The sequence below is a fragment of the Oryctolagus cuniculus genome, chromosome 8, assembly GCF_964237555.1.
Source record: "Oryctolagus cuniculus chromosome 8, mOryCun1.1, whole genome shotgun sequence".
Taxonomy (NCBI): domain Eukaryota; kingdom Metazoa; phylum Chordata; class Mammalia; order Lagomorpha; family Leporidae; genus Oryctolagus; species Oryctolagus cuniculus.
In genome coordinates this window covers 141398717-141542895 of record NC_091439.1, presented here as the reverse complement: position 1 = coordinate 141542895, position 144179 = coordinate 141398717, and the positions used below count along the sequence as shown (strand labels likewise).

The 144179-nt window shown below is 40.3% G+C and overlaps 1 protein-coding gene and 2 pseudogenes across 3 annotated transcripts; 2 read left to right on the top strand and 1 right to left on the bottom strand.

Moving 5' to 3' along the window:
- Nucleotides 1-24895: 24895 nt before the first annotated feature.
- Nucleotides 24896-105144, bottom strand: LOC138843436 (transcriptional coactivator YAP1-like). 3 transcript variants are annotated; one of them, XM_070047290.1, is made up of 3 exons: nt 104937-105144; nt 102089-104838; nt 24896-31099 (listed from the first exon to the last, which is right to left on the bottom strand). In XM_070047290.1, the coding sequence occupies exons 2-3, from the start codon at nt 102609-102611 to the stop codon at nt 30858-30860; spliced, it is 765 nt and encodes a 254-aa protein (XP_069903391.1). In that variant the 5' UTR covers nt 102612-104838; nt 104937-105144; the 3' UTR covers nt 24896-30857. The 3 variants fall into 3 exon arrangements, with proteins under 3 accessions (XP_069903391.1, XP_069903392.1, XP_069903393.1); XM_070047291.1 differs by having other exon boundaries at nt 102089-104534; XM_070047292.1 differs by lacking the exon at nt 24896-31099 and adding an exon at nt 35263-35520 and having other exon boundaries at nt 102089-105144.
- Nucleotides 29730-29853, top strand: LOC138843619 (U4 spliceosomal RNA; annotated as a pseudogene).
- Nucleotides 37962-45080, top strand: LOC138843456 (inducible T-cell costimulator pseudogene; annotated as a pseudogene).
- Nucleotides 105145-144179: the final 39035 nt, after the last annotated feature.

Sequence of the window (144179 nt, the reverse complement as noted above, 5' to 3'; positions counted from 1 at the left end):
TTCCATCCCAGACCCAAACCCATATGGTTAGGTGGAAAGACCCCCCTAATAGGAGAATGGAAGAGACCACACCCTCTGCTAACCAAGGGTGGAGGATATACTTGTGTCTTTCCAGAGAATGCAGGATAACCCATTTGGGTAGCAGCCAGAAACATCAAGCCTGCAACTGACAGTCAACCAGAACCAGCTGAACAAGACTGAGAGCCCACCTTGTTAGCAGACGCACCTGCCCTATCATCCTAGCCTGAGAAACTGCCCATGGCCACATCCGCTACTGCTTTATACCCCACTTAGCTCTGGTCAGTCACTCATATGGCCCACAGCCTGTGTGTGGTTATGCCATTCCTGATTGCCATTGTCCCTCATTCCTACCTCCATCTGAGCAAGCACTCCCGTGGTCTCCCATTTTGAGCACTGGTTAGTCTACGAGGGTACGATCCCCTGGGGGACAACCTAAGACAGGCACAGCCACATATGGAGACCACATGGAAATGGGGTCAACAATGGTATGGCCAAGAATCATGCCTCCTATTGCTCAAAAATAAGCAAAAAAGGGGGAAATGTGGTGGAATGAGAAGGTCATGCCAAGATGGCTACTGGCAATGGAAACTGCCTGGCAACAGGCTGTGATTGGTTAGGGCATAGACAGCCCCTTGACCAGATTGGCTGCCTTGGCTATTTAAGCTGCTGTACCAACTGAAATAAATGAGTCTGTGGATTGCTCGCCTTAGGCCTGCTTTCACCCAACTCCCGGGGTCTGTGTGGTGACTCGTGCCTCTTGCCCCACCACGTTCCTCCTCTCAGAATGAATCCACTTCAACAGATTTAGATCTCTTTTAAAAATTATACTCCTAATTCAGAAACTCCTCTTAATATTTTTTAAACATTTATTTATTTATTAATTTGAAGGCAGAGTTACAGAGACAGAGAGAGAGAGAGAGAAAGGTCTTCCATCTGCTGGTTCACTCCCAAGATGGCCACAACAGCCAGAGTTATGCCAATTGAAATCCAGAAGCCAGGGGCTTCTTTTGGGTCTCCCACACAACTGCAGGGGCCCTAGGACTCGGGCCATCTTCTATTGCTTTCCCAGGCCGTAGCAGGGAGCTAGTTTGGAAGTGGAGTAGCTGGGACTTGAACCAGCACCCATATGGGATGCTAATACTGCAGGTGACGGCTTCATGCACTACGTCACAGCGCTGGCCCCTTTAATATATTATATATATATATATATATATATATACATACACACACACACACACACACACACATATATATATATATATATATATATATATATATATATATTGAAAGGCAGAGTTAGAGAGGGAAAGAGAGAGATCTTTTTTCCACTGGTTCACCCCCCAAATGGCTACAATGGTCAGGGTGGGACCAGACTGAAGACAGGGGCCTGGAATTCCATCCAGGTCTCCCACATCAGTGACAGGGGCCCAAATATTTTTTCCATCTTCTGCTGCTTTCACAGGTGCTGGGACTTGAGCAGTGCCCATGTAAGATGCAGGCATCACAGGTGGAAGATTAACCTGCTTTTCCACAATGCCAACCTCTTCTCTTAATATCTTGTTAAGATATGTGACATCTGTAAGGCTAATTCTATTTGATTTGTGAAATTTGTTATTTGTGATGCTTTCCTGTTTTTCTCTTAAACACTTTTATCAGATACGAATTTTGTCAATATTATCACATCCTGGTTGGGGAGCTGCTTCCCATAGTCTATGGACTTGTTGTTCAGCATAGAAATGAAAAGAAGAGGGCAGCACTGTGACATATTGGGTTAAGCTACCACCTCCAATGCCAGCACCCTATATGGGTGCCAGTTCATGTCCTGGAAGCTCCACTTCTGATTCAGCTTTCTTCTTGCTAGTGTGCCTGGGAAAGCAGGATAAGATAGCTCAAGTACTTGGCACCCTGCACACACATGAGAGACCAAGAAGAAGCTCCTGGCTCCTGGCTTGTGCTTCACCCAGCCCTTGCTGTTGTGGCCAGTTGGGGAGTGAACCAGCACATGGAAGAACTCTCTGTCTCTCTCACTCTCTCCCCATACCCAACACTAACTTTCAAATAAATAAATAGCTCTTTAAAAAAAGAAATAAGGAGAAAAGTCCAAGAGAGAGTACAAGAGTGAGAGCAAGCTTATTTGCAATAAATGACAGAAGTTCGCACATGTTGGGGAAGGGACTTGGAGTTGGCAATCCATTGCCTCCAGGGGGTTGGTCTGTTTTATGCTATTTCTATTTTCCCTCTCTTATGTGTTATGTACTAGTCCCTCACCTGGTGCATGTAGTAGAGGTCATGTTTGGGTTGGCTTCCCTGTCTCTGTCCAGGAGTACAGAAGGGATAAGTAATTGGATCCCCTTCCTCTGTGCAGGAAGTGTTGGTAATTGACTAATATTTTCCATATCCTTGTCTTAGGTGCCATATCACCCCACTTCCTCTCTTTGGTCTATTCTAAATTGTGCTTTGTTACATTTTTTTTCCCCTGGAGAGGTAGAATTTTTCTGGAATTCTCCCAAAGTCTACTCTTTTCTCTAACCCTGCTTCAGGGTCCCTCTTGCCCTATAATACGATTTAAAACTTTTTTCTTGCTTATTAGTCTCTGCTGTACATTTTTACTACAGGTATTTCATGGATGTTTACTATTCTTTTTTTCTTTGCATTTATTCTATGCTATTTTAGGATGCTCATTTTAGTTCTTAAGAAGAAAACCAAAATGAAGAGCTTTCAGTCTTCTGTTCTAATGCATTCACTTGAGGCTAAAAATTTCCTCTAAGCACTGCCTTAAATAACACCTGATGTATTCCTTCTTATGTTCCAGGTCCTGTACCTGCAGACCCTGTCTGCCTCCCAGTTTCTCTATCCCCTTGTGCCTGCAGCTGTGCCAACAGATTTATACATCCAACATTGTGCCTGAAATCACAATATTTGCTATCTGTCGCTCCCCCTCTTCGTGGAGAAGCAACACTGAACCCTGCCTAGGCTTCATATCCGAGTCACGGCACCATTATGTCGCTCCCCCTCTTCGTGGAGGAGCAACACTGAACCCTGCCTAGGCTTCATATCCGAGTCACGGCACCATTATGTCACTCCCCGTCTTCGTGGAGGAACGACACAGGACCCTGCGTTGTTCTTTCGTTTGCTCGGCCCTCCCCGGGTTTGCTGCTGGTTCTTCCCAGGTTGGCTACCGACCCTTCCACCTCCGTGGAAGGGCAGTTCCCCCTAGCCACTTTCCCCACTTCCACGGGGGAGTGGCACACCGCCGGCCGGCTCTCTTGGGGGCTGCACAGGTGTTCCTTCAGATAGATGTTCCTCTTAGATGTTCCTCGTGCATGTTGTCTCTCTCTTCCTTTATAGTCCTCTTCCGCCAATCCCAACTCGGCTGCCCACATGCCGAGTACGCTGCTCTCCTCCAATCAGGAGCAGGATCAGCTCCTGCAGGTCATCACTCAAGCTGGCGAGAGGCAGCTGCGTAGAAGCTGTTTCCTCCTCTCCCAGCGCCATATTGTGGGAGAGCAGATGCATAGAATAAGTCTTAATTCCAGTAACTTAGTCTAGCCCGAGTTGCTCCCCACAGATCCCCCTTTCTTTTTATTTTTGGCGTTGATATGCACCTGTCTTCGGTGTCCCATGGCACACACTCTGCTCTGCTTGCTACAGTTGCCCACAGGTGCTTACAAGCCCTACCAATCAGGCTAACCGAATTCGGGCCCTCTCTTCACCATGTTGTGAGGAGGTTTTTAGGCACTGATGCGTGCCTGAGTTCGGTGCCCTGCAGCGCATGCTCTGCTCTGCTAGAACTGCCTGCAGGTGCTTACAAGCCCTATCAATCAGGCAAACCGAATCCAAGCCCTCTCATTGCCGTCTTGTGGGGAGACTTATTGGTGTTAATAACGTGCCTGTCTTTGGTGACCTGCAGCCTCTCACAGGTGCTTATCGTCTTACTAATCAGGCAGACCGAATACCGAATCCAAGCTCTCTCATTGCTGTGGTGTGGGGAGGCCTTATTTTTCTCTATTTCTCTATCTCCGGGCATTCCTATTTCTCCTATTTTACTTCTATCTACCAGCATTCCTATTTCTCTCATTTTACTTCTAAACTTCCCGCAGCTTCCCGGCGCCCGCCCCGAGGCTGCTTCTTGGCGGCTTCCCAGCTCTGAGCCGCTTCAGCCCGCACTTCTCTCATCTGCGTGGCTTCCCGGCTTCGCGGGTGCACTCCGCGGTCTCCGCGCCCCTTCACGCCCGCACCACGGCATCGCACTAGCCCCACGTTCCCTATCTACTTGTGCCCCGCGCGCTCTCTCTGCGCGCGGTGGCTTCCATGAGTCACACAGCACAGCTCACATTTCTGCCACCGGTATTCAGTCCAAGTTCCCCGGGCTAACCTGGCGAAATCAACCCAGCTCACGTCTGCACCCTTCGGCTTGGCTTCCCGTCCTTTGCTCCCCGGGCTAATCTGACGGATTCCAACCTGGCGGCCCACGTCTCTGCCTCTGGTTCCAGATTTTCGCCTTTTGCTCCCCGGGCTGACTTGAAGAATCCCAAGATAGCTTACGTCTCCACTTCAGCCTGCACTCGCAGCTTCATCCTCCCTAACATATTTTTCTCTACCCGGTATGTTTCCCTAACTTTTCTTCCAACAACAATATTCCCCTCTCATTTCTCCTGGCCTCTCCCCACAGTCCATATCCAAGTCTAAGTTTCTTCTAGGTTTCACTTTCGGTTTCAACCTTAGAGATTTCTCCCAACTTTCACTTTCGCTTTCAATCCTAACGTCCAATCCTAACTTCTTTCCCACAGTCCGTATCCAAGTCTATGCCTAGGCTTTTGATAGCTTCTTCCGGCACCTTTTCCGTCCGCTTTTCCCTAGGCTCTTTGCTAGTCTCTCTTTCCGGTATTTTCCCACTTCTTCCCATTTCTTCCCTCCTAGGTTTCCTATCCGAGTCACGGCACCATTATGTCGCTCCCCCTCTTCGTGGAGGAGCAACACTGAACCCTGCCTAGGCTTCATATCCTAGCCACAGCACCATTATGTCGCTCCCTGTCTTCATGGAGGAACGACACAGGACCCTGCGTTGTTCTTTCATCTGCTCGGCCCTCCCCAGGTTTGCTGCTGGTTCTTCCCGGGTTGGCTACTGACCCTTCCACCTCCGTGGAAGGGCGGTTCCCCCTAGCCACTTTCCCCACTTCCACGGGGGAGTGGCACACCGCCGGCCAGCTCTCTCGGGGGCTGCACAGGTGTTCCTTCAGATAGATGTTCCTCTTAGATGTTCCTCGTGCATGTTGTCTCTCTCTTCCTTTATAGTCCTCTTCCGCCAATCCCAACTCGGCTGCCCACATGCCGAGTACGCTGCTCTCCTCCAATCAGGAGCAGGATCAGCTCCTGCAGGTCATCACTCAAGCTGGCGAGAGGCAGCTGCGTAGAAGCTGTTTCCTCCTCTCCCAGCGCCATATTGTGGGAGAGCAGATGCATAGAATAAGTCTTAATTCCAGTAACTTAGTCTAGTCCGAGTTGCTCCCCACAGCTATCCAGTAACACCATCTCCTAAAATTCTGACCCATGCTCATCCTTGCATTTTTCTTACTTTAAAATCTTGTCTGTCTATAGCCCAGGCCAGTTTTCAAAAGTTTCTGAAAAGGACTCAAACCAGCACCCATATGAGATGTCAACACTGCAGGCGGTGACTTTATCTCCATGCCACCATGCTGGCCCTGAACAAAAACTTTTAAAAGCATGATAGTCATGAGAGCCAGGAAATTCCCTTAGGTATAGTGTTATTTTTTATTGAATGTTTTAGAAGTAATACCTCCCTTCGAGCATTTAAGCAAACTGAGAGAACTTGCTGAGATGAAGCTGTTTCCAGGCTTTCCTGTAAAATTAGCTATACCTGGGCCCGGTGCTGTGGTGTAGCAGGTAAAGCTGCCATCTGTGGTGCTGACATCTCCTATGGATGCTAGTTCAAGTCCCAGCTGCTCCACTTCCAATCAGCTCTGTGCTATGGCCTGGGAAAGTAGTGGAAGATGGCCCAAGTCCTTGGGCCCCACATGGGAGACCCAGAAGAAGCTCCTGGCTTCTGGCTTTACATCAACCCAGTTCTGACCATTGCAGCCATTTGGGGAGTGAACCAACAGATGGAAGACCTTTTTCTCTTTCTCTGACTTTCTATAATTCTACCTTCCAAATAAACAAATAAATCTTTATAAAAAAAAAAGTCCTTGGGGCCGACACTGTGGCACAGCCAGTAAAGCTGCCACCTGTAGTGCTGGCATACCATATGGGCACCAGTTTGAGTCCTGGCTGCTCCACTTCTGATCCACCTCTCTGCTATAGCCTGGGAAGCAGTAGGAAATGGCCAAGTCTTTGGGCCCTGCACCTGAGTGGGAGACCCAGAAGAATCTCCTGAATCCTGGATTTGGATCAGCCCAACTTCAGTCACTGCAGCCATCTGGGGAGTGAACCAGCAGATGAAAGACCTCTCTTTCTCTCTGTCTCTTTGCCTCTGCTTCTCATTAACTCTGCCTTTCAAATAAATAAATAAATCTTTTTTTATGTTTTTTTTTAACTTTTATTTAATGAATATAAATTTCCAAAGTACGACTTATGGATTACAATGGCTTCCCCCCCATACCGTCTCTCCCACCCACAACCATCCCCTTTCCCACTCCCTCTCCCCTTCCATTCACATCAAGATTCATTTTCAATTATCTTAATATACAGAAGATCAGCTTAGTATACATTAAGTAAGGATTTCAACAGTTTGCTCCCACACAGAGACATAAAGTGAAAAATAATAGATGATTTTTTTTAAATGATGATGAAATCAGATCAGACCTATTGTCATGTTTAATCCCAGTGAGAGTCAAGTTGGGAATTGATAATTTCTTTTCTTTTTTTTTTTTTTTTTGCAGAAGATCAGTTTAGTATGCATTAAGTAAAGATTTCAACAGTTTGCACCCCCATAGAAACACAAAGTGAAATATATTGTTTGAGTACTCGTTATAGCATTAAATCTCAATGCACAGTACATTAAGGACACTTTACCAATTGACACTCCTGTCTATGGCATCAGTAATCTCCCTATGCTCCAGTCATGAGTTTCCAAGGCTGTGGAAGCCCTCTGAGTTCTCCGACTCTTATCTTGTTAAGGCAAGGTCATAGTCAAAGTGGAGGTTCTCTTCTCCCTTCAGAGAAAGGTACCTCATTCTTTGAAGACCTGTTCTTTCCACTGGGATCTCACTCACAGAGATCTTTTGCCAGAGTGTCTTGGCTTTCCATGCCTGAAATACTCTCATGGGCTTTTCAGCCAGATCCGAATGCCTTTAGGGCTGATTCTGAGGCCAGAGTGCTATTTAGGACATCTGCCATTCTATGAGTCTGCTGAGTATCTCACTTCCCATGTTGGATCACTCTCCCCTTTATTTATTCTATCGGTTAGTGTTAGCAGGTACTAGACTTGTTTATGTGCTCCCTTTGACTCTTAGTCCTTTCATTATGATCAATTGTGAACTGAAATTGATCACTTGGACTAGTGAGATGGCATTGGTACATGCCACCTTGATGGGATTGAATTGGAGTCCCCTGGTATGTTTCTAACTCTACCATTTGGGGCAGGTCAGCTTGAGCATGTCCCAAATTATACATCTCTTCCCTCTCTTATTCCCACTCTTATGTTTAACAGGGATCACATTTCAGTTAAATTTCAACACTTAAGAATAACTGATAATTACAGAATTAAACCAGTCATATTAAGTAGAACAGACAAAAAAACTACTAAGAGGGATAATGTATTAAGTTGTTCATTAACAGTCAGGGCTATGCTGATCAAGTCACCATTTCTCATAGTGTCCATTTCACTTCAACAGGTTTCCTTTTTGGTGTTCAGTCAGTTGTCACCGATCAGGGAGAACATATGGTATTTGTCCCTTTGGGACTGGCTTATTTCACTCAGCATGATGTGTTCCAGATTCCTCCATCTTGTTGCAAATGACTGGATTTCATTGTTTCTTACTGCAGTACAGTATTCTAAAGAGTACATATCCCATAATTTCTTTATCCAGTCTACCGTTGATGGGCATTTAGGTTGGTTCCAGGTCTTAGCTATTGTGAATTGAGCTGCAATAAACATTAGAGTGCAGACCGCTTTTTTGTTTGCCAATTTAAATTCCTTTGGGTAAATTCCAAGGAGTGGGATGGCTGGGTCGAATGGTAGGGTTATCTTCAGGTTTCTGAGGAATCTCCAGACTGACTTCCATAGTGGCTTGACCAGTTTGCATTCCCACCAACAGTGGGTTAGTGTCCCTTTTTCCCCACATCCTCACCAGCATCTGTTGTTGGTAGATTTCTGTATGTGAGCCATTCTAACCGGGGTGAGGTGAAACCTCATTGTGGTTTTGATTTGCATTTCCCTGATTTCTAATGACCTTGAACATTTTTTCATGTGCCTGTTGGCCATTTGGATTTCCTCTTTTGAAAAATGTCTATTGAGGTCCTTGGCCCATCTCTTAAGTGGGTTGTTGGTTTTGTTTTTGTGGAGTTTCTTGATCTCTTTGTAGATTCTCGTTATTAACCCTTTATCTGTTGCATAGTTTGCAAATATTTTTTCCCATTCTGTCGGTTGTCTCTTCACTCTCCTGACTGTTTCTTTTGCAGTACAGAAACTTCTCAATTTGATGCAATCCCAATAGTTGATTTTGGCTTTGACTGCCTGTGCCTCCCGGGTCTTTTCCAGAAATTCTTTGCCTGTGCCAATATCTTGAAGGGTTTCTCCAATGTTCTCTAGTAACTTGATGGTGTCAGGACGTAGATTTAGGTCTTTAATCCACGTTGAGTGGATTTTTGTGTAAGGTGTAAGGTAGGGGTCTTGCTTCATGATTCTGCACGTGGAAATCCAATTTTCCCAGCACCATTTATTGAATAGACTGTCCTTGCTCCAGGAATTGGTTTTAGATCCTTGGTCAAATATAAGTTGGCTGTAGATGTTTGGGTTGATTTCTGGTGTTTCAATTCTGTTCCATTGGTCTATCCATCTGTTTCTGTACCAGTACCATGCTGTTTTGATTACAACTGCCCTGTAGTATGTCCTGAAATCTGGTATTGTGATGCCTCCGGCTTTGTTTTTGTTGTACAAGATTGCTTTAGCTATTCGAGGTCTCTTGTGCCTCCATATAAATTTCAGCACCATTTTTTCCAGATCTGAGAAGAAGGTCTTCAGTATCTTGATTGGTATTGCATTGAATCTATAAATTGCTTTTGGGAGAATGGACATTTTGATGATATTGATTCTTCCAATCCATGAGCATGGAAGATTTTTCCATTTCTTGATATCCTCTTCTATTTCTTTCTTTAAGGTTTTGTAATTTTCATCGTAGAGATCTTTAACGTCCTTGGTTAAGTTTATTCTAAGGTATTTGATTGTTTTTGTAGCTATTGTGAATGGGATTGATCTTAGAAGTTCTTCCTCAGCCATGGCATTGTCTGTGTATACAAAGGCTGTTGATTTTTGTGCATTGATTTTATACCCTGCTACTTTGCCAAACTCTTCTATGAGTTCCAATAGTCTCTTAGTAGAGTTCTTTGGGTCCCCTAAATAAAGAATCATGTCATCTGTAAAGAGGGATAGTTTGAGTTCTTCCTTCCCTATTTGTATCCCTTTAATTTCTTTTTCTTGCCTAATAGCTCTGGCTAGAACTTCCAGAACTATATTGAATAGCAGTGGTGACAGTGGGCATCCCTGTCTGGTACCAGATCTCAGTGGAAATGCTTCCAACTTTTCCCCATTCAATAGGATGTTGGCTGTGGGTTTTTCATAGATTGCTTTGATTGTATTGAGGAATGTTCCTTCCATACCCAGTTTGCTGAGAGTTTTCATCATGAACGGGTGTTGTATTTTATCAAATACTTTCTCGGCATCTATTGAGATAATCATATGGTTTTTCTTCTGCAGTCTGTTAATGTGGTGTATCACATTGATTGTCTTGTGCACATTAAACCATACCTGCATACCAGGGATAAATCCCACTTGGTCTGGGTGGATGATCTTTCTGATGTGTTGTTGCATTCTATTGGCGAGAATTTTATTGAGGATTTTTGCATCTATGTTCATCAAGGATATTGGTCTGTAATTCTCTTTCAGTGCTGCATCTTTTTCCGGCTTAGGAATTAAGGTGATACTGGCTTCAAAAAAAGAATTTGGGAGGATTCCCTCTTCTTTGATTGTTCTGAATAGTTTGAGAAGAATTGGAGTTAGTTCTTCTTTAAACGTCTGGTAGAATTCAGCAGTGAATCCATCTGGTCCTGGGCTTTTCTTTGTTGGGAGGGCCTTTATTACTGTTTCAATTTCTGTCTCAGTTATGGGTCTGTTTAGGTTTCCGATGTCTTCCTGGTTCAATTTAGGTAGGTTGCATGTGTCTAGGAATTTATCCATTTCTGATAGGTTTCCCTGTTTGCTGGCATACAAGTCTTTGTAGTAATTTCTGATGATTCTTTTTATTTCTGTGGTGTCTGTTGTTACATTTCCTTTTTCATCTCTGATTTTATAGATTTGGGTCTTTTCTCTTCTTTTTTTAGTTAGTTGGGCCAATGGGGTGTCAATTTTGTTTATTTTTTCAAAAAACCAGCTCCTCGTTTGGCTGATTTTTTGTAATGTTTTTTTATTCAATCCTGTTGATTTCTTCTCTGATTTTAATTATTTCTCTTCTCCTACTAGATTTGGATCTGGTTTGCTGTAGGTTTTCTAGATCCTTGAAGTGACTGAAAGCTCATCTATTTGGTGCCTTTCCAATTTCTTGATGTAGGCACCTATTGATATAAACTTTCCTCTTAACACTGCTTTTGCTGCATCCCATAAGTTTTGGTATGTTGTGCTGTTATCCTCATTTACTTCCAGAAAGTTTTTGATTTCTCTTTTGATTTCTTCTGTGACCCATTGTTCATTCAGGAGCATGTTGTTCAATCTCCATGTGTTTGTGTATGCTCTAGGGATTCCTGAGTTGCTAATTTCCAACTTCATTCCTTTATGGTCTGAGAAGCTGCATGGTATGATTCTAATTCTTTTGAATTTGCTGAGACTTGCTTTATGGCCTAGTATGTGGTCAATCCTAGAGAAGGTTCCATGTACTGCTGAGAAGAATGTAAAATCTTTAGCTGTAGGATTGGAAGTTCTGTATATATCTGTTAGATCCATTTGGGCTATAGTGTCGTTTAAATCTACTGTATCCTTGTTGATCTTCTGTCCTATTGATCTATTTCTGAGAGTGGAGCATTGAAGTCCCCTAGTACTATTGTATTGGGGTCTAAGTCTCCCTTTAAGTCCGTTAATAAATCTTTTAGATAAAGTGGTGCCCTGTAGTTAGGTGCATATACATTGATAATTGTTATATCTTCTTCTTGTATTGATCCCTTAATCATTATATAGTGCCCCACTTTGTCTCTCTTAACAGTTTTTGTGTTAAAGATTATGTTGTCTAATATTAAGATGTCTATGCCCGCTCTTTTTTCATTTCTGTTGGCATGGTATATCTTTTTCCAGCCTTTCACTTTCAGTCTGTATGGATCTTTGTTGGAAAGATGTGTTTCTTGTTAGCAGCAATTAGATGGGTTTTGTTCCTTAACCCAATCAGCCAATCGGTGTCTTTTAACTGGACAGTTCAGGCCATTCACGTTCAAAGTGACTAATGATAAGTGGTAACTTTGCCCTGCCATTTGCCAAAGATAAGTTCTAATATATGCTTTGAATTCCCTGTGATCTTTTGCTGTGAGGTTTCCTTCCTTGGTTTCCTTCCTTTACCTTCTTTCATATTGATGACCATGTTTCTGTGTTTCTGTGTGTAACACATCTTTAAGCATCTTTTGCAGGGCCAGACGAGTGGCAACAAATTCTTTCAATTTCTATTTGCTATGAAAAGTCTTTATTTCACCTTCATTCACAAATGATAGCTTTGCAGGATATAATATTCTGGGCTGGCAGTTGTTCTCTCTTAGTACCTGGGCTATATCTCGCCATTCCCTCCTAGCTTGTAGGGTTTCTGATGAGAAGTCAGCTGTGAGTCTGATTGGAGATCCTCTGAGAGTAATCTGACGTTTCTCTCTTGCACATTTTAGGATCTTTTCTTTATGTTTCACTGTGGAGAGTTTAATTACAATGTGTCGTGGTGAGGATCTCTTTTGGTCGTGTTTATTAGGGGTTCTGTAAGCTTCCTGCACTAGGATTTCTCTGTCCTTCTCCAAACCTGGGAAATTTTCTGCTAATATCTCACTAAAAAGGCCTTCTAATCCTTTCTCCCTCTCCATGCCTTCAGGAACTCCTAGAACCCGAATGTTGGGTTTTTTAATAGTATCCTGAAGATTCCTGACAATATGTTTTAGATTTCTAATTTCCTCTTCTTTTCTTTGGTCTGACTGTATCCTTTCCTGTTCTCTGTCTTCTAAGTCCGATATTCTCTCTTCTGCTTCACCCATTCTGTTTGTAAGGCTCTCTATTGTGTTTTTCATTTGATCTATTGAATTCTTCACTTCAGTCACTATCCCAGTTTCCTGTTGTACTAGTTGTTTCATTTCATTTTGATTCCTCCTTAATATTTAATTTTCACGAGAGAGATTTTCTATCTTGTCCATTAAGGATTTCTGTAGTTCAAGAATTTGTTTTTGAGAACTTCTTAATGTTCTTATCAATTTTTTGAGATCTGCTTCTTGCATTTCTTCTATGTCATCATCCTCATAATCTTGAATTGGGGTGTCTTTTTCATTTGAGGGCTTCATGGTGACTTCCTTGTTTTTATTACCTTGGTTTTTGCGTTTGTTATTTGTCATATTGGAGATATTTGGTTTCTTCACTGTGGTGCTTTTTCTTGTTATACTATGACTCTAGATTAAGTGGACTATCTGTTTTTGATGGAGCCTTAGGGCTTGAGATGGGTGTGGCCTGAGAGCTCTGTTTGGTGTGCCAAAGGTGACACTCCCAGGTTAGGCGTGGTAAACCTCTCTCTCTCTCTCTCTCTCTCTCTCTCTCTCTTTTTTTGATTCAAAAGGGAAGTTATTCTGCACAGCTGAACGAAGTTGGAGGTAGTTAGCAGGCAAATGATATACCCACAGGAGCCAGAGATCAGAAGCTCTTTCCCAAGGACCACACAGGGAATCTGTTCGGCCCTTAGAGTGGGCTCAAATTCTCCTTCAGTCTCCCACTGGGTTGCCAAAGTTACGGAATTGTAGCGTCTCTGGAGAGTGCTCACGTGAATTCCGTGAGTTCTCTCCCCCACCGTCTCTTTTCACAGTCTCAGTTCAGTAGCACCACAGATTTACTAGGCCCTAATCTCCTGTTAATTCGCCCCACCCAGAGTCAGGTTTTACTGCTAGGCTCAGGGCCGGTGCAGACCTGAGGTCGCTCTGCTTATGACGTATGTCCAAGATGGCGCCTGCTCTTTGTCTTGCTCACCCTTGAGAGGTGAGCAGAGAGAGAGAAACCCGTGTCCGTACCAGTCACCTTTTTTTTTTTTTTCCCTCTCTCTCTCTTCCAGTTAGCTTGGTGAAGTCCCCCCCGCCCTGGGGGTCGTTCCCTCTAGTCTCCTCTCTCCGCTTGCCTGCTGGTGTCTCGGGTTATTGAGGTTCGGCTCACCTCGCGTTCCAGCGCTGGTGTGTTGAGTCTGCCGCTGGTGTCCCGAATTGTAGGCTCCCAAGCTCTCCACGCAGGACCGCTGTGAATAACGCATTCCGGAAGAGTTTCTTCTGCTGTTTCCTCCCCTACTCTTCCTTGAACCTGCAGTATCTCCACTTTTATTAAACTGTCTCTCCCCAGACTATCAGTGTGCTCCCTTCCTATTCCGCCATCTTGCCTCCTCTAAATAAATCTTTTTTAAAAAAGTCCTTGCTATGTTCATGGTTAAGGTATTGTTAGCATGCTTAGAGAGTCCTCTTCCAAATCTGAGCAATTTAAACAAAATCCAAATGTTTAAAATTGCTTCCTAGTAAGTGCATACCAGTTTGATTATTGTATTTGTTTTTAGTGGAATAAGGATATACTGATGTCAGTTTTAAAAAGCAACCTACATATTTTGGAAAATCCTACATAATGTATTTACTATTTTCAAAACAATGTATTATTTTATATACTAACAGACTATATTTGTTGCAAGTTAAAGTCTAGAAGCATGTGCTGGTGCTGTGTTGTACTAGGTTAGGCCTTTACCTGGGGCATTATCATCCCATATGGGTGCTGGTTCATGTACCAGCTGCTCTTTTTCCAATCCAGTTCTCTGCTAACGGCCTGGGAAAGCTGTGGACAATGGTGCAAGTGCTTGGGTCCTGCACCTTCATGGGAGACCCAGAAGAAGATCCTGGATCCTGGCTTTGGAATGGCCCAGCTCCAGCTATTGCAGTTATTTGGGGGAGTAAATATACAAATTTAAAACCTTTGTCTCTCCCTCTCTCTGCCTGCAACTCTACATATGTTATAATACATAACAGCCATAAAGTGTCATGTTGTATTAAAGAGCTTAGTTAAATGTTTTTTTAAAGCCTTAGAATGAATTTTACCTATTTCACACCCAGTAAGTCCTTTATTCAGGAAGAAGGGTGGAGGGAAGGAGAAATTGTGGGACTAACTTGATCCCATTCCCTGATAAGCTCCTGTATGAATATAGACTATGTACTCAGCTCTTTCCTGAGATGTCCACTTGATCTATCAGGAGTATTTCAGCCCCCCTAGTTCTTTGCTGAGATGCACATCTGAGCAGTCAAGTGTGTTCTCTCCATTAAACTGTGTAACTTTGCTTATACCTGTCTGAATGGCTGAGTACTCTCTCAGATTCTGTCTAGAGAGGGGTCCATCCATTCTGACAAATTCTCTACCCATTAATTCTTGCTACCTTCCTTATCACTACTCTCTTACATCTGTTCAAAGTCCACATTATGTTTATGGGTAATGCTTTCAGTATTGTATGTAAAACTAATTTTTGTACAGAATTCTTATACATTTTATTCTTACATATCTATGCTTTCTACTTTTTTAAAAATACAAGTTTATTCAGCATTTTTGTGCTTGTTTTTCTAAAAATTTATTTGTTTGAAAGGCAGAGTTATACACAAAGAAAGGGGAAGAGAGAGAGAGAGAGAGAGAGAGCTAGCTCTCATCTGCTGATCCACTATCCAAATGGCTGCAACAGCTGGTGCTGGGCCGATCCAAAGCCAGGAGCCAAGAACCTCTTCTAGATCTCCCATGTGAGTGGCAGAGGCTCAGGGACTTGGGCCAATTTCTGCTGCTTCCCCAGGTGAATTAGCAGGAAGCTGGATTGGAAATGGAGTAGCCAGGACTCAAATCAGTGTTCGTATGGGATGCCAGCAGTGTAGGCACCAACTTTGACCTGCTAAACCACAAATCTGACCCCTTATTCACTAGTGACTTCATGTGTTATTTGCACAGTTTGCATTTTTTGATTTTCCCTTATTATCACCCATTTGCATTTTCACTATTTTTGTAGACTACATTACCTGTACCAGGCTGCCTCTGTCCCTTTGACAAAGATTAGTAAATTAATAAGTATTTGAGACCATTTATACCTTGCCACTTACCTATATGTCTATTCTTTGTCCAACATTATGAACTTTCTTTAGATTCATTTATTTGAAAGGTAGAGTTTCAGAGAGAGAAAGAGAGAGAAAGAGAGAGAAAGAGAGAGATCTTCATCCACTGGTTCACTCCCCAAATGGTTGCAATGGCCATAGCTGGGCTTATCCAAAGCCAGGATCCAGGAGCTTCTTCTGTCTCCCACCTGGGTGCAGGGGCACAAGGAGTTGGGACATCTTCCACTGGTTTCCTAGGCACATCAGCAGGATGCAGGATTGGAAGTAGAGCAGCAGGGATCTGAGCAGGTGGCCATATGGGATTCCAGCACTACAGAGGGAGGATTTACCCACTAAGCCACAGTACTGGCCCCATATTCTTGATTGTATGTTTAGATTAAAGCATAAAATTAGGAATTGTAGATTCCTCAAATTTGCTTTTATTTTTTATTTTCCAGACTTCTCAAGGATGAAAAATAGCTTTTAATTGTCTACAGAATAGCTTACTGAGATTATTGTTGAGATTGTACTGAATCTATTGCTCAAACTTGGAAGAATTTACATCTTAATAATATATCATTTGATCAATAAAAAGACATATATACACAAATTGATTTAAATTTTCTTGTCTTTCAATAGATTTTAAAAAAAATTCCACACACATCTATATACATTTGATGAATTGATGCTTCAATAATTCTATTATTTTATTCTCAATTATTCTTTTTTATTCTCACTTCTTTCTCTTATTATGTCTTGTTATTTTTGGTTTATTGCAAATTTTTGTGTTATTTGAAATTCAAATTGTCCATGTCTGGTATATATAGTATTATTTTACTTTCTATATTGCCAGTTAAGTTGGTTTCCTGTAATTTCCATCAAGTCTCATCATATATAAAATAATGGCAGGTATTTCTCTCTGAATTTCCAAAATAATGTCAGTGGATTGTCAGAAAAATGAATTTTAATGATTTAGTGAAAGAACATGAAGTGCCCATGACTGCCACTTCACCAAATCCTCTTGCTTTCCTATTCTATGTGTCACAGCTGCTAGAGGGGATGCTAACCTGCCTTTTCTGCCTGCTGTGGCTTGCATGCATGCACTTGGTATGAAACAGTCATGGTATCCCTTCTTTTTGTTGAATTCTCCCTGAAGTGGATTAAGGGTTTCATCTCATTGGACACAATTCAGGCAGACATATCTAGAATGGTTGGTCTGAAATTTGGTTGGTGTATACTGATTTGTGAAAGCCACATGGGAGTTCAGTTTAAATGCAGGTGCGGTCTCCTTTCAGATATTCAAAAACAAAAATATAATATTGTGTTCAAATGTCACAACTATAGAGAAAACATGTCCAGAAATAAAGAATTTAAACCTCTTATTGAGTAGCATGATCATGCAGAACAGGCAGTTTTTCTTTTAAAAGATTTATTAATTTATTTGAAAGTCAGCATTACACACAGAGAGAGAAGGAGAGGCAGAGAGAAAGAGAGGTCATTTGTTCATTTGGTTCATTCCCCCAGTTGGTTGCAATGGCCAGAGCTGTGTGATCTAAAGCCAGGAGCCAGGAGCTTCCTCCAGGTCTTCCCATGTGAGTGCAGGAGCCCAAGGGCTTGGGCCATCTTCTATGCTTTCCCAAGCCATAACAAAGAGCTGGATCAAAAGTGGAGCAGCTGGGACACAAACCGGTGCCCATATGGAATGCTGGCACTGCAGACAGTGGCTTTACCTGCTACACTACTATGCCAGCCCCAGAACAAGCATGTATAACACAGCAAGTTAGAATATTGGATTTTAAATATGAATTCTCATTAGGATATGCTGTATATTGTAGGAGTTTATGGATAGAGGTTATGGGCAAACACAAGACTTGTGTAGGTAAGTTTTACATAGATACTTAGGCATGAAGATAAATTTTTCATTACCTACACAATCATATTATTGAAAAATAAAAATAGAGATAAAGGATGGAAAAAGAAAGCAGAGGAGTTATATGTGATTTTTTTTCAGGGCCCATAGAAATAGTGACACTTTGGTAAGGGATTTTTCATGAGATTGTTTTAAGGAAAGAATTTTTTCTGAAAAGGAAACTCAAATGTAGCACACACTTATTTTCTATGATATTTCTGCTTAAGCAAAGTGCTTATGCATGTATTACTTTCTTGTAAATTCAAAATTATCAGACAGTTCATTGGGAAAAACAACAGGAGAAAGTCAAAAAATTGATTTAGAGTTCATTTTTCTTTTACAATGTAGACTGATTGACAAAATATTTTTAAAATAAATATAACCCTTGATATTGTAGAAATATTGCCATATTGCAAATGTGTGAAATATGGGAAATACTTATAAATAGTAAAAACACAAAAAGACACACACACACACACATAAACTGTACACATACTAGGGCCCATTCTTATCTTTAGGGGGAAAGGACTCAAAGACAAATGTCTCCCCAGTTCTTTAACTCAGAACTACTCTCAGTGGTTCACACATTTTACTGATGAGTAAACTTGCTTCAAGTTTTCCATGAATAGAAATTGAGAAATTTTTCAATTGTACTCTATGGAGCATGTAAGTGACCATACCATAAACTCTCAAATGCAATGGTGTGTTGGAGTTGTTTCCTGGATATTGTTCCTGACCATGTGGTCAGTGAGAGCCACAGGAGAGTTAAAGGTACTCCAGCTGACGGATCTGTTACTTGGAGGCTCCACAAAGGAATCAATGACATCTTTGTGCAACTTGAGGGCTCAGCTGCTCCTCTCCTGATCCAGCTCTCTGCTATGGCCTGAGAAAGCAGTAGAAGATGGCCCAAGTCCTTGGGCCCCTGCACCATGTGGGAGACCTGGAAGAAGCTCCCAGCTCCTGGTTCCTGGCTTTGGATTGGTGCATTTCCAGCTGTTATGGCCAATTGGGAAGTGAACAATCAGATGGAAGATCTCTCTCTCTCTCTCTCTCTCTCTCTGCCTCTCCTCTCTCTGTAATTGTGACTTTCAAATAAATAAATAAATCTTAAAAAAAAAAAAAACAATCAAATAACCCAGCATACAGGTCTTAAGAGTACCTGAAGATGTAGAAAGAGAATGGAATAGAAGGCCTATTTTGTGAAATAATCACAGAAAACTCCCCCAATTTGGAGAAAGAAAGGGATGCCAAGTACAGGAAGCACATAAAACACATAAGAAACATGACCTGAAAAGATCTTCACCATGACACATTGTAGTCAAACTTTCCACAGTAAGGCATAAAGAAAACATTCTAAAATGTGCATGAGAGAAATGCCAGATTGTTTTCAGAGGATCTCCAACTACACTCACAGCTGATTTCTCATTAGAAACCCTACAGGCTAGGAGAGAATGGCAAGATATATTTCAAGTCTTAAGAGAAATAAACTGTCAAGCCAGAATATCATGCCCTGCAATGCTCTTATCTAATAATGAAGGTGAAATCAAGACCTTTAATAACAAACAGAAATTGAAATAATTTGTCATTTCTCATAGAGCCTTACAAAATATGCTAAAGGATTTGCTACACACAGACATACAAAAAGAAAGCCATCATCATGAATAAATGTGATGGCAGAAAATTCCCCAATAAAAGTATGAAAGAAATCCAAAGTAAATGATAGGAATATTCATGGAAAATGGCAGGGACAACAGTTACTTATAAATAGTTACTTTGGATGTAAAGGACTCCACTCTCCAGTTAAATGATACAGGCTGGCTAAATGGATTCTTTTTAAAAGACCAATCTACTTTCTGCCTACAAGAAAGACATCTCACTAACAAAGATACATGAAGACCAAAAGGATGGAAAAAGATATCTGATGCTAATGAAAATCAAAAAATGCAGATTTAACCATCTAATAGCAGAGAAAATAACCTTTAACACAAAAATGGTTAAAAGAGACAAAGAAGGGCACTGTGTAATGATTAAGGGATCAATTCAACAGAAAGATGTGACTGTAATAAATGTATATGCACCCAATGACAGGGAACCTGTCAGGTTATTTAAAAGAACTGCTAATGGATCTAAATGGAGACATAGACTCCAATACAACAGTAACAGGCAAATTCAACACCCAATTTCATCCTTGGATAGATCAATCAGGCAGAAAATCAACAAAGAAACAACAAAGCTAATTGACACTATGGACCAAGTGGACCTATCTGATATCTACAGACCTTTCCACCCCACAGTTGCAGAATACACATTCTTCTCATCAGTGTGGTGAACTTTCTCCAGGAAAGACCATACACTAGGCTATAAAGCAAGTCTCAGCAAATTCAAAAAAATCAAAATCATACCCTGCATCTTCTCTGATCACAATGGAATGAACTAGATCATATGCAAACACATGGAGATTGAATAACATGCTCCTGAATGAATAGTGGGACATAGAAGAAATCAAAAGAGAAATCAAAAAAACCCCAGGAGACAAATGAAGACAAAATACACCATATAAAAACTTATGGGACACAGCAAAAGCAGAGTTAAGAGGGAAGTTCATAGCAATTGGTGCCTACATCACAAAACTGGGAAGTCACCAAATAAATGAGCTGTGAATGCATCTCAAGGACCTAGAAAAACAACAAATTAAAGCCCAATTTAGTAGGAAGAAATAAATAACTAAAGAAGAAATAAACAAAATTGAAACAAAAAACACAAAAGATTAAGGAAATGAAGAACTGCTTTTTTGAACAAATAAATAAAATTGACCTACCATTGGCCCATATAACCAAATAAAAGAGGGAGAGGACTCAGATAAATAAAATCAGCCATGAAAAAGAAAATGTAGATATGGTCACCCTATAAATAAAAAGAGTGATCAGGAGTTATTACAATGAGTTATATACAAACAAATGAGGAAACCAAAAAGAATAGGCCCAAGTCTAGGAAAAGACAGTTTAAAAATGAAGTGGAAAGAGTGCAGTCTCGGGGAAAAGTTAGGGAGAGAACAGCAGAGGAAACTACACAAATTGGAGGAACATAATGGAACTACTTAGAGGGCAAGGACATGCACAACTTAGGAGTCCAGCAGTGGAGAGCCTCTGCACCAATGTTGGAGAGTGAAGTAAGACCAGACTTCAGCAGCACAAGCCACTGGCAAAAATGCTGTAGGAAAAGCCTAGAAGGAATTTGGCTTGGAGCACTGTGGGGGATAGTGTACCTGTCAAACTGGAGAAAACAAGACAAAGGGGGGACATGTTTTCTCTCTCCCTGATCACACTGCAAAGGCATCATGTAACAAGCTGACACCAAGAAAGTGTCATTTTCAACATATGTAACACCTGTGCCAGCTTGTGTCCGCTCCCAGCAACCAGCCAAGCAGAGACTCCTGAGTGTGGTGGGGAGAACATGACTCATGACTGTGGGAGGCTTGTGTGTGTGGACTTCGAAAACACTCATGATGCGTGGGAGGACTCAGGGTGTGGCTGAGGCAAGAGCAGTCACTGTGGGAGGCTCCACATGATCAGGACTCCCTGGTTACCTGGCAAATGACATTGCTGGGGAATCTGAGCTTACACTGAAGACTGTCCAGGTTCTTGTGGCAGAATGGACAAATAATATACTCATTGGGGCTAGCACCCAGGCACTGGCCTCTTTCGAGGTGAGGAGCTCAGCTAATTCTATGCAAACAGACAAGAAGAAACCTCCCCTCTGATTAAAAATGAAAAGGAGATTTACCACACCAAACCTGGATGTGTCACCTCAGACACACCCTTCACCCTGGAGTACAGAACAGAGCTCCCTGGCCATACCCACCAGACACCTCTAGATATTCCCTGAAAGCAGACACTAGTCACTCAGACACAGCTCAAAGACAAAAGCCACCATACCAAAAAAAAAAGAAAAGAAAAGAAAACAACAAGTATCTCCACAAATGCCAAAAATAAATGCACCAATTCAAGAAACAAGAATAAGGAAGGCAACATGACACCCCCAAAAGAATACAACACCTCAAACCTAGATTGTAAAGATGATGAGATTGAAGAAATGCCAGAAATGCAATTCAAACAATTAATCATAGGATTACCTAGGAGGAATCAAAAGCAAATTCATGAACTAATGAAATCCCTACATGATATGAAAGAACATTTCTGCCACAAAATTGGGATTCTAAAGAGAAAACAAAATGAAATATTAAAAGTGAAGATTTCAATAGAAAAGATAATACTTACAGTGGAAATCATTAACAGAATTGGGGAAACAAAAGAAAGAATATCCAACTTAGAAAACAAAGAACAGGAAATTATATAGTCAGACCAAACACAAGAAGAAGAAATTAGAAAACTAAAAAATACGATTGGAAATCTACAGGATACAATCAAATGACCCAACATATGGATTATAAGAGTTCCTGAAGGTGTGGAAAAAGAGAATTAGAAGGCCTTTTTGGGGCCAGCGCTGTGGCACTGTGGATTAAATCCCCAGCCTGCTGTGCCAGCATCCCATATGGGCACTGGCTTGTGTCCCAGCTGGTCTTCTTCCGATCCAGCTCTCTTCAATGGCCTGGGAAGTCACTAGAAGATGGCCCAAGTGCTTGGGCCCCTGCATCCATGTGGGAGACCCGGAAGAAGCTCCTGGCTCCTGTTTCCTGGCTCCTGGCTTTGGATCAGCTCAGCTCTGCCCATTGCAGTCATCTGGGGAGTGAACCAGTGGAATGGAAGACTTCTTTTTCTCTGGCTCTACCTCTCTCTCTGTAACTCTGTCTTTCAAATAAATAAAATAAATCTTTTTAAAAAAAGCAAGTCCCAAAGGGACAAATGCCATATGTTCTCTCTGATTTGTGAGAACTAATAGAGCACCTAACAGGAAATCTGTAGAAGTGAAATTGATACTTTGAGAAGTGATGACTTGAACAGCTCTTGTCTTGACTGTTGAGGAACGAGTTTTTTTCCTTAATAGAGAATGGGACTGGGAAGGAAAAGGGAGGAGAAGGTGGGGTGGGAGTGTGAGTGGTAGGGGGCTATGGTGGGAAGAATCACTATATTCCTAAAGTTGTACTTATGAAATTTGTATTCATGAAATAAAAGGTTCCTTTGGGAAAAAAAAAAAAAAACAACAAAGATTCCTGGACACAATCTACCAAAATTGAGTCATGAAGACATAGAACACATAAACACACCAATAACCAGGATGGAGATTGAATCAGTAGTAAAGACCCTTCCAACAAAGAAAAGCCAGACATTTAAATAAGAACTAATTCCAACTCTTCTCAATCTATTCAAAACAATTGAAAGGGAGAGTATTTTTCCAAACACTTTCCATGAAGCTGGCATTACCTTAATTCCTAATTTAGAAAATAATAATAGACCAATTTCCCTGATGAGCATAGATGCTAAAATCCTTAGCAAAATACCAGCCAATTGAATACATCAGAAAGATCATTGATCCAGACCAAGTGGGATTTATCCCCGGTGTGCAGGGATGGTTCAACATCTGAAAATCAATAAATATGATACATCATATTAACAAACTGAAGAACAAAACCATATGATTATTTCAATAGATGCAGATAAAGCATTTGATAAAATTCAAGATCCTTTTACAATGAAAATGTTAAGCAATTTGGGTACAGGAGGAATATTCCTCAACATAAGGCAAAATTATGACAAACACACAGCCAGCAACCTATTGAATGGGGAAAAATGGCGGTATTTCAGTTAAGATCCAGAACCAGACAAGCATGCCTACTCTCACTGTTGCTATTTTATATTGTCCTGAAAGTTCTAGCCAGTGCCATTAAGCGAGAAAAAGAAATAAAAATGATAAAAATTGGGAAGGAAGAAGTCAAACTATCACCATTTGATGATGGCATGATTCTATATATAGGGAACACAAAAGACTCCATGAAGAGACTATTGGAACTCACAAAAAGGGTTTAGTAAAATAGCAGGATCTAAAATCAATAGCCTTTATATATACAGACAATGCCATAGCTGAGAAAGAACTTCTAAGATTAAGTCCATTCACAAAGTTACAAAAAAAAAAAATTGAAATAATTTGGAATAAATTTAACCAAGGATGTCAAAATCTCTACAAAGAAAATCTCAAAAAAATTAAAAAAACAAAATAGAAGAAGACATAAAATGTGGAAAAATCTTCCATGTTCATGGATTGGAAAAATCAACATCATCAAAATGTCTATGCTACCAAAAGCAATTATAGATTCAATGCCATCCCAATAAATATAACATTCTTCTCAGATCTAAAAAGCATGATGCTAAAATTTATATGGAAACACAGAGATCCTGAATAGCTAAAGCAATCTTAAACAACAAAAATAAAGTTGGAGGCTTCACAATACCAGATCTGAAAGCATACTACCAGGCAGTTATACTCAAAACAGCCTGGTAGTGACAAAAAAAAAAAAAAAAGACAGACAGACAGACAGACATGTAGATCACTGGAACAGAAAAGAAACTCCAGAAATCAATCTATGTATCTACAACCAATTGAAATTTTACAAAGGAGCAAAAATCATCCTGGAGCTAAGACAGTCTCTTCAACAGTTTGATGCTGGGAAAACTGGAACTCTGCAGAAGTATGAAATAAAATCCCTACTTTACACCTTACAAAAAACTCCACTCAAAGGCCAGCACTGTGGCTCAATAGGCTAATCCTCCACCTTGCGGCGCCAGCACACCAGGTTCTAGTCCCAGGCAGGGTGCCAGATTCTGTCCCGGTTGCTCCTCTTCCAGACCAGCTCTCTGCTATGGCCCGGGAGTGCAGTGGAGGATGGCCCAAGTGCTTGGGCCCTGCACCCCCATGGGAGACCAGGAGAAGCACCTGGCTCCTGGCTTCGGATCAGCGTGGTGCGCTGGTTGCGGCGGCCATTGGAGGGTCAACCAATGGCAAAGGAAGACCTTTCTCTGTCTCTCTCACTGTCCACTCTGCCTGTAAAAAAAAAAAAAAAAAAAAAAAAAAAAAAAAAAAAAAAAAGAAGAGGAAGAAGAAGAAGAAAGAAATAGCCAAAGGAGCTGAACAAACATTTTTTAAAAAAGATTTATTATTTATTTATTTGAAAGAAGAGTTACAGAGAAGCAGAGGCGGAGAGAGAAGCCTTCCATCCACTGGTTCATTCCCCCAAATGACCACAATGGCCAGAGCTGAGCTGATCTGAAGCCAGGAGCCAGGAGCTTCTTCCAAGTCTCCCACATGGGTGCAGGGGCCCAAGGACTTGTGCCACCTTCTACTGCTTTCCCAGGCCATAGCAGAGAGCTGGATTGGAAGTGGAGAAGCCAGGACTTAAACCAGCATCCATATGGGATGCTGGCACTGCAGGCAACAGCTTTACTCGTTACGCCACAATACCAGCCTCTGAACACACATTTATTTATTTGAAAGTCAGAGTTACACACAGAGAGAAGGAAAGGCAGAGAAAGAGAGGGATCTTCCATCCTCTGGTTTAGTCCCCAATTGGCTGCAACAGCTGGAGCTGTGCCAATCCAAAATGAGGAGCCAGGAGCTTCTTTCCAGGTCTTCTATGCTTTCCCAGGCCATGGCAGGAGCTGGATATGAAGTGGAGCAGCTGGGACTCAAATCAGCACCTATATAGGAAGCTGGCACTGCAGGCGGTGGCTTTATCTGGTATGCCACAGCACCGACCTAAACACATTTTTCAAGAGAGGAAATTGAAATGGCCAACAGACATATGAAGAAAAGAATTTCTATATTAAAATTGAATTTAAGGATCATTTAGAATAACTCCATTTATTTATATTTGATTTTGTTTCTTTCTGCCCAGTTTCATAACTATCTATATGCATTTTGGTAGATTAATGCTTTTTATAAAAGATTCATTTATTTATTTCAAATTCAGAGCCTCATAGAGAGAGAAGGAGAGGCAGAGAGAAGTCTTCCATCTGCTGATTCACTCCTCAATTGCCTGCATTGGATGGAGCTGTGCTGTTCTGAAGCCAGGAGCCAGGAGCTTCTTCCAGGTCTTCCCATGCAGGTGCAGTGGCCCAAGGACTTGGGCCATCTTCTGCTGCTTTCCCAGGCCATACTAGAGAGCTATATCAGAAGTAGAGCAGCCAGCTGGTGCCACAGCTCAATAGGCTAATCCTCCACCTAGCGGCTCCAGCACACCGGGTTCTAGTCCTGGTCGGGGTGCCGGATTCTGTCCCGGTTGCCCTTCTTCCAGGCCAGCTCTCTGCTGTGGCCCAGGAGTGCAGTGGAGGATGGCCCAAGTGCTTGGGCCCTGCACCCCATGGGAGACCAGGAGAAGCACCTGGCTCCTGCCTTCGGATCAGCGTGGTGTGCAGGCCGCAGCGCGCCAGCGGTGGCGGCCATTGGAGGGTGAACCAATGGCAAAAAGAAGACCTTTCTGTCTCTCTCTCTCTCTCACTGTCCACTCTGCCTGTCAAAAAAAAAAAAAAAAAGTACAGCAGCCAGGACTCAAACTGGAACCTGTATGAGCTGCCAGCACCACAGGTGACAGCTTTACTGGCCACACCACAATGCTGGCCCCAGATTAATACTTATTTTTAGGGGTATTGCAAATGGCATATTTTTAACATTTGAATTCCAACTGTTCATTTTGATATAAAGAAATTTCTTACAATAGTTCATATACTAATTTTGTATGTTTCTCCCTGTCTCCATCTACAATCATCAACAGTTAAGATATTGCACTTTTTAATATTTATTTATTTATATATTTATTTGAAAGGCAGAGTTAGAGAGAATGAGAGACAGAGAGAAAAATCTTCCATCTGCTGGTTCAGTTCCCAAATGGCTGCAATAACTGGGGGCTGAGTAAAGCTGAAACAAAGAGCCAGGAGCTTCTTCTGGGTCCCCCACATCGGTGCAGTGGCCAAAACATTTGGGCCATCCTCCATTGCCTTTCTCAGTGCATTAGCAGGGTGCTGTATTGGAAGTGGGGCAGCCAGGTCTTGAACTATCACCCATATGAGATGCCAATACTGCAGGCCATGGCTTTAACCCACTGTGCCACAGTGCTGGCCTCAATACTGCACTTTCAAAATGCTAACCTTAAAATTTTGAACACCACATTTGAGTGATTCAGTCTGAGATCCAATAGAAACAGTGGGGAACCACCAAGTTGCTCTGAACATTTTGTGCTCAAATGCCTGTTCCTGTAATTGATATTATACAACTCTCCTTATAGAGAGCTAGTCTGAAGTTCATGGCCTTAGAGCACATTGGTAACTTAAAATTATTTAAAGATAATGATCGATGCTCTTGCAGAAAATTATCTGAAATGCTGACCAGAAGAGGCCCACAACCACACAGTGGGGGAGTCTGTGCACAGTCATGGTGGTTTTTGATAGAAGTTTAGAACTTTGACAGGACACGAGCTGGCATGTAGCATAGTGGGATAAGCCACAATCTGTAATGCTGGGATAAGCTGAAACCTGTGATGCTGGTTCAAGTCCTGGCTGCTCCACTTCCAATCCAGCTCCCTAGAAATGTACCTGGGAAAGCAGTGGCAGATAACAAAGTACCTGGGACCTTGTGATCCATGGGGGAGACCTGGATAAATCTCTTGGTTCCTGGATTGAGTATAACCTAGCCCTGGCCATTGCAGACATTTGGGGAGTGACCTGGAAAATGAAAGTGCTCTCTCTTTCTCTCTGTCTCCCCCTATCTCTTTTTTAAAAAGATGTATGTGTGTATGTATGTCATTATTTGAAAGGCAGAGTTAGAGAGAGAGATAGACAGAGAGAAGTCCTCATCTGCTGGTTCACTGCCTGAATGAACACAGCAGTCAGAGATGAGCCTGTCCAAAGCCAGGAGCCAGGAACTCCCTCTAGGTGTAGTGGTCCAAACACCTGGGCCATCCTTTGCTGCCTTCTCAGACACACAGTCAGGGAGCTGGATCAGAAGTGGAGCAGTTGGGATTCAAACCAGTGCCTATATGGGATGCTGGCACTGCAGTCAGAAGCTTAACATGCTATGCCACAATAAGTTTTATTGTAGTTGAGTCCCTTCAGGTCTTTATAGATATTGTATATTAACCTTTTATCAATTATATAGAGTACAACTATATTCTTCAGTTCTGTACGTTCACTTTGCTGCTGAGTGTTTTCTTTGCAACACAGAAGCTTCTTTGCTTTTGGCTCTTTCTTCTTTCATTGCCTGTGCTTCTGGGGTCTTTTCCAAGACATCTTTGCCTGTGCCAATGTCTTGCAGAGTTTCCCCAATGGTTTCCTCTAGTAATTTGATAGTATCAGGTCATAGATGTAGATCCTTGATCAATTGTGAGTTGATTTTGTATAGGGTGTTAATACAGGTCTTATTTCATACTTCTGAATGTAGAGGTCCAATTTCTCCAGCACTATTTGTTAAAGAGATAGTCCTTTTTTCAGAGATTGATTTTTAGTTCATTGGTTGATTGTGGATGCATGGATTAACTTCTGTGGTTTCTATTTTGTTTCTTTGGTGAACATGTCTATTTTTGTGTCACTTATAGGCTGTTTTGTTTATAACTGCCCTGGCCCTGTAGTATGTCTTGAAATCTAGTATTGTTATGATTCTGACTTTACTTTCCTTGTTTAAAGTTGCTTTAGCTATTTGGGGTCTCTAGTGTTTCCATACAAATCTGAGAATAATGTCCTTGGTATTTTTACTGTGATTTCATTGAATCTAAATTGCTTTGGCTAGTTTGAACATTTTTATGATATTAATTCTTCCAATCCACAAACATGGAATATTTTTCCATTTTCTTTTGTGTTCTTCTGTTTTTTTTTTCTTTAATGTTTTATAATTTCCATTGTGGAAATCTTTCACAACTTTAAATTTTTTCCAAGATATTTAATTTTTGGGTAAACATGTTTATAGCATCAACTTCCCAAGTGTTTCAAGGATTATTTTTAATATAATATTATAATTATAAAAGGCATTGTTAAATACCCATCCCAGATAATAATTTCTGTCAAATCATGTGAAAGTAGATATAATTATAGATGTGAATTTTAATTACAAATATAGATATTGATGAATCCCTTAAAATTCACTATGGTATTTTTGTTTAAATTTTAAGTCATTCCTGAATATAAACTCATGAGTATCATAAAATTTGTGGCAGTGAAGAATGTTCATAACTTACATTCCTACTTTCTCTGCATTCTGAATGATTTAAAGCTAGACATAAAAGGAAATGTGAGCTTTATAGCCCACAGAGTTGTTAGTCTTGGTGCTTAGCAAAAAAGACTCCCTTCTGTTGCCCCAGTACCTTGCATCCTTACCTAGTCACTTGCAGTGCACATATTATGTTCTAAATTTACAGTACAAATGAAGGCAGACAAGAACTCATGTTCATTTGTAGGCATCCTAAAAACATTCTAAGTACAACACAAGGAAGTATGGTAGCTCATTTACTCCTTCCCATATCTCCAATCATGTAAGTCATTAAGAAATCCCATATAGAGGAACAACTGAGGAGAGGTCAGGAGCAATGCTCTAATATTTAGGCATTTTTCTTTGTGGAGTGGGCTGAATCGTTGTCAGTCTAAATTCAAACACTCTGCCCCCAAAAAAACAAGAAGGCTAGAAAGGTGATCATACCCAAATTTCTTCTTTTAATTGTAGAGAATCACTTGTGTGGGGCCAGCATTGTGGCACAGCAGGTAAAGCTGTTGCCTGCAGTGCTGGCATCCCACATGGGTGGTGGCTTGAGACCTGGCTGTTCCCCTTCCAATCCATCTCTGTGCTATGGCCTGGGAAAGCAGTAGAAAATGGCCCATGTCCTTGGGCCCGTGCACACACATGGGAGACCTGGAAGAAGCTCCTGGCTACTGGCTTCAGATCAGTGCAGCTCCCACTGTTGCAGCCATTTGGGGAGTGGACCAGCATATAGAAGACCTCTCTCTGACCGCTTCTGCCTCTGCCTCTCTGTAACTCTGACTTTCAAATAAATACATATTAAAAAAGAGAATTTCTTGTGCCGACTACAGTCACCATATTAAATACTGAGAAGAATGTGAAAATTTTGAATTTGAGCAAGGAATTCCTCTCATATGACATGGGTATGAATCTATTGTAAGAACAATATGTATGAGTACATGTTTATAGAATATTTCTGCAGTGGTTTTAGAGTTCTGTGGACTTCAATTTTGTAAAACGATGCCAAATTATTTTTACTTGTTTTCTCAAGAGATATATCAATTATTTTTCTTTGAAGTGAAGAGACAGCTTTGCACAGTGGCAGTATCGTAGCCAATGAGGTTTATCTGAGGTGCGATTATTGTTAATTGAAGTCAAGAAACAAATTGTAAATGGTTGGAAGCAATTAATTCTGGTAGGTGGTAGTTTGCAATAACCAGTAAGGATGAATGAAAATACTTATATATAGATAATGTTACAATTTTAACATGCAAATAAAAAATGCATTTCAAAATGAACATTTTATAAATGGTTCAAAAATAAACATTATAAATTCTCTCCTTAAAATGTATTTCACTTTATAAACTCTCACTTCTTATTCTCAAGACATTAAACTGCGACATGCTTTTATTGGGAAGCAAAGAAAAATGTTCCATTTCACAATATTGAAAACATACAATTTTAAGTTTTGTTGAACAGTTTATAATAGTTGTACTTAAATTTTTAGGCATAAGTATATTTTCTTCATGATGCACCATGATAGATATATTATTTTAAAGGTAGTGGAATATCTGGGGTAAGTGATCTAAGTTTTCATTAGAGCAAGCAACTTGCCCCTGTGTATCTAAACTTAGACTGAGTTTCATATCACAACATAATTTACCTTCTGTGCAGGAAAAGTAAAGGATGTTAGATTTCAAATCACAAAATAAGACAGTCCAATTTACTTCTGGTTCTCAGTGATATATTTAGTGTGGTTTAGAACACCATGCATTCATGAAAGCTAGATGTTTATTCAAAAATTCACATTTGTACCTTTTTTTTTCTTTAGCTCTATAGGTCTAAAATTTTCCTAAAGAACAAGTTTTTTTTAAAAAATACATGTTCATATGTGTTTTCTGCTGTAATCAATTTCTAAAGTGTATACACTGACAAGAAGAACTACACAAAGTACGGTCATCGAACAAGGTATATCTCCTGAGAGGGGCTCCAGGCGGCTCAGCCAGTGCTACTGTTTGTGTTTCCGACACCACAGGAGCCCTCAGGAGGATGCTAGGACTCTGGTATGCAGTGGGCTGGCTGTCAGGACCACAGGGTGGTGTGCAGTCCCCGCCTGCAGCTTCTTTGAACCCTGGGGCATCAGCTTTCCAGTCTCTGTGTGGTGAGGGAGAACTTGAACTTCCAGTATGACCTGATTTCCTTGAGGCAGCAGATCTCAAGCAGTCCTCTCAGCGTAGGGGTCTGGGTCAGTTTTCTTGTTGCTAATCGTGCAGCAGCACAGGCTTGGTGTGTGAGAAGGAAGCGGTATTATTGACCTCATGGTTTTGGTGCAGGGTCTAGGGGCAGCATCAGGTGATGATCTTCTTGTTGGTAGAGTCCTGGGGTGGCACAGAGACCAGTGGACAGACAGAAGGGGTGCAGAGGGGGCCAATCCAAAGTGGTCTATGTTGCGGTCCCCTAAGGATAAGGCATTAATCCATGAACACATGAATGGATCCTGATCACTTCCTACAGGCCTCACCTGTTCTCACTGCTGAATTTCTCATCACTGGATTAACCGTGCCCATGAGTTTCAGAGGGGATAAACCATGTTTAATAGAGAGCATGCAGGCTAGCAGGAGGTCCCTAAATTTCCAGGTCTCCTCCCACCTAGTTTTGAGATTTAGTGCTTGTGTCCCTCATGTGGAAGAAGGCACCCTTTCTTAGGGCTTTCAAGGAAAAAAGGAAAGGACTTCAAGTTTTTCTTCTTACTAGGATCACCTATTATTTTCATTGCTTGCAACCTCATCAGATTTTCTGAATCACGAACATGCATATTGCCTGAGTATTACCAAGAAAATCTTACAAGTTGTCATGTGACATGCTAGAAAGGACCCATGTGTGTTAAATGTCCTTATGTACTTCTGGTGTCATGTCAGGGATTTTGTGCTTCAAAAAATGTTCCCAAGGTCATATGTTTATATTTGTTTTTGACAGGCAGAGTTAGACAGTGAGAGACAGAGAGAAAGGTCTTCCTTCCATTGGTTCATCCCCCAAATGGCTGCTATGGCTGGTGTGCTGTGCTGATCCAAAGCCAGGAGCCAGGTGCTTCCTCCTGGTCTCCCATGTGGGTGCAGGGCCCAAGCACTTGGGCCACCCTCCTGCCTTCCTGGGCAGCAGCAGAGAGCTAGACTGGAAGAGGAGCAACTGGGAATAGAACTTGGGGCCCCAACCGGGATTAGAACCCAGGGTACTGGCGCCGCAGGCAGAGGATCAGCCAAGTGAGTCATGGCGCCAGCCTATGTACTTTTTTTAAGCAGTTCATACTGAACAACATTTTCATTATTTTCAGTTCAGGAGAGCCAAAGTGTTATCTTGTAGTTTTTTTTTTTTTTTTTTTTAAGAATAAGCGAAGAAAAATCCTGTAGTACTTATAATATACAAATGAACTATACTATTACATATAAATTAAATGTTATATTTTTATGAAGATAAATGCCTAGTAATAAAAGCAAATTTTAAGTTTATTGATTTATAGAATTTCATTTTTGGAAGGGAACCTTCAATATCAGCCAGTTTCATTAAAATTATAATATTTTTTCACTTTTAAGCAATCTCTGGTGTTATTAAGATTTCTTCACTAAACTTACACATTAATAGAATTATCTTAAAATACATTATTAATTACTTAAATACATTAATATAACACATTGGAAAACAAGTCTTACTACCTGCTATTGATTATAGTTATCAGAAGTATTAAGATGTTGTCACAAATTTGAAACAAAAAATTGTTTTGTCTCTGAAGTGATTTTTCAGGAATAATGAATAATGGAAATCTACAAGAGATGTTTGGATAACATTTGCCTCATGGACAATTCATAGAAATATAGCTATTTATCTCTAGTTGTAGGCTTAAATTTGAAGTTATCATTTTTATGGCAATGTGATAATACAAATGACCACAAACCAAATAATAAAATAATTGAAATTCCTATACTTTGAGAAAATGGATAACTGCTCTGTTAATGTACCAAAAATAATTTTTCTATACTAATTTATTAGAAACATTTCAAAAATATCTCTTTCAATTTGGGGAGAGGTAAAGTAATGAAAAAATCAAAATTTCTGAAAATTAAAGTATTTGCATTTAATTTGTTCATTTTCTGCCTCATCACCAATGTAGTTCTTTAGTTGGATAGAAAAAAAGTAGATTCAGAATCTACATTTGTTGACCACTAATAACAGAGTAGGGCAGTGAAGCATCATTAGCCCAATGACAGGATTTCAGTGGTGGGGAAATCAGGACTCTTTCTGAATTTTGTTAGGGAAATGTGTTCTCATTTTATGTGGAGCTGTCCACTTTTGGTATTTTTATTTTAATATATATTTTAAAGTTCAGCAGAACTCAGCCCTAGGAGTGTCTACCTCAATTTTTGGGAAAAATCTGACTAATTTTTAAGAATGGGGCATCAATATTGTTTCCTTTTCTCAGTTTTGAATATAGTGTGTCATTCTGTGAAAACCACCTTGCCAGTGTGCTTTTTGTTTAGTTTTGCTTTTTAAGTGCAAACTTGAAAGTTTTACTTATAAAAAGTGACCTTTATGTTTTTCCATATGATTGACAGAGCTTTTACCCAGTTATCTTCATTGTATGACAATAAATCTATTCAATAAAGATTAACAAATGCATTAAAAGTGCAAATAATCACTATGGTATGTTTGCTGGTTTTATTTATGATGATGTATTGATCATCTCTGTCAGGTACTGTGGTAGATATGTCTATTGGAAAATATAATTTCATTTCCCAAAAAGGCTAGCAAGTTAAAACCCTTCTGCAATTATGAAGTCATCCTCTGATAACTTACTGATTCATTTCTTGCTGTCAAAATCAAGAAACCAATTATCTGTTTGACTTGGAGATATTAGGTCACTGTGGTACTATGAAGAAAATTATTTAGTGCCTTTCAGCTAGTGAAATGATGATTGGTGGGTCTGTTTGTTGAACAAAAGGGAGGAGGGGAAGAGCACACATTAGCTATAAGGGTGTAGCTATCTCAGTGGAGGTAGTCATTTCAGTCTTTGGAATTAATTCTAGAATTTAATGATAACTTTAAGTTTGCATAAAAAGTGGTTAGTAAAAAATTTATTTACCTTATATAAACATAAGACTATGTTTTAAAACCTTCTTTCCCAGCCAAGATACTCATTTTAATACAAAATGGGAAAATATTCAATACAGTGTCTCCTTTTGGAGGCTTCCTACAAGTGAAAGCAGATTTGTGGGGGATGATTGGGTTTTGAGCAACTTCCTTGCTTCAAAGACAAAACCAACATTACCTTCATCTGTCCCTAAAGTGCCAGACCCAAGCTACTTTTAAGAAGCTACTGTACTCCACCTGCCTTGGATGAAGCAAGCAGCCCCTTTGCTACCAGAATTCACCAGAAACAGCATGGGCATTTTCCATGGTAGAGACAGCCCTTGTGAATTCTGCAACTGCAGGAGCTCTGGAGCTCTACTTGCTTGCTCTGTATGATATAGAGAAATTCTCACAGCCTCATATGGCTAGTAACCAGTAGCATCTCATACAGAATTCCAGAGTACCAGAACTAAAGAGGCCTCTTCTGAAACTCTTGGCACATGGTGCTGGAAGGCAGGACAGTGCATCATTTTTGCATGCCTTGTAGGCACAAAGGAAAGTTCTCTCCACTATCTGAAGCTCTAGGATTGCTGCTGCTGGTGTTATAAGCCCTGGAATAACACTCATCTGTGGGAGTTATACAGTCCTATCTTTGTATGCTTCAGGCTGGAATTCAATCCCTGGAATAATTGGCAGTCAACCTGAGAGACCTGGATAAGGACCCCGCTGTATCCTGTATCTCCAGGGCTGGCACTCTGTGTACTGTATTTCAGAGAGTCATGTAAATACACCTAGACCCTAGGGAATGGAGCCTATAAGCATTCCAGTGCTCCAGCCCCAGACCTGCTGATACACAACCCTCAGCATAAACTGTATTCACCCTGTAGGACTCAGGGAATGTCTCCTTAACATTTCCCAGACTTGGGACTTGAACTCATGATGCTAAATTTCTGGGTATTATTCAGGCTAACATATCAGGACCTGGGGAATGTCTTATCCACATAGTATAGTAAAAAGGCCATAAATTTTGCTGCCACAAGCACCAGAAATATTCATGTTTGCCTGGTAGAAAAGGGTAGCATGACCAGAAATGTGGATACAGACATCACAAACCCCAGTATGACTGACAACTCTAGGGACTAAGAACCTATGGAAGCTCACGCCACTTCAAAGTCATACTGTAACATCCACAAAAGGCTGAAGAACGAAAACCTGTGGCACATGTAGACAATGCTGACACTGATTACTAATGAAGAAATCAAGTCTCAAAAACTTCAAAAGATTGAAATCATACCATGTACCTACCTTCTCAGACTGAAATCAATCAAACTAGACATCAATAATAATAAAAAAGGGCACTGGAAAGTTCACAGGTACATGAAAATTAAACAACATGATGACCAATGTATCATTTTAAAAAATTAAAAAGAGGTCAGAAAATTTCTTAAACCAAATGAATATGAAAACACAACATATCAAAGCATAGAACACAGCAAAAGCAGTATTAAGAGGAAATTTTATAATGACAAGTGCTTACATTTAAATTTGAAAGATCTTAAATAAATGGTCTAATGCTGCATCTCAAAAACCCAGAAAAAGTGGCCAGCACTGTGGCGCAGTGGTTTAACACCCTGTCCTGAAGTGCTGGCATCCCATATGGGCACCGGTTGGAGAGCCGGCTGCTCCACCACTTTCTATCCAGCTCTTCTTCTTCTTCTTCTTCTTCTTCTTCTTCTTCTTCTTCTTTTTTGGACAGGCTGAGTTAGACAGTGAGAGAGAGAGAGACAGAGACAGTTATAGACAGTTAGAGAGAGACAGAAAGGTCTTCCTTCTGTTGGTTCACTCCCCTATTGGCTGCCACAACTGGTGCTGTGCCAATCTGAAGCCAGGAGCCAGGTGCTTCCTCCCGGTCTCCCATGTGGGTGCAGGGACCCAAGCACTTGGGTCATCCTCCATTACCCTCCCAGGCCACAGCAGAGAGCTGGACTGGAAGAGGAGCAACTGGGACTAGTACCTGGTGCTCCAACCCGGACTAGAACCTGAGGTGCCAGCACCACAGGTGGAGGATCAGCCAAGTGAGCCATGGTGCCAGCCTCTATCCAGCTCTTTGCTATGGCCTGGGAAAGCAGTAGAAGATGACCCAAGTCCTTGGGAACCTGCACCTGTGTGGGAGACCTGGAGGAAGCTCCTGGCTTCAGATTCGCACAGCGCTGGTCGTTATGGCCAATTGGGGAGTGAACCAGTGAATGGAAGACCTCTCTCTCTGCCTCTTCTCTCTGACTTTCAAAAAAAAAAAAAAAACTCTGACTTTCAAAAAAATATAAATCTTAAAAAAAAAAAAAAACAGAAAAAGAAAAATAAGCCATAGGCAAAAATTAGCAGGGCACAAGAAAAAATAAATATAAGAACAGTCATAAATGAAATTGAAACTAAAAGAATATTAGAGATATAAAACAAATAGCTGGTTCTTTAAGAAGATAAACAAAATAGAAAAGCCTTTATCCAGAATAACAAAAAAAGAAGAAAAAAACCTCAATAAATAAAAGTTGAGAAGAAAAGTAGACATTACAGTTGATACTACAGAATATGATGTGTCATAAAAAGCTGCTATGAACTGTGTGTTAACAAATTAAAAGCCTCAAGTAAATTCCTGAATAATACTACTGAAGTAGTAATTAATAAAAGTTTCCCAACAAAGAAAACCCTAAATTCTATAAAACATTTAAAAAGGAATAACTCAAATACTCTTCTAATTACTGCAAAATATTTTAGAGTATACAAAACTGTAAGGGGCCAGCACTGTGGCAGAAGCAGGTAAAGCCCTGGCCTGAGTGCCAGCATCCCACGTGGGTGCCAATTTGAAAATTTGAAGCCTGGCAGCTCCACTTCAGATCCAGCTCTCTGCTAATGGCCTTGGAAAGCAGTAGAAGATGGCCCAAGTCCTTGGACCCCTGCACCCATGAGGAAAACCCAGAAGAAGCTCCTGGCTTCTGTCTTAGGATTGGCTCAGCCCTGGCCATTGCAGCCATTTGGGAAGTAAACCAATGGATGAAAGACTCTTTCTCTCTTGCTCACTCTTGCTTTTGCTATTTATCTTACCCTCCCCCTGCCTCTGTGTAACTGCCTTTCAAGTAAATAAATACTTTTAAAAAAGAAAACTATAAAATACTTTTCAGAAAGCTGGCATTACCAATACCAAAACCAAAGACACAACACAAAAAATAAAACTACAGACCAGTATGCTTGATGAACATAAATGCAGAAGTTTTCAACAAAACATTAGTAAACCAAATCCAAAGCTACATCAGTGATTATACAAAACAGTAAGTTTGATTTCATCTAAAGATGCAAGGGTGATTCAACATTTGGAAATCAAAAACCTCATAAATCACATCAACAGAATGAGGGAAAAATCATGTGAGCATTTTAACAGACACAGAAAGCAGTTGATAAAATCGAATATCTCTATAATAAAAAAATCCTCTACAAATTAGGTTAAAAAGAACACATCTCAAAATTATAAAGCCTTTATAAGACAGACCAACAGCTACTTTTATACTGAAAAGTATAAAGCAGAAATCACTTCTTTTCAAATACGGAATAAGAGAAAAATGTCCATTTTTCACCAGTCTTATTCAGTATATTGTTGGAAGTACTAGCAAGAACATTTTGGAAGGGAAAATAAATAAGGTAATTAAAATTGGAAAGTAGTAATTCGAAATAGCCATATTTGGGACCAGCTCTGTGGTATCATGGGTAAAGCTACCGCCTGCAGCATTAGCATCCCATATGATCACCAGTTGGATTCTTGGATACTCCACTCATGATCCACCTCTCTACTGATGCACCTGGGAAAGCAGCAGAGGATGGACCAAGTGCTTGGGCCCCTGAACCCATGTGGGAGACTTGGATAATCTCTAGCTCCTGGCTTCAGACTGACCCAGGCCTGGTTGTTGCTGCGATTTGGGGAGTGAACAAATAGATGGAATATTTCTCTTTCTATGCCTTGCCCTCTCTGTAATTGCCTTTCAAATAAATAAATAAACTTTTAAAATTAACATTTGTAAATTTCATGATGTTGTACCTGGATGAAAACCAAGCACTACAGCAGAAAGCTGTTAGAATTTATAAATCAGTTCAGTGAAATCACAGTTACAAAGGGAGCAAACCAAAACAGTAGGATTTTTATGTACCAACAATGATCTCACTGAAAGAGACATCAGGTTTGAAATCCCATTCACAATATCACAAACACAATCCAATATTTAGGAATAAATTTAACCAAAGAAATGAAAGATCTCTACAATAAAATTTATAAAATATGGATGAAAGAAATCATCAAGGACATAAAAATGTGAAGATATTTCTTGCTCATGGATTGTAAGATTTATTATCATTAAGAATCTATAGCATCTTAAGTATGCATTCAGTGCAATCCTTGTCAATATACAAATGACATTCTTTATAGAAGTAGAAAAACAATCCAAAAATATGTATGAAAAAACTACCCAGAATAGCAAAGTAAACTTGAGCAAAAAAGCAAAAACAAAAACAAAAACATGCTGGACAGACACAGAAAGACTAATACCACAGGTTCTCCTTTATATGAGGGAGCTAAAATCACCAAAAAGAAAGGCCTGTATCAATTTTGATGAGAATACAATGTTTTCTCAAACTTCGTTTAAAATCTTTGTCAAACAAACTGATAGGAATTATGTACTACTCTATATTTTTTAAATAACACTTGAAGATATTACATAGATTAGTCCTTCCTTGTTTCATTTCTTGTATGGGTATTCATTTTCTAGTCTGTCTGTGTCCTTTAAAATTGTTTCCTATTTGTGTCTTCTTTGTACATAGCAATTCTGTTGATTAGATGGATAGATAGATATGTCTCATTTAAAATAATTTTTAACTTTTTTCTTTATTAATTTGAAAGGCAGAGTTACAGAGAGAGAGAGAAAGAGGAGAGACACAGAGAGAGAGAGAGAGAATCTTCCATCTACTGATTCACTCTCCAAATGGCTACAACAACTAAACTAGGCCAGGCCAGAGCCAGCCAGAAACCAGGAACTTTTTCTGGTCTCCCACATGGGTTCAGGGGTCCAAGAACATGGGGCATCTTCCACAGCTTTCCCAGGCTATTAGCAGGGAGCTGGATCAGAAATGGAGGTACCAGGACTCAAACTGGTACCGATTTGGAATGCTAGCTTTGCAGGCAGTAGCTTTACATGCTATGCCACAATGCCAAGCCCTATATTGATCTTGTACCTAGCAATCTGTGTCATTTCATTTTTCAATAAAGGTCGAGGCATCATAGTACCTAATTCAAAGCATATTACAAAGTTTCAGTAATAACATAAAATTGTCAAATAGATCAATGGAAGAAAATAAAATGTCCAGAAATCACTTCATGTGCATTCAGGCAACTGATTTTTGACCAAAGTTCTATAGAATGTACATTTAAAAAGGGGTAGTCTTTTCAATAAACAGTTCTTCAAAACTAAAGTGTGTGTGTGTGTGTGTGTGTGGTATTAACCTCTCATTATATATAAAATCAACTCAAGGTGGATCAAAAACCTAAATTTAAGATTTTAATCTATGGCTCTGAACTTTCTGAAAGAAAATATAAGGGGAAACTCTCCAAGATATTTGTGTAACATGATGACTTCTTGGATAAGACCCCCAAAACACTGACAAATGAAGAACTAGACAAATGAATTTATATCAAACTCAGAAGCTTCTGCACAGCAAAAGAAGCAATCAGGGAGTTAAGAGAAGTCTGAAAAATTGGGAGAAAATATTTGCAAGCTCCAACAAAGGGTTAATATGAGAGTATATCCATATATTTTTTTGAAAAGCTCATATTAACTTTTATTTAAGTATGTATATATAAAAGTTTAATCTCATAATTTTAAAGATACATAATTATATATTATGCTGTCGATCTAGTTTATCCATTGTCATGAATCCTTTTGGTCCCTGAACTTGCCTTTGCTTCCTCCCTTACAGCTCTGCGCAGAATACAGCTGCATCCACCATCATGGGTACTAATGAGATCCCAGTCTCAGTTCTTTGAGGATGATGAGGGGCATTCAGCACCATGAACATGTTATTTGAACATAAATGAGAAAATAAAAACTCTATGAGTGATTTTCATGAGGTTTTTCACATAAAGTGTATTCCATATCCCTATAGATACCAGTTTAAAAATGAGCAAAGAGGGGCTGGCACTGTGGCACAGCAGGTTAACACCCTGGCCTGAAGTGCCGGCATCCTATATGGATGCCAGTTCGAGACCCAGCTGCTCCATTTCCAATCCAGCTCTCTGCTATTGGCTAGGAAAGCAGTGGACGATGACCCAAGTCCTTGGACCCCTGCACACGTGTGAGAGACCTAGAGGAAGCTCCTGGCTCCTGGCTTCGGATTGGCACAGCTCCAGCCATTGTGGCCAATTGGGGAGTGAACCATTGGATGGAGGACCTCTCTCTCTCTCTGACTCCCTGCCTCTCCTCTCTCTGTGTAACTCAGACTTTCAAATAAATAAATACATATTTAAAAAATGAGCAAAGGACCTGAATAGACAGTTCTCAAAAGTATAAATGCAAATGATCAACACACACACTCACACACACACACACATATATGCTCAATAATGTTAGCTATCAGGGAAGTGCAAATTAATATCACTTCACCCTTATCACAATGAATATTATCCAAAAAGGAGAAAGCATTAATATGTTGGTGAGGATATAGAAAAACTAGAATTTTATACACTGTTATCAGGAGTGTACTTTATACAGTCACCATTGAAAACAATATTGAGATGTCCTAGAAATCTAGAAATAGAATTTCTATATGCTCCAATGATCCCAACACTGAGTATTATCCAAAATATTTAAACTCATTGTATCAAAGAGATTCTGCTCAACCATGTTTATAGCAGAACTGTTCACAATAACGAAAATATGGAATCAACCAAATATGCTTAATAAGATGAATGGATAAAGACAATGGGATATATATTCACAATGAACTATTATTCAACTATGAAAAGAATGAAGTCCTGTCATTTGTAGCAAAATGGGTGCTACAAATAGAGAACATAACATTGAGTGAAATAAGCCAGACTCAGAGACACAAAAACTGCTTGTTCTCCTTTGCATGTGGAAGTTAATATTAAAAGAAAAACTTATCCTGAACACAGAATGTTAATTGACAGACACTGGGCTGGGTGAAAGAGATAAAAGAAATTTGGATTAAAAAGTTTAGAAATATAGCTGTGGTTCATTAATTGTGATAAGTATATAAGTATAATGATATGAAATATTATTAGAGCATAAGGGGCCAGAGGTATGGGGAAATTTGTAATGTACCTCAAAAATCTTGAGGGAAAGATGTCTATATCTGGAAATATTCTATTAGAACCTTTAAAAAGCAAAGAGAAAGTTAAAATTCCATAAAGTCCAGAAAAAGTAAAAAAAAACTTGAAAATGATGAATTATCAAATGAGTCTAAGATATTTCTAAAAATATGTGTAAAATATGGTAGCCAGGAACAGTTGTAGTATTGTGATGGAGTTGGGGACCTCATAATAACAAAGCCAACCAAGATGGCCATGGGATTCTACTGCTAAGATTGACTTGCACTAGGATGTTAATATACAGGTATTAGTATTAACTATAATTTATAAAACAGATGAAAAAGCATGCAGATGATATGAAATAAATAAATGATGATCACTTTGAAAGATGTGAGAAATTTTGTAGGAGCAATATAGAGTGACCAACAGATATAAATGAAATTGTTGAAAACTAAACAATTACAATATATTAAGAAGAAATATAAATTAAAAATTTTCACAAAATTTAAAAATCCACATCAAATACCATTATAACCATGAAGGAAAAGTGTCAGTAACTTGAATTAAACTATTGACACTTTCAGAAATCAAAGATAAATGTCATAGTTCTGGAAAAATTCATAATTGCCATCAAATATGATACTTGGAAAGGGAGAATGACCAAATTTGCCTAAGAAGTCTCTGAAAAATTGTATACATGAAAATTGTCAGAAAAACTTATGCAATTTTGTGGCCAATGAAAGTTTCTTTAAAAACAAAATACAACCCTGTCGGAATAAGATTGAAGTCGGCAAACTCAAAAGGCTTCCATAGCCTTGTCAACTCATGACTAGAGCCTAGGGAGATTACTGATGCCATAAACAAGAGTGTCAAATTGTTAAGTCAACAACAGGAGTCACTGTGCACTTACTCCTCATGTGGGATCTGTCCTTAATGTGTTGTCCAATGTGAAGTAATGCTATAACTAGAACTGAAACAGTATTTTACACTGTGTGTTTCTGTGTGGGTGCAAACAGATGAAATCTTTACTTAATATATACTAAATCGATCTTCTGTATATAAAGATAATTGAAAATGAATCTTGGCCAGTGCCGTGGCTCAATAGGCTAATCTTCTGCCTTGCGGCGCTGGCACACCAGGTTCTAGTCCCAGGCAGGGTGCCAGATTCTGTCCCAGTTGCCCCTCTTCCAGGCCAGCTCTCTGCTATGGCCCGGGAGTGCAGTGGAGGATGGCCCAAGTGCTTAGGCCCTGCACCCCATGGGAGACCAGGAGAAGCATGTGGCTCCTGCCTTCGGATCAGCGTGGTGTGCCAGCCACAGCACACTGGCCGTGGCGGCCATTGGAGACTGAACCAATGGCAAAAGGAAGACCTTTCTCTCTGTCTCTCTCTCTCACTGTCCACTCTGCCTGTCAAAAAAATTAAAAAAAAAAAAAAGGAAATGAATCTTGATGTGAATGGAATGGGAGAGGGAGCAGGAGATGGGAGGGGTGCAAGTGGGAGGGAAATTATGGGGGAGAGCCATTGTAATCCATAAACTGTACTTTGGAAATTTATATTTACTAAATAAAAGTTAAAAAAAATACAACCAAGATGGCCTCAAGTTCACAGTGGTTAGATTAGCTTTAAATGGGATACCAAGGATACATGTGGGTGATATAAGCTCAAACACACACACACACACAAAATAAATACATAAAAAGAGAATCCAGGTGTTATGAAATAAAATACACTGTGACCAGGGTAAGTAACAATTATTTTCTAGAAGTAATAGCAGAATGACAAGCAAATATGAGGGAAATTACTGGAAATGATAATAATTACCTTAAAAAAGGAAAATGAAATAATTTTCACAAAATGTAAAACAAATGAAGATCATACACTTATCAGAGAAATCTTTAAAATAGATGGATTTTAACTCATTCTATTGAAACTTTCATATATTAATAGGAAGTTTAGAATTTCATGAAATATAAAAAAGAACTTGAAAAGAACCTAATATAGTACCTGAAAAGAGTGACTATCATGTGGGTCTAAAATGTCTCTGAAAACATGTGTGCATGACGGTTGCTAGCACAACTTAGAGAATTTTGATGGAGTTCATGACCTCATAATGAACACTTAACCAACATGGCCATGAATTCACAGTGGCAGGTCTGGAATACACTGAGATATTAAAGAAAAATACAGGTGATGGTAATCTTAAAGACAGTAATAAAAACATGTTGGATTTTTATGAAATAAAATGATGACTGTGAGTAGAAAGGAGTAATTCAGTAGGAGCCATAATAGACAGGCAATGAGATAATGGGAAAGCTAGTGAAAAATAGACTATTATAATACATTAAAAAAGAAATATTTTTAAAAAAACAATAAAATTGTAAGTCAAAGATTGTGCTGCTTATTAGAATTAGCTCAAAATATGTTAGTTTTTAAATCTAGTGAAATTTAAAGTTCCATAATAATCAAGAAATGTACTAAGTATATTACCTGGTACTTGTGAATGACTACATTGGACAAAGATAGCCCTGAAAAATTTTGTATATGAACATCATCAGGACAACTTATAGAACTCTGAGGAAGCTGGTGACTCAGCTTCACAGTGTAAGTACTGCCTTCAGCTAAGATACTAAAGATGCTCATAAGTGATATGTCTAAATTCAAAGAAAAGAAAGTTTAAAAGTGATACACACCTTACGATATACAATATATTGTCATTACTGTGAAAAAAAAATCAGTAGCTTGGTCAGAACTATAATAAAATGACAGAGATAAAAGGGAAATTGCTGAGAAGTAGCTCATTATAATTACATTTAAAAAACAACCTTTTCTGTAAATGTAAATTAAAGATGGTATCAATTAAGGGAATCTGAAAATTTGCCAGTATTTGTAACTAGTCTTTCACAGCTTTTTTTTAAAAAAAGATTCATTTATTTACTTGAAAGAGTTACACAGAGAAAGAAGGAGAGTCTGAGAGAGAGAGAGAGAGAGAGAGAGAGAGAGAGGTCTTCCATCCACTGGTTAACTCCCCATTTGGCCACAATGGCCAGAGTTGCGTCAATCCGAAATGAGGAGCCAGGAACTTCTTTTGGGTTTCCCATGTGGGCCATCTTCTACTGCTTTTGCAGGCCATAGCAGAGAGCCAGATCGGAGGAGGAGTAGCCTGGACTGGAACCTGCAGCCATATGGGATGCTGGCACTGCAGGTGGTGGCTTTACCCACTATACCACAGTGCTGGCCCCTGCCACAGCTTTTAAAGCCCAAAGATGGGGCTTGGCAGTGAGGTCTTCAGCAGAGAACTCCAGACACCTGAACCTTTCCTTGGCTGTGTTGGAATCGCTTTAAGGAGACATCAATGACTCTGCCAAGTATGAGATGTTTACATTTCAGAATGGAGGTGTTCAAATTTTATGCAAATACCCCAAGATTGTCCTGCAATTCAAAATGCAGCTGCTGACAGGGAGACAAGTCCTCTGTGACTTCAGGCAGACAAAGGAGAGTGGAAACATGGTGTCCATTAAGGCTCTGAAATTCTGTCAATATCAATTATGCAGCAACAGTTTCTTTTTTCCTATATAATTTGGACAGTTCTCATGCCAGCTATTACTTCTGCAAACTATCAATTTTTGACCCTCCTCCTTTTCAAGTAGAGATTCTCAGAGGAGAATATTTGCATATTTATGAATCACAAGCTCTGTTGCCAGGTGAAGTTCTGGTTACCCATAGGATGTGCAGCTTTTGCAGTAGTCTACATTTTTGAATGCATATTTATTTTTCAGCTTACAAAAGAGAAATATCAATCAAGTGTGCATGACCCAAATAATGAGTACGTGTTCATAGCAGCAGTGAACACAGCTAAAAAATCTGCACTGACAGAACTCTCAGGCACCTGGGCATGGCACACATTGGTCAGGTCCCCTCAACTTGAAGTGAGAGTCCCTTGTTTCCTCAACTAGAGTCTGACTTGACTTGATAGGACCACACCCATCTCCTGCTCATGTTTTGTTCATTCTGGACCAGTGACTCTAAAAGCCAGCAGGATTTGCACAGATTTCCTTGGTGCTGCTGCTTTCTCAGAACAAACACCTCCTTGCAACTAGCTTTATAGAAAGCCCATCTCATATGCACTCAACAAACAGACCTCACTGGGAAGGAATCCCTTTGTCTAGGCCTACTTTTAGCAAGGCAGTAAAACAACTCTTTTATTTTTTTTCTTTAAAGCAGCCATTTTTTTTTTCTTTAAAGCACAGCCAGCACTGTGATGTAGCAGATAAAGCCGCCACCTGCAATGCCAGCATCCCATATGGGCTCCAGTTCAAATCCCGGCTGCTCCATTTCCAATCCAGCTCTCTGCTATGGCCTGGAAAAGCAGTAGAAACTGGTTCAAGTCCTGAGCCTCTAAACCCATGTAGGAGACCAGGAAGAAGCTCCTGGATCCTGGCTTCAGATCATCTCAGCTCTGGCCATTGTGGCCATCTGGGGAGAGAACCAGCAGATGGAAGACCTCTCTCTCTGTCTCTCTCTCTTTTTCTGTCTCTCTCTCTGCCTCTGCCTCTCTCTGTAACTCTGCCTTTCAAATAAGTAAATAAATCTTTTTAAAAAATACTATCTGGAACATTCAGATACTTAGTGAAAATCTGATTGATTTTTAAGGTTAATCAATTCTCCTTGATTTTGATTCCGTTACTTGAGCTCTGGGCAAAAACAGAAAGTAGGGCGATATCAGAACAAGTAAAGCTGTAGAAGGACTTCTAAAGAAGAGAAAAGATTACATGGATAAAATAATCTAATGAAAATCTTCCTGATAACTATGATTTTTGTCTGACTTTAGTATCTTCTCACTAAAGTATGGACAGGGCCAAGAATAAAGCATTGATTTACTGGCCCCAGAGCCAGAGATAATAATCTGAGGATCAAAAGGATCAAATTGGCAATGTTTTTTCCCCAACACCAAACTTTTCTATTCTTTCAAGATCACCATTTTCCAACACACACACACACACACACACATACATACTCATTAGGCTGAAAAAGCAAAACTTCTTTATTATAAAGAAACTTTACTGTTGACATTCAGAATGTCTTAATTTATTCTATGGGGCTTCCCATGTCTGTTCATGAAATTTAGGGTAGAGTTGATGTTTTTCTTCACTAACAGATAATCAAAATACACCATGGGCACATCTAATCTTAGTAAAATAATAAAAACTTTCAATAATCAAAATTATAGCTACCTTTTTTTCCCAATTCAATCCTAATACAGGCTGACCATTTACAGGAGAAATAGGATGTGACAGGTACCTGCAGATAATCTGATTTAGTTAAGCTCTCTCTTCACTTACTATGCTAGAAAAGATGGTAATTCACTTGACTTTTGGCATCACTGGCACTTTCTAGTCAGGTATATGGGTCTAAGGCAATCTGTATCATCTCTCCTGTGCACATGGACCACCTCTGTTCCATGACATAAACTTAAGCAACAATTGTTCTTACAAACTCTAAAAATACAGGTCACTTAAAAAAGCCATCTCTTTGTCATTCCACTTTCAAAACATGTGGCCAATCAGTCTTGGGCATGAGTCAGATTCAAGTCCAACATGGCAGGAGTCACTATTTATGCTCCCCAGATAATCTTCTGAAAGCCCCTCTCTCCTGATCATATGAAGGGAGTTGTTGCATCCTGACTCCTTCCCCTTGGAAGTGTGATAGGACACTTAGCACAGTAGCTAGTCTCTGTTTTTGTTTTTGTTTTTGTTTTTGTTTTTATTGACAGGAAGACCAGTCTGTTCCCTGACTCATACACTCCCAATCCTTTATAAACTTGACATGGTTAAATATCTTGAAAATCATGTAACTCATTTCCTCCTCCTCCTCATGTAAGAACTAGATCATGTTTTATTCTCTCACCTTCAAACCCTTTGTCTAGTGCCTCAGCTAACATAAATAAGGAGTCTCATTTTAAGATTCTGTCTCATGTGGTTCCAAAACTGCCTCGAATTCAAGTAAGGAAAAATAATTATTTTTTTTTTATTAAATGAGGTAGACCAAATGGTGACAGGTGATTTTTTTTTGAGAGGCAGAAAGACATATAGACAGGGAGCTCCCTTTGGTTGGTTCACTCCTAAGATGTCCCAACAGCCAGGGTTTGGCCAATACCAAAACTAGAAGCTGCGAACCCAGTCTAGAAACCTTATGTGGGTGGCAGGAGCCCAAATACTTGAGCTGCCACTGTTGACTCCCTGAGTCTGCATTAGCAGAAAGCTGGAGTCAGGAGCCACAGGTGGGCTTTGAACTCAGGCATGTATGGGACATGGGCATTATAAACAGCATCTTACCCTGGGCTAAATGCTTGCCCTATCAGCAGATGATTTCAAGATATTTACAGCTGAAGTGAGATCACCATTTGACCTGTATTCACCTATCTCCAAGCTTTTATTGGCAGCCGCATGCTCATCTTTATAACAATTAAAAATGTGGTGGAGTTGATGATTTTCATGTAGCAGGGATAAAGGCTCAAATCCCAAGAAAACAGATACGCTACTCTTTTCACAAACCAATAATCTTTCTTCCACAGAGGACTCTCCTTAGAGAATCTACAGGTCAAGAAGAACTCAAGGAGAGGAATATCTGCCTTTCTGGTAATACTATCTTAGGGAACTCATAGGCTATTAAGAAATAATTAACATCAGATAGGTCAAATAATAGATTTTCCATCAAAGAAGATAGTGGCTCCCGGAAAGCCCCAAATAAAGTGACTCTATGTAGAATGAAAATCAGGAGCCGATTTTAAATCAATAGTTTTGTAATATGGAGAAACAATCTAAAATAGAGTCTGCTGGGTTTAAAAATCTCTAGAACTCTGAATTGTGCTTAATGAGAATCAGGCTTTGACTTCCACAGCATTTGGGTTTGGAATTCCTCTTGAATATCAGAAATCTTAGTATTTCAACACGACCCATTTCCACGAGCATCAGAAACACACTAACTACAACACTGTGGAATGTTTTTCCTGTAATTTGCTGTTTTAACATGTTTTTGCTTGGCATTTTCAAATTTTACTTTTTCTTTTGCCATTAACTATTTCTAGGGTAGCTTTATGAATTTAAGTTTTGGTATTTGTGCAAGATTTACCTGGTAAGAAAGAATAATTTCTAAAAATTACATTTTAATAAATCTTATCAAAGTTCAGAATATGTTAGGATGAAACTATGCACAGTTTACTTTGTGGATGATACCTTTCCTTCATACCCACAGAAAGAACTATATAAACTACACAGATTTGCATTCAGAGGACATGCTAAAACTAAGAGGTAGCATTGACTTAAAATTCTTGGTGGAAGTCAAACCTTTATCATGTAAACATATTTTCCTGTGTAATTTCATGAAAGCTCATTTATTTATCTTGCTAATACCACAGTCCAATATAACTTTATTTCTAAATTCACTTTTACAAGGTATAGCTTTTTGCAAAGATAATAGTAGGAAAACATTTATAAACCATTGATTTTTTTTTTTCTTTTTGACAGGCAGAGTGGACAGTGAGAGAGAGAGACAGAGAGAAAGGTCTTCCTTTGCCGTTGGTTCACCCTCCAATGGCCGCCACCGCCTGCACGCTGCAGCCGGTGCACCGCGCTGATCCGATGGCAGGAGCCAGGTACTTATCCTGGTCTCCCATGGGGTACAGGGCCCAAGCACTTGGGCCATCCTCCACTGCACTACCTGGCCACAGTAGAGAGCTGGCCTGGAAGAAGGGCAACCGGGACAGACTCCGGCGCCCTGACCGGGACTAGAACCCAGTGTGCCAGCACCACAAGGTGGAGGATTAGCCTAGTGAGCCGTGGCGCTGGCCTAAACCATTGATTTTCATAAATTGGCCCCAATCAGATGTTTAGTAAGCATAGTATTAGCTCCAGTTTTTACTCTGTTTAAAAAAAAAAGCACTGGAAACTTTCATTTTGTTAATATTAAAAAAGGCCAATTTATTAGATTCTGTGTCCTACGGACAGCTGAAAGAACCTAACTCTGCTTCCTTTTGGTTCTAACTTCCCCCCTTGTGTATGTATATTTGAGTGTGTGTTCATGAGTATAAAGAAATCATTATTTTTGCAGTAAATGCATTTCTGGCCTAAATGCATTTTAGTCCACTTGCTACAAATCAATTTACTTCCTTCTAAAAATAATGCCTCAGTTGCAATCATCTCCTCCTTAAAATCTTCATGCAAGCAAGCTTAGTTAATAAATACAGATTAATATAGCTGAATACCAATTCCCACCTTAAGCCCTCTTTCTTGGAATATTATCATCAGATTGGTTTATGGAGAGAAGAAAACAACAATAAAGTTGGAAGGGTTGGAGACAGTGGTAAAATAGCAATAAAAATACTTATATAAAAATGCTAAAGATATAACATCTGCTTTTTGCTTAGCCCACTGAGCTTGACAGTTCCTGATTTATGCTATAGTCCATGTTTGAACAGATATGAAAAAGGGAAAGGTAAAAGAATGTCTATGTGAGATTATTAAATAGTGCAGGAAAAATAAGAGCCGTTATTACCCTGGCAAGAAAAAGGGAAACTCAGTGAAATTTCTTTCCATAAATTTGCCTTTGTGATCTGCAAGGTGCTGTTCCTCTGCTTACATTCTGTTACTCTGGCAATGCACTCCTGTGAAATAAAGATTATTAAAGTGCATATGATTATTTTGCTGCTGAGTGAATAAGACAAGCTGCTTCTGAAATGCCTTATCAGAGAAATTCAATTTTAGACCCAATTGTGTTTTTGCCTCCTTCTAGCTTTCTCCTCCTTCCCCTCACTTCAAATAAAGCCATCATCTCCCACGGTTACTACATATTTTGTTACTCATTGACACCCTGAGTATTTTAAGCTTTCTTTTAATTTCATGAACCCATTTTCCCCATTTTATTATAGCTTTAGTCTATTTTCCAGCTATATACCATCTGTTTGGAAATCAGTATGCGATGTGTCTTTGACTTCATTTTTATTATATTGTAGTAATAAAAGTAATGGGTTCTGAACTAAATATAAATACATATATTACCCATTGGATATGCAATATTTGAGCAAAGGATGAGACAAAGAGCTTAGATATGGCATAAGGTATATAATGTGTACATATTTTCCTGTGTAATTTTATGAAAGTTCATTTATCTTGCTAATACTACAACCCAATATTACTTTATTTCTAAGTTCATTATCTGTTTTGCAAAGATAATGGTAGGAAAACACTTATAAAACAGATTTTCATAAATTGGCTCCAATCATATGTTCAGTAGGCATTTTCTTATTGCCAGTTTTCACTCACTTTTAACCAATCTTTAGTCTCTTGGGTATTCCCCATCCCATACCACCCTAAGGTGACATTATAGAGATGGGAAGTTCTATAGTTACATTGATAGTCACACTTTGTTGCCTGATACCTCTACATTTCTATTCAGTTATGTAAGATAGTAGAGGAAAGATTCTCGCAAGTCTTAAAATTATTTAATACCAAACTTCATGAGGTTCTCTGTTATTAGCCAATTTCCTGAAGAGAGAGTGATAATAGTTTTGCTAGCATTATCTATTGATTTTATGGGAACCTATAGTTTTAGCATGTACACAGTCCAAGCAAAGGCTAAGCAAACACAAATTGGCAATGGTTAGTGTGCACTGTTTTCTTGCTATCTGCATGCTGATCTAAGTTTCTCACCTAAACTAGTTTACATCATTATTACATCTAGTTGCCTAAGCTGTACTGCACTACATGAAAGGGAAGATAAAAGAGCAGCTGGGAAGAGATAGAAGGAAGAATCAAAGAACATAAAACACAAAGTCTTCTATTGAGAAGCTGCACCAATTAACTCTAAATTACTGCAGAAAAGAGGAGCCTTCAATGAAAAATATTTGTTGCTGCACTGCATCTTGTTTTAGTGGGGTGTCGTCACTCATGTAACTTGCAGTTAAAGCCATCCCCTTTTAAGAACTACATCTTTTAATCTCTGCTCTTCCCCTCTATAGTTTAACTAAAAGACAATCAACCTTTTAATGTAAGTCAAATGGGAAATATAAAATTGCACCATTTTATCAAGTCTTAAGATACTCCTATTCTCAAAGCATGAGAAGAATCCAAAAATTCATACTTGGCACTTTATTACATTCCAGTTTCTCCGTGCCATCTCCTCATCAGGGTTCTTGGCTGGAATAGCTATTTGAAATCATAAAAAAGGCAATTCAATCTCAGACTGAGTCAAAAATTTTAAAAACAATGGTCAAACTGTACCAATCTGATGTATTATCTTGACCATAACACATGATTCTTAATTTTTAAAATGATATTTTTGTAAATCTGTATTCTTCCTATGTTGAAGTGACACAGTTCTAAAAATTAATGGACTTTCAAGAGAGGGAAGAGATGTATAATTTGGGACATGCTCAAGCTGACCTGCCCCAAATGGTAGAGTTAGAAACATACCAGGGGATTCCAATTCAATCCCATCAAGGTGGCATGTACCAATGCCATCTCACTAGTCCAAGTGATCAATTTCAGTTCACAATTGATCATAATGAAAGGACTAAGAGTCAAAGGGAGCACATAAACAAGTCTAGTATCTGCTAACACTAACCGATAGAATAAATAAAGGGGAGAGTGATCCAACATGGGAAGCGAGATACTCAGCAGACTCATGGAATGGCAGATGTCCTAAATAGCACTCTGGCCTCAGAATCAGCCCTAAAGGCATTTGGATCTGGCTGAAAAGCCCATGAGAGTATTTCAGGCATGGAAAGCCAAGACACTCTGGCAAAAAGATCTCTGTGAGTGAGATCCCAGTGGAAAGAACAGGTCTTCAAAGAAGGAGGTACCTTTCTCTGAAGGGAGGAAAGAACCTCCACTTTGACTATGACCTTGCCTAAACAAGATAAGAGTCGGAGAACTCAGAGGACTTCCATAGCCTTGGAAACTCATGACTGGAGCATAGGGAGATTACTGATGCCATAGACAGGAGTGTCAATTTGTAAAGTCAACAACAGGAGTCACGGTGCACTTACTCCTCATGTAGGATCTCTGTCCTTAATGTGCTGTGCATTGAGATTTAATGCTATAACGAGTACCCTAACAGTATTTTTCACTTTGTGTTTTTATGGGGGTGCAAACTGTTGAAATCTTTACTTAATGCATACTAAACTGATCTTCTGTAAAAAAAAAAAGAAAAAAGAAATTATCAATTCCCAACTTGACTCTCACTGGGATTAAACATGACAATAGGTCTGATCTGATTTCATCATCATTTAAAAAAATCATCTATTATTTTTCACTTTATGTTTCTGTGTGGGAGCAAACTGTTGAAATCCTTACTTAATGTATGCTAAGCTGATCTTCTGTATATTAAGATAATTGAAAATGAATCTTGATGTGAATGGAAGGGGAGAGGGAGTGGAAAAGGGGAGGGTTGCGGGTGGGAGGGATGGTATGGGGGGGAAGCCATTGTAATCCATAAGTCGTGCTTTGGAAATTTATATTCATTAAATAAAAGTTAAAAAAAATTAATGGACTTTCTTTTCAAGGTATTATTTACTCAAATATGTGATAGTTTTAGGGGAAGTCAGCTAAAATAAACTTAGTAAAATGTTAATGGTTGATAAGCAGGCCTAAATGCTTAGCTTTCCTTTAATTCCATAGCACAAATCCATTAATTTTGGCAAAGGCACCAAGAAATATCCATGCCATTTGAAATGTTCCATGGGAGTCTTTAAAAATGAAGGTCTTGCCTACTCTTTATAGACATTAAAATGCTTCATCCCAAGACCCCTCTATAGCAAATTGCAACCTGTTCTATTTTATCTGCTTTGACAGGATGAAGGGCTGAGCTGGCCCTAGAGAAATGGGATACATGGGATACAGTCTGAGTAGCTCAAACTTGCGATTTCCAATAAACCCTCTCCACAATTAGAGGAAAGGCATAGAGGAAATTCACTTCATCAAAGAGTTGCAACCCATTAAGAATTATTCTATACTTCCTTACTTATTTCATCACTAGCAATCTAACTAAAATTGTATTCCTTCAATGTTTCACTCCAAGCTAACACAAAAGCTCATTTATAATCAGCCTAGTAAAGCACTAGCATGCACACATGTTCTTTTTATTACCTGACTGTAATACTCATTATCTTAATTCTTGATTTCTTGCAAACTTAAATAAGCACTACTCTTATACAGTCATTATTATTCTTTAAAATTTATTATTTTATTTGAAAGGCAGAGTTATAAAGAGAGAGGAGGAGAGACAGAGAGTGGGAGAGGGAGAGAGACCTTCCATCCTCTGGTTCGCTCCCCAGATGGTTGCAAGAGCCAGGACTGAGCCAGGCCAAAGCCAGGAACCAGAAACTTCTGGGTCTCCCATGAGGGTATAGGCGCTCATGTATTTGGACCATCTTCCACTGCTTTCCCAGGGCCATTAGCAGGGAGCTGGATTGGAAGTACCACAGCTGGGACTACAACTGGCACCCACATCAGATGCTGGTACTGCAGGCCAGGTATTTAACACATTGAGGTACAGCACCTGCCCCAGTCATTATTATTCTTCAGCTATAAGTCCAATTACCTAGTATAGGTTGAAAGCTTGCATAGCTTCCTTTTTTTCTTACTGGCCTAACAATTGCTACTAAGTAAATAATGGGCATATTTTAGTTAGTTAATGCAGGCAAGGCATGAGATTTAAGTTTAATTCTTCACCCACAAATTCCTATACTTGGAATGTTGCTAAAACTTCTCAATATACTACTCAGTTCAGTAATGACAACTCTCACCATCTTTTACCCTTCTGTAAAGTATGTCTGTCTCATTTCTTAGAGTGATTGCATGCACAACAGATACCAAGAGTCTGAAATATTAACTTGGAAAAAATGATGCTTTCCTTTAGATTGTAAAAAGTTATTGTGATTAATCTAGCATTTTAAAAAATATACCAAAGCCACACAATCACAAGTATGCCTCTTTGGAAGTCATCTACAAATATCATATTAATAAAAATGGAAGAATGGGGAAAAACAAAGTCTCTCATCACCACCTCCTAAACATTAACAATAGCATAAATGATAGTCTATTAGGAAAAATCCCAGCAGTTCAGGGAATGTTCCTCAAACACATTATGAAATCCTATATTACAGTAAACACAAGCTGAAGTTCTGACAAATGCAGAAATCATGCAGTCTGTTCCCTTCTCTAATTTCTTATTTTTTGTATGAAAATATCATTAAATTGTACTAATCTGTCAGAAAGGAGAAGAGAATATAATGCAAACTTCTCTCAATTAGCATAGAAATGCATAAAAAAGTGATTTAAAGCACAGACTCAAATGAGATATACCTGCATTTGAGTACTGATTCTACTGACTACTGACAAGTTCTTCAACAGTCTAAGATTCAAATTATTCTTTTATACAATGACAATCATATAAATTTTGTAGGGTTGCTGTAATTGAATGAAATAGGTAAAATGTTCAGCATAGCAAATGTAATATAGCAAGTAAATATTCAACTGTTAGTTGAAACTGAAAGGATTTTCCTGTGAGTTGGGGGAAAATCCACTGGAGATATATTCATTTTTTAAAAAAGTTTTATTTCAAGGGCAGAATAACATACAGAAAGAGAGGGAGAGAGGGAGAGAGGGAAAGGAGGAGAGGGGGAGAGGGGGAGAGAGAGAGAGAATATCTTCCATCCTCTGGTTGTAAGAGACAGGGCTGAGCTAGACTGAAGCCAGGAGCCAGGAGGTTCTTTCAGGCCTCCCATGTGGGCACAGGGATCCAAGCACATGGGCCATCCTTTGATGCTTTGCCAGGCACATTAGCAGAGAGCTGGATCAGAAGTAGAGCAGCTACTCAAAACAGAAAACATTGTATATGAAATATAAAATGGAAAACAAAAAGCATAACCAAGCTCAGAAATAAGATAAAAACCTCCATGGCCCAACATAGAAAAAGAAATTCAAAGCAGGGTGCAGGGCTGAGGCTACTGGCATGCTGGATCCAAAGAGAAATGATGGTAGCCAGAGGTGGGGCTCCAGTGAGGTAAGAACATATGTTTCATAGAAATGGGAAGGAAAGAGTACATGGGACAGCCGGCGCCGTGGCTCAACAGGCTAATCCTCCGCCTAGAGGCGCTGGCACACCAGGTTCTAGTCCCAGTCGGGGTGCCAGATTCTGTCCCGGTAGCCCCTCTTCCAGGGCAGCTCTCTGCTGTGGCCCAGGAGTGCAGTGGAGGATGGCCCAAGTGCTTGGGCCCTGCACCCCATGGGAGACCAGGAGAAGCACCTGGCTCCTGCCTTCGGATCAGCGCAGTGCGCTGGCTGCAGTGCACTGGCTGTGAAAAGAGTACATGGGACATTGAGGGCTGGTACAAGGCTCCTGCTCACCTGAAATAGAGTACAGTGGGGGCTGTGGTTGTGGAGCAGGGGATTAAGGCACCCCTTGCAATACTAGCATCTCATATAGGAGTGCTTGGTCAAGTCCCAAACACTCTGCTCCCAAGTTGGCTTCCTGCCAACAGGCTAGGGTAGCAGTGGAAGATGTTTCAAGCACTTGGGTCCCAGCCACCCATGATGGAAGTCTGGATGGAGTTCCTGGATCCTGGCTTTGGTATAGCCCAAACCTGGCTACTGTGGACATTTGGGGAATGAATCAAGAAGTGGAAGATCTTTCTCCTCTTCTCTCTGTTATCCTGTATTTCAAACAAACAAACAAAATCTTTAAAAAAGAAAGAAAATGCAGTAGCTGAATGTGTAAACCAATACCCAGTAATACTCTGGGTTGAACATCAAACTGTCATTATAAAACCTATGGACGGGCATGTTAGGGAACCAGATGCAGGTAATTGAAAAATCATCATAGGGAGTAAAGAGCAAAGTCAAATAAAAAGAACACTAAGCTCATAAAACCTCCCACTCAAAATAGGCCTGCAAACCAAAATTCACAAAAATCTAATACAAACAAGGTATCAGGGCAGGTGCTGTGGCATAGTGGGAAAAGTTGCTGCTTGTAGTGCCAGCATCCCATATGGGCACCAGTTCAAGTCCCAGCTGCTCTGCTTCTGATCCAGGTCTTTGCTGTGGCCTGGAAAAGCAATGGAAGATGGCCCAAGGACTTGGGCCCCTAAAGCCACATAGGAGACCTGGAAGAAGATCCTGGCTCCTGGCTTCAGATTGGTGCAGCTCTGGTCATTGCAGCCAATTAGGGAGTGAACCAGCAAATGGAAGACCTCTCACTCTCTCTGCCTCTCATCTCTCTGTGTAACCCTGACTTTCAAATAAATAAATAAATCTTTAAACAACAACAACAAAAAGGTATCGAATAGAATGAACAATTGACAGTCAGAAAATTCTATCATTCCATGTAAAATTAGTTTAATTGAAACAGTTTGACAGGGGCCAGCACTGTGGTACAGTGGGTTAAAGCCCTGGCCTGAAGTGCAGGCATCCCATATGGGTGCTGGTCTAATTCCACTGCTCCACTTCTGATCCAGTTCTCTGCTATGACCTGGGAAGGCAGTTGAAGATGGCATAAGTGCTTGGGCCCCTGCACCTGTGTGGGAGACCTGGAAGAAGCTCCTGGCTTGTGACTTAGAATCGGCACAGCTCTGGCTGTTGTGGCCATCTGGGGAGTGAACCATTGGATGGAAGAACTCTCTCTGTCTCTACCTCTCTCTGAAACTCATTCAAATAAATAAAATAAATCTTAAAAAAAAAACCATCTGACAAAGAGTTAAGAGAAGTACATTTACAATGTTTGAAAATATAAATGAAGGAAGAATTTCTGGCCAAAGTCAGAAATTGTAACATCAAAAAGGAAGAATAAAATAAGAACAGGAAGATAGGGTCAAAAGACGTGAAGTATTCAATGAAATTAACTCAATAACATGGATAAACTCTGGACTTGAATTTGTATATACAAAATCCTGAGGAATCAGCCAAAATTGCTATTAGATCTATTAAATGGGGTCAACAAATTGTAGAATATATCAATATGCTGTGCAAAGATCAAATGCATATCAATATGCTACCAATATATGGGCTACAATATTTGAAAATTAAGTAAATAATTCTTTTTAAAGTGGCATCAACAAAAATAAATACATAGAAATAAATGTTAAAAGAAAAAGGTGTATTTCTATACCTTAAAGTAAAAATGTTAAAAAATCTTAAGAGATCAAAATAACTGTAAAGATATCTAACAGTTTTCAAGTAAACAGAAAGACCTGTTGACAGCAATGCTCCTCAAATTAATGTATAGATTCAAAAGGATCCCTATTAAAATTTCAGATACTTTCTTTAAAAAACTGACAAACCAATCCTAAAATTTAAGTGGAAATGCAAGGGACCCAGAATACCCCAGGAAAGAGAATTAAGATCCTAAAAGCACACCCATATATTTCTGGTCAATTGAGTGTCAACAAGGGTGCCAAGATAATTTGATGGAGGAAAGAAAAATCTTTTCAACAAATATGCTGTGTTATCCACATACAAATAAATTATGTAATCCCTTACCTCACAGCATATACAAAATTAAGTCAAAACAGATTAAAGACCTATAAAAAATGCTAAAAGAAAACAGAAGGGGGCTGGCACTGTGGTGTAGTGGGTAAAGCTGCAGCCTGCAATGCTGGCATCCCATATGGGCGCCAGTTCAAGACTCAGATGTTCCACTTCTGATCTAGCTCTCTGCTATGGCCTGGGAAAACAGTATAAGATGGCCCAAGTCCTTAGGCCCTCGCACCCATGTGGGAGACCCAGAAGAAACTCTTGGATCGTGGCTTCGGATTGGTTCAGTTCCAGCTGTTGCGGGCATTTGGGGACTGAGTCAGCAGATGGAAGATCTCTCTCTCTCTCGCTCTCACTCTTTCTCTCTCTCTCTATCTGCCTCTGCCTCTCTGTAACTCTGCCTTCCAAATAAACAAATCTTAAAAAAAAAGGAAAGAAAACATAGGGATAATATTCTTCACACTTGCTTAGGATATGATACCAAAAGCACAAGCAATAAAAGGAAGACTTAATGAACAGGACTTTATCAAAATTAAAAGCTTTTGTTTTTCAAAGGACACCATGAAGCAAGTGAAAAGATAACTCATAGAAACTATTTGAAAATGATATAGCTAAAAAAGAACACATATTCAAAATGTGTAAAACACACATAAAATTAACAATGAAAAGACTAAAAATCCAGTTTTAAAAATGAGTAAAAGATCTGAACAGAAATTTCTCTAAAAAAGATACAGAAATGCCACAAATATATGGAGAGATGTTCATTAGTCATTAGTTATTAAGGAGATGCAAACCAAAACTCCAAGCTACCACTTCATGTATATGAGGATGTATAAAGATACAATAACAGATATTAGAAGGTACACAGAAACTGAACATTTCAGATATTGCTGGGGTGATTATAAGATAGTGTAGGTATTTTTGCCACTTCCTCAAAATGTTAAATATAGTTGTCTTGATCATCCAGATAAATTCTACCCCCAGACATATACCCAAGAGAAATAAAAATATATCCATAAAAATCTTACCCATCTATATTCATAGTATGATTATTCACTCTCACCAGGAAGCAGAAATAACCCAAATAATCATCAAATGATAACAAATAAATGAAATGTGGTAGTACTATTCTACAAAAGCAAATAATGAAACACACGCACATGTGACAATATGGACATCAGAAATATTGTGGACGGAGAGCGGCAAGATGGCGAAATAGGAAGGGAGCACACTGATAGTCTGGGGAGAGACAGTTTAATAAAAGTGGAGATACTGCAGGTTCAAGGAAGAGTAGGGGAAGAAACAGCAGAGAAAACTCTTCCAGAACTAGTGATTCACAGTGGACCTGCATGGAGAGCGTGGGAGCCCACAGTTCGGGACCAGCCGCAGACTCAACACACTAGCGCTGGAACGCGAGGTGAGCCGAACCTCAATAGCCCAAGACACCGGCAGGCAAGCGGAAAGAGGAGACTAGAGGGAACGACCCCAGGGGGAAAAGTTCACCAGGCTAACTAGAAGAGAGAGAGAAAAAAAGTGGCTGATACGGACACGGGTTTCTCTCTCTCCGCTCACCTCTCAAAGGTGAGCAAGACAAAGAGCAGGCACCATCTTGGACATACACCATAAGCATAGCAACCTCAGGTCTGAACCAGCCCTGAGCCTAGCACAAAAACCTGACTCTGGATGGGGCGAATTAACAGGAGATTAGGACCTAGTGAATTTGTGGTGCTACTGAACTGAGACTGTGAAAAGAGACGGTGGGGGAGAGAACTCACGGAATTCACATGAGTACTCTCCAGAGACGCTACAATTCCATAACCTTGGCAACCCAGTGGGATACTGAAGGAGAATTTGAGCCCACACTGAGGGCAGAACAGATTCCCTGTGTGGTCGTTGGGAAAGAGCTTCCGATCTCTGGCTCCTGTGGGTATATCATTTGCCTGCTAACTACCTCCAACTTCATTCAGCTGTGAGGAATTACTTCCCTTTTGAATCAAAAAAAGAAAGAGAGAGAGAGAGAGATTTACCATGCCTAAAGTGGGAGTGTCACCTTTGGCACACCAAACAGAGCTCTCAGGCCACACCCATCTCAAGCCTCTAAGGCTCCATCAAAAGCAAACAGTCCACTTAATCTAGAGTCATAGTATAACAAGAAAAAGCACCACAGTGAAGAAACCAAATATCTCCAATATGCCCAACAACAAACGCAAAAACCGAGATAATAGAAACAAGGAAGTCATTATGACCCCCCCAAATGAAAAAGACACCCCAATTCAAGATTATGAAGATGATGACATAGAAGAAATGCAAGAAGCAGATCTCAAAAAATTGATAAGAACATTAAGAAGTTCTCAAAAACAAATTCTTGAACTACACAAATCCTTAATGGACAAGATAGAAAATCTCTCTCGTGAAAATGAAATATTAAGGAGGAATCAAAATGAAATGAAACAACTAGTACAACAGGAAACTGATAGTGACGAGAAATCATAATGAAGTGAAGAATTCAATAGATCAAATGACAAACACATTAGAGAGCCTTACAAACAGAATGGGTGAAGCAGAGAGAGAATATCGGACTTAGAAGATAGAGAACAGGAAAGGATACAGTGAGACCAAAGAAAAGAAGAGGAAATTAGAAATCTAAAACATATTGTCGGGAATCTTAAGGATACTATTAAAAAGTGCAACATTCGGGTTCTAGGAGTTCCTGAAGGCATGGAGAGGGAGAAAGGATTATAATGCCTTTTTACTGAGATATTAGCAGAAAATTTCCCAGGTTTGGAGAAGGACAGAGAAATCCTAGTACAGGAATCTCATAGAACCCCTAATAAACACGACCAAAAGAGATCCTCACCACGACACGTTGTAATTAAACTCTCCACAGTGAAACATAAAGAAAAGATCCTAAAATGTGCAAGAGAGAAACGTCAGATTACTCTCAGAGGATCTCCAATCAGACTCACAGCTGACTTCTCATCAGAAACTCTAAAAGCTAGGAGGGAATGGCGAGACATAGCCCAGGTACTAAGAGAGAAAAACTGCCAGCCCAGAATATTATATCCTGCAAAGCTATCATTTGTGAATGAAGGTGAAATAAAGACTTTTCATAGCAAACAGAAATTGAAAGAATTTGTTGCCACTCGTCCAGCCCTGCAAAAGATGCTTAAAGATGTGTTGCACACAGAAACACAGAAACACGGTCATCAATATGAAAGAAGGTAAAGGAAGGAAACCTCACAGCAAAAGATCACAAAGGAATTCAAAGCATATATTAGAACTTTGGCAAATGGCAGGGCAAAGTTACCACTTATCATTAGTCACATTGAACATTAATGGCCTGAACTGTCCATTTAAAAGACACCGATTGGACAGGGAGGAGGCAAGATGGCGAAATAGGAAGGGAGCACACTGATAGTCTGGGGAGAGACAGTTTTATAAAAGTGGAGATACTGCAGGTTCAAGGAAGGGTAGGGGAGCAAACAGCAGAATAAACTCTTCCGGAACGCGTGATTCACAGCAGACCTGAGTGGAGAGCGTGGGAGCCCACAGTTCGGGACACCAGCGGCAGACTCAACACAACAGCGCTGGAACGTGAGGTGAGCCGAACCTCAATAGCCCGAGACACCGGCAGGCAAGCGGAGAGAGGAGACTAGAAGGAACGACCCCCGGGAGGGGAAAGTTCACTAGGCTAACTGGAAGAGAGAGAGAGAGAAAAAAAAAAGGTGACTGGTACGGACACAGGTTTCTCTCTCTCCGATCACGTCTCAAGGGCGAGGAAGTCAAAGAGCAGGCGCCATCTTGGACATACGTCATAAGCAGAGCGACCTCAGGTCTGCACCGGCCCTGAGCCTAGTAGTTATTTTCTCTGTTCTACTTAATATGACTGGTTTAATTCTGTAATTATCACACAGTTATTCTTAAGTGTTGAAAATTAACTGAAATGTGATCACTGTTAAACATAAGAGTGGGAATAAGAGAGGGAAGAGATGTATAATTTGGGACATGCTCAAGCTGACCTGCCCCAAATGGTAGAGTTAGAAACATACCAGGGGATTCCAATTCAATCCCATCAAGGTGGCATGTACCAATGCCATCTCACTAGTCCAAGTGATCAATTTCAGTTCACAATTGATCATAATGAAAGGACTAAGAGTCAAAGGGAGCACATAAACAAGTCTAGTACCTGCTAACACTAACTGATAGAATAAATAAAGGGGAGAGTGATCCAACATGGGAAGTGAGATACTCAGCAGACTCATAGAATGGCAGATGTCCTTAATAGCACTCTGGCCTCAGAATCAGCCCTAAAGGCATTTGGATCTGGCTGAAAAGCCCATGAGAGTATTTCAGGCATGGAAAGCCAAGACACTTTGGCAAAAGATCTCTGTGAGTGAGATCCCAGTGGAAAGAACAGGTCTTCAAAGAGGGAGGTACCTTTCTCTGAAGGGAGGAGAGAACCTCCACTTTGACTATGACCTTGCCTAAACAAGATAAGAGTCGGAGAACTCAGAGGGCTTCCATAGCCTTGGAAACTCATGACTGGAGCATAGGGAGATTACTGATGCCATAGACAGGAGTGTCAATTTGTAAAGTCAACAACAGGAGTCACTGTGCACTTACTCCTCATGTAGGATCTCTGTCCTTAATGTGCTGTGCATTGAGATTTAATGCTATCATGAGTACTCAAACAATATATTTCACTTTGTGTTTTTATGGGGGTGCAAACTGTTGAAATCTTTACTTAATGCATACTAAACTGATCTTCTGTAAAAAAAAAAAAAAGAAAGAAATTATCAATTCCCAACTTGACTCTCACTGGGATTAAACATGACAATAGGTCTGATCTGATTTCATCATCATTTAAAAAAATCATCTATTATTTTTCACTTTATGTTTCTGTGTGGGAGCAAACCGTTGAAATCCTTACTTAATGTATCCTAAGCTGATCTTCTGTATATTAAGATAATTGAAAATGAATCTTGATGTGAATGGAAGAGGAGAGGGATTGGGAAAGGGGAGGGTTGTGGGTGGGAGGGATGGTATGGGGGGGAAGCCATTGTAATCCATAAGTCGTGCTTTGGAAATTTATATTCATTAAATAAAAGGTAAAAATTAAAAAAAAATTAAAAAATAAATAAAATGTTAGATTAAAAAAAAAAGACACCAATTGGCTGATTGGCTTAAGGAACAAAACCCATCTATTTGCTGCTTACAAGAAACACATCTCTCTAACAAAGATCCATACAGACTGAAAGTGAAAGGCTGGAAAAAGATATACCATGCCAACAGAAATGAAAAAAGAGCGGGCGTAGCCATCTTAATATCGGACAACATAAACTTTACCACAAAAACTGTTAAGAGAGACAAAGAGGGACACTATATAATGATTAAGGGATCAATTCAACAGGAAGATATAACAATTATCAATGTATATGCACCTAATTACAGGGCACCAGTTTATCTAAAAGATTTATTAATGGACTTAAAGGGAGACTTAGACCCCAATACAATAGTACTGGGGGACTTCAATACTCCACTCTCAGAAATAGACAGATCAACAGGACAGAAGATCAACAAGGATACAGTAGATTTAAATGACACTATAGCCCAAATGGATCTAATAGATATGTACAGAACTTTCAAGCCTACAGCTAAAGATTTTACATTCTTCTCAGCAGTACATGGAACCTTTTCTAGGATTGACCACATACTAGGCCATAAAGCAAGTCTCAGCAAATTCAAAAGAATTAGAATCATACCATGCAGCTTCTCAGACCATAAAGGAATGAAGTTGGAAATTAGCAACTCAGGAATCCCTAGAGCATACGCGAACACATGGAGATTGAACAACATGCTCCTGAATGAACAATGGGTCATAGAAGAAATTAAAAGAGAAGTCAAAAATTTTTGGGAAGTAAATGAGGATAACAGCACAACATACCAAAACTTATGGGATGCAGCAAAAACAGTGTTAAGAGGAAAGTTTATATCAATAGGTGCCTACATCAAGAAATTGGAAAGGCACCAAATAGATGAGCTTTCAGTCACCTCAAGGATCTAGAAAATCTGCAGCAAACCAGACCCAAATCTAGTAGTAGAAGAGAAATCATTCAAATCAGAGAAGAAATCAACAGGATTGAATCAAAAAAAACATTTCAAAGAATCAGCCAAATGAGGAGCTGGTTTTTCGAAAAAATAAACAAAATTGACACCCCATTGGTCCAACTAACTAAAAAAAGAAAAGACCCAAATCAATAAAATCAGAGATGAAAAAGGACACGTAACAACAGACACCACAGAAATAAAAGGAATCATCAGAAACTGCTACAAAGACTTGTATGCCAGCAAACAGGGAAACCTATCAGAAATGGATAAATTACTGGACAAATGCAACCTACCTAAATTGAACCAGGAAGACATAGAAAACCTAAATAGACCCATAACTGAGACAGAAGTTCAAACAGTAATAAAGGCCCTCCCAACAAAGAAAAGCCCAGGACCAGATGGATTCACTGCTGAATTCTACCAGACATTTAAAGAAGAATTAACTCCAATTCTTCTCAAACTATTCAGAACAATCAAAAAAGAGGGAATCCTCCCAAATTCTTTCTATGAAGCCATCATCACCTTAATTCCTAAGCTGGAAAAAGATGCAGCATTGAAAGAGAATTACAGACCAATATCCCTAATGAACATAGACGCAAAAATCCTCAATAAAATTCTGGCCAATAGAATGCATCAACACATCAGAAAGATCATCCACCCAGACCAAGTGGGATTTATCCCTGGTATGCAGGGATGGTTCAACATTCGCAAATCAATCAATGTGATACACTACATTAACAGACTGCAGAAGAAAAACCACATGATTATCTCAATAGACGCTGAGAAAGCATTCGACAAAATTCAACACCCTTTCATGATGAAAACTCTAAGCAAACTGGGTATGGAAGGAACATTCCTCAATACAATCAAAGCAATTTATGAAAAACCCACAGCCAACATCCTATTGAATGAGGAAAAGTTGGAAGCATTTCCACTGAGATCTGGTACCAGACAGGGATGCACACTCTCACCACTGCTATTCAATATACTTCTGGAAGTTCTAGCCAGAGCTATTAGGCAAGAAAAAGAAATTAAAGGGATACAAATTGGGAAGGAAGAAGTAAAACTATCCCTCTTTGCAGATGATATGATTCTGTACTTAGAGGATCCAAAGAACTCTACTAAGAGACTATTGGAACTCATAGAAGAGTTTGGCAAAGTAGCAGGTATAAAATCAATGCACAAAAATCAACAGCCTTTGTATACACAGGCAATGCCATGGCTGAGGAAGAACTTCTAAGATCAATCCCATTCACAATAGCTACAAAAACAATCAAATACCTTGGAATAAACTTAACCAAGGACTTTAAGGATCTCCACAATGAAAATTACAAAACCTTAAAGAAAGAAATAGAAGAGGATACCAAGAAATGGAAAAATCTTCCATGCTCATGGATTGGAAGAATCAATATCATCAAAATGTCCATTCTCCCAAAATCAATTTATACATTCAATGCAATCCCAATCAAGATACCGAAGACCTTCTTCTCAGATCTAGAAAAAATGATGCTGAAATTCATATGGTGACACAGGAGACCTCGAATAGCTAAAGCAATCTTGTACAACAAAAACAAAGCCAGAGGCATCACAATACCAGATTTCAGGACATACTACAGGGCAGTTGTAATCAAAAAAGCATGGTACTGGTACAGAAACAGATGGATAGACCAATGGAACAGAATTGAAACACCAGAAATCAATCCAAACATCTACAGACAATTCATGTTTGATCAAGGATCCAAAACCAATCCCTGCAGTAAGGACAGTCTATTTAATAAACGGTGCTGGTAAAATTGGATTTCCATGTGCAGAATCATGAAGCAAGACCCCTACCTTTCACCTTACACAAAAATCCACTCAACATGGATTAAAGACTTAAATCTACAACCCAACACCATCAAATTATTAGAGAGCATTGGAAAAACCCTGCAAGATATAGGGACCGGCAATGACTTCTTGGAATACACTCCAGAAGCACAGGTAGTCAAAGACAAAATTAACATTTGTGATTGCATCAGATTGAGAAGTTTCTGTACTGCAAAAGAAACAGTGAGGAAAGTAAGAGGCAACCGTCAGAATGGGAAAAAATATTTGCAAACTATGCAACAGATAAAGGGTTGATAACCAGAATCTACAAAGAGATCAAGAAACTCCACAACATCAAAACCAACAACCCACTTAAGAGATGGGCCAAGGACCTCAATAGACATTTTTCAAAAGAGGAAATCCAAATGGCCAACAGGCACATGAAAAAATGTTCAAGGTCGCTAGCAATCAGGGAAATGCAAATCAAAACCACAATGAGGTTTCACCTCACCCCGGTTAGAATGGCTCACATACAGAAATCTACCAACAATAGATGCTGGAGAGGATGTGGGGAAAAAGGGACACTAACCCACTGTTAGTGGGAATGCAAATTGGTTAAGCCACTATGGAAGTCAGTCTGGAGATTTCTCAGAAACCTGAATATACCCCTACCATTCAACCCAGCCATCCCACTCCTTGGAATTCACCCAAAGGAAATTAAATTGGCAAACAAAAAAGCTGTCTGGGATGCCGGCACTGCAAGTGGCGGCTTTACCTGCTGTGTTACAGTGCTGGCACCTGGCTGCTCCACTTCTGATCTAGCTCTCCACTAATGTCTGGGAAGACAGTGGAGGATGGTCCAAATGTTTGGGCCCCTGCACACATGTGAGAGACAGGGATGAAGTTCCTAGCTCCTGGCTTCAGTATGCCTCAGCTCTGGCTGTTGCATTTGGGTAGTGTACCAGTGGAAGGAAGTCTCTGTCTCTGTCTCTCCCTCTGTAACTGCCTTTCAAATAAAGAAAAAATCTTTAAAAAATGCTAAGTTCATGGTGTAACAGCTAAGAAAGGTGATGGGTCTGGTAATGAATTATTTTTTTATCTTTTATTTAATGAATATAAATTTCCAAAGTACGTCTCATGGGTTACAATGGCTTTCCCCCCCATACCGTCCCTCCCACCCACCACCCTCCCCTTTCCCACTCCCTCTCCCCTTCCATTCACATCAAGATTCATTTTTGATTATCTTAGTATACAGATCAGCTTAGTATACCTTAAGTAAGGATTTCAACAGTTTGTTCCCACACAGAAACATAAAGTGAAAAATAATAGATGATTTTTTTTAAATGATGATGAAATCAGATCAGACCTATTGTCATGTTTAATCCCAGTGAGAGTCAAGTTGGGAATTGATAGTTTCTTTTTTTTTTTTTTTAACAGAAGATCAGTTTAGTGTACATTAAGTAAGGATTTCAATCGTTTGCACCCCTATAGAAACACAAAGTGAAATATACTGTTTGAGTACTCGTTATAGCATTAAGCCTCAGTGTACAGCACATTAAGGACAGAGATCCTACATGAGGAGTAAGTGCACAGTGACTCCTGTTGTTGACTTTACAAATTGACACTCCTGTCTATGGCATCAGTAATCTCCCTATGCACCAGTCATGAGTTTCCAAGGCTATGGAAGCCCCTTGAGTTCTCCGACTCTTATCTTGTTTAGACAAGGTCATAGTCAAAGTGGAGGTTCTCTCCTCCCTTCAGAGAAAGGCACCTCCCTCTTTGAAGACCTGTTCTTTCCACTGGGATCTCACTCACAGAGATCTTTTGCCAGAGTGTCTTGGCTTTCCATGCCTGAAATACTCTCATGGGCTTTTCAGCCAGATCCGAGTGCCTTTAGGGCTGATTCTGAGGCCAGAGTGCTATTTAGGACATCCGCCATTCTATGAGTCTGCTGCGTATCTCACTTCCCATGTTGGATCACTCTCCCCTTTATTTATTCTATCGGTTAGTGTTAGCAGATACTAGACTTGCTTATGTGCTCCCTTTGACTCTTAGTCCTTTCATTATGATCAATTGTGAACTGAAATTGATCACTTGGAATAGTGAGATGGCATTGGCACATGCCACCTTGATGGGATTGAATTGGAATCCCCTAGTATGTTTCCAACTCTACGAATTGGTGCAAGTCAGCCCGAGCATGCCCCAAATTATACATCTCTTCCCTCTCTTATTCCCACTTTTATGTTTAACAGGGATCACATTTTAGTTAATTTTCAACACTTAAGAATAACTGTGTGATAATTACAGAATTAAACCAGTCATATTAAGTAGAACAGACAAAAAAAAAATACTATGAGGGATAATGTATTAAGTTGTCCATTGGCAGTCAGGGCTATGCTGATCAAGTCACCATTTCTCATAGTGTCCATTTCACTTCAGGAGGTTTCCTTTTTGGTGTTCAGTCAGTTGTCACCGATCAGGGAGAACATATGGTATTTGTCCCTTTGGGACTGGCTTACTTCACTCAGCATGATGTGTTCCAGATTCCTCCATTTTGTTGCAAATGACTGGATTTCGTTGTTTCTTACTGCGGTATAGTATTCTAAAGAATACATATCCCATAATTTCTTTATCCAGTCTACCATTGATGGGCATTTAGGTTGGTTCCAGGTCTTGGCTATTGTGAATTGTGCTGCAATAAACATTAGGGTGCAGACCGCTTTTTTGTTTATCAATTTAAACTCCTTTGGGTAAATTCCAAGGAGTGGGATGGCTGGGTCGAACGGTAGGGTTATCTTCAGGTTTCTGAGGAATCTCCAGACTGATTTCCATAGTGGCTTGACCAGGTGTAGCCATATTAATATCAGACAAAATAAACTTTAATACAAAACTGTTAAGAGAGACAAAGAGGGACACTATATAATGATTAAGGGTTCAATTCAACAGGAAGATGTAACTATTATAAATGTATATGCACCTAATTACAGGGCACCGGTCTATTTAAAAGATATGTTAAGGGACTTAAAGGGAGATTTAGATTCCAATACAATAGTACTGGGGGACTTCAATACTCCACTCTCAGAAATAGACAGATCATCCGGACAGAAGATCAACAAGGAAACAGCAGATTTAATTGACACTATTGCCCAAATGGATCTAACAGATATCTACAGAACTTTCAATCCTACATCTACAGACTTCACATTCTTCTCAGCAGCGCATGGAACCTTCTCTAGGATTGATCACATACTAGGCCATAAAGCAAGTCTCAGCAAATTTAAAAGAATTAGAATCATACCATGCAGCTTCTCAGACCACAGCGGGATGAAGCTGGAAATTAGCAACTCAGGAAACCCCAGAAAGTATGCAAACACATGGAGACTGAACAACATGCTCCTGAATGAACACTGGGTCATTCAAGAAATCAAAAGAGAAATCAAAAACTTTCTGGAAGTAAATGAAGACAACAACACAACATATCAAAACTTATGGGAAACAGCAAAAGCAGTATTGAGAGGCAAATTTATAGCAATAGGTGCCTATATCAAGAAATTGGAAAGGTACCAAATAAATGAGCTTTCAGCGCACCTCAAGGACCTAGAAAAACTGCAGCAAACCAAACCCAAATCTAGTAGGAGAAGAGAAATAATTAAAACCAGAGAAGAAATTAACAGGATTGAATCCAAAAAAACATTACAAAAAATCAGCTAAGCGAGAAGCTGGTTTTTTGAAAAAATAAACAAAATTGACACCCCATTGGCCCAACTAACTAAAAAAAGAAGAGAAAAGACCCAAATCAATAAAATCAGAGATGAAAAAGGAAACGTAACAACAGACACCACAGAAATAAAGAATCATCAGAAATTACTACAAAGACTTGTATGCCAGCAAACAGGGAAACCTATCAGAAATGGATAAATTCCTGGACAAATGCAACCTACCTAAATTGAACCAGGAAGACATAGAAAACCTAAATAGACCCATAACTGAGACAGAAGTTCAAACAGTAATAAAGGCCCTCCCAACAAAGAAAAGCCCAGGACCAGATGGATTCACTGCTGAATTCTACCAGACATTTAAAGAAGAACTAACTCCAATTCTTCTCAAACTATTCAGAACAATCAAAAAAGAGGGAATCCTCCCAAATTCTTTCTATGAAGCCAGCATCACCTTAATCCCTAAGCCAGAGAAAGATGCAGCACTGAAAGAAAATTATAGACCAATATCCCTGATGAACATAGATGCAAAAATCCTCAATAAAATTCTGGCCAATAGAATACAACAACATATCAGGAAAATCATCCACCCAGACCAAGTGGGATTCATCCCTGGTATGCAGGGATGGTTCAACATTCGCAAATCAATCAATGTGATTCACCACATTAACAGACTGCAGAAGAAAAACCATATGATTATCTCAATTGATGCAGAGAAAGCATTTGATAAAATTCAACACCCTTTCATGATGAAAACTCTAAGCAAATTGGGTATAGAAGGAACATTCCTCAATATAATCAAAGCAATTTATAAAAAACCCACAGCCAGCATCCTATTGAATGGGGAAAAGTTGGAAGCATTTCCACTGAGATCTGGCACCAGGCAGGGATGCCCACTCTCACCACTGCTATTTAACATAGTTCTGGAAGTTTTAGCCAGAGCCATCAGACAAGAAATAGAAATCAAAGGAATACAAATCAAGAAGGAAGAAGTCAAACTATCCCTCTTTGCAGACGATATGATTCTGTACTTAGAGGATCCAAAGAACTCTACTAAGAGACTATTGGAACTCATAGAGGAGTTTGGCAAAGTGGCAGGATATAAAATCAATGCACAAAAATCAACAGCCTTTGTATACACAAGTAATGCCACGACTGAGAAAGAACTGCTAAGATCAATCCCATTCACAATAGCTACAAAAACAATCAAATACCTTGGAATAAACTTAACCAAGGACGTTAAAGATCTCTACGATGAGAATTACAAAATCTTTAAGAAAGAAATAGAAGAGGATACCAAAAAATGGAAAAATCTTCCATGCTCATGGATTGGAAGAATCAATATCATCAAAATGTTCATTCTCCCAAAAGCAATTTATAGATTCAATGCAATCCCAAGCAAGATACCAAAGACATTCTTCGCAGATCTAGAAAAAATGATGCTGAAATTCATATGGAGGCACAAGAGACCTCGAATAGCTAAAGCAATCTTGTACAACAAAAACAAAGCCGGAGGCATCACAATACCAGATTTCAGGACATACTACAGGGCAGTTGTAATCAAAACAGCATGGTACTGGTACAGAAACAGATGGATAGACCAATGGAACAGAATTGAAACACCAGAAATCAATCCAAACATCTACAGCCAACTTATATTTGATCAAGGATCTAAAACTAATTCCTGGTAATGAATTTTATCTACAGTGTAACATTATTATTATCAAAAATTCTGTAGGAATTGTGGGGAGCAGGGCCTAGTGGGGAGCAGGGCCCGTCTCCCGTAACATGGCAGGGCCCATTGCCCGGGAGACAAATAAATACCAAGACTATGGACAAATAAATACTGAGGATAAATACTGAGATCACCAAGACTAGACTAAATTACTGGAACTGCTAAGACTAACGCTATGCATCTGATCTCCCACCATATGGCGCTGAGAGGGAGTAAACAACTTCCACACAGCTGCCTCACCAAATCAACTAACAAGCTGCAGGAGCTGATCCTGCCCCTGATTGGAGGAGAGCAGCGTGCTCAGTGCATGGGGAGAGAATGCCAGCAGAGTCAGGATTGGTGGAAGAGGACTATAAAGGAGGAGAGAGACAACATGCAAGAGGAACACCTGAGGGAACCCCTGAGGAACCCCTGAGAGAGCCGGCCAGTGGGTTGCTGCTCTCCACAGAAGTGGGGGAAGTGGCGGGGTGCCTCCCCTCCGTGGAGGTGGGGGGTGCGGCAGCTAATCCAGGGAAGACCGGGGAAAGAAACAATAGCAAATCTGTTGCCACTCCTCCGCGAGCCTGGGGAGTGAGTGACAAATGGTGCTGTGACTCAGATATGAAACCTAGGAGGGAAGAAGCATGAAAATACTGGAGAGAGACTAGGGAGAGCCTAGGGAAAAGCCAGATGGAAAAAAGTTCCGGGAGAAGCTAGCGAAAACCTGGGGAAAAACTCGGATACGGACTGGGGGAAGAAGCTGGAAAATGCCCAGGAGAAGCTAGGAGAAATCTAAGATTGAAAGCAAAAGTGAAAGCTAGAAAAAACTTAGAGTTGGATATGGACTGCAGGGAGAAGCTAGGAGAAATGAGAGAGAAATACTGTTGGAAGAAAGCTTAGAGGGAGATAGAGAAATAGAATAGAGAGATAAAGAGTAATAGAATAGAGAGAAAAATACTGCTGGAAGAAAGCTAGGAAAAGTACCAGGGAGAGAAAAATATAAGCTAGGGGAAAGTGAAGCCGGGGGTTGGCTGAAGTGGAGATGTAAGCTAGGTTGGGATTCGTCAGATTAGCCCAGGGAGCAAAGACGAAAATCTAAGCCGAAAGCAGAGACGTAAGCTAGGTTGGGATTCGTCAGATTAGCCCGGGGAGCAAAGACAGAAAACTAAGCCAAAAGTGGAGATGTAAGCTAGGCCGTGATTCGGAGAAACCGCAGAGCATGGAGGCCGCGGGGCGAGCGTGAAGGGCACAAAGACCATGGAGCGCACGCGAGAAGCAGTGGGGCATGGAAGCTGTGTGATGCCGGGAAGCCGCTGCGGGGTGGGTGCCGGGAACCCGCAGGGATAAGACAGAAATAAGAATGCCCAGAGATAGAAGTAAAATAATAGGAATAAGAATGCCCAGAGATAGAAGTAAAATAAGAGAGGAATAAGAATGCCTGGAGATAGAAGTAAAATAAGAGAGGAATAAGAAAGCCGGATAGAGAAAAACAAAATAGAGAAAAATAAGGAAGTCTCCCCACAACATGGTGATGAGAGGGCTCGGATTCGGTCTGCCTGATTAGTAAGGCGATAAGCACCTGCATGCAACTCTAGCAGAGCAGAGTATGCACCACAGGACACCGAACACAGGCATGCATCAGCACCTAAAAGCCTCCCCACAACATAGCAATGAGAGGACCTGGATTTCGTTTGCCTGATTGGTAAGGCGATAAGCACCTGCATGCAACTCTAGCAGAGCAGAGCAGAGTATGCGCCGTGGGTCACTGAACACAGGCACGCATCAGCGCCTAAAAGCCTCCCCACAACATAGCAATGAGAGGGCTCGGATTCAGTCTGCCTGATTAGTAAGGTGATAAGCACCTGCGGGCAACTCTAGCAGAGCAGAGTATGCGCCGCGGGTCACCGAACACAGGCACTCATCAGCACCTAAAAGCCTCCCCACAACATGGCAATGAGAAAACCCAGGTTCAGTCTGCCTGATTAGTAAGGCGATAAGCACCTGTGGGCAGAGCAGAGCAGAATAGAGTGTGCACCGTGGGGCACCGAAGACAGGCATGTATCAACGCCAAAGAATAAAAAGAAGGGGGAATCTGTGGGGAGCAGGGCCTAATGGGGAGCAGGGCCCATCACCCAGGAGACAAATAAATACCAAGACTATGGACAAATAAATACTGAGGATAAATACTGAGATTACCGAGACTAGACTAAATTACTGGAACTGCTAAGACTAACGCTATGCATCTGATCTCCCACCATATGGTGCTGAGAGGGAGTAAACAACTTCCACACAGCTGCCTCACCAAATCAACTAACAAGCTGCAGGAGCTGATCCTGCCCCTGATTGGAGGAGAGCAGCGTGCTCAGTGCGTGGGGAGAGAACGCCAGCAGAGTCGGGATTGGTGGAAGAGGACTATAAAGGAGGAGAGAGACAACATGCAAGAGGAACACCTGAGGGAACCCCTGAGGAACCCCTGAGAGAGCCGGCTGGCAGGTTGCTGCTCCTCCACAGAAGTGGGGGAAGTGGCGGGGTGCCTCCCCTCCATGGAGGTGGGGGGTGCGGCAGCTAATCCAGGGAAGACCGGGGAAAGAGACAACAGCAAATCCGTTGCAGCTCCTCCGCAAGCCTGCGGAGCGAGCGACAGCAATCAGAACAAAATATTCATTTATTAACTTGTATAATAGTCAAATAGACACTGCTTTGATTAGTCTCCATCTTTCTTTTTAGAGATTAAAATATATTTTAACACACAAAAATGCCATGAACCAATAAATTTAAAGTTTCCCCAAACATCAAAGCTCAAAATGATTTTTCTGTTTTTCAATCAATATATCAAGGGCAAATACTCACTTGAGCCAATATTAGAGTACCACTAAAAGTTAAAGGATTCACTTAGTCAAAATGCTACTTTAAAAAAAAAAAGGTGCAATTACTATGCATGAATTCAAGCACTTCGAAAATCATATGCTCTCTGGCCTTCCCAGTAAAGTGTCACCTGACAAGGTCATTATTCAAAGAATGTAGTAATTATTCAGAAATGAGGGAGAACATTCAGTGAGGTATTCTCCCTACTGCTTTCTCTGTTGAAATCACAGAAATGAAAACTGTAATTCAATCTTTTTTAAAAGTTACCTATGAGTTTTCAGTTGGGATGGGAATTATTTCTAACCTTATGAATTTTCACATTACACTGTACTAAAAGAAATCCTTCCAGTTTCCTTTCAATATGACAGTTAAATAAATAGGAAGTCTTCACTTTTGACCTTGCATAGCTATTCAAAAGAAGCAATTCTGTTTGCCACTATTCCATTTACCAAAGATAAAAATGAAGCAAGTTTAAACACTAATTCATCTCTTTTCCAAGATTTGAATGATTTAAGAAAATTATTATTACAAAAAAACAAGAGAGAGAGAGGGAGACAGAGGGTAATATTTAGCTCCTAAGCCACAGAAGTTAACAGTTTCTTCCCTTCTGGTAATGATGATTTCAATTTTAAAAACAAAAGAAAAAGGAGGATTTTTCAGGTTGAAGGTAAACATTATATAAATCTAACCATCCACAACTATTATCATTATATTAAAGTTTAACTTCTTGGCCAGTGCCGCTGCTCACTAGGCTAATCCTCCGCCTGTGGTGCCAGCACTCCGGGTTCTAGTTCCGGTTGGGGCACAGGTTCGGTCCTGGTTACCCCTCTTCCAGTCCAGCTCTCTCCTGTGGCCTGGGAAGGCAGTGGAGAATGGCCCAAATGCTTGGGCCCTGCTCCCGCATGGGAGACCAGGAGGAAGCAACTGGCTCCTGGCTTCGGATCAGTGCAGCATGCTGGCTGTAGCGGCCATTTGGGGGGTGAGCCAACAGAAAAGGAAGACCTTTCTCTCTGTCTCTCTCTCTCACTGTCTATCTCTGCCTGTCAAAAAAATTTTTTTTAACTTCTTAGGAAGTTTCACTTTTAATAATATAACAAAATAAATTACCTTTTTTTGACATGCTCTCCAAGAGATATAATGAAACAAAATGTCATATTCTAAAATTTTCTAGACTTCAGTTACATTCATCTCAGGAATGACAAACAGGTCTCATGCTGTAAGCCAACTCCAAATGACTAAAAAGGACCCTGCTGGGGATACTACGTCAGGAAATGTCCCTAGGGCATACAAGTTGATCAGTACAGTGGTAGACTTATTAGGGAAAAAAAGTAGTGATATGTAGCCAAATGTTTCCCAAATTGGCTTTGTATCTATAGCTAGGGACAAGAAAAACTATCATGTTTATTCACCCATAAATATATTTAAGGATATGTACTAAAATTGGTTCCTGCCAAAATAATTTAAGCAAAATTCAAATATTTGCTGGCACATAACATAAGAAACAAATAACATACTGAGAGAAAAGGAAGACTTTTTTCAACCAGGAGGAATATATGGAATTGGTAGCAGGGCTGGAGGGAATATGAGCCACAAAAGGAAGAAACTCAATGATTCAAAATATTATTGCTTAGCTGATTCTAAACATTTTATATAAGTGGAATCATACAACATGGTATTTTGTTGTTTGTTTGTTTGTTTTTTGTGAACAGCTTCTTTCATTTAGCATAATGCTTTCAAAACACATCCATGGGGGCCAGTGCTGTGGTGCAGGGGGTTAAGCCTCTGCCTATGGTGCTGATATTCCATTAGGGGTACAGGCTTTTGTCCCAGCTGCTTCTCTTCTGATCTAGTTCTTTGCTAATGGCCTGGGAAAGCAGTAGAATACAGTCCAATCAAATTGCTTGGGTCCTTGCACCTGCATGGAAGACCCAGAAGAAGCTCCTGGCTCCTGGCTTTGTACTGGCCCAGCTCCTGCAATAGTGGCCATTTAAAATAATGGATGGAAGACCTTTCTCTGTTTCTCCCTCTCTCTGTAACTCTGCCTCTCAAATAAATAAAAAAATCATTAAAAAAAATCATGTTGTAGTATGTATAACTTCATTCCTTTTTATGACCACATAATGTTTCATTGAACAGATATATTTGTGATTTTCCATTCATCAGTTGATGGATTTTTATGTTATTTTTAATTTTTAACATGTTTTGTTGATATGTTAAGTAACATGATTCTCATTTTGTGTTAGAATTTCAAAGCACATGACAATTGATACCCCTATAACATCTATGAAATTGAATAACAACCGTATTTTGTTTATTTATTTAAAAGATTTATTTTATTTTTTGAAAGAGTTTCAGAGAGTGATAGAGCCAGAGGTAGGTCTTCCATTTGCTGGCTCACTCCCCAGATGACTGCAATGGCCAGAGCGGAGCTGATCTGAGGCCAGGAGCCAGGAGCTTCTTCCAGGTCTCCCATGCAGATGCAGGGGCCCAAGGACTTGGCCACCTCTTCTGCTTTCCCAGGTTATAGCAGAGTGCTGGATTGGAAGTGGAGCAGCCGAGCCTCAAACCAGCACCCATATGGGATGCCGGCACTGCAGGCCAGGGCTTTAACCTGCTGTTCCACAGTACCAGCCCCACTACCATATTTTTAAAGCTGTCAAAAATGGAGAAAACCCTATTTTGATACTCAGCAATAAATCCTTACAAATCAGCAATTACTGAGACTAAATTTACTGGCTTAAGTTGCCTCTAAAAAACAGAAAAATTATGATTTCTGAAGTACTTAATCTGTTACTGAAGAGATTTCATGTTTAGAATCTGTTCCAGTTTAGAAAAAGAATAAAATAACTTGTGCAAAAGAATCATTAAAAGTATCAAGAATAGATGTATTATCCATATTATAAAAGGAAGCCCCACCTATCTCAGATCCAGAAAAATGGGTATTACCACCAGAAGAAGTTATATTCCTCTGGGATCCCATTTCCTCTCAACATATTGCCCAGCTACCCAGAACCTACCCAGAAAACAATGGCTGATTCTATCAGTTCCTAGGAAAAGTCTTGACATACCCCTAACACTCTGGCTTGTTTCCCATTTCTACCTCCAAGTAGATTTTTGTTCACCAACTACAGTGAAAAACTATGGGAAGGAATATTCGTGTAGAAGTTTTTCTGTGGACATGTTTTCATTTATCTTGGTTAGCATTGCTTAAGAATGGAATTCAGATTTCATCTGAATGAACTAAATTACAAAATTGTGAACAGTATTTTTCTAAGATAAGGGATAAGCAACAATATGTGATTTATTTCACATGCTTTTTAAAATATTTTATTTATTTATTTACTTAAAATTCAGAGTTTACAGAGACAGAGGGACAGACAGAGATATTCAATCTGCTGGTTCACTACTCAAATGGTTGCAAGGGACAACTCTGGGACAGCCTGAAGCCAAGAAACTTGAAATCCATCTGGATTTCCCACAAAGGTGGCAAAGGCCAAGCATTCAAGCTCCATTGTACTTCTTTCCCAGGTGCATTAGCAGGGAGCTGAATGAGAAGCAGAGCAGCAAACTGACATAACCAACCGTGTCATAATGCCAACCACTATCATGTATTTTTAGTTGTTGATTTTATATACAAAATCAAATTTAAATTTATTTTATGTTTGATTATTAAGTTGGATTCAGAAGTCTTTACCTATGATATCTACTCATTGTCCAATTTGAAAAAAAAAATACCTCACATCAATCTAACAGCTACTTTACTACCTAAAAGATCCTTTGTCTTTTGTGAAAAATCACTTTCACATTCATTAAGCATTCTTCAAATGTGACTTTCAGGTTTTCACAGAATTGGAACTATTCCTAGATATGTGCTCATGTTTTTGGAAAGGACTAAAATGGAAAAGTTCTCATTTGTATATTTCTCATTTATCTTACTTTCTTCCCTAGCATCTCTTATTATGCCCTAAATATGATTTATATTCATTAATCCTTTTGTGGAGTCTGATTCATCTCCAGCATCCAATCAGAAACTTCCTACCTTTCAAAATCATTTTTCCTTTACAATTTGTTAGTTTCTCTGCACTATGCTAGGTTTGAATATGGTTTTCTCTGTAACACATGTTGAAATTTGATTGTCTTTTATACGGTATCAGGAAGTGAGGACTTTCAGGAGTCATTAGGTCATTTAGGATTCATGTTGTCCTGGAAGGACTGGGTTTCTTCTCAGAGGTGTGTGAGTTATTGCTCTTGCAACACTGGATTAGTTACTTCAAGGACAAGTTGCTGTGAAGCCTGGGAATGCTACATGCTTTGTCTCCTCTATGCATATGGTTACCTATCTGCCAGATGCTGTGGCCATGCTCTAGAACCCACTGGCTTCCAGAATCAGCAGCCAAAATCAACCTCATTATAAATTAACCAGTTACAGCAACAGAAGATGAACTCAGTACTGTAACAACCTCCCAATTATCTCTTTCATTTGGTGCAATAATATCCTCCTTGTTTTGCATAGCTGTAACTTAACCTTATGTTAAGCATTGCTTACATTCAAGTCAAAATGATCTTGTAAAAATTAACATAATTTTTATTGTACTCACCACAATGGAGAAATAAATATCTGAGTTCATGGGTGTGCTAAATATTCTGATTTGATCATTGCAAATGGTATTCATGTATTAGAACATCATATTGGTCTGGGGCCATGGCTCACTAGGCTAATCCTCCACCTGCAGTGCCAGTACCCTGGGGTTCTAGTACCGGTTGGGGAGAAGCATCTGAAAGAACAGACAATTCACTAAGCCACAGAGGCATGGTTTAAAGATGAAATCCATCAGAGGAGAACACCAAGTTTTTTACAAAAGACTAAAAATAAATGCAGAAAGGCAGGAAATCAGAATAAGAAAGAAAGCATGATTTCCCCAAAGAAACACGACAACACATCAATATTAGAATGTGAAGATGAAGGCCAGAGCCGTGGCTCAATAGGCTAATCCTCTGGGTTCCAGTCCCAATTGGGGCGCTGGATTCGGTCCTGGTTGCTCCTCTTCCAGGCCAGCTCTCTGCTGTGGCCCAGGAGTACAGTGGAGGATGGCCCAGGCCTTTGGGCCCTGTGCCCACATGGGAGACCAGGAGAAGCACCTGGCTACTGGCTTCAGATGAGCACGGTGCACCAACCACAGCCCACCGGCCGCAGCAGCCACTGGGGGGTGAACCAACGGAAAAGGAAGACCTTTCTCTCTGTCTCTCTCACTGTCCACTCTGCCTGTCAAAAAAATTAATTAATTAAAAGAATGAAGATCAAGAGATTGATGAAATGCCTGAAAACGAATTCAAAAGAATGGAGATACCTTGGAAAGATAAAAATAGATATACTATAAGATGAGCATTCTCACTCTTGAAAATTTACCCAAGGAAAAGGAAATCAGCATATGAAAAAGTTAATCTTATGAGCATAACAAAAACTGAAAATATATCATTGTAAAAATTAAGAGGGAATGAGAGAGGAAGAATGAGGAAGGATGGGGGTGTTGGTCAGAGGGAGGGTAGGGTAGAAAGTATCACTATGTCCCTAAATCTGTATATATTAAACACATTAATGTTGTTTACTTTAAATTTTAAAAAATTAGAAAAAGATAAAATCTAGGGTCCCCCTTTGCAATTAATAAGACATCTTGGAAGCTAACAAGCTCTATATCCACTTTCATTGTAACTGGTAGCAAAATAGCCAGGTTATTTAGGCAGATGCCTTTAAAATACACTTTAATTTTCATAACAATGTTGATTTTACTTACTGTATTAAGGTGATTTTTTCAACATAACCCTATGAAGTGAGTTGTTATTCATATTTTGTTAAGAATATTTACTAGCATCATGTACTTGGTATGTTGTAGAAGCAAGATTCAAATTACAGAAGATCAGTATCAAAAACACAAATTAGCATTGCATAATCTTCGGAGTCTGTCATACTCACTTTTTAATGATACCTATTCATTTTAATGCCAGTACATGAAATTTAATATACCTAATGCCTATATTATATATTTGTTACTATCCTTTTTGTATTCATATCTATGTGTCTTCAACTGGAAAATAGGTAAACTACATGTCTGAGAGAAAAATAATGTTAGGTCTCTCTACCATGACTGATGAGACACACAGACAGTGAAGCACACTATCTTTAATTCAGTTCTTCCCTCTGAACTCCATAGCAATCATTCCTGAGAAGTCATTACTCACAATCAACATGTTTGAACCAGTCACTACCAAACAATTAAACTTGGCTTGAGGATGGAAACCCATTGCTAATATTCTATACCATTTATACTATTTAACTTCTGTTATGAGTAAATGTTTTACATATATATGTGTATCAATGTTTAATGTTTTAATTACTATTTATGCCATTAAGAGAGGTTAAATATGTTTTCAGAGCATATACTAGTTTATTTTAATATTGCATTGTTTATTTTCCTATTATAACTCAGGAGGTGATGTGATTCTTTCAACATAACATAGTCTTTTGATTTTTTTATAATTTTTTTGGACAGGCAGAGTGGACAGTGAGAGAGAGAGACAGAGAGAAAGGTCTTCCTTTTCCGTTGGCTCACCCCCCCAATGGCCACTGTGGCCGGCGCGCTGCAGCCGGTGCACTGTGCTGATCCAAGAACCTGGGGCATCCTCCACTGCACTCCCAGGCCACAGCAGAGAGCTGGACTGGAAGAGGAGCAACCAGGATAGAATCTTGTGCCCCGACCGGGACTAGAACCTGGTGTGCCGGCACTGCAGGTGAAGGATTAGCCTACTGAGCCACGGCACCAGATGGTATTTTTATTTAAAACTATGAGATAGTGAATGAGGTTGACTACCAAAATACATACATTTTTCACTGATAAAAAGTGCTACAAGATATATTTTTCTACAAACTTCCTGTTAATGACAATAGACATAGGATATTGTTTGCTTAAAACTTTCACATACTTAACTATATAAATTTTCATAATAACTAGAACCAGCATCCTGGTGTAACTGGTAAAGCCACAGCCTGCAACACTGAAATCCCATAAGGCCACCTGTTTGAGTCCCACCTCTTCCATGCCCTATCCAGCTCCCTATTGGTGGCTCAAGAAAAGCAGAAGATGAGAAGATGGAGTAGGGGTACGGGCCCCTGCCACCAATGTAGGAGATCCAGATGAAGCCTCTAGCTTCATCCTGGCCAGTCCTGCCCACTGCTGCCATTTGCAAAGTGAATCAGCCAATAGAAGATCTCTCTCTCTCTCTCTTCTCTTTTTCTGTTTCTCCTTCTCTCTCTGTAACTGCCTTTCCAATACATAAGAAAATCTTCAAAAAAAATACAGAGTGACTAGATTTTCCTCCTTCAGTGTAATTCTGAAACAAAATGACTCATAAGTTATATTTAAACAGAGTGAGAAAATATGGCCTTTTTGAACAAGATGGCACCAAAACAAAAAAGCTCCTGCCCCTTCCAAAGTGGATGTCAAGGCAAATGCTGAGGACAAGAAAACAGCACTGAAAGCTATCTACAGCCACCTGTAATAGAGAGACAGGGAGAGAGGGAGAAAAAGGGAGAGAGAGATAGAGAAAGGGAGGGAAGAAGGGAGAAAGAGCAAAAGATAAGGAAGGAGAAGTAGTAGTAGTAGTAGCAGTAGAAGTAGAGGTGGACAAAGAGGAAGAGGAGGAAAAGGAAAAAAAAACATAGGGAGGGAAGAAGGAAGGAAAGAATGAAGAAAAACAAATAAAACAGTGTAACTCTGGAGGAAGCCCAAAGAACCCTGAAAGTGCACCTCCAGGAGAAACAAGTTGGATTGGCATGCCATCAATTCCCCCTGACAGCAGAGCTTCCATGAGGAAGACGGAAGGCCACACACACTTGCATTTCTTGAGGATGTCAAGGCCAGCTATCACCAGATCAGACAAGCTGTGAAGCAACTCCGACTTAGATGTGGCCAAGGTGAACATGCTGATCAGGCTGATGGAGAGAAGAAAGCATTTAATGAAATGGCTCTGGATTATGATGCTTGGATTTTATAGCAAAATTGGAATCATCTAAACTGGGTCCAGAGGACCAATTCAAAATACCCAATTTCATCATTAACATAAAAGCAATAAAAATACAGCAGGAAGTAAGTTTGAGAATGTCTTCTAGATCATGGTAAAGGATTTAAGTTTAGTTCTGAAATAATGGCAATCAGAGAATTCTGTAAGTGGAATGACATGCTTTAATTTCATTTGAAAGTAAATTGCTCTATTTTCTAAATTAATAATAAAACCAGATAGATAGTATTGAAAATGGAAAACTATGCAATTGAAGTAAAGACAATAGAGCTGCCTATTTCAATAACCCATAATAAAAATGGTGATTACATGAACCAGAGTGCTAGGAAAGGATAGGGTCAAAAATTGTCATATAAGGGAAATATTTCAAAGACAGTAACAGGGAGGTTTTTATGTATTAATTAGTTTATGTGAAAGGAAAAGAGAGAGAAGATGATTGATGAGTTGATGAGCATCACTATGATTATTTGCAGTTGGACAATTGAAAACTGAAATTCTCAGCTATTGAGATGAATGTCAGATTAGAGAATGTTCTTATTAAACATTTAAATGGGTTATTGTACAGCAGATTAATAGAAGTGAGTAAAAAGAAGAGGTCCAGAATAAATATATAAATTTAGGATTCATTGGTACATAGCTAATTTTTGTTTAATTTTATTAAGTATTTATTTATATATTTATTTATTTGAAAGGCAGAGTGACAGAGAAAGAGACAGAAAATGAGGGAGAGAGAGTGAGGTCTCTTTTAAAAAGATTTCTTTATTTATTTGAAAGAGTTAAACAGATAGTGAGTAGAAGGAGAGAGAAACAGAGAGAGAGAGAGAGAGAGAGAGAGAGAGAGAGAGAGACAGACAGAAGTCTTCCATGTGCTGGTTCACTCCCAATGGGCCACAATGGCCGGAGCAGTTCTCATCTGAAGCCAGGAGCCAGGAGCTTCTTCCAGGTCTCCCAAATGGGTACAGGGATCATCTTATACTGCTTTCCCAGGCCATAGCAGAGAGCTGGATCAGAAGTGGAGCAGCCAGGATTCAAACCGGCACCCATATGGGATGCCGGCACTGCAGGCAGCAGCTTTACCTGCTACACCACAGCACCCAAACACCATGAGAAAGGTCTTTAATCTGCTGATTTATTCCCCAAATAGCCACAAGAGTTAGGTTTGGGCTAGGCTGAAGCCAAAAGCCAGGAACTGCATCCTGATGTCCCACATGCATTGTGGGGGCCCAAGAATTTGGGCCATTTTCCACTGTCTATCCAGGTGCATTAGCAGGGAGATGTATTTGAACCAGAGTGTCGCTCCCCCTCTTCGTGGAGGAACGACACTAAGCCCTGCCTAGGCTTCACATCCGAGTCACGGCACCATTATGTCGCTCCCCCTCTTCGTGGAGGAACGACACAGGACCCTGCGCTGTTCTTTCGTCTGCTCGGCCCTCCCCGGGTTTGCTGCTGGTTCTTCCCGGGTTGGCTACTGTCCCTTCCACCTCCATGGAAGGGCGGTTCCCCCTGCCACATTCCCCACTTCTGCAGGGGAGCGGCACACCGCCGGCCAGCTCTCTCGGGGGCTGCACAGGTGTTCCCCTTAGATGTTCCCCTTAGATGTTCCTGGTGCATGCCGTCTCTCTCCTCCTTTATAGTCCTCCTCCGCCAATCCCAACTCGGCTGCCCACATGCCGAGTACACTGCTCTCCAATCAGGAGCAAGTCCTACAGTTTATTGGTTGAACTGGAGGCAGCTGTGTAAAAGCTGTTTTCTTCTCTCCCAGCGCCATATTGTGGGAGAGCAGATGCATAGAATAAGTCTTAATTCCAGTAACTTAGTCTAGTCCGAATTGCTCCCCACAGATCCCCCTTTCTTTTTATTTTTTGGCGTTGATACGTGCCTGTCTTCGGTGTCCCGCGGCACACACTCTGCTCTACTTGCTAGAGTTGCCACAGGTTCTTACAAGTCCTATCAATCAGGCAAACCGAATCCGGGTCCTCTCTTCGCCATGTTGTGAGGAGGTTTTTAGGTGCTGATGCATGCCTGTGTTCGGTGACCTGCGGCTCATACTCTGGTCGAGCCGCCTGCTGGTGCTTACCGCCTTAATCAGGCAGACCGAATCCAAGCCTCCTAATTGCTGTATTGTGGGGAGGCCTTACTGATGTTAATTCGTGCCTGTCTTCGGTGACCTGCGGCGCATAAGCTGCTAGCTGCCCGCAGGTGCTCATCGCCTCACTTAATCAGGCAGACCGAATCCAAGCTTTCTCATTGCCATGTTGTGGGGAGGCCTTTCTATTTCTCTATTTCTCTATCTCCGGGCATTCCTATTTCTCCCATTTTACTTCTATCTTCCAGCATTCCTATTTCTCTCATTTTACTTCTAAACTTCTGTTTCTCTTATCCCTGCGGCTTCCCGGCGGCGCCCGCCCCGAGGCTGCTTCTCAGCAGCTTTCCGGCTCTGAGCCGCTTCAGCCCGCACCTCTCTCATCTGCACGGCTTCGCACTAGCCCAGCGTTCCCTATCTACTTGAGCCCCGCACGCTCTCTCTGCGCGCGGCAGCCTCCGCGAATCACACAGCATCAGCTCACGTCTCCACCACTAGCATTCAATCCAAGTTCCCCGGGCTAGCCTGGCGAATTCAACCCAGCTCACGTCTCCGCCCCACGATTTGGCTTCCCGTCCTTTGCTCCCCGGGCTAATCAGACGGATCCCAATCTGGCTTACGTTTCTGCTTCTGGTTTCAACTTTTCGCCCCCTATTCCCAGGCTAACTTGAGAATCCCAAAGTGGCTTTCATCTCCGCCTCGGCCTGCCCCCCGCGGCTTCAATTTCCCTAACATTTTTCTCTACCCAGTATGTTTCCCCAAGCTTTCTTCCAACAATACTCCTCCCTCATTTCTCCTGGCCTCTCCCCACAGTCCGCATCCGAGTCTGTTTGTTCTAGCTTTCACTTTCGCTTTCGACCTTAGAGATTTCTCCCAGCTTCCCCCCGTAGTCCGTATCTGAGTCTATGCCTAGGCTTTCAATAGCTCCTTCCGGCACCTTTTTCGTCCGGCTTTTCCCTAGGCTGTTTGCTAGTCTCTCTCTCCGATATTTTCCACTTCTTCCCGTTTCTTCCCTCCTAAGTTTCCTATCTGTCCTAGGTTTCCTATCTGAGTCACGGCACCATTATGTCGCTCCCCCTCTTCGTGGAGGAACGACACTAAGCCCTGCCTAGGCTTCACATCCGAGTCACGGCACCATTATGTCGCTCCCCCTCTTCGTGGAGGAACGACACAGGACCCTGCGCTGTTCTTTCGTCTGCTCGGCCCTCCCCGGGTTTGCTGCTGGTTCTTCCCGGGTTGGCTACTGTCCCTTCCACCTCCATGGAAGGGCGGTTCCCCCTGCCACATTCCCCACTTCCGCAGGGGAGCGGCACACCGCCAGCCGGCTCTCTCGGGGGCTGCACAGGTGTTCCCCTTAGATGTTCCCCTTAGATGTTCCTTGTGCATGCCGTCTCTCTCCTCCTTTATAGTCCTCCTCTGCCAATCCCAACTCGGCTGCCCACACGCCGAGTACGCTGCTCTCCAATCAGGAGCAAGTCCTACAGTTTATTGGTTGAACTGGAGGCAGCTGTGTAAAAGCTGTTTTCTTCTCTCCCAGCGCCATATTGTGGGAGAGCAGATGCATAGAATAAGTCTTAATTCCAGTAACTTAGTCTAGTCCGAATTGCTCCCCACACAGAGCAGCAGGGATTCAAATCAGCACTCCAACATAGGATGATGGTATTACAAATAGCAGCTTGCCATATTGTGTCACAACACAACACTGGCCCCTATTTTCATTATTTAAAAAAATTAACTTAAATAAAAATTGTAAGTAGCCATCAGATATATTTATTTCAACATATGCATAAATTATTTAATGCCCAATCAGGCTAAATATATCTATCTTTTTAACATTATCATTTACTTTGATAGAAATATTTAAAATCATTTCTTAGTGTTTTTATAGAAAAATGTGCAGTATGGAGTTTTAGTGAACTGAGGGAAGCTAAGTGTAGATTGGCTTTGAGACTGAAAACTCCTTTGAGCCACAGTCTTGGGGTACTCCACATTTTTGTGAATTTCAGTTCCAGGAACCACATCAATTTCTCACAGTAAAGAGATGAGAAAGGTCTTTATTCAAGCAGCAGGAAGAGGGAAACAACCATTTTGAAATATGCTCCAAAGTTTCTTAATGACAAGCTCCTCCTTCCCAAGAGAAAATAAGTTTATCAGGACCTCATGAACCTGGAGAATGGCAATGAGACAATTTCAAATCTCTTTAGTCTTACTGTGTCACCCAGAAAGATAAGCAAAAGAATCTAACAGCTACAAAGATCAAATCCCCAGAATTCAGTAACATCGTGGAATACTTTGCTCAGCCATATTTTATGTCACATCAACAGGACTCCTCCAGTAGAGCAGTAATGAGTAAAAATGGAAAGAGCTATGAAACAGATACTGTATTTAAGAAAAATTCTTGGGAAGAAAAAAAAAGGATTAATCAGGAAAAATGGAAAACAAAACCAATGAATAATGTAAAGTAAGAAAAAATGTATACATAAGTTCCACATATTAACAAAAACTGTAAGTCATGTTAGAAGCCAAGAGAAATCTTAGTTTGAAAAGATCAAGTAAGAAACAGGATCAGATCTAGACAGGGTGTGTTTTTGGAAATTAGTAGATAAGAAATATGTAATAAATACAACTACATGGTAAGGACTGAAATGAAAACATGTTTACAAATGCAAATATAGTGGGTAACGTAAGCAGAGATATGATAATGTTAGCAAAGAATCAGCAGAAAATACTGAACATCTAAATAACTGTACACAAATGAAAAAAACAATGCCTTTTTTAGGCTTATCAGTAGACTGCACTTAGTCAAGTGGTGAAAAATATCAGTGAGTTTGAGACATGCCAACAGAAACATCCCAAAAACTGAAAATGGATGAAGTTTTCCCAAATTAAAGATAGATTCTGAACTATGGATCCCAGAAGCCTACAGAACAGCATTCAGGATAAAAGGTATGCAAATTAACACAAGGTCAAATCATATTAAACTGTAAAAAACCCTAAAGTGAAAATCTTGAAATGAAATAAACTGGAAGAAAATGATTACATTAACCTTAAAGGAGGTGGAGGGGAAGGAATGTATTGGATTTCTCTTCAGAAGCCATGTAAGCAAGGAGTGAAATATTTAATCTATTGAAAGAAAAACAGACTTAGAAATTTATGGATAATGAAATTATTCTTCAGGAAGTAGAAAAAAGACATATGACAAGAAAGTAGAGGAGGTTTATCATAAAATAAGTTATTCATAGAAAAGAAAATAATATAGGTCATAAAGCAAAGATTTATATAATGAACAGTGTCAAGGAGGAAATAAATCAAAGTAAAAATAAATTTTTATTTCTTCTATCCTTAATTGACCTAAATGACAACTCTCAAGTTATAATAGAAGAAATATTAGGTGAATTTAATATATACATAAATTAAATGAGTGACAATATTATAATAGATATCAGAGAAGATAATATTGATAATATCTTGATATGTGTCATTTAGACTACCCAGGATATAGCATAGTGTTATTTAAAAATGCACTTAGACTAGCTGTAAATGCATATCAAAAATTTTAGGACAATCCCTAAAAATAATTTTTAAAGAAGTATATTTGTTAAAATAGAAGAAGGAATGTACTTTCAAAATAAACAATTAAAATCTGAGAAAGCAGAAATGAGATAAGGATAGAAAAGGGAAACAAAGAACAGTAATAATAAATAGAAAAGAATCACAAACAGACAGGAATTAAATGATGCCAATAATCACTATCAATGTGAATATTCTATCAGCTTAAAGACATGGACAACCACAGGATAGGGAGACATAAAAGCAAGATCCTTCTACATGTTGTCTCTAAGAAACCCCCTTTAAATATAAGGGCACAGACATGAAAAGAGAAAGAGCACAATAACACTAATCTAAAAAAAAAAACACACAAAACTGGAATATCTATGCTAATTTAAAATAAAGGATATTTCAAGGCCAGGTAAGTTATCAGACATATCAAATAATGATCTCCTATAAGACAAAAGTTTCTTTAGTATGTTAGTAGCTTATATCAGAGCATCAAAATACATGAGGCCAAAACTGAGAGAACTATAAGGAAGAATAGACATCATGTTATATTTGGAGATTTCCAAACCTGTATTTTAGTAATTTATAGATTCCACAAGTTCAAACTCAGAAAACATATTTGAAATGAACAAGATCATAAATCAAAAAGATTGAATTAACATTAATAATATATTTCAGCCACCAACAGCAGAACATTCACTCTTCTCAACTTCGCATAGATAATGAAAAAAGATAAACCACATTTTGGTGAATAAAATATACCTTAATAAATTAGTGAAATAAAAATTATTCAGTCAGTTGATGATGATTTAAACTTGAAATCAGCATTTGAAATATAGTCAGAAAAATCTCAGTATATGTGGAGATTAATGACACATTTTTAAATAATACTTCTAAATTTGTTAAAATGTATTAAGGGACAGGCCTGCAACACTGGCACCCCGTGTGGGTGACAGTTTAACTCCCGGCTGCTCCACTTCCAATCCAGATCCCTGCTAATGTGCCACAGAAAAGAGCAAAAAATAGCCCAGTCCTTGGGACCCTGTAACCACATGGGAGTCCCAGATGAAGCCCCCCAGCTCCTGGCTTGGGCCTGGCCCAGTTCTGGCCATTGCAGCCATTTGGGGATTGAACCACAGGATGGATAATCTCTCTCTCTCTCTCAATCTCTCAATCGCTCTCTCTCTCCCTCCCTCCCTCTCTCTCTCTGCCTCTCCCTCTTTATAATTCTTTCAAATAAAAATTAAAAAGAAAAAAGAATTAAGGATAAAAAAGCAAACTCAGGCACAATAGCAACAAAAATAATAAAATACTCAGTAATACTATTAACCAAAGAGGTGAAACACTTCCATACTGACAATTTCAAAATATCAATGATAAAATTAGATACACAAATAGGAGATCATCCTCTAATCGTGATTTGGAAGAATTATTATTAAAAGGAAAATGGCATATAAACTGATCTATGCAATCCCTACAAGAAGATCAATATCCTTTATATAAATACAGGAAACAATTCTAAAGTTCAGTTGTGACCACAATATAATATAATAAGCACACAAACTTGAGCAAAGAAAACACTGGAGGAAGATATAATTCTTCTTGATTTAAAAATGAATTACAAGGGTGGGCACTGTGATGTAGTGGGGTAAGCCTTCACCTGTGGTGCCAACATCCCATCTCATCCCTGCTGATCCTCTTCAGATCCAGCTCTCTGCTATTGCCTCAGAAAGCAGTGGAAGATGGCCCAAGTGATTGGGTCCCTGCACCCACATGGGAGACCCAAAGGGAGGTAATGTCTCCTGGCTGTGGATCAACACAACTCTGGCCATTATGCCCATTTGGGGAGTGAACCAAAGGATGGAAGACCTTTCTCTCTGTCTCTCCTCTCTGTCTATAACTCTAACTCTCAAATAAAGAAATAAAAAAAATTTAAAAATGATTTTAATGCTACAGTAATAAAACATACTACTGGCCTAAACAGACTATGGAACAGAATAGAGATCCCAAAAATAAATCCATGCACATACAGTGAATTGGTCTTCAAAAAGAAGCTACTGCCATCCACATGAAAGACCTGGATGAAGTCCCTGACTCCTGGCTCTTGCACTCTCTCTCTCCTTCCCTTTCTCCCCCTGTCTCTGTCATTCTGCCTTTCCTGCAAATAAAACAAATCTTAAGAAAATGATTCTATAAAGGTATGCAGAGGGAAAGCTTAACGTTAACATGGCAAAGATTTTTTGGATATGACTGCAAAAGTATTGGAATAAAAGCAAATATAGACAAGTGAGGTTACATCAAACTAAAAAGCTTCTTCAGCAATCAACAGATGAAAAGACACTCTGCAGACTGAGCAAAAATATTTCCAAATGCTACATATAATAAAATGTTAAAATCCAAAATATATGAGATACTAAAATTCAAAAGTTAAGCAACCTAATGGCAAATGCAGAAATACCCAATTAAAAATGATCTTGCAGGGAGACAAAAATAGTCTGAAAAGTCCTGTAAAACTAGAGGAGAAATTGAAGAAATAGTTGTTAATATCATCCCAAATCACAAAGTAACAGATCCAAATGGTTTTACTAGTGAATTATAACAAATGCTAAAATGAAGAAATATACTATTTCTCTGAAATCTCTTCAAAAACAAAGAAGCAGAGGGGATACCTCCTAATTCATTTTATGCAATCAGTGTTAGAGTAAAACCAAACCACATAAAATCATAACATGAAAGAAAACTCAGCCTTAACTCTTATGAATATAGGTCTAAAATCCTCAACTATTAGCAAATTAAATACAATAATATATAAACACAACATGCTCTGGAGAAATGTTATCAAAATTGAGTTATATGAGGCCAATTCAAGATTAAAAAGTCAAAAATTGTAACCAAACTACGCACCAATAAAAGAAGAAAAGCTATACATTATAAATTGTTGAAGCATTCAACAAAATCTAATACACATTTATTGCAATAACTCTCAGTAAATTAGGAATCAGGAGCATTTCTACAACTTCATAAATAGCATCTACAAAACAACCCTATAGTTGACATCATACATAAAGGTAAGAAACTGTAGCTTTCTCCACCATGAAGAACAACGTATGGATGCTACTTCAGAACTTTTCTATGCAACATCATAATGTTAAACCTAGCTAGTGCAGTAAGAACCAAAAAGGATACCAAAGAGATAGAGTTTTAGGGAAGCAACTAAATGTTTTCACTGATTATTGTACCATCTATCCCCAAAATTCCTAGGTACCGAGAAAAAAATTCTGAACTAACATACACTTATAGCCAAATTTCAGGCTAAAATGTTAACATACAAACATCAATTGTTTAAACTTAGAATGCATGATTAATGATACAATACCATTTAATTAGCATAAAATGAAATATTTGGATACAAAATACATAGAAGATGTACAAGTGCAATATCAGAAAACTCTCAAAAATAATAAGCTATATAAATAAATTCAGGAGCCAGCACTGTGGTGCAGCAGGTAAAGCCACCACCTGCAGTGCCAGCATCCCATTTGGGCATTGGTTCCTGTCTGGTGGCTCCACTTCCAATCCAGCTTTCTGCTGTAGTCTGGGAAAGCAGTAGAAGATGGTGCAAGTCCCTGGGCCCCTGCATCCACATTGGACACCCAGAAGACGCTTCTGGCTCCTGGCTTAGATTGGCCCAGCTCCAGCCATTGCCACCAACTGGGGAGTGATTCAGTGGATGGAAGACTGACTCCTTCACTTTCTCTCTCTCTCTTCCTCTTTCTCTCTCTCTCTATTTCTGCCTCTCTGACTCTCTGCCTCTCTGTAACTGTGCCTTTCAAATAAATAAATCTTTAAAAAGATAAATTCAGAGATATTTCTACCTGAAGTGTGGGAAGATTCATTCATTCTTCCCAACCTGATCTCTAAAGCCAACAAAATCTGTATTATCCCAAGCAAACTATTTTACTATTTTGTCAATATCAACAAAATAATTCTATAAATTATTTGGAAATAAAGACAGAATAGTCAACAAAATACATAAAATGAAGAAGAAATTTGGAAGACTAATGATACAGGAATTCAAGATTACTGTGAAGTTTCAAGTTGTTGGGTTCCTGCCACTCATGTGGAAAACCCAAAATCAGAGCCTCACTGTCACAGAAATCTGATGAATGAACCAGTGAATGGGAGATTTGTTTCTCTGTCTCTCTCTGTGTGTCTCTGTCCCTTTTCCATTCAAATAAAACAAATAACATTTTCTTTAAAAAAAAAGAAAGATATTTTTCAGAAGAAGAATCTTCAAATTCTTTAAATTTTGAGGGGCTGGCGCTGTGGCATAGTGGGTAAAGCCGTCGCCCACAGTGCCAGCATCCCACATGGGCAACGGTTCGAGTTCTGGCTGCTCCACTTCTGATCCAGCTCTCTGCTGTGGCCTGAGAAAGCAGTAGAAGATGGCCCAAGTGCTAGGGTCCCTGCACCCATGTGGGAGACCCGGAAGAAGCTCCTGGCTCCTGACTTCAGGTTGGCACAGCTCCAGCTATTGCAGCCAATTGGGGAGTGAACAAGAGGATGGAAGACCTCTTTTTCTGTGCCTCTTTCTCTTTGTGTAACTCTGCCTTTCAAATAAATAAATAAATCTTTCAAAAAATTCTCTAAATTTTGAATTCAATAGAGTAGTAATATTTATTTTATGATAGGACTAAGAACCAAAGAGATCACATAAATAAGAATAGTGTCTGCAAATACTAGCTGATAGAATCAAAAAGGGAGAGAATGATCCAACATGGGAAGTGAGATACACAGCAGACCCATAGAATGGCAAATGTCCTAAACAGCACTCTGGCCTCATAATCAGCCCCTAAGGCATGCGGATCCGGCTGAAAGGCCCATGAGAGTATTTCAGGCATGGAAAGCCAAGACACTCTGGGGGTAAACAAACAAACAAACAAAACCTAAATGAAAGATCTCTGCGAGTGAGATCCCAGTGGAAAGAACAGGCCTTCAAAGAAGGAGGTACCTTTCTCTGAAGGGAGGAGAGAACTTCCACTTGGACTATGACCTTGTCCAAATAAGATAAGAGTTGGTGAACTCAAAATGCTTCCATAGCCTTGGAAACTCATGACTGGAGCATAGGGAGATTACTGATGCCATAAACAAGAGTGTCAATTTGTTAAGTCAACAACAGGAGTCACTGTGCACTTACTCCTCATGTAGGATCTTTGTCCTTAGTGTGCTGTACATTGAGATTTAATGCTATAACTAGTACTCAAACAGTTTTTTTCACTTTATGTTTCTGTGTGGGAGCAAACTGTTGAAATCTTTATTTAATGTATGCTAAACTGATCTTCAGTATATAAAGAGAATTAAAAATGAATCTTGATGTGAATGGAAGGGGAGAGGGAGTGGATAAGGGGAGGGTTGCGGGTGAGAGGGACGTTATGGGGGGGAAGCCATTGTAATCCATATTCTGTACTTTGGAAATTTATATTCATTAAATAAAAGTTAAAAAATAACTGAAATTACAAAAAAAAAAAGAAAAGAAAAAAATATTTATTTTAGCTAACAAGATGCTGATTTTGATGCATTTCCTAACTTGACTATTTAGTTGTTTTGTAATTATGAAAATGAGTCACATTGTTGATAACAAATAAATAACTAAGTAATAATTTCTCTTTCTTGTATGAAAATAACAAAATGTCATTTCTCATGACTGTAAATCAGAGGATGACGGCTATGGAAAAATATTAAAATAATAAAAATGAGGTAGTTTCCCAGTTTTAGATAGCATGTTAACTAATTAAACATGTTGACACAAAATTAACTGAAACTCCCTGGGATTTACCATATTTAGCCTAGGAAATCTGTATTTGCAATGACTAAGCAAAGTCTAGCAAAAGCAGTGCTAAACGTAATATAGTGTAACATGAATTCTTTATAGTTATTTGTGTTGGTCCTATAATGTACTTTAAAATTTTATATTGAAATATGATCATTTCATTATGTTCACTGTGAAATACATGTAAATATATAACTGTTACCCTAGGCATGTTCCTCATTGCAGTTATTCCTGTAAGTTAATTGTTCCCATTTCACAAATAATCTGCTTTTTTTAATTCTTTTTTTGACAGGGAGAGTTAGACAGTGAGAGAGAGACAGAGAGAAAGGTCTTCCTTCCATTGGTTCACCCCTCAAATGGCTGCTATGGCCAGCACACTGTGCTGGTCTGAAGCTAGGAGCCAGGTACTTCCTCCTGGTCTCCCATGTGGGTGCAGGGCCCAAGCACTTGGGCCACCCTCCACTGCCTTCCCGGGCCACAGCAGAGAGCTGGACTGGAAGAGGAGCAACGGGAACAGAACTGGCACCTCAACTGGGACTAGAACCTGGGGTGCCGGCGCCGCAGGCAGAGGATTAACCTAGTGAGCCACGGCACCACTCTATAATCTGCTTTTTGACATTCACGATGCTACAAGCATCATTTTCAATATTAAGCAAATGAAGGATTTGATGCAATATACATATTTATTATCCATTTTATGTACACATTTATAAATTTATGTGAATGTATACATTTTAGGTGCTTCAAAACCAGTGCCAATGTTGTCTGAATGAGTAACCTGGAACAAGAGTACTGCAAAAAATTATTCAGAAATGAAAAAAATACTTTTCTTGGCACTGGAAATATAATACAACAAAGAAAACATATCCAGCTAACACCTAAGTAACTCATTCTTCAAAAATAACAATAACAGTGGAATTAAGTAAAAATTTTATAATAAATGTAATCAAAATGTTAGAAAACAAAACTTGGAAATGTTTATATGAGTGTTGACACAATATTACCTAAAATGCCTATATGACCAAACGAACACAACAGAAAATTAATGATTAAAAATCTAACTTGGGGCCGGTGCCTTGGCTCACTAGGTTAATCCTCTGCCTGTGGCACTGGCATCCCATATGGGCACCGGTTCTAGTCCCGATTGCACCTCTTGCAGTCCAGCTCTCTGCTGTGGCCTGGGAAAGCAGTGAAGGATGGCCCAAGTGCTTGGGCGCCTGCACCCACACGGGAGACCAGGAAGAAGAACCTGGCTCCTGGCTTTGGATCGGTGCAGCTCCATAACAGCCATTTGGGGAGTGAACCAACAGAAGGTAGATCTTTCTCTCTGTCTCTCTCTCTCTCACTGTCTGTAATTCTGTCAAATAATAAAAAAAAAAAAAAAAACTAACCCAAGAAGTTGTATAAAGGGGCTGGCATTGTGAGGATAGCTAAACTGCCTCCTCCAATGCCTACATCCCATTTGGAGTACTGGTTCAAGTCCCAGCTGCTTAGCTTCTGATCTCTTTGCTAATGTGCTTTAGAAAGCAGTGGAAGATTATCTAAGTTCTTGGACTCTTGCCACCAATGTGGGAGGCTGAAATTAAGTTATGGGCTCCTGGCTTCAGCTTGGCCAGTGCCAGCTGTTGCAAATAGCAGATGTGATGTGAACCAGTGCAGAGAAGAACTCTCTCTCTCTCCCTTTAAGATAACTAAATAAATCTTTTTAAAAAAATAAAAAAATAAGAACTTGTGTAAATAAAAAATAAGCTAAAAGAAGACAAGAATAATAAATATCATAAGGATAACTTTGGGAAATAATGGAATAGAAAATGTATAACACATGCCGGTGCTGCGGCTCACTAGGCTAATGCTCCGCCTTGTGGCGCCGGCACACCGGGTTCTAGTCCCGGTCGGGGCGCCAGATTCTGTCCCGGTCGCCCCTCTTCCAGGCTGGCTCTCGGCTGTGGCCAGGGAGTGCAGTGGAGGATGGCCCAAGTGCTTGGGCCCTGTACCCCATGGGAGACCAGGATAAGTACCTGGCTCCTGCCATCGGATCAGCACAGTGTGCCAGCCGCAGCGCGCGGGCGGTGGTGGCCATTGGAGGGTGAACCAACGGCAAAAGAAGACCTTGCTCTCTGTCTGTCTCTCTCTCTCACTGTCCACTCTGCCTGTCAAAAAAAAAATGTATAAAACATAAGGCAACAAAGGCAGGTGTTGATTCCTTTGATAATCTAACCAACTAGCTGACAAAACTAAAAAGAATAAAGGAAAGAAATGCAGATATTCAACAACAATGATCAAAAAGTGTCATAACTACAAACCTGAAAATCTAATATAATATTGAAATGCTAAGAGGGAATTACAAGAAAATTTACATCAATAAGTTTGAAAAGCTAGACCAAAGAGATAAATCGCTAAGAAAATAGCACTTTCAAAAATGAACAGATAAAATATACGGCATAAATCTTACCACAACTATGAAACAATCTTACAAAGAAAAATCCCACAACAGATTACTATATCTGAGCTATATATTAAATACTGAAATGAGAGATAATATCAATTTTTACTTTTGATCATAAGTTGTAAAACAATTATACTTCTATTTATCAGCAAAACAACTCAAAAAAAAAGTAACTCAGATATAATATACCACAGCATATATGTGGGTATAAAGCATAAAGTAGATTCTCATCAGTATAAGCATAAAGTAGATACTCATAAGAATAACCATACACTAAGAGTTCAATAAATAGTAAGAAGAAAAAAACACTGTTCCTCAACAGTATAGACAAGGACTGTAAACAATCATCCAATCTCAAAGTGGAAATTTCACTTCTACACATTTTTTGTACTCTGTTTGATACCTTAGATCAGGGAAAAAATGGTACTTGTCTTTTTGGGACCAATGCCATATAAAAGGATACTTTAAGTTCATGAGAAATTGAATTAAATGATAAATTTATTTGGTATAAAAATTGAAATCCATGTTTAGTTATCTCACAAATATATTCCCATGAACTTTTTGAAGTACCCTCAACTCATGAGTTTCTGTAGGAAAAGGACTATTAATGCCATTTGCTTTTTTCAATTCACTTACCAAATGGATTCTGGGAAATGAGTGCTGAATGTATACATATGTTCTATATTGCTTAAAATGATAGTGTCATATAGTCAGTGTATAATAATGTACCTATATGATAAAATTTTTGAAAAGGTATTACAATTTAGAAACTTTATAACATATCGCATGCATTGATATTGCTAACATTTACTTAAAAATTATTATTTTTGTCAAATATCTCTAGACATTGTAATACCTGGATCAAAGCAGCAGTTCTGAGATTTAGAAATGTGAGAGGAAAGTTTGTGGCCACATGTATTCTAGTTAGTTTCTAATTCTTATGAAATAAGATTCACATATTTATATTATGGCATAACAATATCATCTTCTATTGTTAAATAATAAATTCAGTATTTTAAAATAACTATTTTAAAGTCTTTTTGAAACTTTATTTCTGTTTCCAATATGAAATGTGGTGAAATGTAAATTTTGTTCCTTTTTAAAGAAGATGATTTGAATTTCTCTCTGTTCTACTTCATTATTTACAAAATTAAATCAGAAAAAAGTGAAAGATAAATTAAATTTACCACTAAAGAATTGGTCAGCACCATGGATCAATAGGTTAATCCTCCGCCTGCAGTGCCAGCACACTGGGTTCTAGTCCCGGTTGCTTCTCTTCCAGTCCAGCTCTCTGCTGGGGCCCAGGAATGCAGTAGAGGATGGCCGAAGTGCTTGGGCCCTGCACCCACATGGGAGACCAGGAGAAGCACCTGGCTCTTGGCTTTGGATCAGTGCAGCGCACCAGCCGCACTGGCCAATGAGGGGTGAACCAACTATCTATTGAACCTCTATCCATTGTGGCCATCTGGAGAGTGAACCAGCAGACGAAGACCCTTCTCTCTGCCTCTATCTCTCTCTGTAGCTCTGTATTTCAAATAAATAAAATAAATCTTAAAAAAAGAATTCACAATCAATTGTAATAAATTCCAATTTTTTCAGTCATACATTTAACAAATCTTCTTGAAAAAATTTCGATGGACTGATATTTTACATGAAATTTATTATGCATGCATGCTGAATACTCTGAATCTCTAGACTATTAGAGATATACATTGTAAGTCATACATAATTTATAACAGAGCCAAAAGAGTATTTAATATCTTTTTCTTATTGCTCATATAAAATAACTAAATGCTCAATCCAGGGTATATCCCATAAAGATACAATCATCATTTTATAATCTAAAATTTAGGATAGTTTCAGTAACATTCATGGTCTCCACAGAAATATTTATTAAGTCACCTGATATAAACATTGAATGCCTAATTACTAGGCATTATGCACTTCCTGGCACTGATGGAGGATTTTATCATCCAGGACTCAGGCTTCACTGTAAAGCAAAGCTTTGTCATTATCCAACACATTGACTCTCAACTGCCTTCCCTTTTACAAGCAGAATCTAGGGAATACTCAGAATATTGTTTGCATATAGAAATGAAATAGCTTAGAATGTCACAGTTTCACATGAGCTTCGTATTTACACCTGAAGAGACAACCAACCATCTATATAAAGATACAAAACTATATATAACATAGTCATCAATCAAAAATGAATTAGTCGATGAATGATCAACATAGTTTCCGGGAAAGATTAAATATACAGCAGCAAATTTCTAGTTTTTCTAGGTATTTGCAAGGAATTGTATATTGCACAGAACAATATAAGAATGGTACAGAAAAGAAAAATGAGAAAGAATAACAGCTCTTTGAAATTAAAAATGTAATTGCTTAAATAAAATTAAGGAAGAACTTAAATATGGAGTTTAATAATCAAATAATTTTATTAAACTGGAATAATTTAAAAAACAAAAGGGGAGTTTTCTATGACTTCAATTAGACTTTAAGAAAGATAAAATAAAATATATATAAGGCAAAAAATTCCAGGTCTGAAATCTTCATTTTAATGGGGTCATCATATGTCAAGAGTGAAGGAAAATTTACAAGAGGCTTATCCTACCAAAACTTCACAATGTCAGTGCAAGAGAGAACATGATTACAACCATTAATGTGAAAACATAATAACCAGCAAAGGAAAAAAATCTAGTATTAGAAATCCAAGTTTGGATGCTAGCAGAATGTTCATAAATATGATAACAAATCTACTGGCTCAATGACTCTGACATAAACAACCTATACCAAATCTATACAAGACAAATATGCTTTCAGATATGATAATCAGTCAAAATGCATTTCTAATTAGATTTGTAAATGTGTAGCTCTAAGGACATAACTCAAAAGGAAGTAAAAATCAGGAAAATTGGACTAAGAAGCTCTATGCAGAAATGGATGCAATCAGTAAAGATGAGACATCCAACAAAACAGTCAAAAATATTTGTAACCCATTGTGATAGGGAGGATTAATATCCAAAATATAGCAACAACTCAAAAAACTCGACAACTGCGAAGCTGCTGTGGCACAGCAGGTTAAAGGACTGGCCTGCAGCACCAGTATCCAATATGGGTGCCTGTGCATGTCCTGGTTGCTCCACTTCCAATCCAACTCCCCACTAATGTACTTGGGAAAGCAACTGAGGATGGCCTAAGTCCTTGGGCCCCTGCACCAACAAGGGGGATCTGCAAGAAGATTCTGGATCCTGGTTTTGGATAGGCTCAGCTCTGGCTGTTGTGGCCATTTGGGGAGTGACTCAGTGGATGGAAGACTTCTCTCTCTCTCTCTCTCTCTCTCCCCCCCCCCTTTGTAACTATGTCTTTCAAATAAATAAAATAAATCTTAAAAAAAAGTTCAATAGCAAAAAAAAACCAAATAATTTAAGAAATTGGCAAAGGACCTAATAGTTCTCAAAATAAGAAATGCAAATCAAAACCACAATGAGGTATCGCCTCATCCTGTCAGAATGGCTATTCTGAGAGAGAGAGAGAGACAGAGAGAGAGACAGAGAGAGACATAGAGAGAAATTCTAGCAAGTATATGGAGAAAAGGGAACCCTTACATACTTTGGTGTAACTAAATTAGTTCAGCCACTGTGGAAAACTGCATGGACATTTCTAAAAAACTGGAAAAGGATCTGCCATAAAATCCAGAAATCCACATCTGGGTATATACCCCCCCCAAAAAATGAATATACTTTTATAACAACATTGTTCACAGTATCCAAGATATGGAATAAACCACACTGTCCATTTCTCTAATGTATAAAGAAAAATCTCATACACACACACACACACACACACAGAGTGGAATTCAGGTTTAAAAAATGAATGAAATCCTGTCATTTACAGCAAAACTGATGAGACTGGAGGACACCACATTGAGTGAAATAAGCCAGACACAGAAAGACAGGTAGCATACATTCTCCTTTACACGTGGGAGCTAAAGCTAAAAGGGAAAAAAACCAACCTGAACACAGAATGTTGATTACTAGAGGCTGGTCAGAATAGGAAGGATAAAAGGTTTCCAGATTAAAAAAAAAAAAAAAAAGGGAAGCCGAGTTTAGTTTATGAGATGTTAACAAAGGAAATGGGGAGAAGGATATATGGGAACTCTTTGTATAACCACTTCACAATTTATCTTTTATAAATTTAAAACTAATCTGAAATAAAATGTAAAAAAAAAATTGGAAAGAGAATAAAAAGTAGTATAGTGTTACCTCATGAAAGTTACAATGAGGTATCCCATCATGACATCTTTGAACAAGATTTAGACTAGAAAATAAGTTGGTTTCCAAAACTTTGAAGAGCAAGAAGCAAGCTTATTGGTCAAAGTAGAATAGATAATAATCTAGAGAATTTATAGCAATGAAGAATTTTATTTACTTATTTTTAATCTGCCATCTATATTAAAAAAAAAAACAGAAACTGAAGGTACAATATAAATAACACATATGTTCAAGAGACTTTGAATTTTAAGTTAACCCTCGGCACAAATTTGATTGATTTATTGGAATATGTGAAAACACTATCCATTTCATGGCAGATATATCTGCTTTGAGTATTTGAAAGGGCATGGTGGGCCGGCGCCATGGCTCACTAGGCTAATCCTCCGCCTAGTGGCGCCAGCACACCGGGTTCTAGTCCCGGTTGGGGCGCCGGATTCTGTCCCGGTTGCCCCTCTTCCAGGCTGGCTCTCTGCTGTGGCCAGGAAGTGCAGTGGAGGATGGCCCAGGTGCTTGGGCCCTGCACCCCATGGGAGACCAGGAAAAGCACCTGGCTCCTGGCTCCTGCCATCGGATCAGCGCGGTGCGCTGGCCACAGCGCACTGGCCGCGGCAGCCATTGGAGGGTGAACCAACGGCAAAAGGAAGACCTTTCTCTCTGTCTCTCTCTCTCACTGTCCACTCTGCCTGTCAAAAAATAAAAAAAAAAAAAAAATTAAAAAAAAAAAAAAAAAGAAAGGGCATGGTGAAATGGAACTCCACAATGCCATCAGCTGATTCCAGTGGCTGAGCTCCAGAAGGTCCCTGATTTACTCTTTGTAACCAAAGACACATCCTTAGCTGGAAATGTCCTAGGGCTGTGCATCTGCCTAGATGCACCACACCCCTTCCTTTCCGAAAGTGAATGTCATCTATGCTTTCTGGTGGTGCTTCATTCTCATTACAATCAAAATACAGTTTACCAACCTCATCTTACTGCCAATCCCCTCTACTGGCTGACAGGCAGGGGGCAGGAACTTGGGTCAGAGTGACTGGAGGGGGCGGGGCCGGGCTCAAGAGTGACAGGTAGGGGATGGGGCTTGATTTAGAGAGACAGGGAGGGAGCAGGGCCAGGCTCAGAGTGACAGGCAGGGGGCGGGACTTGGGTGAGAGTGACAGGGAGGGGGCGCGATTTGGCTCACAGTGACAGGGAGGGGGTGTGACTTGGCTCAGAGTGACAAAGAGGGGGCCGGCCGTTCTCAGAGTGACAGGCAGTGGATCCGAGCTCAATTCTGGGCTTGGACAGATGCTTTCCCTCAATGGCTATGGGAACAGAGCCACGAAGCCAACTACACCTGGTCTCACAGGATGGGAATCAGGCACTGGGGTGGGTGGGGTGTTCCGGGGGGGTGGGAGGGGTATTCCCAGAGGTCCAGGACAGGGACAGGAAGACAGGGCCGTCCATCAGCCCATCAGCTCGGGAGAGGAAATTCCAAGGGCCGGAATGGCGGGTGATGTGAGGGAACCCAGTGTCCGCCCTGCGAAAGGTGACTGGAGGGAGGCCAGGGCCCTAGGGGTGGGATCGGGGTGACCTGGACCCTCCCAGGGACCCTACACTGAGCCCAGGGACCTGGGGGTGAGGTCGGGGCTACCTGGATCCTCCCAGGGGGTCACACCGAGCCCACGGCCCTGGGGATGGGGTCGGGGCGACCTGGACCCTCCTGGGGACCCCACACAGAGCCCAGGGCCCTGGGGGAGGGATCTGGCGACCTGGACCCTCCCAGGGGGTCACACCGAGCCCACGGCCCTGGGGATGGGGTCGGGGCGACCTGGACCCTCCTGGGGACACCACACAGAGCCCAGGGCCCTGGGGCAGGGATCTGGCGACCTGGACCCTCCCAGGGGGTCACACCGAGCCCACGGCCCTGGGGATGGGTTCCACCCCTGCCTTCCGGACCCGGGGCGCTGTCGATGACCCCACACTGACCGGTCGCGGGGTCCATCCACGAGGTCTGACGCGTGTCGTGGTCGATGTAGAAGAGGAGGCCGTCGTAGTCGCTCGTCCGCTCCCAGCCGGCGGGCAGCGGCAGCTCAGGGCTCTCCCGGGCTGGCGGCAGCGGTGGCTGAGGCGCTGCGGGCGCTGGGGACGCGGGCGGTGAGGGCGGCGGGGACGGGGATGGCGACTCCCGGGCGGCATCGCCCTGCGGTCCCCGTCCCCGCCGCCGGCCGCCCCCGCTCAGCCTTGGCATCCTGGCCCCGCCTGGCCGCGCCATCAGCCAGTGTGGAGTCACCGTGCCGGCCGCCCCTCCGTTCCCGCTGCGAGCGGACATCTTGGTTTCTCGGGAGGGGCGGGGCTCGAGGAGGCCACGCTCCAAGCGGCCATGTTTGTTCCTCGGAAGGGCGGGGCCCGCGACGGTCACGCCTCCCAGGCAGCTCCGCCCCCTGTGCAACGCTGCTGCCCACCATCTTGATTCTTTCATGTTTTTTTTCTTGTCATAATAACTCAACATATAGGTTACATTTTATTAGGCGTTATAAATCATCACCCAAGTGTAAAATGCATGAATGGTCTCCACAACCTCCATTTTGTGTTTCCTCTTTTCTTCTGTCTGCCTGTCACTGTTTACATGCATTCCAGTCCTGGGGGCCCGGTGCACCTGCTAGAGACCCGGATGGAGCTCCTGGGGGAACCAGGATGGAAGCCCTAGAGACCCGTATGGAGCCCCATGTACCTGATAGAGACCCGGATGGAGCCCTGGGGGACCCAGATGGAGCCCTAGAGACCAGATGGAGCCCTGGGGGGACCCAGATGGAGTCCCTAGAGACCCATATGGAGCCCATGCACCTGATAGAGACCCGGATGGAGCCCCTAGAGATCCAGATGGAGCCCCTAGAGACCCGGATGGAGGCCGCAGGGGCCCTGTGCACCTGCTAGAGACCCGGATGGAGAGCTCCAGGCTCCTGACTCCAGCCTGGCCCCACGCCGTGGCTGTTGCTGTGGGCATTTCAGGAATGGACCCAGTGGATGGCAGAGGGAGCAGGACGCTGTGCTAGGACATGGACTGGGTAGACAAGAGCCAAGGATGCCAAAATTTCTTTAAAAAATTTTCCAAAGGAGGATTGGGGGTGCTCTCAACTCAGGTGGGGGGGTGCTCTCAGCTCAGGTGGGGGGGGCTCTCAGCCCAGGTAGGGGGTGCTCAGCCCAGATGGGGGGCTCTCTTTTCCCAGGTAGGGTGGTGTTTTCAGCCCAGGTGGAGTTCTCAGTGCAGGTGGGGGAGCTCTCAGCCCAGGGGGGCAGGGCTCTCCGCCCAGGCGGGGGCGGGGCTCTCAGGGGCAAGATGTTGACTTGGGCTGGAGATACTAAGCTACAACAGACGAGATGGGATGTGCCGGGTGGGAAGAGCTGTGCCGTTTGGAGCCACACACTCGGCCAGCAAGAGCACAGCGTGCCAACTGTTCCAGCAGAGACCCTGGTCCTGCCACGATGGAGGCAGGAGCCTTCCTCAGAGCTATTTCTGTCTGCTGGCATTATGCTGGCACTTACAGCACTTCTGAGAACATATAAAATTTGTGGGGACTTGACATGAGGCTCTACAAATGGTGCCCGCCGCAGGTTTGCACGGGCTGAGTGTCCCTTATCCGAAATGCTTGGGGCCAGAAGTGTTTTGGTTCTCGGAATTTTTTTTCAGATGTTTGCAATATTTGCATATTCATGATAAGAAGACTTGGAAGGGGACAAAAAAAAAAAAAAAAAAAAGCCCTGGTTGGGGGCTCTCAGCCCAGGGGGCGGGGTTATCAGCCCAGGTTGTCTGCTCCAGGCGCTACCTGCTTATGCCGCTGTACCAGGACACCTCCCAGGAGGGCACCGGCCAGTGTCAGTGCGGCGGTGGCCAGGCTCAGAGGCAGCACGTAGGTGCCGTGCGCCCTCGCCAGGCTCTCCCTGGACGTGGGGAAGTGCAGCAGGAAGGGGAAGCCCAGGGCGTTGTGCCCCCACCGATCAGCTGCCACGTTCCAGGTCATGGCGGTCAAGGTGCAGCCGCCACTTAGTGCCAGGAACAAGGTGGATGTCTTGGAGTCTAGCTCCGGCAGCTCCCGGAACCCTGGCTGGGCCCAACCCAGCAGCAGCGCCGCAGCCTTGGCAAAGTTGGTGAAGAACAGCAGGTCCCGGCCATACTCCATCTTGGCCGGGAGCACCCAGCTGCTGTCGATGTGGCTGCACATGGGCACCGCCCGCAGGGCCCCCGACACGTTGACCCACTGGTAGTAGACGGCCGCCCAGAACTCGATGGACACAAAGGGCACCAAATTGCTGCAGAACTCCTAGAGGTGCCACGAGGTGCTGCAGACGAGGCTCAAGGCCAGGGCCCAGGACAACGCCACACACAGGACGCTGAGCAGCCGACAGACCCACGGCTTCACGGCAGAGACGCACACTAGAGAGGAAACAACAACAACAACAAAAAACACAGATTTCATGAACCACTGTTCAGGGAGGATTGTGGGGCCCTGAGCCTGAAATCCATCCAGGTCTCAGCAGATGTATAGGGCCCTGAGCCTGCCCCCAGAACCTCCATCCGGGTCTCAGTAGGTGCACAGGGGCCCTGACCCAGAAATCCATCTGGGTCTCAGCAGGTACACAAAGGGCCCTGACTCAGAAATCCATCCGGGTCTCAGCAGGTGCACGGGGTCCCCAGGAGCTCCATCCGGGTTTCAGCAGGTGCACAAATGGTCCTGAGCCTGAAATCCATCCAGGTCTCTACAGGTGCATGGAGCCCTGAGCCCACCCCCAGGACCTCCATCCTGGTCCCCAGCAGGGGGAGTCAGGGTCCACTCACCCGCTGTGCAGTGTCCAAATGAACCAGACGTGGTGTGAGAAAAAGGCTGGTGGCTTGCGGGCCCCTCAGGATAGACACTGCAGCCATAGGTTCTCATCTCTCCTCCCTACCCCCAACTAGAGGAGGGGTCACCAGCACACCCTTAACCCTCCTCTCTCTCTCTGCTGAGCCCTCCACGCTTGGCCCAAAGTCCATAGTCTGTGTCAACTCACTGCCTTCTAAATTCTCATAATGACATTGCTGTCTTTATGATGTCATGGCCACTGCCTCCCGGGGTTTGGTATCCATCTACACTGCCTCCCGGGACTCTATCCATCTACACTGCCTTCTGGGGGTCAGCAAGAGCAGGAGGCCAGACTGGGGAGCCAGGGCTGGGATTTGAACACGGGTCCTCTAAGGTGGGACATGGACAATTAATCCACAGAACCATCCATAAGTCGATCAACAAACTCACCTATTTCTAAGCATACACAGATAAAACAACAACCCTAAAGTTGGGGTTAGGGTTAGGGCTAGGGCTAGGGTTAGGGTTATGGTTAGGTTAGGGTTAGGGTTAGGGTTGGGGTTAGGGTTAGGGCTAGGGCTAGGGTTAGGGTTGGGTTAGGGTTAGGGTCAGGTTAGGGTTGGGGTTAGGGTTGGGGCTGGGGCTGGGGCTGGTGTTGGGGTTGGGGCTGGGCCTGGGAGCCAAGGCCAGGGTTGGGGTTGGGGTTGGGGTATGGCTTAGTGTTAGGGTTAGGGTTGAGTTTATGGTTAGGTTTCAGGTTTGGGTTCGGGTAGGGGTAGGGGCTAGGTTAGGGTTGGGGTTGGGGTTGGGTAAGGGTTAGGGTTAGAAGCATGACTCAGCAGGCCTAGTGCCATGACTCAGCAGGTTAGGTTTGGTGTTAGGGTTAGCGTTGGTTTGGGATTTGGGTTTGGGTTAGTGTTAGAAGCATGACTCAGGAAGTCTAGAAGCATGACTTGGCAATTTTAGAAGTACAACTCAGTAGGTCAAGGAGTATGACTTAGTAGGTGTAGTTTTATGACTGTAGGTGTGTACTTGTGGTAGGTAATGATGACTCAGCATGTATGAAATGGTGAGTCAGTAGGTACAGAACGATGTCTGAGTTGATATGTAATGATGAATGAGTAGGTTTGAAACGGTGACTCCGCAGGTGTGTAATAACGATGACTCACCAGGTATGTCATAACAATGGTTCAGCTGGTGTGTAATAATGTCTTACCATGTATGTTAATGATGCATCAGCAGGCAGGTAATGATGAGTCAGTGGGTGTGAAATGATGACTCAGGAAGTGTAGTAGGATGACTCTGCAAGTATAGTAGAATGATTCAGCATGTATTGTAGGATGACTCAGCAATTATAGTAGGATGACTGAGTGTATATGTCAGGATGACTCACTGGGTATGTAATAATGATGAGTCAGCAGGTATGTAATAATGATGACTCAGAAGGTATGCAATAGTGATGCATTAGCAGGTGTGTAACTAAGTGTATAATAGTCATGACTCAGCAAGTATGAAATGATGACTCACCAGGTGTGTAATAATGATGACTCACTAGGTAAATAATAATGCTGAGTGAGTGAGTATGTAATAATGATGAGTCAGCAGAAATGTTATGATGACTCAGCAGGAATTTCAGCTTGACTCATGAATTCCTTCTTTCCTTCCTTTCCTCCCTCCTTCCTTCCTTCCTTCCCTCATTCCTTTCCTCATTCCTTCCCTCCCTCCTTCCTTCTTCCTTCCCTCCCTCCTTCCTTCCTTCCTTCCTTCCTTCCCTCCTTTCCCCTTCCTTTCTCCCTCCCTCCTTTCCTTCCTTCCTTTCTTCCTTCACTCCTTTCTTTCCTCCCTTCCTCCTTCCTTCCTTCCCTTCTTTCACTCTTTCCTTCCTTCCCTCCTTCCCTCCTGCCAGTCACATCTGGCCCACTTCTGGGTTCCTGGGCCCACTGCCAGTAGACTTCCAGACCACATATGGGTTCCCAGACCCACTTCCAGTCATTTTAAACCCACTTCTGGTTCATTTTCAGGTTCACAGAGTCACTTCCGGTATTTCCAGGTCCACTTCTGGGTTCCCAGGGTCACTTCTGATCCACTTCCAGGTTCCTAATTTCACTTTCAGTCCATTTCATGTCACTTCCAGTCAGCTTCATGGTTCTCAGACTCACTTCTGGTCCACTTCCGGGTTCCTAAGTCACTTTCAGTCCACTTCTGGTGTCCCAAGTATTTCAGGGTCTCTGGGGGGTCTCTGAGATTCTTTGTTGTCCCAGGAGATCTCTGGGGGCCTCAGGGGGTCCCTGGGCATCTCTGGGTGTCTTGGAAATCTCTGGGGGTCCCAGGGGTTCTCTTGGGATCTCAGGGTGTCTCAGGACAGTCTCTGAGGGTCCCAGGTGTCTGTGAGGGTCTATGGGGTCTTTTGGGGGTCTCTCAGGGTCTCTGGTCTCTCTGGGGGTCTCTGAGGTTCTCTCACAGTCTCTGGGATCTCAGGGGGTCCCTGGGCCTCTCTTGGAGTCACTGGAGGTCCAGGGGTTCTCTGGGGGTCTCTGAGAGTTTCTGGGGGTCCCAAGTGTCTCTGGGGTCCTAGGCATCTCTGAGGGTCTCAGGGGGTGTCTGGGGGTCTCAGCGGGTCTCAGGGGGTCAGGGCTCTCTGGTAATCTCTGGGGGACTGTGGGGATTTCTGGGGGGGTCTCTGGGGTCTCAGGGAATCTCAGGTTCTCAGGGGAGTCTCTGGGGGTCCCAGGTGTCTCTGGGGGTCTGTGCCTGTCTTTCTCTCTCTGTGTATCTCTGAGTTTCAAATAAAATGAATAAATCTTAAAGAAACAGAATGTCGTTGTAAAAATAAAAAGGAAAATAAGAAAAGAAGGAGGGAGGGAGAGAGGGAGAGAGAGAAGGTAAAGTGGGGAATATCATTATTCTCTTAAAACCATATATATGAAATATATAAATTTGTTCCATTCATTTAAAAATTTTTTAAAGATTTATTTATTTATTTGAAAGACACAGTTACAGAGAGGCAGAGAGGGGGGGAGGAGAGCGAGAGAGAGAGAGAGAGAGAGAGAAAGAGAGAGAGAGGTCTTCCATCTGTTAGTTTAATCCCCAATTGGCCCAGCCAATCAGAGCTGGACCAGTCTGAAACCAGGGGTCAGGAGCTTCTTCCAGGCCTCCCATAGGGGTGAAGGGGCCCAAGACTTGGGCCAACTTCTACAGCTTTCCCAGGCTACAGCAGGTTTCTGGATAGGAAGTGGAGCAGTCAGGTCTTGAATCAGTACCCATAAGGAATACCAGCACGGCAGATGGCAGATTTAGCCACTATGCCACAGCACCGGCCCCTCCATCCATTTAAGTATAAACTATTTTAAAATTAGTAAATGCAGTATAGAAATGAAGAAATATAAATATACAATTAACTTAGGAAATAAAATTCACACATTAATAATGAAACAAGTTTAATGCAAAACAATGAGATGACATTTTAATGACTCAGTTGATTCTTTTAAAATTTTTCAATACCTCTTATTACTAAGCATTTTCTCAAGAAAATTACTCTTCTACAATTTTGGTAGCTAGATAAATTACTGCTCTCTTTTCTATAGGGAAGGTTAGCATTTTTTACCATAGTCCTTAAAATGCCACTACTCTGGGACCCAGTAATTACCTCTCAGGCTTAGTAGTTCAACTTACATAATGCAGTCTAAACTTAAAAATCAGACATATGCATAATGACTTATATGAAGAGTGTTTACTATAGTTATTCATCATAGAAAAATTGTAAAACTTAAGTGGTCAAAAGGAAAGGTTAATATTTTCAGCCAATTAAAATTATGACCTTTAAAAAGAATAGTTAACAACTTGAAGGGAAAAGTTCATTACACACTGTTGAGTAGGAAAAATAGACTACAAAATACCATGTCTACCTTGGTCATAGTTTTGTTTGTAAAAGTATATGTATATATGTGGTTATCTGTGTGTAAATGTTAAGTGACTAAATATAGAAGGAGGTTTGATCTCTACCCATAGCCTATATTACATTTCCAAATGTTCTGTGATGTACATATAACACATACATATAAACAGAGACACATTTTAGAATGAAGTTAAGGAAAATCTTAAAAATATTTATATAGTTTAAAGGCAGTTATAGAGATGGTGAGGGAGAAAGAGAGAAAAGAGAGATCTTCCATCTGATGGTCCACTCTCCAAATGGCCACGATGGCCAGCACTGGGCCATGCAGAAGCCAGGAGCCAAGAACTCTATCCAGGTCTCCCACATGGATGGTAGGAGTCAAGTACTTGCCCTTCTTCTGCTGCTTTGCCAGGGTAAATTAAAAGGGAGCTGGATCAGAAGTGGAGCAGCCAGTACTTGAACCAATGATCATATGAGATGCCAGCATCACAGCTAGTGGCTTAACCTACTGCACCTCAATGCTGGCCTCCAGAAATGTTTTAAAATTAGGATTCTGGAAAGGAAGTTTACAGAAAATCAAAGGGAGATGACTAAGAAGATTCTTGTGGTCAAGGATTGGAGTTGGAGACAACAATGAGAACACATTCAGCTTACGATAGATAGATAAAGGATAGGAATATTTATAAATCCATATATACGGAGTTGTTTACATACATTCCCTTGCTCTGACAGCTGATAGGGCTTGGAAGTAACAACAACCCAGCAGCATTGAACATACATAGTGCCCAGATCTTGATTTCCAAAACTATTCTACAATCAAAGGATCCAGGGCTCTTTGGAAAAATGGCTGAGTCTGTCTCAGGCAAGGAGATATACAAATATGAGCCTGGGACATGTCACAGTGCCAGAGAATAAGATGTTCCCCTAATGAATAAATAATTCCATCATGAGGGGGTGTGACAATGGAACCAGATGAAAAATTCCCCAATGGCCAAAACTGGAATAAGTTAAATAATAACATACACATGTATAGGGTTCTTTTTTCATAATGTGTATTTTCTGTGTAATTGGACAATATTCAAAATATAAAGTAAATATTGCTGAATCAACAGTGACATGGATGAATGACTGAATACATAAATAAATGAGAGATAATACTTCCAGGCAAAGAATCCCAAACAAATTCCAACCTCAAGGATATGTGTCAACTCTACTTCTTAAGCATGGGCTATTCATAGTGACCCTGTTCCAAAGAGTACAGGAAGGAAAAGAGTCACAAAAATCTAAATTTTGATCCACATTTACAGAATAATTCAAACTTTTAGGAAGAAAAATCTATGTTTCCCAGACCTACCCAAAGTAGAAATAAACAGAGAAAGGTTTAAAATTTCTTTTGGAAAATCAGCATTACAATGATAATGATGCAGGTGGAACATGACTTGAAAGAAAAATTAAGTTTCTTAAAAGTATCCCTTTCAAAAACAGAGCTAGAACTATCCTAAACAAAATATTAATATAATAAATGAAATTACATATGAAAACATAAAAAATCAAAAGTAAGCAATATATAATAAAAATGCAAGGGTTGTTAAGATTCCCTTACAAGTCATCCAGGCAGGTAAAAAATTACAAGAAGAAAATTGTGGGGAGCAACTCGGACTAGACTAAGTTACTGGAATTAAGACTTATTCTATGCACCTGCTCTCCCACAATATGGCACTGGGAGAGGAGTAAACAGCTTCTACGCAGCTGCCTCCAGTTTGACCAATAACCTGCAGGAGCTGATCCTGCTCCTGATTGCACGAGAGCAGCGTACTTGGCATGTGGGTAGCAGAGTTGGGATTGGTGGAAGAGGACTATAAAGGAGGAGAGAGACAACATGTACCAGGAACATCTAAGGGGAACACCTAGGAACATCTGAGCAGCCCCTGAGAGAGCCGGCCAGCAGTGTGCCACTCCCCCGTGGAAGTGGGGAAAGTGGCAGGGGGCACCGCCCTTCCATAGAGGTGGAAGGGACGGCAGCCAACCCAGGAAGAACCAGCAGCAAACCCGGGAAGGGCCGAGCAGACAAAAGAACAACGCAGGGTCCTGTGTTGTTCCTCCACGAAGAGGGGGAGCGACAAAAATCACATGCTCACTCTGGTCACATGTTTAAAAGCAAAGTTCAGCATCCAGTTAAAAAAAAAATACAGAGTAACAAAGAAAACAACAATCCAGTGTCTTAATCTAATCAACAGAGAAGGGAACCTACAACAACCACCACTAATGCAGAATCATTGAAATTGTTTTCTCTAGGGGTAAACCTAGTCCCTGATGCCTGCACTATCTCTTCAACTTTCTACTGCAGGAGTAGTCAGTGAAATATTACAATAAAAAAGGAAGTATAAGGTTTAAATGTCAATTTCTGAGCAGTAAAATATGAATATATTGGATGATGTTTATATAATGGCTAATCCATGAAATACAAAAACAAATACAACTTATAAATGAGATTACTGGAAAGACACACTCTCACATACACACACACATGAGCAGGAAGTGAATAGAAAATTAAGACAATAGGCAAATTAGAAAAAAATGAAAAGGGAAAGGGAAATGAGTAAATAATGCGATGTCTTTAAATGTTCTTTAAGTCACTATTTAAAAAAAAAAAAACACTCACAAATGTCTCTGAAGAACCAAAGTGACTCCATTTTAAAACAATAAAAAAAGCAGCCTCCATTTCCCATAGCAGACCTGAATCCTTGTAAAAGCAGGCATTCAGGCATTCTGGAGATATCAAAGCTTACCAGGGACAGCTAGCTCGGTAGACCACGGACAGCACAGTAGAGATTGCTAAACAAAGTAACTCCCTGTACCCAAAGCTTCCATGCTGTATGTAACTCTTGTTACTGCTGATGTAGCCCTTTTTTCCTTTAAAAACTCTCCCAAAGACCGGGGCCTCATTCCTTCCTCCACTGTGCTGGTTGGATGGATGAGGTCCCTGTCACGGCTTGTACTCCCGAGTAAACCTTACTTTTGCAGTTCAGTGTGGTCGACTCTCTGGGGTCTCTGCGGGGATCTAATGATCTGGGCACAACATATTTTTTGGTGCCCAACAGTCTCAACAGAGAAATGTGTCACATGCAAGCTGAAAAGAAGGCTCAGATGCCAGTAAATAGCCATTAGATTGTAATTCACCTGAAACAGGTGCTGTGACCTCCAGGTAGGATCCTCTGAGTGACAGGGACCAGAAAGCAGGAGGAAGCCCAGCAGGAGGTAGAACCAGGGGTGAAAAGCCCTCCCACTACAGGTAGGGCAGAGCCATAGAGAATGAAGTTTTGGTACTGAACCCAGGACTCCCCTCTTATTTTTTCCCATCTGGCACGTCAGCGCTGTGAGGATGGTGATTGGTTGCATCTTTTGTGATGTTGTACATGCTATCTAAACTGTCCAATCAGTGGTGGTGGAATAAATATTACATAATCACATGGGATCTTGACATATTAATCGTTGTCCAGTTCTATGGCAGACAGAGGTCCTAGGAGGGGGTTGTGCTGCTGGGAGATTCATCCATTGTTCTCAGACAGTCTTTCTCCACAGAATTCCGCACCCCTCAGCAGCCATGAGAAGATGAGCACAGGGCAGGCATGCAGAGATGGGGAAGGTGGTGAGGGCTCTGGAATCTGTGGTCCCATCTTGCTACTGGCACAGTGCTTCCCTCAGCTCCTCTGTCCACAGTTTCGGGGCTGGGCTGGCACCTGGACTCCACAAGTCTTGTCCCTTCCTGGCAGGGACTTGTTGGCCCAGGAGTCCGGGAGTCATCTCTGGGCACCTGTGTGGTGGCAGCCTTGCATTTTCCCTGATAGTGCAGTGGGGACCAGATGGTTACTAGAGAGAATCCAGGCTGTGTGTTGGGGTTCATGCAGGTGAGAGGCTGTCATTTATGAGGTGCCTGGCTCCTCTTTTCTTCCCAGGGTGACCTGATTCCCCAAGTTTTCAGAAGACATTGGAAGCAAGGTCTCTGTCCCAGACCTTGATCTCTCAGCATAGCTGTGTCTGGGATCTGACCTCATTTTATGTTGCCAACATAAGTTCCATAGACCAGGTAACTACATTAAATTCTCATCCACCATTAGCTGCAGACAGGCATTAATCTAAACTCAGATCCAGAGATTAGCCATTTTTTGAATATGATACAATGTGTGGGGTTTTGCTTCTGATTTCTTCTCTCTTTATTAAAAAATATTTTGACTTTCATTATTTTTGTGGTCTTTCATTTCTTCATTAATTTTTATTGCCAAATAGTATGCCATTATAAAAGATATACTGAACTCTGTTTTTCTTGCACATTAGTATTTGGGTTGCTTTCATATTTGGCTTTCATGAATATTGCTGCAGTGAGCCATTATGGGCATATAAATTTTGTATCTTTTAATGGCCTACCTGGGAGATAACCTGCTGAGGCTATAAATAGTCCCATGTAGAACATGCTGAAAAACTGTCAAATTATTTTTCATAATGCCTGCACTATTTTATTTAGGTATATGATGCTTCCATGTTCTTAATGTCCCTGTCAACATTTATCTATGGCTGAATCAGTCATTTTACTATATATGAATTTATATCTTCCTGAAGATTTGATTGCATTTCAAATGACTACTATTTTTTGCTGTATTAAAATTTAAGTCTCTTACTGAAATCACTGCTTTATTTTAAAAATTGCATGTTCTTATATTTTGTATTTTTCAAATATGAAATCCAAGTTTTTTTTATTTTTCTTGGTGGTATTTTCACTTTAATGCTACATTGAATGTTAATGCTAATTGTACTTTCATAATGTTTATTTTTGATACACAGGAATATATTTGATACTTATATCTTTATTTTATAATCTGAACGTCACTGAGTTTTACTTTGGCATTTTTGTGAATACCTCAGAATGTCTTTTGCTTGCAAGATATGTCTTAGGTGTTACAAATCATGTTTGCTCTCTTGTATGCAATCTGGAATATTTTCTGTGTGTGTGTGTGTGTGTGTGTGTGTGTGTGATTTTCACAAGTTGTATGAAAAAAAAAATTTCTCCACAGTCAAGACAAGTGCTATTCAAAGTCATGAAATCTTAAAATTCTAATTCTACTTCTATAGATTACCATTTAGGTGTTCTATTAGTTATCAAATATCAGAGATTGTATTTGTCCTTTTGGGGTTGGCTTATTTCACTAAGTATGATTTGTCCAATTACATCCATTTTGGTCCAACTGAAAGGATTCCATTTTTTTTTAACTGCTGTGTAGTAAGTGTTCTGTGGTGTACATACCCCATAATTTATTTCATCTTTAGTTGATGGACATTTGGATTGATTGCATATCTTATCTGTTATGAATTGAGCTACAATAAATATGTGGGTACAGGTACTCTTGCATATGTAAATTTCATTCCCTCTGGATAAAAATCCCAGGAGAGGAATGGCTGGGTTATATGGTAGTTCTATATTCATGTTACTGAGGTATCTTGATACTGCCTTCCACAGTGGCTATACCAGTTTACAATTCCACCCACAGTGGATTAGAGTACCTTTCTCTCCACATTCTCACCAGAATTTGTTATTTGTTGATTTCTGTATGAAAGCCATTCATATGTGGGTGAACTGAAACTTCATTGTGGTTTTGATTGTATTTTCCTCATAGCTAGTGAATGTGAGCATTTTTTCATGTGTCTATTGGCCATTTGGATTTCCCATTTTGAAAAAATGACTGTTTAACTGGGTTTTTTGTTTTGCTGTTGTGGAGTTTCTTGATCTCTTAGTAGATTCTGGTTATTAATCCTTTATCAGTGGCATGGTTTGCAAATAATTTCTCCCATTCTGTTGGTGGCCTATTCACTTTGCTAAGGGTTTTTTTTTGTTTGTTTGTTTTGCAGTGCAGAAATTACATCTCAAATTGATGTAATCCCATTTGGCAATTTTGGTTTTGATTTGCTGAGCATATGGGGTCTTTTCCAAGAACTCTTGGTCCATGCCAGTGCCTTGTAGGGTTTCCCAAAAAATTATTTAATAATATGATGATATTGAGTCATAGATTTAGGTCATTAATACATTTTGAATGGATTTTTTGTAGAGAGTAGGGTAATATTCTTGTTTCATACTTCTGCATGTGGAATCCCAGATTTCCCAGTACCATTTGTTGAAGAGAATATCCTTGTCCCAGGGATTGATTTTAGCCCCTTTGTCAAAGATAATTTGGTTGTAGATGTGTGGATTGATTTTTGGAGTTTCTATTCTGTTTAATTGGCCTGTCCATCCTGCAAATTCTTGGATGTTTTGATTATAAATGTTATGCAGTATATCTTGTGTCATAAAGGAGTTTAGCAGGATTCCCTCTTTCAATTGTTTTGAATAGGTTTAGAAGAATTGGAGTTTGTTCTTTAAATGTCTGGTAGAATTCAGCAGTAAAGCCATCAGTCCTGTGCTTTTTTTTGCTGGGAGGGTCTTTATTACTGATTCAATTTCTATCTTGTTTTTTGGTCTGTTTACGTTTTCTGTGTCCTCATGGTTCAATTTAGGTAAGTTTTATGAGTCCAGAAAATTAACCATTTCTTCTAGGTTTCCCGATTAGTTGGCATACTGTTCTTTGTGGTAATTGCTAATGATTCTTTTTATTTCATTGGTATCCACTGTTACATTTCCTTTTCCAGCTCTACTTTTATTTCTTTGTATTCTTCCTCTTTTTTGGTTAATTAGGCCAGTGTTGTTTCAATTTTGTTTATTTTTTCAAAAAACCTGCTTTTCATTTTGCTGATCTTTTGTATTCTTTTTTGGTTTCAGTTTTGTTTATTTTTTCTCTAGTTTTAAGGTTTTTCTTCCTCCTACTAATTTTGGGTTGTTTTATGGTTGTTTTTCTAGGACCTTGAGATGCATTGATAGCTCATTTATTTGGTTCCTTTCCAATATCTTTCTTTTTTAAAAAAAGATTTATTTATTTATTTGAAAGGCAGAGTTACAGAGAGGCAGAGTCAGAGAGAGAAAGGTCTTCCATTTGCTGGTTCACTCCCCAGTTGGCCGCAATGGCTGGAGCTGCTCTGATCCAAAGCCAGGAGCCAGAAGCCAGAAGCTTCCTCCAGGTCTCCCACACGGGTGCAGGAGCCCAAGCACTTGGGCCATCTTCTACTGCTTTCCCAGGTCATAGCAGAGAGCTGGATCAGAAGAGGAGCAGCCGGGACTAGAACTGGTGCCCAAATGGGATGCCGGTGCTTCAGGCCAGGGCATTAACCCACTGCACCACAGTGCTGGCCCCTCCAATTTCTTGAAGTAGTGACCAGTTGCTATAAACTTTCCTCTTAACACTTCTTTTGCTGTATCCCAGAAGTTTTCATATATTGTATTGTCATCTTTATTCATTCCAGAATTTTTTTCTATTTTTATTTCTTCAGTGACCCACTGTTCATTCAGGATCATATTGTCCAGTCTCCATGTGTTTGCATGTGGTCTAGAGATGCTTGATTTGTTGATTTCCAGCTTCATTCCTTTGTGGTTATAGAAGAAACATAGTATGATTTCAGTTTTTTTGAATTTGCTGAGACTTACTTTGTGGCCTAGTATGTGGTCTACCCTAGAGAAAGTTGCATGCACTAGTGAGGAGAATGTATATTCTGCATCTGTAGGATGAAAAATTCTGTTGGAGCTGATGCTGGGGCATAGCAGGTAAAGCTGCCACCTGCAGTGCCAGCATCCCATATGGGCACCGGTTTGAATCTAGGCTGCTCCACTTCTGATCCAGCTCTCTGTTATAACCTGGGAAAGCATTGAAAATGACCCAAGTCCTTGGGCCCCTGAACCCTCATGGGAGACCCAGAAGAAGCTCCTGACTCCTGGCTTTGGATCGGCATAGCTCAGGGCATTCCAGCCAATTGATGAGTGAACCAGCAGATGGAAGATCCCTCTCTCTCTCTCTCTCTCTCTCTCTCTCTCTCTCCCTCTCCTTTTCTCTGTGTGTAACTCTGACTTTCACATAAGTAAATAAATCTAAAATGAAAAGTTCTGTAGATATCTGTTAGATTATTTTGTTCTATAGGGTCTATTAGCTCTGTTGTTTCTTGCTGATTTTCAATCTGGTTGATTAGTTCTTTGCTTCAAGTAGAGTATTAAAGACCCCATTACAATTGTATTGGGGTTTATGGCTCCCTTTAACTCCATTAACAGTAGTCACATACTCCTGTTGAATTGATACCTTCTTTGTCTCTTTAAATTTTTTTTATGTTAAAGTCTATTTTGTATAATATTAGGATGGCTATACCATCTGTTAACATGGAATAACTTTTTTCATCTGTTTACTTTCAGTCTGCATGTGTTTTTGTTTGGGGGATGTGTTTCTTATATGCAGCAATTAGATGGGTTTTGTTTTTTAATCCATTCAGCCACTCTTTATCTTTTAACCAGAGAGTTGAGGCCATTTACATTCAAGGTGAATATTGATAAGTAACAACTTGGCCCTGCCATTTTTCCATAAATATTCATATTGTTTACTTTGGCTTTCCTTTAAACTTTTACTTGGAGATTTTCTGGTTTCACCTTTTGTAGCGATGACTATGTTTCTGTGTATAGCACATCCTAAAGCATATTTTTTATGGCTGTAGGAGCAGTGACAAACTCTTGATTTCTGATTGTTATGAAAGTTCTTTATTTCACCTTTATTTGTAAGTGAGAGCTTTGCTGAGTATAGTATTCTGGGTTGACAATTTTTTTTGCTTAAGACTTGGAATACATCTTGACATTCTCTCTTAGCCTGTAGGGTTTCTGATGAGAAGTCTGATGTGAGTCTAATTGGAGATCTTCTGAAAGTAAATTGGTGTTTCTCTGGTGCACATTTTACAATCTATTTTTATGTTTTACTGTGAAGAGTTTGACTTCAATGTGTCATGGTGAAAATCTTTTCTGGTCATGTCCATTAAGAGCTCTGTGTTTTTCCTGTACTTGGACATCCCTTCCTTTCTCTAAATTAAGGAAGTTTTCTGTAATTTCTTCTTCCTTTTTTCTTTTTTTTTCTGACTGTAAATTTTCCAGAGACTTGTCTTCTAACTTGTATATTCTTTCTTCTACCTCATTGAGTCTATTCCACTGCCTCATCGAGAGGCTTTCCACTGTATTTATTTTTGTTCCTTGAATTCTTCATATCCAATAATTAATTTTATTTCATTTTAAAATCTCAATTTCATGGGGAAACTTTTTTGTCATGTTTGGATATTAGTTCATGAATTTGTTTTTGATTACTTACAGTTCTATGATTAATTTATTGAATTCCATTTCTGCTATTTCTTCCATCTATTCTTCACATTCTATTATTTAAGAGTTTTGTCCTTTTGAGATCATCATGTTGTCTTCCATTTTCTTGTTTATTGAATTGTTTCATTTATTATTAGACATTTGTGGTGATACTTGTTAGTTTATTTTTCCTCTGTGATGTCTTTTATATTTGGACTCTGCTTCTTTGGCTTAGAAGAGTGTTCTTTCAGTGAATACCTAGAGTTGAATGCTGGGTGTGGTCAGGGAGTTCTGCACAGTGTTTCAAGTGAAGGGAGTGTCCAGGGTGACTGTCGCTCCCCCTCTTTGTGGAGGAACGGCACAGGACCCTGCGCTGTTCTTTCGTCTGCTCGGCCCTCCCCGGGTTTGCTGCTGGTTCTTCCCGGGTTGGCTACTGTCCCTTCCACCTCCGTGGAAGGGCGGTTCCCCCTGGCCACTTTCCCCACTTCCGCAGGGGAGCGGCACACCGCCGGCCAGCTCTCTCGGGGGCTGCACAGGTGTTCCCCTTAGATGTTCCCCTTAGATGTTCCTGGTGCATGCCGTCTCTCTCCTCCTTTATAGTCCTCCTCCGCCAATCCTAACTCAGCTGCCCACACGCCGAACACGCTGCTCTCCTCCAATCAGGAGCAAGTCCTACAGTTTATTGGCTGAACTGGAGGCAGCTGTGTAAAAGCTGTTTTCTTCTCTCCCAGCGCCATATTGTGGGAGAGCAGATGCATAGAATAAGTCTTAATTCCAGTAACTTAGTCTAGTCCGAATTGCTCCCCATAGGTGACACCCAAGTTAAGTGTGGTAAATCTCTTTTTTTATATATATGAAGGAAGATTTGTTCTGCTCTGTTGCCATATTCTTATGCTCACCTCCTCTCCTCAATGGAGACCTGTGCATAAGCCCCAGTGGGCTCATCCTTGCTGCCACAAGAACAACACAAAGAATCTAAGCAGTACTCCCTGTGAACATGTATTCTGCAGCAATGACCCTCACCAGAAAATAAGGTAGCTATGAGCATGTAGAGCCACCCACATTGATGCCCAAAGTCTCAGTCACAGCCTGCAGCCTCCCACACAGCCACAGTATTTTCACAGTCCTGTCACCCAAGGATCCCACAGTCATGTTCATCCAGCACCCTGTCTGACCTGAAATTGGAGTAATAGTTACTAGAGACTCTTAATTATGGGGGTGGGCTAAAGAATGGTTAGATAAGGAATATCAAAATGTAGAATAAATAAATTTTAATGTTTCACAGCACAGTGGGTGACTAGAGCTTATAATGAGGTATTTTGTATTTAGTTTTATGAAAACAGATATATTAATATGACAAAATGGATTCATGGCAATGATTATAGCATGGGGAAAGTGGTATATTATAATGTGCATGATAAAATCATAAGGCAGTATTTATAACTATACACAAATAATATGTCCATGCAATTTTTATACTGTTTCTATATTACCTTCTGTTGTCGGGGACATCAAACAAAGTCCACTGTAATCAATGAAATCAAATTGAGGAGTCTTTAGTAGCCAGCTGGTGGCTGTCCTGCTCACAGAACAAGTCCAGAGAAGACAGCCCTGAGTTGCATTTTGGGGGAATTATTTTTTGACAGGCAGACCTAGATAGTGAGAGAGGGAGACAGAGAGAAAGGTCTTCCTTTTCCATTGGTTCACCCCCCAAATGGCCACTACAGCTGGCACACTGTGCCAATCTGAAGCCAGGAACCAGGTGCTTCCTTCTAGTCTCCCATGTGGGTGCAGGACCGAAGGACTTGGCCATCTTCCACTGCCTTCCCGGGCTACAGCAGAGAGTTGGACTGGAAGAGGAGCAACCAGGACAGAATCTGGCACCCCAACCGGGACTAGACCCAGGGTGCTGGCGCTGCAGGTGGAGGATTAGCCTTGTGAGCCATGGCGTCAGTGGGGGAATTTTCAAAGGCAAAAACTACTGTCTGGCAAGCAAGCAAGCAGTTGTACAGAAGCCAAAAACATGCTGGTTACAGGCATATAAACAAAGCACACTCAGGTATTATATCTATCCTGTGGAAAAATTTTCTTAAGTCATTCTGTCACAAATTTCCTAAGTTTCCAATTTTTTAAGTCACCCTATCACATTCCCCACTGGTTTTGTTTGGGAGTCAAGTCATCAATTCTTCTTGGTTTAGGAACTACATTGTGTTCTAAGTATCATCAACTTAACTGCTTTTAGGTGGCTAGTCATATATTGGGTTCAGCAATTAATAACACAAGGGCCTATTAGTAACCTGTGTATTATTAGAATCAGTGGACATGCCAGTTCTGATTGGAGAGATGTTAACTAGGGTGTACAAGAGAGTAAACTTTTTTTTTGACAGGCAGATTTAGTGAGAGAGAGAGACAGAGAGAAAGGTCTTCGTTTTCTGTTGGTTCACCCCCCAAAAAATGGCCACTACTGCTGGTGTGCTGTGCTGATCTGACACCAGGAGCCAGGTGCTTCCTCCTGGTCTCCCATGTGGGTACAGGGCCCATGCACTTAGGCCATCCTCCACTGCCTTCCAGGGCCACAGCAGAGAGCTGGACTGGAAGAGGAGCAACCGGGACAGAATCTGGTGCCCCAACCAGGACTAGAACCTGGGATGCCAGTGCTACAGATGGAGGATTAGCCTAGTGAGCCATGGCAGTTTTGGCTCACCTCTATATATATCTTTATTATGCTAATATAAGTTAATCCTAGCAGTATGAATTCATGGCTATCTGGATTGTCTTTATCATTGTAAAATAATTAAATCCCTTGAAATTTTTAATTATTTCCCTGGGGATATTCATGAACACAGTTTTCCAGAGCCATCTTAGAAAAGACTGAGCGTTAACCATTTCCTGGTAAGATAATTTTCCCTGAGGCCAGCACTGTGGTGTATTTGGTAAAGCTGCCACCAGCAGTGCTAAAATCCTATATGGGTGGCAGTTTGAGAACCTGGTTGCTCTACTTCTGATCCAGCGCTCTACTATGGCCTGGGAAAGCAGTGGAAGTTGGCCCAAGTCCTTGGGCCCCTGCACCCACGTGGGAAACCCAAAGGAAGCTCCTGACTCCTGACTTCAGATCGGCACAGCTCTGGCCATTGTGACCAATTGTGGAGTGAACCAGCGGATGAAAGATCTCTCTCTCTCTGCCTCTCTTTCTCTCTGTGTGTAACTCTTTCAAATAAATAAATAAATAAATAAATCTGGATTTTTATAGGACCATTAATTTACTGTTGATATTTAGAAGTTTCAATAGAGTACTTCTATATTTTGACATCTTTCCATCATGGTTATTTAGAAAGTAGCAAGATATTTGTTTCATTTACATTTCGCAATTTTTTATCTTATTTTCATTTGTAGTATATTTGCAGAAGACTATTTTATGGTAAATTTCCTTATATGTGCTTGTTATTCTATTATTGCTCCTAAAAATTACTAATTTCTCAAATAATCACTGTTTTAATTCATTACATATGCACCCATTCTTTTTGTTTGTTCTTTGAATATTTAAATGTAACCTATGCATATATAAATATAGTATAAGGCAACTCTAGCCCTAGGGTAACTGTAGTCATTTCGTTTGTTTTTTTTTTGTGAAGTAATCAATACCCTGAAAAATCTGTATTCATCCTGGAAATGTTCTGTATACAGTTTTGCAAGTGCCACACTAGGCCAGTCTGATAATTCACCATTTTAAAGAAACAGGATTTTTTTTAAATTTTTTCTGGATGTTTATTGACAATGAAGTTATCTTTTTTTTTTGCTTAATATCAGATATTTATTCCTTAGCTTCCTACTATTACTAAAATCTACTCTATAAGTGGCTCCTCATACAGTTTCCATTTCATAGAAATTCTGTCCTGTAATAGTTCACTTTGAAATGTCCAGTGCTGGGGATGAGAATGCTTCAAGCATAGCTTGGGATCATGAGATCCCAGGGGCCACCATTTTAAGGTTGTTCTCCCCACCCCCAGCTGCCACACAAAAAGCTGCAAGTAACACAGGAAGCATTTCTGCAAGGCCATCCAGGTTGAACAAAGAGCACTACACTTGATTCAAATTACACATTCAGTACTATACTGTACACACCCAGCATTACACATGCTTAAAATAATGTAAGTATGCATAGTGACATAAATGGGTCTCTGAAAGTAAACTATTAGCAGGCAAATGCATATTTTAAAACTCCTAAATAACACCATTTTCTCTACAGTTAACAGTGTTGCACACACATGGACTGCTGCAGAAGTCCTGGGCATGCAGAAAGAGGTGGAGAGAATAATCATGTGTTAACATGGATGTAGGAAGCGTTCCAGCCAAATCTTATTCTAAAGACAACCCTGCAAAACCAGAGCCAGTTTCCAGGCTGAATGGGGTTCTAAGGGATGGAACTGTGCTTTCACATAGGCAGGTGGATGCACTCTGATTCCCAGGGTAACTTCAGCCTCTGGGGGCAGAGGAGCTGGCAACCCCTTGCTCAAATGTGTCTGTCAACCCTTGGAATTCCGCCCAGGTCTGCAGGGCTGTGCTGTGCTGATGGAAATCCTTTTGACCTGGTAGACCCAGAGGCACCACAGCTATAGTTTGGCAGTAACCTCCAGTTATTGCAGCTTTCAGACTAAATGTATAATTCAGACTTCCCCCAGGAGAATTAAATATGTTTGTATTTGCTTGTGATTTTAAAATTATATGTAAAATAGCAAAGTTTGTAACTAATAGCACCATAAAAACATGCATGATAATAGAAAATAAAATAATAAAATGAATTATTTTTGACTCAGAGCAATGTTTCCTGCCACTAATGTCAACAAAGTAAATCATTTTAACTGAATTTGGGGGAAATTAGATAACTTTCTGGAGCAAAAATATTCTTGTATGGAAAATATAACCAAGTTGGATCATGTATAAATACATGTATACATATGCAAGGGCAATTTTAAAAGGTGGTGGCAAATGGAAGTAAAAGCTGTGTTTATTTTGATTGAAATCCAAATTGAAAACCAAATGTTAAAACTCATGCAAATAAGTTGCTCTTCAAAAAGTTCATGAAAAATGCAATCAATAAAAATACCATTCATGGGTTCAACAATATTTTAACAAAATAAACTTCTCTTTTGTTTTCCATAAACTTTCTGATGCATCCTCATATAAATATAATTACATAATTATGTATTTATATATACACTTTTATTACACATCAGAGTGAAAAAGTGTAGGTATTCATACAGCTCCCTCTTCAGAATAGTTGCAGGCTTTCAAGTAATGTAAAACTATTTACAGACAGAAAATCAGGGGCAAAAGAAGGCATCTAACTCTTATTGATGGGTCAACTGGGTTTCAAAAATCAGAGGACAGTACTGTGTATGTATTAGGACAGTAGAGCATACGTGAACACCTGAGAAATAAGATAGCTACAGTTTTGAAACATCTTTTCCTGTTGTCTGACTTTAAAAGGAATGCCCATCCCCCTGGAAAGAAGAGGGTCAGTTAGTGAAATGCAGACAGATATTGCCCTTGGCTGTCCATTTGCTTGGCAGATTAAGTTAATTTTTGACATCCTTTTTTACAGATTTATTTATTTATCTGAAAGTCAGAGTTACACAGAGAAAGAAGGAGAGGCAGAGAGAGAGTCTTCCATCTGCTGGTTCACTTCCCAGGTGGCCACAATAGCCAGAGTATGCTGATCTGAAGCCAGGAGCCAGGAAATTCTTCTGGGTCTCCCACATGGGTGCAGGGGCCCAAGGACTTGGGCCATCTTCACAACCACTCTACCCTGAGTCATGACCTCTAAGCTTGGGCTCAAAACATATCCACCACTTATCCAGGGGAAACCCTCCAAGACCAGCAAAAAAAAAATCTACCATCAAAGTAAGAACTACTAAAACCAACTGAAACTGTTGAGACTGAATATCTAAATAGTGGCAATGCAAATGAGGCTGCCAATGGTGCAAAAGAAATGAGAGCTCCTAAACACTTTAATTCTAAGATGTTAAGCAAAGCAATCATCCCATCACTAGACAGAAGTAAGGAAGGTAAGGAAAAAGCAAATTCTTGGACCAGTTTACACAAAAGGCCCTCTGCCAGTATTGATTCTAAACTTGTTTGGGGGAAAGGTGGTAGACAGGAAATGGGGCATGTTTAAGCCCAGGACACATTGTCTATTTTTTTTATTATTATTTGATAGATAGAGACAGAAAGATCTTCTTTCCATTGGTTCACCCCCCCAAAATGGCCACCATGGCCAGAGCTACACTGATCTGAAGCCAGGATCTAGGTGCCTCCTCCTGGTCTCCTATGTGGGTGCAGGGACTCAAGCACCTGGGCCATCCTCCAATGCCCTCCTGAGCCACAGCAGAGAGCTGGACTGGAAGAGGAGCAACTGGGACTAGATCCAGGTGCCCATATGGGATGCTGGCACTGCAGGTGGAGGATTAATCAAGTGAGCCACGGTGCTGGCCCCACATTGTCTACTATTAAGGTATATTTATTGTAACATTTTTATTTATTGGAAAGGCTGAGTGACAGAGACAAAGAGAACTTGCATACACTTGATCACTTTCCCAGATGCCTAAAACAGCCAGGCTTGAGTCAGTCCAAATCCTGATGCATAGAACCCTATCTGATCTTCCCACTTGGGTGTCAGGGATCCAAATGTTGATCCATCACTTTCTGTCTCCAGGGTGTACATTTTCAGGGAGCTGGATCAGAAACACAGGTGGGACTTCACCCCAGGCACTCCAATATAGTATGCAGGTATTCCTAGTGGTGGTCTAATTTGCTATACCACAACACCTGCCCCCAAGACACATTATATTTGAGTGAGATTTTTAATCAAACATCAAAATGAGAATATTAATAAATTAAGATTTTAAAATGTTAAGGCCAGAGCTGTGGTACAGCAAGTTAAGTCACTGCCTGCAGCACCAGGATCCCTAAATGGCACTGGTTTCAGTCCCAGCTGCTCCATTTCTGTTCCAACTCCCTGCTAATGTGCCTGGGAAAGCAACAGAGGATGGTCCAAGTACTTGGGCCCCTGACCCCATGTGGGAGACCTGGAAGAATCTCCTGGCTCCTGGTTTCAGCCTGGCCCATCCCTGGCTATTATGGCCATTTGGGAAGTGATCAGTGTATGGAAGATCTCTCTGTCTCTGTCTTCCCTCTGTCTGTATCTTTCCCTTTCAAATAAATTAAATAAATCTTTAAGAAAAGCACATGGTGAAAGGAATTAAAAGACAAGGTTATTTTTAAAAAGTAAAGAAAGAAATCTTTTTTAAAAAGGCAAATTTTGTCCATTAAAACAAAACAGCAGATAAGTTCAAGTAATACATCATATACAAGAGATAACACTTAAGATTCAAAGATGCAAAATGATCAGAAATTAAAGAAAAAACACAATTTCCAGCATGTAAGAATGATGGTTATACTAGCAAACAATGCTCAGACTAAACTTTTCATCTTTTTGTTTTAAAGATTTATTAATTTATTTGGAAGTAAGAGTTATAGAGAGGAAGAGGGAGAGACAAACACAGATGCTCCATCTGCTGGTTAACTCCCTAAATGGCCACAACAGCCAGAGTTTAGCCAGTCTGAAGCCAGAATGCAGGAACTTCTTCAGGGTCTCCTTCGTAAATAAAGGGGCTCAAGGACATGGAACATCTTCTACTGGTGCCTATATAGGATGCTGACACTGCTGGCAGTGGCTTTACCCAGTATGTCACATCACCCCCAGAATAGATTTTTTTTAAGATTTATTTATTTGAAAGGTAGAGTTACAGAGAGGCAGAGGCAGAGGCAGAGAGAGAGAGAGAGAGAGAGAAGTCTTCCATCCACTGGTTCACTCCCCAGATGGCCACAAGGTTTAGAGCTGCACCAATCCAAAGCCAGGAGCCTCTTCCAGGTCTGCCATGTGCGTGCATGGTCCCAAGAACTTGGGCATTTTCTACTGCTTTCCCAGGCCATAACAGAAAGATGAATTGGAATTGTAGCAGCTGGGGTTTGAATTGGAGCCCATATGGGATCCTGGCTGTTGTAGGCGGCACCTTCAACTACTATACCCCCATATTAGACTTTAAGGCAAAAGATGCCACTAAAAATAAACAAGAAATATGAAGTAGCAAAATGATCATCCAATATGTATTAAATATGTCATATATATATATATATTTAACAAAGCTTTTTAAAATTAAATAAAATGGACAAAAATATATGGACAAATAAACCATAAAACAACAGTGCTCCGAGATGCCAATATCCATCTTTCAATAATGGAAGTACTACTACCAAAAAAGCCTGAAAAGGATATAGAAAATTTACACTCTATAATAACAAAGTGTTTATTTTATACCATTCAATAATGCATTCCATTTGAGTATGTATGCAACATTTGCCAGAGAAGACTGTTTACTAGATCATGTAATAGCCTAAATAAAGTTGAAAGGATTTAAACCATAAAATATTTCCTCTGGCCATGAGGGATTTCAATTGAAAAATTAGGGATGAGTTGCCTGGTAGTTAAGATATCATTTGGTATGACCATTGTATATTATATTACCTAGATTCAAGTCTTGGCTCTGTTTCCCTTTCCAGTTCCCACCAATGTGAATGCTGAGAAAAAGCAGTTAGTAGCTCAAGCACTTTGGTCCTTGCCAGTTATGTGAGGAACCTGGATTGAGTTCAGTGTGACCAGAAAAGGCTCAGCTGTTACAAGCATTTGAAGAGCAAACCAGCAGATGGATAACACTACCCATGTTTCTGGCTCCCAAAGAAAACAACTTTTGAAAGCCTGAAAATCAAAAACAAAAGGACATTTGACAGGTCGGAAAATACATGAAAAATCAGTAGCATATCCCTCAGTATCCAGTGGGTCACAGAAGAAATCACAATGGAATTAAGAATTTGAAGTCCTTGGGACTCTGCATCCACATGGGAGACCTGGAGGAAGTTCCTGGCTCCTGGCTTCAGATTGGTGCAGCTCCGGCCGTTGCAACCATCTGGGGAGTGAACCAGCAGATGGAAGACCTCTCTGTCTACCTCTCTCTGTAACTCTTTCAAATAAATAAAATAAATCCTTTAAAAAAAATAAGAAAGGCAAGATGGCGGAATAGTGAGGGTGTGCACCGATAGTCCGGGAAAATTTAGTTTAATAAAAGGGGAGTTACGGTAGCCTCAGAAAAAAGAACCAGGAAAATATTGCAGAGGAAACTCTTCTGGATCGAGTGGCTGTGAATCAGAGGACCTACTGGGAGAACAAGGTCACCCGCCGCGCGGAAGCCAAGCCGCGGGACCGAGCCATGGAATCCACAGGGTCTGCGTGCCAGTGCTCAAAGGGGAGTTCATGCCACACAGACAACAGCGGGGAGACTTGGGACGTCCAGGGCTCCGAGTCCACACATCGGCGCTGGAAGGGGAGGTGAGCTCAATAACCCGAGACATTGGCGGGGAAACGGGGGCCAGAATCTAGAGGGGGGCCGGAAAGTGCAGCAAACTCACTACTGGAAAGAAGGAAAAAAAAAGCTTGGGGGTTTCTCTTCCCCCTAACCTTGCAAAGGTTGCAAGGCTGCAAGGCTTGAAGAATTCCCAAGAGACAAAGAGCAGGCCCCCTTTCTGGATTTACATATCAATGGGGGAGAGCTAAGGAACTGAGTCACTACAATTCAGTAGCCTAGGCAACCCAGTGGGAGTCCAGAGGAGCCTAAATGGACGCTGTGGGTAGAAGCCAGAGACTGGAAGCTAAATACCATCAATTCTGCACAGCTGTGCCATGCGGTGTTACTTACCCCCTGAATAAATAAAATAAATAAATAAATAAATAAAAAGAGAGAGATTTACCATGCATAACCTGAGGGTGTCACCTTTGCACACCCTTAACCAGGAAGAACCAAGCAGAGCTCTCAGGCCGCACCCATCTCAAGCCTCCAAGCTCCTCCAACAGCAGGCAGTCCACTTAACACGGGCATAGTATAAAATAATAAAAAAAAAGCACAGTGATGCAAGAAGAATTAACTATGCCAAGTAACAAACACAGAAATCGAGGGAACAAGATCAATGATGACACTATGATGCCTCCAAATAAACAAAACACCCCAAACCAAGATTATGAAGATGATGAGATAGAAGAAATGCAAGATACGGATTTCAAAAAATTTATGATAAGAACATTTAGAAGTTTTCAAAAGCAAATCCTTGAACTACAGAAATCCTTATTGGACAAGATTGAAAATCTCTCTCGTGAAAATTAAATTTTAAGGAAGAATCAAAATGAAACTCAGAAACTAGTAGAACAGGAAAGTGTGATAGTGAAGAGAAATCAAAATGAAATGAAGAGCTCAATAGATCAAATGACAAACACATTAGAAAGCCTTACAAACAGAATGGGTGAAGCAGAAGAGAGAATATCGGACTTAGAAGATAGAGCACAGGAAAACATACAGTCAAACCAAAGAAAAGAAGAGGAAATTAGAAATCTAAAAAATATTGTTGGGAATCTACAGGATACTATTAAAAAAACCAACATTCGAGTTCTAGGAGTTCCTGAAGGCATGGAGAGAGAGAAAGGATTAAAAGGCCTTTTTAGTGAGATACTAGCAGAGAACTTTCCAGGTTTGGAGAAGGACAGAGACATCCTAGTACAGGAATCTCATAGAACCCCCAATAAACACGACCAAAAGAGATCCTCACCACGACACATGGTAATTAAACTTACCACAGTGAAACATAAAGAAAAGATCCTAAAATGTGCAAGAGAGAAACCTCAGATTACTCTCAGAGGATCTCCAATCAGACTCACAGCAGACTTCTCATCAGAAACCTACAGGCTAGGAGGGAATGGCGAGACATAGCACAGGTGCTAAGAGAGAAAAATTGCCAGCCCAGAATATTATATCCTGCCAAGCTCTCATTTGTGAATGAAGGTGAAATAAAGACTTTTCATAGCAAACAGAAATTGAAAGACTTTGTGGCCACTCGTCCGGCCCTGCAAAAGATACTTAAAGATGTGCTACACTCAGAAACACAGAAACACGGCCATCAATATAAAAGAAGGTAAAGGAAGAAAACCTACCAGTAAAAGAGCATGGGAAGCTCAAAGCATATACTAGAAAATACTTCCGGGAAAATGGCAGGGCAAAGTCACTACGTATCAATAGTCACATTGAACATTAATGGTCTGAATTAGTTAAAAGACACCGTTTGGCTGACTGGCTCACAGAACACAACCCAACTATTTGTTGCCTACAAGAAACATATCTCTCTAACAAAGAGGCATGCAGACTGAAAGTGAAAGGTTGGAAAAAGATATTCCATGCCAACAGAAACCAAAAAAAAGCAGGTGTAGCCATATTAATATCAGACAAAAAAAACTTTAATACAAAAACTGTTAAGAGAGACAAAGAGGGACACTATATAATGATTAAGGGTTCAATTCAACAGGAAGATGTAACTATTATAAATGTATATGCACCTAATTACAGGGCACCGGTCTATTTAAAAGATATGTTAAGGGACTTAAAGGGAGATTTAGATTCCAATACAATAGTACTGGGGGACTTCAATACTCCACTCTCAGAAATAGACAGATCATCTGGACAGAAGATCAACAAGGAAACAGCAGATTTAATTGACACTATTGCCAAAATGGATCTAACAGATATCTACAGAACTTTCAACCCTACATCTACAGACTTCACATTCTTCTCAGCAGCGCATGGAACCTTCTCTAGGATTGATCACATACTAGGCCATAAAGCAAGTCTCAGCAAATTTAAAAGAACTAGAATCATACCATGCAGCTTCTCAGACCACAGCGGAATGAAGCTGGAAATTAGCAACTCAGGAAACCCCAGAAAGTATGCAAACACATGGAGACTGAACAACATGCTCCTGAATGAACACTGGGTCATCCAAGAAATCAAAAGAGAAATCAAAAACTTTCTGGAAGTAAATGAAGACAACAACACAACATATCAAAACTTATGGGATACAGCAAAAGCAGTATTGAGAGGCAAATTTAAAGCAATAGGTGCCTATATCAAGAAATTGGAAAGGTACCAAATAAATGAGCTTTCAGCGCATCTCAAGGACCTAGAAAAACTGCAGCAAACCAAACCCAAATCTAGTAGGAGAAGAGAAATAATTAAAACCAGAGAAGAAATTAACAGGATTGAATCCAAAAAAACATTACAAAAAATCAGCCAAGCGAGAAGCTGGTTTTTTGAAAAAATAAACAAAATTGACACCCCATTGGCCCAACTGACTAAAAAAAGAAGAGAAAAGACCCAAATCAATAAAATCAGAGATGAAAAAGGAAATGTAACAACAGACACCACAGAAATAAAAAGAATCATCAGAAACTACTACAAGGACCTGTATGCCAGCAAACAGGAAAATCTATCAGAAATGGATAGATTCCTGGACACATGCAATCTACCAAAATTGAACCATGAAGACATAGAAAACCTAAATAGACCCATAACTGAAACAGAAATTGAAACAGTAATAAAGGCCCTCCCAACAAAGAAAAGCCCAGGACCAGATGGATTCACTGCTGAATTCTACCAGACATTTAAAGAAGAACTAATCCCATTTCTTCTCAAAATATTCAGAACAATCAAAAAAGAGGGAATCCTCCCAAATTCTTTCTATGAAGCCAGCATCACCTTAATCCCTAAGCCAGAGAAAGATGCACACTGAAAGAAAATTACAGACCAATATCCCTGATGAACATAGACGCAAAAATCCTCAATAAAATTCTGGCCAATAGAGTACAACAACACATCAGGAAAATCATCCACCCAGACCAAGTGGGATTCATCCCTGGTATGCAGGGATGGTTCAACATTCCCAAATCAATCAATGTGATTCACCACATTAACAGACTGCAAAAGAAAAACCATATGATTATCTCAATTGATGCAGAGAAAGCATTTGATAAAATTCAACACCCTTTCATGATGAAAACTCTAAGCAAATTGGGTATAGAAGGAACATTCCTCAATATAATCAAAGCAATTTATGAAAAACCCACAGCCAGCATTCTATTGAATGGGGAAAAGTTGGAAGCATTTCCACTGAAATCTGGCACCAGGCAGGGATGCCCACTCTCACCACTGCTATTTAACATAGTTCTGGAAGTTTTAGCCAGAGCCATCAGACAAGAAAAAGAAATCAAAGAAATACAAATCGAGAAGGAAGAAGTGAAACTATCCCTCTTTGCAGACGATATGATTCTGTACTTAGAGGATCCAAAGAACTCTACTAAGAGACTATTGGAACTCATAGAGGAGTTTGGCAAAGTGGCAGGATATAAAATCAATGCACAAAAATCAACAGCCTTTGTATACACAGGCAATGCCATGGCTGAGGAAGAACTGCTAAGATCAATCCCATTCACAATAGCTACAAAAACAATCAAATACCTTGGAATAAACTTAACCAAGGACGTTAAAGATCTCTACGATGAGAATTACAAAATCTTAAAGAAAGAAATAGAAGAGGATACCAAAAAATGGAAAAATCTTCCATGCTCATGGATTGGAAGAATCAACATCATCAAAATGTCCATCCTCCCAAAAGCAATTTATAGATTCAATGCAATCCCAATCAAGATACCAAAGACCTTCTTCTCAGATCTAGAAAAAATGGTGCTGAAATTCATATGGAGGCACAAGAGACCTCGAATAGCTAAAGCAATCTTGTACAACAAAAACAAAGCCGGAGGCATCACAATACCAGATTTCAGGACATACTACAGAGCAGTTGTAATCAAAACAGCATGGTACTGGTACAGAAACAGATGGATAGACCAATGGAACAGAATTGAAACACCAGAAATCAACCCAAACATCTACAGCCAACTTATATTAGACCAAGGATCTAAAACCAATTCCTGGAGCAAGGACAGTCTATTCAATAAATGGTGCTGGGAAAACTGGATTTCCACGTGCAGAAGCATGAAGCAAGACCCCTACGTTACACCTTACAAAAAATCCACTCAACATGGATTAAAGACCTAAATCTACGTCCTGACACCATTAAGTTATTAGAGAACATTGGAGAAACCCTTCAAGATATTGGCACAGGCAAAGAATTTCTGGAAAAGACCCGGGAGGCACAGGCAGTCAAAACCAAAATCAACTATTGGGATTGCATCAAATTGAGAAGTTTCTGTACTGCAAAAGAAACAGTCAGGAGAGTGAAGAGACAACTGACAGAATGGGAAAAAATATTTGCAAACTATGCAACAGATAAAGGGTTAATAACCAGAATCTACAAAGAGATCAAGAAACTCCACAAAAACAAAACCAACAACCCACTTAAGAGATGGGCCAAGGACCTCAATAGACATTTCTCAAAAGAAGAAATCCAAATGGCCAACAGGCACATGAAAAAATGTTCAAGGTCGCTAGCAATCAGGGAAATGCAAATCAAAACCACAATGAGGTTTCACCTCACCCCGGTTAGAATGGCTCACATACAGAAATCTACCAACAACAGATGCTGGTGAGGATGTGGGGAAAAAGGGACACTAACCCACTGTTGGTGGGAATGCAAACTGGTCAAGCCACTATGGAAGTCAGTCTGGAGATTCCTCAGAAACCTGAAGATAACCCTACCGTTCGACCCAGCCATCCCACTCCTTGGAATTTACCCAAAGAAGTTTAAATTGACAATGAAAAAAGCGGTCTGCAGCCTAATGTTTATTGCAGCACAATTCACAATAGCCAAGACCTGGAACCAACCTAAATGCCCATCAACGATAGACTGGATAAAGAAATTATGGGATATGTATTCTTTAGAATACTATCCCGCAGTAAGAAACAACGAAATCCAGTCATTTGCAACAAAATGGAGGAATCTGGAACACATCATGCTGAGTGAAGTAAGCCAGTCCCAAAGGGACAAATACCATATGTTCTCCCTGATCGGTGACAACTGACTGAACACCAAAAAGGAAACCTCCTGAAGTGAAATGGACACTATGAGAAATGGTGACTTGATCAGCATAGCCCTGACTGTTAATGAACAACTTAATACATTATCCCTCTTAGTAGTTTTTTTTGTCTGTTCTACTTAATATGACTGGTTTAATTCTGTAATTATCACACAGTTATTCTTAAGTGTTGAAAAATAACTGAAATGTGATCCCTGTTAAACATAAGAGTGGGAATAAGAGAGGGAAGCGATGTATAATTTGGGACATGCTCAAGCTGACTTGCCCCAAATGGTAGAGTTAGAAACATACCAGGGGATTCCAATTCAATCCCATCAAGGTGGCATGTACCAATGCCATCTCACTAGTCCAAGTGATCAATTTCAGTTCACAATTGATCATAATGAAAGGACTAAGAGTCAAAGGGAGCACATAAACAAGTCTAGTACCTGCTAACACTAACCGATAGAATAAATAAAGGGGAGAGTGATCCAACATGGGAAGTGAGATACTCAGCAGACTCATAGAATGGCAGATGTCCTAAATAGCACTCTGGCCTCAGAATCAGCCCTAAAGGCATTCGGATCTGGCTGAAAAGCCCATGAGAGTATTTCAGGCATGGAAAGCCAAGACACTCTGGCAAAAGATCTCTGTGAGTGAAATCCCAGTGGAAAGAACAGGTCTTCACAGAAGGAGGTACCTTTCTCTGAAGGGAGGAGAGAACCTCCACTTTGACTATGACCTTGCCTAAACAAGATAAGAGTCGGAGAACTCAAGGGGCTTCCATAGCCTTGGAAACTCATGACTGGAGCATAGGGAGATTACTGATGCCATAAACAGGAGTGTCAATTTGTAAAGTCAACAACAGGAGTCACGGTGCACTTACTCCTCATGTAGGATCTCTGTCCTTAATGTGCTGTACATTGAGACTTAATGCTATAACGAGTACTCAAACAGTATATTTCACTTTGTGTTTCTATGGGGGTGCAAACTGTTGAAAGCTTTACTTAATGTATACTAAACTGATCCTTTATAAAAAAAAGAAATTATCAATTCCCAACTTGACTCTCACTGGGAGTAAACATGACAATAGGTCTGATCTGATTTCATCATCATTTAAAAAAAATCATCTATTATTTTTCACTTTATGTTTCAGTATGGGAGCAAACTGTTGAAATCCTTACTTAATGTATACTAAGCTGATCTGTATATTAAGATAATCGAAAATGAATGTTGATGTGAATGGAAGGGGAGAGGGAGTGGGAAAGGGGATGGTTGCGGGTGGGAGGGACGGTATGGGGGGGAGCCATTGTAATCCATAAGTCATACTTTGGAAATTTATATTCATTAAATAAAAGTTAAAAAAAAAGAAAGTGTTACACAGAGAGAGGAGATGCGGAGAGAGAGAGAGAGAGAAATCTTCCACCCCAGTTGGCCACAGCTGCCGGGGCTGCGCCGATCCGAAGCCAGGAGCCAGAAGTTTCCTCTGGGTCTTCCACGTGGGTGCAGGGGCCCAGGGACTTGGGCCATCTTCTGCTGCGTTCCCAGGCCACAGCAGGGAGCTGGATCGGAAGTGGAGCAACCAGTTCTTGAACTGGCACCCATATGAGATGCCAGCACTGCAGGTGGCAGCTTTGCCCACTACACCACCGTGCCACCCCCCCAGATTGACAGTTTATGTTCCTGCACTCCTATCTTCCTCTCCTCACCTTTACCTCTTCTCATCCCATTTTACTGATACATTTAGATCACAGTTTGTGGTTACTTCAATATTCAGTTTTTATTAAATCTCAGACTATGTAATTATTGTTTACTACTGAGCCACATAGAAAATTATGAGTACAGATCCTTTCTGGTACAATTTTTTAAATTCAGCCTGTGACATATAACCGCCTTGTTATTTTGTATGATCATTTAACTTGTATATACTTATCATTAATTCATTCTCAACCATTTGTCAGAATGCTAGGGCTCTTCTCAATGCTTGATACACACACAGTTCATCAGTGCAGTTGTTTTCCTTGGAGGCATCCTTCTTGAATCCCTCACCCTGTTCTAGCTGAGGTTGGGTACTTTCCAGAGGAGCTACACAGCTGTCCTGTGACTTTATTTCACCAAGGTTCAAGGAATTCCTGGGGCCAGTGCTGTGGCATAGTGGGTGGAGCCTCTGCCTGTGGCACTGGCATCCCATATGGCCATTGGTTCATGTTCTGGCTGCTCCTCTTCCCATCTGTCTCTCTGCTGTGGCCTGGGATTAGCAGTGGAGGACGGCCCACGTCCTTGGGCCCCTGCGCCCGTGTGGATGACCCAGAAGAAGCTCCTGGCTTCGGATCAGCTCAGCTCCAGCCGTTGTGGCCATTTGGGGAGTGAACCAGCAGATGGAAGACCTATCTGTCTGTCTCTGCCTTTTGCTGTCTGTAACTCTGCCTCTCAGATAAATAAATAAATCTTAAAAAAAAAAAAAAAGAAAAGAAAGGAATTCCCTTCTCCAGTCCCCGTATCTTGGATACTGTAGATTTGTTTTTCTTGTTTCATATCCTTGTCTCGTGAAGCAAATGCTAGAAGATAAATTATTGTAACACCTGGCATTTCTTATTATTCCATGCTCATACTTTAGTGGTTTGGATATAGACTTCCACATTGTAAATAATTTTCTCTTACATTTTTGGAAAGTATTGCTCAAAGTTCTTCTGAATTCTGGTGCTTTTGTTGAGAAGTTTTCAATATTTATTTCATTTCAACGATAGTAAAATTTCAGAATGATGTGTCTGCATATAAAAAAAAAACAATGGAATTAAGAATTTGCAGCCATTTAGGGAGTGAATCAGCAGATGGAAGTGCAAATGCTCCTTTTTTTCCCTCTCTCCCTCTTGCTCTCACTCTCTCTCTAATTATGACTTATAAATAAATAAATAAATAATTTTAAAGGCACAATGAGGGGCCGGCACTGTGGCATAGTGGGTAAAGCCACTGCCTGCCATGCCAGCATATCCTATATGGATGCTGTTCAAGTCCAGGCTGTCTGCTTCTGATCCAGCTCTATGCTATGGCCTGGGAAAGTAGTGGAAGATAGCCCAAGTCCTTGGGCCCCTGAACCCATGTGGAAGACCTGGATGAAGTTTCTGGCTCCTGGCTTTGGATCAGTGTAGCTCCAACCATTGCAGCAGTCATTGAGGGAGTGAACCAGTGGATGGAAGACACCCCCCCCCCACCATGTAACTCATATATATAAATAAATCTTTTTTTAAAAAAGGCATGTTGAACAGAAGACATCCTAGGAAAAAAATTTTTCCTAAGGATCAAGATCAAAATGAGCATACAAGCTGGTTATCAACACCATCACAATATGCAATCTCTGTTACCACTTCAATGCCACCTTCACCTGTGGTCACTACCAAGGGTTTGAACACACTGTGACTCCCTAGACAGCACCTACTATGTCCAAGCTGCCTGACAAAGTACTTAGTGATGCTACAAAGGAGGAAAAATTATTCAGAGAAATCTGTGGACTTCTAAACAGTAAGAAAAATCAAACTATGCTAGAACCATGATATTCCAATATCTTGTGTCCCCTATGGATTCAAATTTTGTGTTTGAGACAAGCCATAAATTATGGAAAATTCTAACACAACAATAATGGGAAACCCAGTACTATTGCTGGATTTACATATATCAGTTTTTAAGGTTTTTATTTATTTGAAAGGCAGAGTGAAGATTAATGAAGATCTTCCTTCCACTGGTACACTCCCTGGATGGCTGCAACAGCCATGGCTGAAGGCCAGACTGAAGCCAGAAGCCCAGAGCTCCCTCCAGGTCTCTGACATGGGTACAGGGCCCCAAGTATTTGGGCCATCTTATGCTGCTTTTTCCAAGCCATTATATATTTTTTCTAAGAAGATTTCATATATTTTCTTTGCTTTTGAGGACAGCTTCTGGAGTGATTGGAATTCTTTGAAGTCCTCACAAGCCAGCAAGAAGTCTGTTTTCTTCTCAAAATTTGGGTTTTTAAAGATTTATTTAAAAGGCCCAATGAGAGAGAGAGAGAGAGAGAGAGAGAGAGAGAGAGACTCCCCAAATGACCACACCAGCCAGGGATGAGATAGTCTGAAACAACAGTCATGAGTTTTCTCTGGGTCTCCCACATGGATGCAGGGGCACAAGTACTTAGCACATCCTCCACTGCTTTATAACTGGTGCCCATATTGGGTGCTTGCATCACAGGCAGAGGCTTAACCCACTATACTATAATACCAGGCTAAAGAAAGCTGTAAAGTTTTCCAAGAAAATGAGTTTAAATCTTTTCTTGACTAATCAAATTGCCTAGAACCTCTAGTGCAATATTGCATAGAAGTGGTAGTAGGAAACATCCCTATTTTGTTCTAATGAATTACATCCTTATAAATGCATTGAGATGTGTTTGAAATCTAGAATATAGTGTGTTTTTTTGGGAAATCAAGATGGCATTCAAATTTCTCTTCAACATTTATTTTATTGAATGTTTCTTTTCCTTGCAGTTCTGTTCGTGTTTGGCTACATATATTTTGAAGGTTTGTTATTAGTAGCATAAATGCTTAAGAATATTATGATCTCATAATTAACTGCCCCCTTTATAACTGACAAATACACTCAGCATTAATCATACCCTTTCTTTTGAAACTGATGCTGCCCAACACTGATAAGATCTCTTCTGACAAGTGTTAGCAGATGGTCCTTTACTTTTAACACATAAATGTTTAATTCATACTCATTCTGAGTACACACATTTGTGTCTTGTTTTATATTCATTCTGCTTAGCTGTAAATTTAGGGGTGTTTTCAAAACATTTACACTTAATCATATTATTTATATGTTTGGATTTAAGTCTTAATATTTCATTACTTCTGTTGTATTTTATCATAAACTACTTTTGGTACACTTCTTGTTTTTTGTTGATATTGTGGGTGCTTGGAATAGCTCCTTTTTGTTATTCTGGTGGGTGATTTGTACTTATGGAACATATGCTAATGTTTATCTTATCATAATCTACCTTCAAATGATTTCATAACATTCACAATCTGATTTTTGAGTTTAGTACAGGGAAGGAACATATATGATGAATCTGAAGCACCAAACTCATTTAAAATGCGGCTCTGTTATTCTTGGTCAAATGTATCCAAGCAGAAAATTATTTTATTGTAGCTTTAAATTGAGCAAACACGCATATATATATGCACCATACATTCAAAATGCAAATACACAATTAGCAAACCCCAATCCATTCATCAAAATGCATCAGTGTACCAAATAAAGATTACTGCCATAGAACAGTCCCTTTCTTTAAATATCAAATTTAACCTAGAGATTTATTTTTTACCAAAATGACACACAGTTTATATCTTTTTTGCAAAATATGCAGGTACCATCAGAAAGCACAATTGAGTTAATAAGTTACACTACCTAGGTAATTGGGCAAGAAATGTCTTATTCATCGAATTAAACAGGAATTGAACCTAGTTTGAGTTACCATCTCAAGAGAAATAGAAGAGTTTTAATAAAATTAAACGTATACAATTTTATTTCAAATACATTGTGAGTTGTATCTAAATGTGTACACTACAACATAATACATAATTGACAGATACTTGAATACTTTTATATAGGAAAATTTGAATAGATAATAATGATAATCACTAACATTTATTTTATATAAGAAAATGTTTTCAGCATTTTATGTTTCCAGAAAAAAATGAGATTGCTCCTATTATGTTAACTTTAAAGAATATGGAACTGAGGCAAGAAAAGGTAAGTAACTGGTTTGCCCAAGGATATATAATCATGAGGTTGCAAAGCTTTAGACTTGGTGTGATCTGAATGAAAGCTATTTTTTTTAATTCAACATTTGGTCTCTTTCATATATCCATTAAAAGGATATTTTTAAATATATTTTTATTTTTCCCCCAAAGAAACTTTTATTTAAGGAACAAAAACTTCATGCATTTGTAAGTAGAACTTTAGAAATACAGTGATTCTTCCCACCATACTCACCCTTTCACCCACTCTCCCACATTTCCTCCTCCTCTGTCTCCCATTCCCAGTCCCATTCTCCACTAAGATCCATTTTTGATTAACTTTATGCACAGAAGACCAACTCTATACTAAGTAGAGAGTTCAACAATTTGCATGAAAAAACCAACTGTTCCTCAATGGCTGAGACAATAGCTATTCAAAGTCATTGTATCTTAAAGTTAATTTCATTTTTTTTTCTTTTTTAAGAAACTTAACTTTAAAGAAGCACACAAGAATGATATATCTTTTGCGAGAACTTATACATAATAATAATAATACAACTCTTTGGGGACAGAGGTCCTGCATGGGAAGTTAGTGCACAGTGACTCTGATTGTTAATTTAATAATTAACACTCTTATGTATGACATCAATGATCATTCAAGGCTATTTTTAAATTTTTATTTATTTTTTAATTTATTTTTAATGAATAAAAATTTCTTAAGTACAACATTAGGAATAGGAAGCCTTTTGAATCCACAAATGCCACCAGTATTTAGACAAAGCCATAAGCAAAGTGGAAGTTCTCGCCACCTTTCAGAGAAAAGTACCTCCTTCTTTGATGACCACCTCTTTCTAATGGGGTCTCACCCACTGAGGTCCTTTATGTAGGACATTTTTTTGCCACAGTGTCTTGGCTTTCCATGCCTGAAATGCTCTCCTGGCTTTTAAGCCAGACCAGAATGCCTTAAGGGCTGATTCTGAGGTCAGAGTGCTATTTAAAGTGATTGTCATTCTATGAGTCTGGTGTGTGGATTGCTTCTCATGTTGGAGCACTCACTCCTTTTTACTTCTATTCTTACCTGACATTCTATCCTAACCATAATATCACTTTAACACTTAAGATGGAATTTTAGGGGCTGGCACTGTGGCGCAGTGGGTTAAAGTTCTGTCCTGAAGTGCCGGCATCCCATGTGGGTACCGGTTCTAGTCCTGGCTGCTCATCTTCAGATCCAACTCTCTGCTATGGCCTGGGATAGCAGTAGAAGATGGCCCAAGTCCTTGCACCCCTGTACCTGCACTTCAGATCAGTGTAGCTCTGGCCTTTGTGGCCATCTGGGGAGTGAACCAGGGGATGGAAGATCTTTCTCTCTGTCTCTACCTCTCTCTGTAACTTTGTCTTTCATATAAATAAAATAAATCTTTTTTTTTAAAAAAAAGAGGGTATTTTTGCCGTGCATCTCAGGGTATTTGGGGTCCTATGGCAAGATTTTAATTGTACCCTTAGAAGTAAGTTCATAGGAGTATATGCAGAACTACACAGCTTTACAGTTATAACATTCATATACTCCATAATTACCACTTTAGGAACATGAAGATTCTTCCCACCATGCTTGCCCTCCCACTCATACTCCAACCCCACTTCCTCATCCCTCTTTTATTCCCACCCTTATTTTTTACTGAGATCTTAATATCAAATAACACTTTCTGATAAACCTATGAAAAACTGCAGATAAACTTTGCTCAAAACCAAATAAAGGGTCTGGCACTGTGGCATAGCAAGTAAAGTTGCTTGCCTCCAGAGCCGGCATCCCATATGGTGTTGGTTCAAGTCCAGCTGCTCCACATCTGATCCAGCTCTCTGCTATGGCCTGTGAAAGCAGTAGAAGATGGCCCAAGTCCTTAGGATCCTGAACCCCTGAAGGAGACTCAAAAGAAGCTCCTGGCTCCTGGCTTTGGATCAGTGCAGCTCCAGCCATTGTGGACACCTGGGGAGTGAATCAGTGGATGAATGACCACTCTCTCTGCCTCTGCCTTTCTGTAACTCTGCCTTTCAAATAAAGAAGTAAATCTTAAAAAAAGAAACAAGTACTCAGAACCAGCATGTGGCATAGTGGGTAAAGCCACAATCTTCAAATTTAGCAAAGATATGCCTGTTAGATGAGTGTACTTTGTGTAGTTCTTCATGTCAGTGTATACACTTTAGAAATTGATTACAGCAGAAAACACATATGAATGTGTATTTTAGAAAACTTGTCCTTTAGAAAAATTTTAGACCTACAGAGCTAAAGAAAAAAAGGTACAAATGTGAATTTTTGAATAAAAATATAGCTTTCATGAATGTATGGTGTTATAAACCATATTAATATATCACTGAGAACAAAAAATAAATTGGACTGTCTTATTTTTTATTTGAAATCTAGGGACAAAACATCCTTTACTTTTCCTGCAAAGAAGGTAAATTGTGTTGTGATATCAAACTCATTCAAAGTTTAGATACCACAGGGGCAAGTTGTTTGCTCTAATGGCAACAAATCTGTTTGATCATTTACTCCATATATTCCACTACCTTTAAATAATAATACATGTAATAGTACATCATGAAGAAAATATATTTATGCCTAAAAATACAAGTTCAACTATTACAAACTGTTAAACAAAACTTAAAATTGCGTGTTTTTAATATTCTGAAATAGAACATTATTCTTTCCTTCCCAATAAAAATGTGTCACAGTTTAATGTTTTCAGAATAATGAGAGCATATAAAGTGAAATACATTTTAAGGAGAGAATTCATAATCTTCATTTTTGAACCATTTATAATGTTCATTTTGAAACACACTGCTCACTTCTTTGCATTTTAAAATTGCAACATGATCTATATATAAATATTTTCATCCATCCTTACCGGTTATTGCAAATTACCACCTACCAGAATTAATTGCTTCCCAACCACTTACAATTTATTTCTTCACTTCAAATAAAAATAATTGGCTGGCGCTGCAGCTCACTAGGCTAATCCTCCGCCTTGCGGCACCGGCACACTGGGTTCTAGTCCCGGTCGGGGCACTGGATTCTGTCCCGGTTGCCCCTCTTCTAGGCTAGCTCTCTGCTGTGGCCAGGGAGTGCAGTGGAGGATGGCCCAAGTACTTGGGCCCTGCACTCCATGGGAGACCAGGAGAAGTACCTGGCTCCTGCCATCAGATCAGCGCGGTGCACCAGCCGCAGTGCGCCAGCCGTGGCGGTCATTGGAGGGTGAACCAACAGCAAAAGGAAGACCTTTCTCTCTGTCTCTCTCTCACTGTCCACTCTGCCTGTGAAAAAATAAAAAAATTTAAAAAAAATAGTTGATTATATCTCTTGAGGAAATAAGTAAATAAAATAACTTGGCATCATTTTAAAAATTAAAGTCCATAAGAACTCTAAAACCACAGCAGAAATATTCTATAAACATGTACTCATACATATTGTTCTTACAATAGATTCATACCCATGTCATATGAGAGGAATTCCTTGCTCAAATTCAAAATTTTCACATTCTTCTCATTATTCACTTTAATACAGTGACTGTAGCTGGACACAAGAGATTCTCTTTTTTATGATTTATTGACTTGTTTGATAGGCAGAGTTACAGAGAGGCAGAGGTAGAAGTGGTGGGGGAGAGGTCTTCTATCTGCTGGTACACTCCCCAGGTGGCTGCAATGGCGGAGATGCACTCATCTGAAGCCAGTAGCCAGGAGCTTCTTCCAGGTCTCCCAGATGGGTGCAGGGGCCCAAGGATTTGGGCCATTTTCTACTGCTTTCCCAGGCCATAGCAGAGAGATGGATTGGAAGGGGGGCAGCCAGGTCTCAAACCACCACCCATGTGGGATGCCAGCACTGCAAACAACAGCTTTCCCTGCTGTGCCACAATGCTGGCCCCACACAAATGATTTTCTACAATTAAAATAAGGAATTTCGGTATGCTCACCTTTCTAGCCTTCTTGTTTTTTGGGGGCAGAGTGTTTGAATTTAGACTGACAAGGATTCAGTCCACTCCACAAAGAAAAATGCCTAAATATTAGAGCATTGCTCCTGACCTCTCCTCAGTTGTTCCTCTATATGGGATTTCTTAATGACTTACATGATTGGAGATATGGGAAGGAGTAAGTGAGCTACCATACTTCCTTGTGTTGTACTTAGGATGTTTTTAGGATGCCTACAAATGAACATGAGTTCTTGTCTGCCTTCATTTATACTGTAAATTTAGCAGAAAATCTGTGCTCTGTTAGTGACTAGGTAAGGATATAAGGTACTGCAGCAACAGAAGAGAGTCTTTTTTGCTAAGCACCAAGACTAATAACTCTGTGGGCTATAAAGCTCACATTTCCTTCCATGTCTAGTTTTGAATCATTCAGAATGCAGAGAAAGTAGGAATGTAAGTTATGAACATTCTTCACTGCCACAGATTTTATGATACTCATGGGTTTATATTCAGGAATGACTTAAAATCTAAACAAAAATACCATAGTAAATTTTGAGGGATTCATCAATATCTACATTTCTAATTAAAGTACACATCTATAATTATATCTACTTACACATGATTTGACAGAAATTATTTATCTGGGATGGGTATTTAACAATGCCTTTTATAATTTTAATGTTGTATCAAAAAATTAATCCTTGAAACCCTTGCGAAGTTGATGCTATAAACATGTTTACCAAAAAATTAAATACCTTGGAAAAAAATTTAACTAAAGATGTGAAATTATAAAACATTAAAGAAAAAAATTATAACACAAAAAATTGGAAAAATCTTCCATGCTTGTGGATTGGAAGATTTAATATCATCAAAATGTTCAAACTAGCCAAAGCAATTTATAGATTCAATGAGATCCCAGTCAACATACCAAGGACATTATTCTTAGATTTGTATGGAAACACTAGAGACCCCAAATAGCTAAAGCAATTTAAACAACAAAAATAAAGTCAGAGTCATCACAATACTAGATTTCAAGATGTACTACAGGGCAGTTATAAACAAAACAGCCTAGAAGTGGCACAAAAGTAGACATGTACACCAAAGGAACAAAATATAAACCACAGAAGTTAACCCATGCATCCACAATAAATTAACAAGCTGAAAATCAATCCCTGAAGAAAGGACTGTCTCTTTAACAAATGGTGCTGGAGAATTTGGACCTCTAGTTTCAGAAGTATGAAATAAGACCTGTATTAACACCCATTTACTAAATCAACTCACAATTGATCAAGGATCTACATCTATGACCTGATACTATCAAATTACTAGAGGAAAACATTGGGGAAACTCTGCAAGATATTGGCATAGGCAAAGATGTCTTGGAAAAGACCCCAGAAGCACAGGCAATGAAAGAAAGAGG

Coding starts and splice junctions, on each gene's coding strand:
- LOC138843436 (XM_070047290.1), bottom strand. CDS start 102,611: ATGTTGAGTTATTATGACAAGAAAAAAAACATGAAAGAATCAAGATGG. Junction 31,100..102,088: donor GTGGATGGACCCCGCGACCG/GTCAGTGTGGGG, acceptor CCTTATCCTTAG/GGGACCGCAACATAGACCAC.